At 45.7% G+C, this 142636-nt stretch overlaps 3 protein-coding genes and 1 non-coding gene across 8 annotated transcripts; 1 reads left to right on the plus strand and 3 right to left on the minus strand.

The window, feature by feature from the left end:
• Nucleotides 1-8749: 8749 nt before the first annotated feature.
• Nucleotides 8750-60577, plus strand: ST3GAL2 (ST3 beta-galactoside alpha-2,3-sialyltransferase 2). 3 transcript variants are annotated; one of them, XM_066349440.1, is made up of 7 exons: nucleotides 8750-9037; nucleotides 44378-45753; nucleotides 47657-47850; nucleotides 54059-54238; nucleotides 56249-56294; nucleotides 56560-56679; nucleotides 58199-60577. In XM_066349440.1, the coding sequence occupies exons 2-7, from the start codon at nucleotides 45415-45417 to the stop codon at nucleotides 58370-58372; spliced, it is 1053 nt and encodes a 350-aa protein (XP_066205537.1). In that variant the 5' UTR covers nucleotides 8750-9037; nucleotides 44378-45414; the 3' UTR covers nucleotides 58373-60577. The 3 variants fall into 3 exon arrangements, with proteins under 3 accessions (XP_066205537.1, XP_066205538.1, XP_066205539.1); XM_066349441.1 differs by lacking the exon at nucleotides 8750-9037 and adding an exon at nucleotides 16396-16415; XM_066349442.1 differs by lacking the exon at nucleotides 8750-9037 and adding an exon at nucleotides 16500-16518.
• Nucleotides 60578-69589: 9012 nt separating this feature from the next.
• DDX19A (DEAD-box helicase 19A) lies at nucleotides 69590-99190 on the minus strand. 2 transcript variants are annotated; one of them, XM_066349427.1, is made up of 12 exons: nucleotides 99033-99190; nucleotides 96345-96393; nucleotides 89173-89223; nucleotides 88589-88724; nucleotides 85950-86042; nucleotides 81694-81796; nucleotides 81237-81351; nucleotides 74206-74383; nucleotides 73659-73896; nucleotides 71704-71866; nucleotides 71049-71240; nucleotides 69590-70622 (listed from the first exon to the last, which is right to left on the minus strand). In XM_066349427.1, the coding sequence occupies exons 1-12, from the start codon at nucleotides 99087-99089 to the stop codon at nucleotides 70561-70563; spliced, it is 1437 nt and encodes a 478-aa protein (XP_066205524.1). In that variant the 5' UTR covers nucleotides 99090-99190; the 3' UTR covers nucleotides 69590-70560. The 2 variants fall into 2 exon arrangements, with proteins under 2 accessions (XP_066205524.1, XP_066205525.1); XM_066349428.1 differs by lacking the exons at nucleotides 85950-86042; nucleotides 88589-88724; nucleotides 89173-89223; nucleotides 96345-96393.
• TRNAA-AGC (transfer RNA alanine (anticodon AGC)) lies at nucleotides 73193-73268 on the minus strand. The gene has a single exon. It is a non-coding gene; the product is annotated as a tRNA-Ala (tRNA).
• Nucleotides 99191-103020: 3830 nt separating the features above from the next.
• Nucleotides 103021-137657, minus strand: LOC136381307 (ATP-dependent RNA helicase DDX19B). Of its 2 annotated transcripts, none has more exons than XM_066349867.1 (12): nucleotides 137462-137657; nucleotides 125554-125602; nucleotides 123283-123336; nucleotides 121104-121239; nucleotides 120280-120372; nucleotides 117311-117413; nucleotides 116672-116786; nucleotides 112506-112683; nucleotides 111883-112120; nucleotides 111230-111392; nucleotides 110575-110766; nucleotides 103021-110180 (listed from the first exon to the last, which is right to left on the minus strand). In XM_066349867.1, exons 1-12 carry the CDS (start codon nucleotides 137516-137518, stop codon nucleotides 110119-110121), a joined length of 1440 nt encoding a protein of 479 aa, XP_066205964.1. In that variant the 5' UTR covers nucleotides 137519-137657; the 3' UTR covers nucleotides 103021-110118. The 2 variants fall into 2 exon arrangements, with proteins under 2 accessions (XP_066205964.1, XP_066205965.1); XM_066349868.1 differs by lacking the exon at nucleotides 137462-137657 and adding an exon at nucleotides 125986-126015.
• Between the last annotated feature and the right edge of the window lie 4979 nt (nucleotides 137658-142636).

The following is a 142636-nucleotide window of genomic DNA, read 5'->3' on the forward strand; positions in this document are numbered from 1 at the left end:
CCAGTGGAACCTCGGCTGCGGGAGGGGAAGAGAGAGACAGAGAGGAAGGGGGGGGGGTGGAGAAGCAAATGGGTGCTTCTCCTGTGTGCCCTGGCCGGGAATCGAACCAGGGACTTCTGCACGCCAGGCCAACACTCTACCACTGAGCCAACCGGCCAGGGCCAAGCTTGGTATTTTTAATGTCTGCTAGAGTACTTTACTAGATCTCAAACTCTCAGAAACTAGGGTCCAATTCTTTGATTTCAGTATATTTCACAGGGCCTACCATTGTGCTTTGCACATAAGGAATTAGTAGTACATATATATGACCTTGTACAAACCACTTAACCTCCCTGAACTGCCTGCCAATTCCCCATTCAATGGGGATTTCTGCCAGAGGCCAAGAAGTAATTTTTCATTAACTTAATCAATATATTCTTGAAGGTCTATCTGGACCTAAAAAAGCCAGTCTCCTGATTTCCAATAGTTTATTATCCAGTGAAGTAATGATAACAAAAGACATCATCAATTGAAGTCTCCCCAATTCCATGCATTTAATCTTTTATTGGAATCAACATTTGGATCTGGGCATATAACTAAAAGAACTGAAAGCGGGACTTGAAGAGATGGTTGTACTCCCGTGTTCATAGCAGCATTTATTCACAATAGCCAAGAGTGTTCGTCAATGAATGAATGGATAAAATGTGGTCTACACAAACAATGGAATATTATCCAGCCTAAAAAAAGAAGGAAATCCGGACACATGCCACAGCATGGGTGAACACTGAGGACATTATAATAAATGAGATAAGCCAGACACAAAAGGACAAATACTGTCTTCATACTTATATGACATCACAGTCAAATTCAGAGAGACAGAAAGCAGAATGGTGGTTGTCAGGAAGTGGGGGAGAAGATAATGTAAGGAGTTATTGTTTAAGGAGTCCAGAACTTCAGTTTTGCACGATGAAGAAAGTTCTGTGGATGGACGGTGGTTAGGGTAGCACAATAATGTGAATGTACTTAATGTCAATAAACAGTACACTTAAAATTGGTTAAGATGGTAAATTATTATGTGTTTTTTTAAACAAATAGGATTTTATTTTATTTTATAATTTTTTTTATTTTATTTATTCATTTTTAGAGAGGAGAGAGAGAGAGACAGAGAGGGAGAAGGGGGGAGGAGCTGGAAGCATCAACTCCCATATGTGCCTTGACCAGGCAAGCCCAGGGTTTCAAACCGGCAACCTCAGCATTTCCAGGTCGATGCTTTATCCACTGCGCCACCACAGGTCAGGCTTGTTATGTGTTTTTGACAATTCTTTTTAAATGAAGCTCTGCATCTTCTCATGTAAGAACCTTTGTGTTTCCTTTTCTGTGATCTGCCTGTTTATATCCTTTTCACATTTTCTAGCAAAAACGTTTTGTATTAGCCTTTGCCTCTGATATAAACTGCAAAAATAACTTTCATTTTTGTTTTGTGTGTGACAGAGACAGAGAGAGGGACAGATAGGAACAGCCAGACAGGAAGGGAGAGATGAGAAGCATTAATTCTTCCTTCAGCACCTCAGTTGTTCATTAATTGCTTTCACATATGTGCCTTGATGTCAGGGGGAGGGGCTCCAGCAGAGCAAGTGACCCCTTGTCCAAGCCAGCGACCTTGGCCTTAAACCAGTGTCCTTCGGCCTCAAGCCAGTGACCATGGGGTCATGTCTATGATCCCACGCCCAAGCCAGCAACCCCGCACTCAAGCTGGTGATCCTGTGCTCAAGCTAGTGAGCCTGAGCTCAAGCTGGATGAACTGTGCTCAAGCCGGCGACCTTAGAGTTTGGAACCTGAGTCCTCTGCATCCTACACTCTATCCTCTGCACCACCCTCTGGTCAGGCTAAATGAGGTCTCTTTAAAAAACAAACAAACTAGTCCTGGATGGATAGCTCAGTTGCTTGGAGCATCAAACCAATATGCAACGGAGGCAGCTTTGATCCCTGGTCAGGGCACATACAGGAACAGATTGATGTTTCTGTCTGTCTCCCTTCCTCTCTCTCTAAAATAAATAAAATAAAATAAAAAACTACAACACCATTAGCACACTTAAAATTAATAATAATTACTTAGTATCCAATGGTCAGTGTTCAATTTTCCCCTATTATCATACATTTTTTTTCAGTTTGCTTGAATTAAGAGTTGGATAAAGTCCATACAATTGTTTGACATGCCTTTTTAAAATTGACAGATTCGCCTGACCTGTGGTGGCGCAGTGGATAAAGTGTCGACCTGGAAATGCTGAGGTCGCTGGTTCAAAACCCTGGGCTTGCCTGGTCAAGGCACATATGGGAGTTGATGCTTCCAGCTCCTCCCCACCTTCTCTCTCTCTCTCCCTATCTGTCTCTCTCTCCCTTTCTCTCTCCTCTCTAAAATGAATAAATAAAATTAAAATAAAATAAAAAAAGGACTTCATTTAAAATTGACAGATTCTCCTCTTTTTTTTTTTCCTTTTTTTAATTGCAATGTATGCATTGAAGAAGCTGGGTCATATGTCCTATACAATTTCTCATTGAATTTTGTTGAGTGCATCCCCATGGTTTCCAATAGCACCTTCCTCTGATACCTGTACATTCTGTACACTGGCGTTGCCAGATGTAGGCTTCTTTTTTTGACACTACTTTCACAGTATCATACTTCCATTAGGGTTAGTTACCTGTTTGTCTTCAGATGAATCCCGTTGTCATCACCTTTCATGATATTTGTAGACACTGGTGATTTTTGCCTAGATCCATGAATTTATTCAGAGTTGAACTATTTTTTTCAGCAGATGGTTCCCCAATTGTCGCTTCACTATTTACAGAATAATTAATCTTTTCCCCACTTATTTAAAATTTATCTTTATCATATGCCAAATTTGAGTTTATTTCTAGACCTGCAGGTCTATGTCATGCGTCTATCACACTACTTTAACTGTACCTTTAATATTCAATACCTGAGAGGCCTAATAACCTTCACTGTTGTTCGTTTTTCAAAAATTGCCAGGCTAGTCCTGGCTGGATGGCTCGCTTGGCTGGAGCATTGTCTTGCAATGCAGAGGTGGCTGGTACAGTCCTTGGCTGGGGCACATACAGAAACAGATCGATGCTTCTGTCTCCCCCTTACCCCCCTTCCTCTCTCTGGATTCAATAAAAATAAAAAATTAAAAAACTAGAAAAAATAAAAATTGCCAGGCTAGTCTTGCTTGTTATGTTTCCAAATGAATTTCTTTTTTTTTTTTTTTTTTGTATTTTTCTGAAGCTGGAAACGGGGAGGCAGTCAGACAGACTCCCGCATGCACCCAACCGGAATCCACCTGGCATGCCCACCAGGGGGCGATGCTCTGCCCATCCGGGACGTCGCCCTGTCGCTACCAGAGCCACTCTAGCGCCTGGGGCAGAGGCCAAGGAGCCATCCCCAGCGCCAGGGCCATCTTTTTGCTCCAATGGAGCCTCGGCTGCAGGAGGGGAAGGGAGAGACAGAGAGGAACGAGAGGGGGAGGGGTGGAGAAGCAGATGGGCGCCTCTCCTGTGTGCCCTGGCTGGGAATCGAACCCGGGACTTCCGCACGCCAGGCCGACGCTCTACCACTGAGCCAACTGGCCAGGGCCCAAATGAATTTCTAAAATCAATTCATCTACTCCTTTCTCTTATCTCAAATAAAAACCAACCAAACAAAAAAACCAAATCAGCCCTGGCTGATGGCTCAATGGATAGAGTGTGGGCCTGGTGTATGGTCAATCCAAGTTTAGTTCTGGTCAGGGCACACAGGAGAAGTGACCATCTGCTTCTCCCCCTGTCCCTTTCCCCCTTCTTTCCCTTTTCCCTTTCTGCAGCCAGTGGCTTGATTGGTTCAAGTGTGGCCCAAGGCACTGAGGATAGCTTGGTATGTACAAGCCAGGCACTAAAAATAGCTTGGTACATGAGCATCAGTCCAAGATTGGGTTGCCAAGTGGGTCCCAGTTGGGGTGTAGGCAGGAGTCTGCCTCACTATCTCCCCTCCTGTTTTGTAAAGGAACAAAACAAAACAAAAAGCCTGCTGGTATTTGTTCTGGGACCACATTAAATTTATAGATTAACTTTCTTTTTGATAGTCATCCTATCAAAGATCATAGTATTCTTTTTTTTTCTTTTTTTCTTTTTTATATGAGAGGAGGGGAGATAGTGAGACAGATTCCTTCATGTGCCCCAACCAGGACCCACCCAGTAACCCCTGTCTGGAGCCTATACTGTACTTGAATCAACTGAGCTCATTTTTAGTGCCTGAGGCTGATGCACTTGGACCAACCAAGCTATCCCCATCAACCAGAGCTGATGCTCAAATTAATTGAGCTACTGGCTGCGGGAAGGGAAGAGGGAGAGAACGGGGAGCAGGAAGGGGAGAGAAGCAAATGGTCACTTCTCTTGTGTACCCTGACTGGAATCGAACCTAGGATGACCACACGCCGGGCTGATATTCTATCCACTGAGCCAGCTGGCCAGGGTATATTTTTTTCCTATTTAATCTTTTTTTTTTTTTTAATTTTAAGACTTTATTTATTCATTTTAGAGAGGAGAGAAGGAGGAGAGAGAGAGACTGAGAGAGAGAAGAGGGGAGGAGCAGGAAGCATCAACCCTCATATGTGCCTTGACCAGGCAATCCCAGGGTTTTGAACTGGCGACCTCAGCATTTCAGGTCAACACTCTATCCACTGCGCCACCACAGGTCAGGCGCCTCCTATTTAATCTTTACAACAACTCTAAAAGATAGGATGTTATTATTATCATTATTCCCATCTTACAGATGAAAGAACTGTGTAACTTGCTCTGGGCTGCCAGATTCCTCTGACTTTAAGCTTTTGTCCCTAAACAGAGACCCAGGGAGGGGGAGAGCCAGCTTCTCTTTGTACCTTAATACTTAGTGCTGTCTGCCTCCAATGCTATCATCCACCCTGTCCCACTGCCTGTTCTACTGCCTCTCTTGCATTGGACAGTCTACCAGCAAAGCTAGGCTTTTAAATGAATGATACAAATTTAAGAGCTACACAAGGTGTGAGGTTCACATGGCAGCTGGGAAAAACCTTCTGGAGGAAAGAAAACTCAAGGTAGACTTTTTTTTTTTTTTTTTTTTTTTTTTTTTTTTTTATTTATTCATTCATTTTAGAGAGGAGAGGGAGAGACAGAGAGAGAGAGAGAGAGGAGAGACAGAGAGAGAGAAGGGGAGAGGAGCTGGAAGCATCAACTCCCATATGTACCTTGACCGGGCAAGCTCAGGGTTTTGAACCGGCAACCTCAGCATTTCCAGGTCGACGCTTTATCCACTGCACCACCACAGGTCTCAAGGTAGACTTTGGATAGTCAGACAGAATTTGAATGGGCGGACAGGATGGGGAAGCAGAACTAGCAAGGAGAAATGAGTGAACACATTTGACATCTAATTAGGAGGTAGTTAGGGTGATGATGCAGGTTCCTATTGGACCTGAGGGATACAGGGTGTCTTTCTATTCTGCTCATGAAAGAACATTTTTGATTGATTGATTGATTGATTGATTTTAAAGGAAGAGAAACATCAGTTTGTTGTTCCACTTATTTATACATTCATTGGTTGATTCTTTTTAATAATTTTTTAACATTTCATGTGCTTTTATTTATTTATTTATTTATTTTTAATTATTTTTATTTATTTATTCATTTTAGAGAAGAGAGACGGGGTGGGAGGAGCAGGAAGCATCAACTCCCATATGTGCCTTGACTGGGCATGCACGGGGTTTTGAACCAGTGACCTCAGCATTCCAGGTCAACGCTTGATCCACTGCACCACCACAGGTCAGGCCATTGCTTGATTCTTTTCTTTTCTTTTTTATGTGACAGAGAGAGAGATACAGAGAGAGAGGGACAGATAGGGACAGACAGGAAGGGAGAGAGATGAGAAGCATCAATTCTTTGTTGCAGCTCCTTAGTTGTTCATTGATTGCTTTCTCATATGTGCCTTGACTGGGAGGGGGGCTACAGCAGACTGAGGGACCCCTTGCTCAAGCCAGTGACCTTTGGGTTCAAGCAACTGACCTTTGGGCTCAAGACTGCGACTACAGAGTCATGTCTATGATCCTACGCTCAAGCCAGCAACCCCATGCTCAAGCTGGTGAGCCCACACTCAAACTGAATAAGCCAGTGCTCAAGCTGGCGACCTTTGGGTTTTGAACCTGGGTCCTCTGCATCCCAGTCCATCACTCTATTCACTGTACCACCGTTACTCTATTCACTGAATCAGGCCGTTGGCTGATTCTTAAATGTGCCCTGACCAGGGATCAAACTCACAACCTTGGCATATCAGGAAGACAACTGAGTTACCTAGCCAGGACATGAAAGGGCATTTAAATTCTCCCTGAGTAATCTGCTTAACAGATTTGGGAGATGGATGTAAACTCAAAAAGGGTCATTTATCTTCTACCTGTGAGGAATGTTGTCATTTCAGGGGACTCACCACGTGAAGAGGCAAAGCCCCTACAGGAAGGAGCCAGGCAGCTAGTTTCATGGGCATAACATAGGGTTACGTGTGGATCACTTAGCCTTCCCACAGCCTGTGATGGGGACATAAATCTAAAGGAAACAGAAAAGCATTCCAGAGTCAACCTCAGTTAGGGTCCAATGCCTCTGGTGGCCACTTGGCTACTTGCCCAAAGACCTTGGGATAACTCACCCATCCTTTGGGTGTTTGGTGGAAGGCTAGAGCCTGGGCCCCCCAAGACCCAGAGCAGATAGCCACTCTGTCAAAGATAAAGCCATACACTAGTGAAAGTGGTAAGAACTGATTTTAACCAGTAATAACTACTGCAATAAGGGAGAAGATCCAGTGGAAGCTGAACTCAATTTAGGCTTGTCTAGAGGTGACTGGGCATTTTAAAAGAACGATGGAGTATGGAGGGAAGTGATCAGGGACTCAGTAGAGACGGGATGTGAAATATTACAAAGGGTTGGTCAGTGTAAATGAGGATTAGGCCAACTGTGTCTGCTTGCTGGAAACGATTAAGATTAGGATTCTAACCTCCCACAGAGACTGGCAGACAGAGGCCCTATCCTTTCTGAGGATTACATTTCAAGGGAATGGCTTTCAGAGCCTTAGGAAAGACACTCCTGAGTTGTAGGAGATACATATACATCTCAAAGGGACAGAGGAAGGAGTCACAATTATATACTCTAAGTGGTAGTTAGGAACATATCATCCCTTATCGGCTAGAACAAACAGTAATTTTTTTTTTTGCAGCCTTGAATTGAGCTTTATCAGGAAGGCACTTTAAAAGAGGATAGGGTCATCCTAAGGAGGTGGCCTTGAGATGTTAGAAACTATGTTACTGTGTTTAAATCTTTTAATGTAGGGGGAGGAGAGTGGATGAAATAATTTGTGTTGAAAGTGTAATTTTTAGACCACAGTTGAAGTCTGTGGAAGAAGAGGTCTCAGGGGAGCCTGGCTAAAGTTTGGTCAAGCAGAAAGTCCTTCTCACCTTACAACTGAAGACTCTGGGATTATTGCTGAGGGTGATGATGGTCACTAAATTTCCCCTTCAGAGGTCTGTAGCTTCCGAACATCAGGGCTCCAGGTGGTAAGAAGGGGCTACCTGGGTAGGTGTGAAAGTCACTCTCAGATACTTGACAAGTCAGGAATCCACCTCCTCACCTCTTACTCCCCCCACCCCAACCTCATTTTAGATCAGAGCTCACCCAGAGGCAGCAGATTCTACGGAGCTGACCCTGTCAACTCTACCCAGCAAACAGCAACAGCAAGTTCTCAACGGGGTTCCCCAGCCCAGCAGCGTCAGCAGCACCTGGGAACTTGTTTGAAATGCAAATTCTCAGGCCCACTCTCGAGTTGATGAAACAGAACCTGGGGAAGGGGAGGTCAGCAACCTGTGTTCGAGCAAGCAAGCTCTCCAGGACAATCTGACACACCGAAGTCTGAGAACCACTGACGCACAGGCCTCCCCTCTGCTAAGAGGGGATGAAACGGGGAGCGTGAAACTGAGGTCCACCTGGAGCTTCATAAAGGATTTTAACTAGGTTTGGAAGTAGGGAAAAAGATAAGACACGGAAAAATATTTAAATTGTGTGCACTTTACCCTCCCTAACCAGTAGGGAACTAAGGGCATCTAACAGGAAAAGATATGAGAATGGGCTAAGACGGTGCTCCAGCGAGTGCGCGCTTCAGCAAACCCACAGACACTCGGTCCCCCTTTTCTCTGATGGGAAAACCCACGCCCGCTCAGCTCCCAGAGCTCTCTATCCTCGGGTCTGGGCGCAGCAGCCCAACCGCAGCTCCGGTTGGCAGAGCCCGGGCATCAAGCCAAGGTAGCCTCAGGTCATGGCTCTTCGCGAGCGCGAGTGGAAACGGTACCAGGAGAGCGGTTCGCGGGGCGGAGGCTTCTCCTCCACCCGGACTCGGCCGCAGCTGGCCACAGCCACGTTTGAGAGACATCCTGAGCTAGTTTGCCCGTTCCTGGCAATCCAGGTATTCAACCCAGGCCGGGGGCACCACACACCCCACATCGTACGCGGGGAGCCCACCCTTCTGGGAACGGAGATTTCCCATCCCCCTCATCCCCTAAGAGATAGACCCCCCACCAGAGCCCGGGCGAACTACAAAGCCCACAATCCCTAGGGCGCAGGCGCGCTGTCTTTTGGGAGTAGTAGTCCTAGATGCGGGGCACCCCTACTAACTCAGCGGCAGTTGGACTCCACATCCCAGCATGCCCATGCGCGTAGGGGAGGAGTAGGGAGGGGAAAGACCGGAGGATATGAATGGGGAGGGGGCAGCCGCCCCTCTTTCCCCCACCCTTCCCTTCAAGCTGGGCTGGGGTGGGGGGAGGGGCCGGGCTGAGGCGGCGGCGGCGGTTCGCTCCAGTTGGGCAGGGCTAGCAAGAGCTGGACTGGCTCGCTGCGGGCGAACCAGAGAGCAGCGGGGGTAACGGGTCCGGCTGTCGGCAGCGGCGGCGGCTTTCTGCAGGGGCGGAGGCGGTGGCAGGAGCGGCGAGCATGGCCCGCGCGGCGCCCGGCGCTGACTGAGGTGCGCGGGAGGGATGAGGTTGGGCGGGATGCGGGACGCCCCGGGCCCCTCCTGCTCCGAACCCTCTCTGCGCGGGCAGTAGGCTCGGCCCAGCGGCCCAGACCAGCCCAGTCCACCCCGGCAACTTCCCTCGGGTCGGGGCGCTGGGCTCCCCCATGCGGGCGCGGGTCCGCTTGCATTGGCCTCAATCCCCATCCCCGCCTTCTGCTTCTGCACATCAAACGTCTCCCAGCCCTCTAGGCGTGACTGTTCCGCTCCTTGGTGGCAGCCTCCAGCCCCAGCCCTGGGAAGCACTCCCTGCCTCAGTCCCGATTTCCAGTCCACTAGTCCGTACCCCGAACCCGGCGCGCTCCTGGTCTCTGCACTATCTGGAGACCCCTGCCCCGCTTTTCTTTGCACCATCAGCACCCCTCCTCTTCTCCCCACCCCACCCCCCACCCCCGGCAATGCTGCCTAGCCACTTCCAATAGGCAGCCCAGTTCTCTCTGGTAAGACCTAACCGCTTGACCTCCTTCCCACTTTGGAGAAACTGAGGCAGAGCACAAGCCAGGAACTTGACCAAGGCCATGCCCTAGTCCTGTGGGGGCTGGCCTGAGCCCAGTCCTCGGAATAGAAAGAGTCATCTCTTTCTCCCAGTCATTCCTCTCTAGCTGGACCAAACTTCCCAGCCCCCTGCTGCAGCACTGGGCTGAACTCACTTTAGTCTTCCTTTTAGCTTTCTACTACTTCTGTTCCCTAGCCCCCTGTTCTTGCCATATCCCACCTCTGGCCCTCTCTGCCTAGACTCTAGAGCAGGGGTCCCCAAACTACGGCCCGCGGGCCGCATGCGGCCCCTTGAGGCCATTTATCCAGCCCCCGCCGCAATTCCGGAAGGGGCACCTCTTTCATTGGTGGTCAGTGAGAGGAGCATAGTTGCCATTGAAATACTGGTCAGTTTGTTGATTTAAATTTACTTGTTCTTTATTTTAAATATATTTGTTCCCGTTTTGTTTTTTTACTTTAAAATAAGATATGTGCAGTGTGCATAGGAATTTGTTCATAGTTTTTTTTTTTTATAGTCCGGCCCTCCAACGGTCTGAGGGACAGTGAACTGGCCCCCTGTGTAAAAAGTTTGGGGACCCCTGCTCTAGAGAGAGTCAGCCACCCATTGCTAGTTTGCTCAAGTTGGCCTTTCCATTTCTATGCATTTGTTGCCAACCACATCCATTCTCCCATTTTACCTCTTGCTTTACAGCTGTGTAAGGCACTGTAGAACAGACTAAGGGCCCGTGAGAGTGACCCTGCCTGGGGTTCGGGGAAAGGGGAGAGAGGTGCTGGTGACAGAAAGGAATTGACAGCCTCTTTCAAGCAAAGCTGCAGAGGGGAGTTAGGAAAACAGTTATTCCTTGCAGTGGTAACTCACACTCCCATCTTGTCCTTGGGACAGTTGTCTAGAAGCTGGTTAGCCATCCCTGTCCCTTCCTCTTTATATGCCTGGTGGACTCCAAAGTCCCACGAGATGGAGGGAACCTCCTATGTTGGTGGAGATGGTGGCGTAAGAGGAGTCTGGGAGACCACTCCCCTAAACTTCACCTTGCTTCAGCTGCTAACTTTAGAGGGGATTGCTCTTCAGGAAGGAATGCCTGCCAGGGTGCCCTGAGCTCTTTGTTGATGAAGACACAGTGTCTATAGGTATACGCGGTGATCTCAAGTTTAGTTGTAGTGTTCAAGATTTGAGGGGCAGAGGGGACCAGGGCTCAGTGAGGTGCCACAGACTTGCCTTTTCTTGTCTTTTTCAACAGATTTGCCTCTGGCTTATCTCTTTCTAGCCTGGTGCTCAGTATCCCAGTAGGAAGTAGGGAGAGAGAGGGAGATCTATTAGCTCTGGGAGTGTGTTGGGGTCCTGAATGAGCAATTTTGATCTGAACCATATGGTTCCCTGATTCAGCACCCCTTCTCTCATCCCTCCCCCTTGGCTGAGAATAAGAAGTCTTAAACCTTGTAACTTGAGAATGGAGGAGGCAGGCGAGGCCAGGGGGCCAACTGTGTGTGAGTGAGTGTGTGTGTGTTTAAAGCTTGCCAGGGGCCTGTGGGAGTGACCCTGCCTGGGAATGCATTGCTGTGATGTGCTGTGGCATGCTCACAGCCCTCTATGAACTTTCTGAGCCCAAACGCCAGACAGAGCCAATTTCCAAGCCCCTTAGGAATCACGGGGTGCGGCCTCATGGGAGCATTTTCCCACATGCCAAGCCTCGGGACCTAAGCTATACCTCAGGGCTAGATTACTCTTAAGAAAGCTACATGTGATTGAGGAGTCCAAAAGAATAGCATTGGGGGCATGTTCTCTTTTCCCCAGTCATGACAAGAGAGGATCTGAGGGGTGGGGGCCTGGGAGAGGGGTGGGAAACTGATTCCTTTGCCTTATTCTATACCACGTCCTGCCTTGTGTATTCGTGTACTTGATTTTGGCTCCTGTTAAGACTGGAGGAAGTTCTTCAAATGTATTCTCATTTCTGAAATAACACAACCTAGCTTGGTCCTTGGCACATGATAAAATGTTCAGTAAATGTTGGAGGGTCTTATGGTTAAAGGTTTAGGACAGGATTCCTTATACTCGGCCAGATGTCAGAATCCCCTGGAAAGCTGTGTAAGGCACAGATTTCTGTTCCCACCCCAGAGTGTTCTGATTCAGTCAGTCTGGGTGTGGCCTAGAATTTGCATTTCTGCCCAGCTCCTTGGAGATATCACTTTGAGAACTCTTGGTTTGGGGCCATCAGTAGATGTTTGGGAGACTAATCTGGGCAAATGTAAAGTCTTAAGAGAGACTTCCTTCCACCTTGTGTCCCCATCCAGTCTTATTCTGGCAGCTGCACTGGTCGGGCTTTTTTCCTTTCATGCTCATGCTGCCCAGTGTTGGCTGGGTTATTGGTAGGGGTAGAGGTGACTCGTGGTACCTGAGCTTCCACATATCAGACACCGCCCCACAATTATTTGAAGCAGGACATTTAAGAATCAGGGCTTTGGAAAGGGGGTGGCTGAATGGACATGGGGAAGCAGACACTGAACCAGGCCCTCATCAACCCTGCCCCTGTCTCAGACTGAGCAGCTTGGGGTACTTGCTTGGGCGTAGTCCTGCTGAGGGTGCACACTGGGAAGGATGCCTACAAATCTCCGAAATTTAGAAAAGTGGAAGAAATTTCTTACCCTGTGCTTTTACTTTGTGAAGTGTTTTCTACCTGTTATTTTTCGGGTGGTTTATAAGGCAGATATTGACCCAGGCGAGTTACTAAGGAGCAGAGAGATGTATTGTGGGTCACATGGCAAGCCCTAGGACTTCTGATTCCAGCCTCTGACAGCATCTGCTAAACCAGGAGCTATAATAGCTGGAGTAATGGCTGCTGTTCACTGAGCACTTACTACTGGCCCAGCACCATCCTAGATGCTCTCACATATTAGCTCATCAAATCCTCATAGCAATGCTGTGAGGTTGGCATTACTGTTACTATTTTGTAGATGAAGAACAAACAGAGAACTTTGCAAACTTGCCCAAACTAAGCTAGTAAGTGGAGGACCTAGAATTCAAACTCCGGCCATCCTGATAGCACACCCATGCTCTTTGTCACTCACTGTCTCCCTTGCCCATGAAACTTGCCATTGTCCTTTGGGTTGCTGTCCCTGGAGCCTGATGAATTTTACTAAGCTTGAATTTATGCTGAGTGATGTGGAAGAGACAATGACCAAGTCAGGTACTCCAGTGTCTACAAGGGAAGGTAGAAGGGGCAGTCAGTGGCTTGTAGATTTGAAGGAGGTAGAAGTCATCTCCATAGAAGCTTCAGAAGAGGCCTCTAGGTTGGGCCCTGAAGGAGCAGGTAGGGTTCCAGTAGTGCCTGTGGGCTGGAAAGGATGTGAGCCAAGAGTGTTCATCACAGCACTTGTAGTGGGTTTTCCCTTCTGGTTGGATCATAGGAGATGTATTTCAAAATCAACGAGAAGATTTTGGTTACAAGAAACAACTTGGTAGATTTAGGCAGGAAAGCACCTCCTTGGAAGGCTTTGGCAACTCCCAGAATCAGAGAGATGACTCAAGACGCAGGTCCCCTTCAGAGTCTTTTATTTTTTTTAAAGATTTTATTTATTGATTTTTAGAGAGAGAAAAAGGAGGAGAGAAGCAGGAAGCATCAACTCATAGTTGCTTCTCGCATGTGCCTGGGCTTGGCAAGCCTGGGCTTTCGAACAGCATTCCAGATCGATGCTTTATCTACTGCGCCACCACAAGTCAGGCTCCCCTTCGGGGTCTTACGGTGGGTACAGCAGGAACCAGAGGACAGCCTCTTCATGGTACCAATGTCACCAGGATAAATATGCTCCACCTGTGCTCAGTAATTTTGTCACCACAGCTTGGGATTCACATCTAAGGGAGGAAATGCCTGGTCGGCCCAGCCTGGTTCACGTTCCCTCTCTTTGTCAGGGAAAGGCTAGTAGGCAGTCCCCCCCACTGAAAACTGAAGTTCCCAGAAGAAGAGGAAGTGGAAACTGTAGGAGATCAGTCCAAAAGGGTGGTATGGGAAAGGGAGTACTTAGTTCTTTTTTTTTTTTTTTAATTATTTATTTATTTATTCATTTTAGAGAGAAGAAAGAGTGAGAGAGAGAGAAAGGAGGGAGGAGCAGGAAGCATTAACTCCCATATGTGCCTTGACCAGGCAAATGCAGAGTTTTTGAACCAGTGACCTCAGCATTTCCAGGTCGACGTTTTATCCACTGCGCCACCACAGGTCAGGCCTGTACTTAGTTCTGAAAGAGTCTTTTTTTTAAAAAAAATTTTATTTATTGATTTTAGAGAGAGAGGAAGGGAGAGAGAGAAGGAAACATCGATTTGTTGTTCCTCCTATTTACGCATTCATTGGTTAATTCTGGTATGTGCCCTGACCCAGGATAGAACTCACAACCTTGGTGTATTGGGATGAGGCTCTAACCAACTGAGCTACCCAGTCAGGGTTCTGTTCTGACAAGTTTCAGAGCAGGTAGAGGGTAGACTAGGAGTAGGTTATGGCTGGGTCAGAAGGAGACAAAAAAAAAGGAGGGAGGGAGGAATCAGAAAACCAGATAGAGTCCAGGTGAGCTAATAAAAGCTGCAACTTGGCAGTAGAAATGGAAAAGAAGGGACTGATTCTAGAGAGATTACGCAAGTAGGTATCGTCTTCTGGAATGGACGCGAGATTGGCTGGGGTTTGACATTTCAGTGCCTGGGTGATGAGGTTGGTTCCTTTGGCTGAAGTGGGGCAGCCAGGGGGAGGAAGAGTTTGCAGGAGAGCATGATGTGTCTGTGCTTTGGAGGAGCTGTGTGCAGGATGCTGATAGCACGCCAGAATCCTGATGAGCTCATCTCTTTTGACTCCAAACTGCCTGAGGTTTGAGACCTCAGCCCTGAGGAGCTAGTGCCCTGGAAGCTCCAGGGCCCTGTACTTCCTGAAAGCAGCTGGGGCTTTCAGCACACCTGCATCTCTTCTCACACTTCAGCCTGGGGTGGGCTTTCCCTTCCCTACTTTAAGTTCTCATGTCCCAACTCCCCCCCGCCCCCATGTTCTGCATACCCAAGCCCTTGACAGCTAAATGGCCTGGCTTAGCTTTCTGGGGACCAAGGTATTCAGATTTTCTTCCATTTCTTCTCAGAATACTTGTTCATATTAAGTCCTTGCTAACTATCAGGGCAAACATCTCCAAGTGACATTTCCAAAAGAGAGGGTCTGAACTTTGCTTGCTATCTGAGGAAAACAGGCCTTTCCTCCAGTTATGCCATATTCATGGTTAGGGATGCTGGCGTGTGTCCCTAACCAGCCGTTTTAGAATACTTTTTTAGTGTACTTTTTGGTGCTTATTTATAACTCATTATTGTAACTACAACATATTGTCAGTTGAGCTTTCATGTTATCATTGCAGGTCTATCTAAAGGCTCCAAGGCATAGGCTAGCATTTGCGCCACCCCAACTTTCTAGTGGAGAACCGGGGAAGTTTCCTCCTACAGGAGTGGGAGGAAGGGCACAGGGTCCTCTGTGGGGTGGGAATAGGAGGAGCTATGATGAAGGGTACTTATTCCTGCAGATTTTCAGAGGGAAGGTTGTCTTCCTGGGGTGAAGAAGATTGTTATCTTCAATTCCAGCTGTGGACATTCAAATATATGTGATATTTTGCCATTTATGAATGCAGTGCATACTACCATGTACAATAAGGTGAACCAGGGATTGCCTAACCAGTGTAGGCGCTGTGGATAGAGTGTTGACCTAGAATGCTGAGGACCCAGGTTCAAAATCTGAGGTCACCGACTTGAACACAGCCTCATCCAACTTGAGCACAGACGCACCAGCTCAAGCTTGAGGTCACCGGCTTGAGCGTAGGATTATAGACATGATCCCATGGTCGCTAGCTTGAGCTCAAAGGTTGCTGGCTTGAAGCCTAAGATCTCTGGCTTGAGCAAGGGGTCACTGGCTCCCCCAGTCAAGGCATGTATGAGAAGCAATCAATGAACAACTAAGGCACTGCAACTGTGAGTTGATGCTTCTCATCTCTCTCCCTTCCTGCCTGCCTGCCTATCTATCTGTCTCTCTCTCTCGCTTAAAAAAAAAAAAAGTTGAACCAGGGACAAGGGAAATCTAGAAAAAATGCAACTTTTCCTTATTTTGATATCTGGCCTGACCTGTGGTGGCGCAATGGATAAAGCATCGACCTGGAACACTGAGGTCGCCATTTTGAAACCCCAGGCTTGCCTCATCGAGACACACACATATGGGAGGTGATGCTTCCTGCTCCAGCCCCCTTCTCTCTCCCTCCCCTCTCTCTAAAAGTGAATAAATAAAATCTGAAAAAAAAGAAAAAGAAAAACATCCTCAACCCCACCTTTCTTCTTCCTTCTTTGTAAATGAGGAAGCCCAGATATGGTAACTGTTTACTGACCTCACCCCACTGGCTGCTGGGGGGGCATTATGCTCTGTTTCTGTAGTCCTGTTTCTCTTCTCTTCTTGGATTATGATCTTTGCTCATTAGCATCCTTTTTCCTTTTCTGTCCTTTTTCTCTCCAGGATCAGGGCAGGACACATCCCAGAGGGACACAAAATCAGCCCCACCTCTGTATGGTTCAGGCGTGAGGCCCCTCCAGCTCTCAAAAGGGCCAAGTTGCAGGGCTCAAGAGAAGGCAGGAGACCCTGTGGTGTTAGGGTGCGATCCAGGAACCCTAAAGTGCAGTCCTTACCCTGCTCTACCCTTTCTCTATGGAGTCCTTCAGCTGAAAAGTCCAAGCACCATGGGGAAGGTGACCACCTCCCAGCCTGAGCGGATCTGCTGCCTTTTGAGGAAGAAAATCAGCAACAAATGCAAATAGCTAATTGGTCTAGAGGGAGCTGCTCTGGTGAGGAAAAATCAACAAGTTCCTTATTTATGTGGCCACAGGGAATTTGGGGGGCGGGTAGTGAAGAGGGGAAGCTGAGAGATGATTACAGGAAGAGGCACAGGTAAGGGAATTGGGGGTGGAGTGGGGATGCCCCTGCCGCTCCTGTCACCCCCAAGCTTTCCTCACCTCCCACTCCCTCCTTCTGTTCAGGGTTCCTGTGGGTTTGAAAGGGACATTAGTAGAAATTTGAATCTTCCCCCACCATAAGTAGAGTTCCCCACAATTCTCACTGCCATTTCAAGTTTAGTTACAAAGTACCAATCGTTTGATACTGATGGTGAACTGGAACCAGAGTTGGGAGGAAGTGAAAGTCTCTGCAGGCCTGAGTGGAATGCTTTGGCTGTGCACATAAAAGAGCAGCCAAAAGGGAATGAGGCAGCCGGAGCACCGGAAGAGAGGGGAGAGCCTTTAAGCTCCTCCTTGTTCCCAGCTGGTTTGGCTCCTTTGGGGAGGCAGGTGAGTGTGCGGATGCTGGGCCACAAGGGTGTTTCCAGGGCCCCGCCTTCTCTCTGTTCCATCCTGTCCCAGAGGGCTCAGTATTTCCCTGGACCAACACCTGTCAAGCTTCTGGCTGGTTCCCGGGGTCTCCAGCACAGTTCAGGAGGTACCATGAGAAGGGGAGACAGGAGAGTCTGAAGGCGTGAGGAGATGAATGAGGGCCCCATTCAGGCTCTTCCAGTGTTGGTACTTCCTTAGATAGGAAGGTGCTGTGAAATGGGGAGCAGGGTAAATAGTTTATATGGAGGAGGTTTAGCCTAAGGCCAAAGTGTCAACTATTTGTTTGGTAAAGGAATTTCCTCAGAGCCTGAAAAGCAATTAATTCAACCTTGACTCTAAAGCAGCAGTAGGCATACTTCTTGGATGAATGAGAGTTCTAATCTTTCAAGTGGCACTTCCTGTACTTAACACAGAAGATACCTCACCTCCCTTCAAATGTGGTTGATGAATTTTAGGGGGTATCTTCTTACACTTGGGCCACCTATCCTAGTGGTTCCTGCCTGTCTGGATCAGATCTGTGGGCCTACCCTGCCATTCATCCTGTGTAAAACAAGGAGAAAAGCCAGCAGGCCTCTGTTGGCAGTCAGTGAGGTCAAGGTGAGGCCTGGGTTGGCTGAGGGCCCAAGAGCCTGAGTGTAGGGCTGTTTGGCTCTTCCAAAGGGGAGACAGCTTGTTTGGTCAGATATCATCTCAATGGTTTTCATAGTCCAGGGCCCAGTCTGCTTGGATGCACACAGTATTCTCACTACCTTAACTACCCACAGGGCAGTTGGTGCTGTGTGACCCAGGGCAAGTCACTGCCCTTCTCTGGGCCTCAAGAGTCCTCATCTGTGAATACAGAATTTAGAGACCTGGTCAGGGATTTTCTCTCAAACCCTCTGGCAGACCAGGTAGAAGAATACCATACTCTGAGAGGGGAGGTAGTGCTGGGACACAGGATTGTATAGAGTGGTCCAGATGATCATGGGAATTAGTTTGACCTTTCTCCTAACCTGCTTGGAAGCACTGACAGCAGCCAGCCTGCCCTGCTATCTCTCTGGAAAACTCGGGCTCCTGCAGCCAAGGGAGCTGTCGCCTGGCCTCCATGGTTCCCATCCCCTCAACCCTTGCTCTGGCTCTGTCCTGGGTTCAGGCAGAAAGACCTATCTGGTCTCTCACCACATTCCTTCCTTCCTCCACTGGCCACTGGTTAGGCTCTGGGGTGACTCTTTATAGGGGTCCCATTTCTTTATGCTCCCAGTGACCCACCCCCTTGTGCCCTGGCTCTGCTCTAGCCAGGTGTTTTCCCAAAGCCGAGGCTGATCACAGAAGGGATGGGATCATCAGTACAGACATGTGGCAGGTTGGCTAAGAGTTGAGAACACAGCCAGAAGGGGATGCAAAGGCCTGAACTGAAAGGGAAGGGGACTGGGTACCTTGAGGAAACTAGTTTGGGCCCAGCATAACGTTTCTTGGATCACTGCCCAAGAAGGAGTGGCAAGATGGGGTGGTCTGGCCCAGAGATGGGCCCTGCATCCACCCTGGTGGGGGGAAGGCACAGGCTTTCCGCGCTGGACTGGGCTTGGCTGGTCACACAGGACTGTGCTTGCAGGAAGTGTGGGAGAGGTTGTTAATGAGTGTTTGTTCTCCACAGGCTGCAGGCTGCCAAGGGTCAGTCTGATAAGAGGGAAGAGATAGACTCCTTGACAGCTGCCTTTTCTTGGCTGGCCCCACAGACACTGGCAGTCTATTGTGGTGCTGTTCTTGCTCTATCTTCTCCCCTTCCTGAAAGACACAGGCCCTGGCCTCAGCTCAGCTGGGTTTCCCCTGCCTGCCCTCCAGCTCCTCTCCCATCTGTGGTCAGAGGAGGTCTGCCCTGGGGGAGGGTCAGTCCTGGCAAGACTCAGCCAATTCTGAGCCTGACCTTGGAGTGGGAAGCCACCTAGGCTGGGGCCAGGTCTCTGAGTAGAGCAGTGACTGTCTGGTCCATTTTGGTCTCAGGGTCACCCTGCTGCTCAGCCATCCAGACCTGGGGTCACAGGGCTATTGGAGAGTCACACTTTTGCCCCAGAACTTTGGGAGATCCTGCTGTTTTTGCTGGAAGGAGTGGGGATGGGGATCTGATGGGATTTGTGAGGGTCACTTTGGCCTCCCCATGGGGACTGAACTTGGGAGGGTCTCTTTAGCAGATCCAGGGCTACTGTGGGTAATGTATGACAGTCCTTTGGATAAGGTGATGGCGGTAAATGCGGAAAAATAGAGAAAGATAAGTGACTAATCTGCGGTAAGAATCAGGTGGACTTTGTAATAGGTTGCCTGAGGGAGGCAGAAGGAAGGAGGGAGTATAGATGACTCCCACGTTTCAGGTTTGGATGGATACTGTCTTTCTCAGAAACTGGGATAAAGAAAGAGGACCGGGTTTGGGTGGGCTTGGAGTATGCATGAGTTTGGTTTGTGATAGGTGGAGTTTGAGTTATTTATGGGTACCTCTAAGGTATGTCATCTGGGGGCAATATCCAGAAATGCGTGGGACAGATGGGTCTGGAGGGCAGGTGAGTGTCAGGCAGTATTTGAAAAGCCAGGCACAATTCTTAACAAGTTGAGAAATATGTTTGGAAAGAGTTCCCCCCAAGCCTGACCAGGTGGTGGTGCAGTGGATAAAGTGTTGGGCTGGGATGGTAGAGGACCCAGGTTTGAGTGTGGGTTTATCCAGCTTGACTGTGGGCTCACCAGCTTCAGCGTGGGGTCACTGGCTTGAGCGTGGATTCATAGACATGACCTCATCATTGCTGGATTGAGCCCAAAGGTTGCTGGCTTGAGCCCAAGGTCGCTGGCTTGAGCAAGGGGTCACTTGCTCTGCTGTAACCCCCTGGTCAAGGAACATATGAGAAAGCAATCAATGAACAACTAAGGAGCTGCAATGAAGGATTGATGCTTCTCATCTCTCTCCCTGTCTGTCTGTCCCTATCTGTCCCTCTCTTTGTCTCTCTCTGTCACACACACACACACACACACAGAAAAATTAGTTCCCCCCAAAATCCATTGCCACATAGAATGTAACTTAGTGTCCTGACTTTCCATTACATTTCATGTATAGGGTTATCTTCTCTTCCCTGACCACTTCAGCTGGTTCAGGACCTGGCCAGGTAGCAAACCTCCCCTGTGGTTCCCAAAGGAAAATAGAGTGTCATCCGATCTAAAGATGTTGTGTACTGAGGCAGCAGGCAGTGCAAGGTGAGCATTGGGCCCTTGGAGACCTTTCAGTAACTCCTGGCTGACTTATATGCCAGAAACATTTCTGTAGACAAGCTAATGAGAATTTGTTGCCATTTATTAATTTACCCTGTTGAAAACTAAATGCTAGCCTGACCAGGTGGTAGCACAGTGGATAGAGCATTGACCTGGGACGCTGAGGACCCAAGTTTGAAACCCTGAGGCTGTTGGCTTGAGCATGGGGTTGCCGGCTAAGCAGGGATGAGACATGATTCCATGGTTGCTGGCTTAAAGCCCAAAGTTGTTGGCTTGAGCCCAAGGTCGCTAGCTTGGCTAAAGCCCCCCAGTCAAGGCACATATGAGAAGCAATCAATGAACAACTAAAGTGACACAATAACTAAAGTGCCTCCTTATTGATACTTTTTTTTTTTTACAGGGACAGAGAGAGAGTCAGAGAGAGGGATAGACAGGAACAGACAGACAGGAACAGAGAGAGATGAGAAGCATCAATCATTAGTTTTTCGTTGCGACACCTTAGTTTTTCATGGATTGCTTTCTCATATGTGCCTTGACCGCGGGCCTTCAGCAGACCAAGTAACCCCTTGCTCGAGCCAGCGACCTTGGGTCCAAGCTGGTGAGCTTTTTGCTCAAACCAGATGAGCCCGCACTCAAGCTGGCAATCTCAGGGTCTCGAACCTGGGTCCTCCGCATCCCAGTCCGACGCTCTGTCCACTGCACCACCGCCTGGTCAGGCTTGTTGATACTTTTGATACTTCTCATCTCTCTTTCTCTTCGAAAAAAAAATACAGAAACCCCCTAAATACTAGAATGTAGAGTGGAACTGAGAATCACGGAATCATTCTATTTACAGATCAAAAAGAAGCAGCTGAGAAATTTGCCTGATATTCTCAAAGCAGTAGATAGAAGAACTGAGAGAAGAACCCAGGCCATCTGACTTACAAGCTGGGGGCTCTTTCCAGAATGAAGTGTGGCATTTCTTAGGGAGGAGCCCCTTGGGCACCCCAGCTGCCATCCACAAGAAGTCATTCATCCCCTGGAATTTAGGATGAAGAGCTGACATAGGCAGGTTATGGTACATGCGTACTTCCTTGTGGTGGCCCAGTGCTGTCTGCATGGTGGTTGGTGTTATGCAGGTGTCTGTCTGAGATGGGGGAGACATTCACTGTGGCTTAACCTGTCCCAGCCAACAGAGGAGGCATTGGCCCTGCTCCGGCTGGCTTCTGCCTTGTGCTGCTTCCATCTGCTTCCATCCCCTCCCGTCTCCCCTATCATCTTGGCTTCTTGGATGCCTACCCTCTGTGTTGTTTCCTGTTGGGGCCTGGGTGAAGATGTAGCTCCAGGGCTGCTGTGCTTTCTGGATTAGGTTGGAGTATTTTGTATTGGAGAGGCCCCTCTGTCTCCTCCTTTGGAAGAGAATGCCCAGAACACTAGTGCCAGTTTCGGTACAGATAGACAAATAGCATGATTTTGGGCTCAGATCCCATCACTTCCAATTTATAAGGGGCCTGATATTTGACCCAGCTTGGCAGAGCCAGGAATGGGGTATGATAGAAAGAGCTCTGGGCTTTAAACCTCCAATTTAACAAGAGAATACCTCAAGCTCAATCTGACACATACTTCTTGCCTTGAGTAGGTCACTCTCCTGGGCAGCTGGGCTGGAAAGGGAAGGCTGTCCCTGTGAGTGGCTTTGGGCCATTTGAAAATTTGAGTTACATATAAACAAGATGCTGGAGGTCCTGGAAGCTCGCAGGCATTTCTTACCAGCTTCTTGGTGCTCAGGGAGTGAGGTGGGGCTCTTCCTAGTTTGGATTGAATTCCTCTTTCATTCTGACCATCTCCTCTGGCATCTTTCTTGCTGCCCTTCAGATACCTGCTGACAGCCAGTTCTTCTCTCCTGAACTGTCTGCCAGCCTAGACTGACCAGTGTGTTCTGTCTGCCCCTCCTGCTTGGCTCCCAGAGGTCCCTGCTCTGCGTGTTTCTGTCTGAGGCTGTGTTCTAAGTGATTACCCAGCCTGGGCCAGACCTCCCTGTTCCTGTAGCCTGAGCCACAGTGTCTTCTCTTGTCCCTGCCTCTTTCCTCTCTGTGGGGCTGCAACTTGGTGGGACCTGTGGTACATAGTGTTTTGCAGCCTACAGCCATTGTTTATTTCATCTTGTCAGTTGCTGCAAGATAAGTAGGGCAGGCATTATTATGCTCATTTTATAGATGGAGGACCTGAGGGCCAGAGAGTTATGATTTTCCCAAAGACACAACTGTCAAATAGCAGAACCAGGCCCTGGCCGGTTGGCTCAGTGGTAGGACGTCGGCCTGGCGTGAAGAAGTCCCAGGTTCGATTCCTGGCCAGGGCACACAGGAGAAGCGCCCATTTGCTTCTCCACCTCTCCCCCTCTCCTTCCTCTGTCTCTCTTCCCCTCCCATAGCGAGGCTCCATTGGAACAAAGATGGCCCGAGCGCTGAGGATGGCTCCTTGGCCTCTGCCCCAGGCGCTAGAGTGGCTCTGGTTGCAACAGAGCGACGCCCCGGAGGGGCAGAGCATCGCCCCCTGGTGGTTAGAGCGTCTCCCCCTGGTGGGCGTGCCGGGTGGATCCCAGTCGGGCGCATGCGGGAGTCTGTCTGACTGTCTCTCCCTGATACCAGCTTCAGAAAAATACAAACAAAAAAAAAAAGAGAGAGAGAGAAAAATAGCAGAACCAGTCCTGAAATTGCAGTCCTCTGGGTTTAGTCCAGAGTTTGCTGTAAAACATGAACTCAGAGGCACATATTGGAGTGGGGATGCCCCAGTCTCACCAGGAAAGCCAGGGGCTTGAAATCAGACCCTGAACCGCCTCTTCACAGCCCCAGGTCACCCTGCACAAGCTGCAGTCCCAAACAGACATCATCATGTTGGCCATCCCTTTGTAACCCCAAGATACATAATAAAACCGGACTACAGAGACCCCTCCCTGGGGACTATTGTAATGGACTCTTCTCTGTACATTTCTCCCATCCCTGTTGCCCCAAAGTTGACAACAATAATGCATGTCATGTCGAACATCATCTTAGCAGGGAGCATATAATTTAGGCCAGCTCTAGGAGGATGAATCACTCCTTGAGGAAGGGACTGGCAAGGGTTCCCCTCCCACACACCCCACACTCTGTCCCGCTACCCTCTCCCTGGGGGCAGTGCAGTGGAAGGCTCCCTTTGTGCCTGCTCATAGCAGTTGATATTGCCACTTTCCAGGGGTGGTGAAGTGGATTACCTAGCAACCTTGGGGATATTTGTTGCTCCCAGAGTCAGTCATGGCATATTACCAGCTCCTCAGTGAAGAGGAAAATGGCTCAGCCGGAGCGAGGGGTAAATGAAAGCAGGTGTGTGTGTTCACCAGCCACCTGCTTTCTGCCTCCTGGAGATGAACATTAGGGACACAAGGAAAAGCGAGGTGCAGGGCAGGGGTTGGAGCTAGAAGTTTCCCAGCACCAGCCTGGGCACAGACTCAGGGCCTCTAACTGGAATTTTCAAGGTCTCTGTTGAAAAGATGACATCCAGAGGACAGCGACTGAGCAACAGGCTGACTCTGGGCTCCCCCGTCCTCTACTTCTCTTCTGTCTACCTCCACTCCTGGATGAGGTGGGGGGCATTGCTTCCTTTTAATTTCCTGGCCCAAGCCTGGAGACAGACACTTGGGGGTTCCATTAGCATAACTGCCACAGGCTGACCTTTCCAAAAGACATGACAGAATATAAAAGGAGAACAAAAGAAAGCTAAAGATAGAATGTAGGGAAAATAAAAACAGTCTGGCTCATGACACACAGGTTACCAGTGTGTTTCCAAAGTGTTCTGTCCACTAGTGATACTGACTCTTAGGGCTAGCATACACTCTGCTTGTAGAGTTTCTGGCCTCCTACCACTGACCTGTCTCCCTCTCTAAGGCATCCTCTTAAGACACATGCCACTATGAATCCTCTCCAAGAGAGCCAGCTGGTCTACCTTCTGCTCAAGTGCCTGTCCCACCCTCCTTTCTACCCAGGGCTCATTGGTTGTGGGGGGTATGGCCCCTCCCCTAGGCCACAGAGGGAACTGGCACCTACATGTACCTTATAGGAGTGCCATTTTATTCTGAGTAATCCTTGTACTAGCACCTGTCTCTTGCCATAGTACTCAGGCCCCAGCTGAGCCCACAAGATGCCATACCAGGGCTGGTGGTTCTTCGACATCTGATCTTGGCAGGAACAGTACAAGTCTCCCTACCCGATTCCTTCCTCCCACTGGCCCTAAGAATAGAAACCAAGTTGGTCTGGTTGGTGGAAGTTTTAGGATGGGTTGGGGGAAAGATTGTTCTGTGTTTTTTCAAAAAACAAAAAGAACACTTTGAAGTCACCTAGTCTTGATGAAGGAAGTAGATAAGAACCTGACAGAACTAAATTTCCAGCCTACAGCCCGCCTCTGCGTCCTGTCTGGTGTGTGAATGGTGTCCAGGGGCCAGACAGGTCTCCGTGCTTCACATTGCTGCCTGCTAGATACACGACGCCCCCATTTCATACCAAATGTTCAGATGAAGGCACAAAAGAATCAAAAGAACTACTGCCTCACAAGAAAATGTGGGGGATAGAAAAAGGGTGATTGTCATCAGTAACAGCCCACTGTCCCTACCCTGCTAAGGTTGGAGTCCTGTAGAGAAGTTTGCCGCTGTGCAAAGTAGGTTTCCATGCCTGCAGACCAGGCTGTCACTTTCATGGTATTGCCTGGTCCCAGAGGCTCTGCCATTCTACCTGAGTGGCTTGAGGACTGAAAAGTTATAGCCAGAGGTCTTCCCAGCCCGGTGGAAGAGGTGTGTATTATGGGGCTGATGACAGACAGCCTTGTTCTCACCTGCACCTTCAAGTGAGGCACTAGCCCTAGCTGAGTAAGCTGTGCTGCCCTCACCCCCCCCCAGGCTGGGAGAGGGGAGGACCCCAGACCTAGGCTCTTGTACTTTGAGGGAGGGACACTTCTGGACCCTCATGTCCCAGCAGCTGCATCAGCATTCTTAGGGCTGTGGCTGTCCTATGTGTCGGAGCTTGGGACCAAGCCCATCCTAGTATATGCCACTCAGGAAGAAGTGAGATCTGCCGTCTGGTTTGCTGAAGGCCTTGAATCCTGTTGAGTTGTGCATATGCCGTGACTGCACAGAACCGAATCCTGCAGCCTTCCTGCCAGTGGAGCCATCAGTCAGCCTGCTTCCTGGGCCCCTTTCTTGCAGGTTCACATTACTGGGGGTTGGGTTATGACCTCTCCCCTGGCATTCTCTCCCTACCCTCCCTTCCCACAGAGGATGTGAGGATAGGTGCTAGAATTTTAAGTTGAGTTCTTCAACTCTGGGCCTGGGCTAGACCTGGCTAGTGTTTTGAGCCATAGAGAAGCATATAGCTTATCCCTTCTGTAGGTTTGCATTGGCAGGACTTGTATGTGCCCTAGCCCAGCCCTTCTCCATTAGCCACTGCTGGGATCTAGCAGGCCTTAGCCTTCTTCAGGGTGGCCAAACTTCCAGTGCTTACAGGTTGAAGGAGGGGAGACCCTAGTCCAGAATCCCTTGCCATGGTCCAGGCTCGGGAAGGGGTAAAGAGAGGGCAATGGTGGAAAGCAGAAATACCAATCCTGTTCCTTTCTCCGAGGTGAGGGCAAGAGTGATCAGATTTAGGAATTCCTGGTGTTGCTCTCCAAGGGTTGGGAGAAAGAGGGCTGGTTGGGAGTTGGGGGTGGGGGCGATGTCCCTCTTGGCCAGGTACACATCACAGCTCCTTGGAGAGCATTTGCGTGCACGTGTGTGTTTGCAGGAGCCAGTGTTGAGGGTTAGGTTAACTCTTCTCTGAGAAGAGCAAGGAGAGCTTCCTTTGATAGGAGTCAGTTTGACAGGGACCATGGTCCTTTTCTCCAAGTGGGGCTGTAAGTTGAGGACTGACTCCCCTCTTCTTGAAGCCCTTGGCTCTGTCCTTCATAGTGCTTTGACCGGCTCTGCCCTCTGAAGGCCTCTGGGGTGGGCCATGGAAGCACATCATCAGCTCCCATCTCTAGAAGTCAGGACCCACAGTGGGGACCTGGGATGCCCATCTCTGAGGTTAGCTGCCTCCTGATACTCTTGTAAGGACAGCTCTCCTAGGGGAGCCCTGGGCAGCGGGCAGGCTGAAGGGGCTGGGAAGAGTCCTCAAAGCAGAGGAGCCCTGTTACTCCGCTTCCTGACAGAGCAGGGGTTTCAAGGCCCTGAAAGAAGGGCTGTGCGAAGGGGCAGTGATGCAGCTGCACAGGGAGGGAGGGAGCTGGGCTCTCCCATGCTGTCTGACCCTCCAGGGTGGTGATAAATATTTGTCGAATGAACATATTTTCTGTTCTCTTAAAATTCAAATCATAACTCAGACACCCAGACAAGTGTGGAGGAGAAGGAGGGTGGGGCAGCTTCTCTGCAGTTCCTCATTACATCTACTGTAGGACGGATCAAAGAGCTGAGCTACCTGGTGCTCTAACCTTATCTTTAAAGGAAATCAGCATACTGTAAGCACCCTAGGTCCCTAACCCTAGGAGACAGATTTGAACAATAAGGTCTAAACCCATAGCTCTTCAAACTCCCCTTTGGCTTGCCCTGGGCCATCATTTGTTCATCCTACTCCCTGCTTCCTTTAAAAGTCCCCAAAGAATAGCCCTGGCTGGTTGGCTCAGTGGTAGAGCGTCGGCCTGGAGTGCGGAAGTCCCTGGTTCGATTCCCGGCCAGGGCACACAGGAGAGGTGCCCATCTGCTTCTCCACCCCTCCCCCTCTCCTTCCTCTGTCTCTCTCTTCCCCTCCTGCAGCCGAGGCTCCATTGGAGCAAAAGATGGCCCGGGCGCTGGGAATGGCTCCTTGGCCTCTGCCCCAGGCGCTAGAGTGGCTCTGGTCTCGACAGAGCGATTCCCCTGGTGGGCAGAACATCACCCCCTGGTGGGCGTGCCGGTGGATCCCTGTCGGGTGCATGCGGGAGTCTGTCTGACTGTCTCTCCCCGTTTCCAGCTTCAGAAAAATACAAAAAAAAAAGTCCCCAAAGAAATTTAGGTTTTCCAGTCTCCTACCTCTCTTAATGTCTGAGGCTTTCAACCCTGTGGAGAAACCCCTTATTAACTATCTTTTCTGTGGCCTCTCAGGCCACAGCTGCCAAACTGTGGCCTGAGAGACACTATGGGAATGGCCTTGGCAAGCTGTTTAGAATCAGCTCAGGGCAGGCCTCTGTTCTGTGTAGTCTGGTGAAGAGACAGGTGTGGAAGAGGTGACAGGCTCCATGACCGACTAGGTCTTCCACAAGATGGACACAGCACTCCTGTCTGCACAGCTTGGGGGTGAGGGTCACCCGGGGCAGAACTGACACTGACACCTGAGGTCCGTGCTGTCCACCACACCTCCCCGAAACTGCTGCCTGAAGCTGCGGGGAGCGGGCACACAGTGCCTGTGGTTAGCCAGGAAAGAGCAGGACCCTGGTAGCGGTGCTGGCCTGGGGAAGGCTGGAGTGGGGCTGTGGGTGCTGCGGAACCCAGGGTGCTTATCCAAGGTCATGGGACTCCGGCCCAGAAGAGTTACCCAAGCTGGGGCTGGAGCTAACAGAACTGTGGTCCTTAACCTGCCCAAACCCGGAGTGTAGGCACTGAGCTAGGAGCTCTCATCCTTTCAGAAACCCTCTGAGATGGGTAATATTCCCATTTTACAGAGAAGAACACAAATCAGAGAGGTTAAATGGTTAATAGCTGGCAAGTGGCAGTGCCAGAATGTGAATTCAAGTATTTTAGGCACTTTCTTCTTTTGGGAGGCTTGACAGGAAAGGGGCTTTGAGCTGGGGTGAACAGATGTGAGATCTGACAAGTCTAACTAGCAAGGACTGCAGCCAGTAGCCTGCGGTGCTTAGGGGAGTATCCAGAGAGAGTACCATGTTAGCAGCCCTGGTATGTCTCTGCTGACAGAAAATTAAGAGTGAGACACTTTGACCATTTCCATGGTCCAGCCAACTTCTGTCACTTTTACACACACACACACCTTTCCTGTTGCCACCAATTTGTTAAATTGGGTTTATATCTGAGGCCTTCTGTTTCTTGGTGGTCCATGAGAAGTTAGAGAAAGCTTTCACTTCTAGAATGTCAGAGCTAGAAGAGTGGGGGCAAAATGCATACTTCATCTGCATACTTATATCATGATTTATAAAAATGGCTTCAAAGCATTTTTTATTTTTATTTTTATTAATTAAATGAGAGGTGGAGGCAGAGAGACAGACTCCTGCATGTGCCCCCAGACTGGGATCTACCCAGCAAGGCCCCTACCAGGCAACACTCTGCTGCTCTGTTGCTCGACAACCAAGCTATTTTAGCACCTGAGGGGAGGCCATGGAGCCATCCTCAGCACTCCGGGCCAACTTGCTGGAATTGAAATCATGTCTATGGAAGGGTAAGGGAGGGAGAGATCAAGAGAGAGAGAGAGAGAGAGAGAAGGGGAGAGGGAGCGGTGCTTATTTCCATGCAGATAAGCAGAATATTGCTTCTTTTGTGTGCCCTGACTGGGAATCGAACCTAGGATTTCCACATGCTGGGCTGACACTCTACCATTGAGCCAACTAGCCACGGCCCAAAACATTTTTTCCTTACCATTATTTCTTCTGATTCTTATAACCCTGGGGTTCTATGTAGAGATGATATTCAGTGGACTTTCTTTTGAGAGAGAGACAGACAGTAACATTGAGCTGTTCCTATATGTGCCCTAACTGGGGATTGAAGCAGCAACCTCTATGCTTCAGGACAACACTCCAGCCAACCATGCTATCCAGCTAGGTCTTGGACAAATATTTTTTTGATGCCTACTACATGTAGGCCAGTGCTAGGTCCTACAGTGATAAGGAATAACGAACTATAAATAATGTGATCTCTGAACACTTAGAATTTATATTTATTTATTTATTTTTACAGAGAGAGAGTCAGAGAGAGGGACAGACAGGCAGAAACAAAGAGAGATGAGAAGCATCAATCATTAGTTTTTTGTTGCGACACCTTAGTTGTTCATTGATTGCTTTCTTATATGTGCCTTGACCACGGACCTTCAGCAGATTGAGTAACCCCTTGCTCAAGCCAGTGACCTTGGGTCCCAGCTGGTGAGCTTTGCTCAAACCAGATGCGCCCGCATTCAAACTGGTGACCTTGGGGTCTCGAACATGGGTCTTCCGCATTGCAGTTCAATGTTCTATCCACTGTGCCACTGCCCGGTCAGGCTAGAATTTGTATTTTAGCCTGACCTGTGGTAGCGCAGTGGATAAAGCGTCCACCTGGAAATGCTGAGGTCGCTGGTTCGAAACCCTGGGCTTTCCTGGTCAAGGCACATATGGGAGTTGATGCTTCCAGCTCCTCCCCCCTTCTCTCTCTCTCTCTCCTCTCTAAAAAAATGAATAATAAAATAATCCTGAAAGATTTATTTAAAAAAAAAGAATTTGTATTTTAAGTGAAGGAGATAGATATGTCTTTTTAGGTTTTGTGTAGGATTATAATATATATATATGGGTCAGATTTGGCCCATGGACCAAACTAGTTTATAATCTGTAGAAGGTAGAGTATTGTGAGAGGTGAGGCTTAGGAGGGTGGCCTGATTTGGGAATCTCTGGATGCAAGTATTAAGGAGCCTGACCTTGGCCCCATGAATAGGGGCACCCCATCTTGCATGCTTTTGAATGCAAGAAGATGATGAGTTTAAGTCTGCAGTGCCCCATGGACATGTTAAAGAGACAGTGGAGAATGTACATCTAGAACCAATGTGGAAGGGCAGGCTCTTAGTTTGGAAGGTGATGGTGCATAGTAGAGATGCAAAGAAGAAAAAGGCCTGAGGACAGGACCTTTAGGAGGCCGTAGCAGCTTAAAGAAACTAGGAAAGTCCTGAACCCAGAAAGTAGATCACAGAGACTTGGAAGTCAAAGTGATGGTCAGCAGGAGCCAACAGGAGATAATTAGAGAGGAAGAAGATGGAGGTAGGGTTGCCTTTTACTAACTGTGAAAGAATCTTGGCCTAGGAAGAAAAATGGCTTGTTACCTGGTGACAGCATGGGGTAGAATTTGTCTCCTGATTCCCCTGCTCTTCTGATGTAATTGAAACTAAAGGCTGGGCCTGCTTGCAGGCAGGTTGGGGACTTGAGGAGAATCAGATCCGCCTTTCATCAGTGGTGTCCATATGGCCAATATGCATTTTTCCCTGGCCAGGTAAAAGACTGAAATAGCCAAGTGGCGTGGAAGAGTGGCTGAAGGCTGGGCTGGCCTTCTCCAGTGAAGGCCTGATCACACTACATCTGAAAGAGCCGATTTGCACTATCTGCCCACTTCTGCCCCCACCCCACTGTGGACTGGAATGAAGAGAGGTGAGGGAGCAGTTTTAATTGGGATTTTTGATCAGTTTACCCCAGGCTATCTCAGTCTGCTTCCTTCAGTGTGCTGGCTGGAGTTCTGTGAATCTCATTAGAGATGGTTTGATATGCCTTCCCAGGAGACAGTATTGGCAGGGATCCCTTGTTCCTCAGTACAAATAGTTTAATCCAACTCATCCAGTCAAGATGGCTCTGTAAATTTATACTCTAAACACATAGCAGTCATACATAAAAAGATAAAATTCTAAAAACATAGCCATGCACTCCTCCTCCCTCCCTACACACAAAATGATAAACATCTCTTTAATGAGCAACGGGACAGGAACACAAAGAAGAGAACAGGCTAGAAGTGCAGGCCCGCGGGTCTGAGCCTGGAGACAGGAAATCTGGGGTGACATGTTGTACGTGAAGCATGGAATTAGCTAGTTCACTGCGTGAACCTAGGGTTTGGGAAAATAGGTGGAAAAAGTTGCTTCCAACCCTTCCCTGGGGTTATGGCTTATTAAACAGCTGCTTACCTTGGGACACAGAACCTCATAGCATGGACCGAGGCTGAGCTGCTGCTATATGATTTTTTTTTTAAATAAGTTTGATTTTTATTTTTTTATTTTATTTTTTAAAATATTTTTTATTTATTCATTTTAGAGAGGAGAGAGAGATAGACAGACAGACAGAAAGGAGCAGGAAGCATCAACTCCCATATGTGCCTTGACCAGGTAAGCCCAGGGTTTTGAACTGGCAACCTCAGTGTTTCCAGGTCAACACTTTATCCACTGCGCCACCTCAGGTCAGGCTATATGATTTGATTTTAGACTGGGGGACCCAAAAGACCTAGGGAAGCAAAAAGTGAGAACCCCTAGATGGGGAGAGAAAAGAAAAATATAAGAAAAAAGATGAGCTTATTCACTGAAGTTCAGAAACACATGAGAAAAACTAATGTAGAAAAAGAGCAAAATAAAAAATTTACCCCAGAAGAAATGAAAATGACAAAGGAATCAGAAAAGTCTTTAATATAAATGAGATAAGGAAACATGAAATCTGATAAAGGGAAGTTATGAAAAGAAAAGGAAATGAGAATGTGTGATATAAAAGTCTTAAATAAAACATTCTAGCAGTGAAAAATAGTGTCATTCACATTTGAAACAATTGGTAGAACTCTAGCCTAAACATAGCAAATTCATGAATTAGAAGCTAATACTGAGGAATTCATCTAGAATGCAGCATAGACAAGGAGGACAGATTGACAGGCTTCAGCATGTGTCTAGTAGGATTTGCAGATACGAGTGAAGAAAATGGCAGAGCCCTGGCCAGATACCTCGGTTGGTTAGAGCATTGTTCCAAAGCGCAGAGGTTGCTGTTTCAATCCTGGTCAGGGCACATGCAGGAATAGCTTGATGTTCCTGTCTCTGTCTCTCTCTCAGCTTTGCTTTCTCGCTAACATAAATTAATTAAAAATTTTTTTTAAAGAAAATGGAAAAGAATATTTGAAGAGATAATGGCTGAAATTCCAGAGTTGAAGAAATAGCATGAACACCAAACAGAATAGCTACCTAGACATAACACAGTGAAATGCAGATAGGAATAAAGAGAAAATATTAAAAACTACCAGAGCAGAAAAAAGAATTCAACTAGCTGATAATTAGGCTGACAGACAACATCGCATCAACACTAGGTGCCAAAAGATACAGGAGTATCATAGGGAAGCTGGGCTTCTATATTCAGTTATCATTCAAGAATGAGGTAAAATAAAGATATTTCTGGACATACTAAGACAGCTTTATCACCCACAGTCCCTCGCTAAAAGAACTGCTGAAGCAAATCAGGGGGAAAGAACAGGTTCCTAGCACCAACACTGAGCACAAAACCTGACATGTTGGCGGATTTAATTAACTATAGACAGTATATCAGGATGCTTTCTGCTACAAGTAACAGAATAACCCACAGTGACTTAAACTCTAAAAAAGTATTTAATCAGTTTCTAATGAGATGTGTGGAGGTAGGAAGTTCCAGGGCTGGGACAGTGATCCAGTATTGACATGAAGGACCGTGAATCATTTTATCATTTTGCTCTGCCGTCACCAGGGTGTAAGATCTGCCTCCTCATGGTTGTGAGATGGCTGCTGCAGCTCCAGGCATCGTATCATCACCCTATGGCACCCCAAGCAGGGAGATACTAGAAGAAAGGAAGCTAATTTGCCTCTTTTTCCAGAAGAAGAATTTTTCTAAGAGAGTCCCAGCAGACATCTCCTTGTGTCTCGTTGGCCTGAGGTGGTCCATCCTTAGAGCAATTCCTGGTAAAAGGGAACAGGCTTACTGTGGTTGGCTTTGACCAGGCTTGCCTCATCTCCTTGGACAGAGTTCTTTGCTGTCTGAACAAAATCAGGAGTCTGTTGGCAGGAAAGAAGGGGGAGTGGCTGCTGGTAGGCAACCAACAGTATCTGCCACAGATGGCAAAACAAACAAAAATCCAGTGTCTAATTTGTTTTTTAATTTATAAAAAAAGAAAACTAAAGTTGTTGACCACATTATCAAGGAAGAATAAGGTAGAATGAAGTAGGGAATTTCATTGTTGAATCACACCAAGTTTCTGCCTTGTTCAAGAGAATAGCACTGCTGAAAACTATACTCTTCATTAAAAAAAAAAAAGTGTATATGCTAACAATTAAAAATAACCACTAAGAGGAATATACTTTCCAAGCCAGGAGGGGAAGAAAGTGGTAGGAGTGGGAGGGTGTTAAGATTGTCAAGAAAAAAAAAAGCTGAAGAAAATTAGTGAAGCAAAAACACAAAGTAAGGTGGTAACCTAAGTCCAAATACATGATAAAGTGTAATAGATTACATGCATGTGTTAGAAAAACTATCAGATTGGATAAAAAGCAAATAAGAAATGATCTGGAGCTTAGACCTAGTCAGCAGGACAAAGAGATGTAACAAGAACTGCTCTGGCCTTTATCTGGCCACTTAACAGGTGGTTCTGTTTAAATGACTTGCTATTTTTTTGCCCTATTTTTTCCTCCATCTCTCCTCAGTTCTTTCTGTCTGGCCTTATCTGTCTAGCTATTAAGATAATGTTGTTTTTCTAGACTTTGCTTCCTGACCTAGTGTAGATATGTACAACACATTCTGGTCTTTCTCCCCCAAAGACAAACCAACCACACTAGGACTCCTTGAGGAGCCAGGGGTGAAACAGAGTAAGGACCCCACATCTCAAGTCTCCTGAGCCAACCTCCAAATGCCTCAGCATTCCTCTCCTTACAGCCTATTTCTTAGGTCACGCCATTGATTCTCTTGCGTTAAAGACTTATTTCTCTAGGACTTCATTGATAGTTAGCCAGAGTGACAACCATAGGTTTGGAAAACTTTGTTAGCTCTTGCTTTCTGGTTTCCTGGCTGCTAACTCTGGGCAACATCAGAAGTACCAGAGCTGAGATCTCAGACCGGATGTCAGATCAAGGTGAGGTGTCCTGTAGGAAGGCAGGGGCTCAGAAGACAGAAGTTGCCCAAAGGGCTTTAATTGGGGAACAGGGAGGCCTGAGTCAGTAGGATAGCTATGAGGGTCTGTGCCAAAGGCTGGTGCAGTGTGATTACCTCAGTTAGCTAAGCATGTGGAGGTGAAGCAACTGGTTCTCAGCCACTTCAGGGTCATGCCTCACACGGTGTGAGAGGTAGGTAAGGGAGGGGCTGTCGGGTTTCCTCGGGGAAGGGACTGATACTGTCCCTTCCCTCAGGGCACCTTTGCCCTCCGCTGCTGCCTCACCCAGGAGGCAGAGAATTTCTAGGTTGGTAGGGATCTGGGGCACAGGGAATCCTTCCATGGTTATAACTGTTAGTGGAAAAGGCCACCCTGGAAGGCAGTAAATGCTTGTGGAAGGAGCACTGGCCTTGGAGCCATCAGACCTGGAGTGGCGTTAAAGCCACGTAAGTCCCTCACTGCCTGGCTGCCCACATTCAGCTAGTCTTGGGACTTCTGAGAATATCAAAAGTGAGGCTCTGCCAAAAAGGCTTAGAAAACCATAAAGCATCATGCAATGGGAGTAATAATCTGTGGTTTGATGCCTTTACACTGTGCCTCTGAGACACATCCTGAGGCTGTGTGTCAGTGGGTGGAAAGAGGGTGGCTTTATTAGCATCTTGGGCTGGGGTTTTTTTCTTTCTCCCCATCCCTTTCAGGCTTAAGCAGCCCCCTTCCCCCCATCCTCTGAGCCTTATTTTGACATTTCTTTTCTCTGCCTGCCAAGAAGATTGTGTTCCGCTGCGCTGGTCTGAGGCTGTGCTATCCTGTGCTTCATTAGGTTAATTTGATGGCTTGTCTCCTGAGAACTGACCGAAGAATGGCTCTAAAACAGCCCTAGCCTCTCCTTTTTGGGGCAGCCTTTGCTGCTTAATCCCATATGCCTGCTTTTTCTCTCCTTTTACCTGCAAGCTGGCTAGGGCCTCCTTTAGCTTCCATTGGTTCCTTGTATCTGCTCAACCGTGCATCCCATGATTGGCAGAAGGAAGGCTCAGAGAGAGAGAGAGAGAAATTACCCATTCTTCAAAGCTTTTGCTGCCCTGGCCTTCTGGATTCTGTTAGTCAGCTCCTCTGTTCTCAGTATTTCAAGTTTGCCCAGCTATTCTGGAGATGTTTATAGTTAAATGGTCTCATCAGATTTGCTTAATCTGTGACCACAGACCTCTTGGAAGATCATAGCATTGCTTTGCCACCCACTAAATATGTCTCATTACTCCCCTTTTCTCTTAGAGGACTGTTTCACATCACATCTTTAAATTTCCAACCCCAACAATAATAAGATACTTCTCTCTCTCTTTTTTGGCGGGGTGTGTGTGTGTGTGTGTGTGTGTGTGTGTGTGTGTGTGTGAGAGAGAGAGAGAGAGAGAGAGAGATACAGACAGACAGACAAGAAGGGAAAGAGATGAGACATCAGCTTGTAGTTGAGGCACTTTAGTTGTTCACTGATTGCTTCTCATATATACCTTGACCAGGGGGCTCCAGCTGAGCCAGTGACCCCTTGTTCAAGCCAGCAACCATGGGGTCATGTCTATAATCCCATGCTCAAGCTGGCAACCCCGTGCTCAAGCCAGATGAGCTCATGCGTAAGCCGGCAACCTTGGCATTTCAAACCTGGGACCTTAGTATCCCAGGTTGAGACTCTATCCACTGTCCCACCATCTGGTCAGGCAGGCCCTTCTCATTTTTTTATCACCAAACGCATATCACACACACACACACACACACACACACACACACACATCCGTACCTGTTCTCTGCTTTGCTTTGTTTCCTGTTTCACAGGTAGACCCTGTCTATGTAGGTACTGGCTCCCACTCCTTCTTGCTACTCAAGGACTTTGCTTCTCCATTATCCTTTCTTTTTTCCTGCAGCATTAACTTTTCCCTGTACTAAGTCATTCCTACGAGTATCCAGACATTCTGTGATGTCTCCCAACTTAACCCTCATTCCACTTTATCTCATTCCCTCTTCTTTGGTAACATCTTTATTGAAATATAATTCATGTATCATACAGTTCACCCATTTCAAGTGTCTATTCATGTGGTTATGCAACCATCACCATAAGCAGTTTTAGGACATTTCATTACAGCAGAAAGACAGACACTCCCTACCTGTTAGCAAACAGGCCCCATCTCTCCCAACCCCCAGCCCTAGGCAACCACTAACCTGCTTTATAGATTTGCCTCTTCTGGACATTTCATATATGTGGAATTATATCATATGTAGTCTTTTGTAACTGGCTTTTTTACTTAGCACAATGTTGTCAGGGTTCATTCATGTCACAGTGGGTATCAATACTTTACTCCTATTTTTGGCTGAATTAGATCCTGTTGTATGGATAGACCACAATTGTTTCCAAATTGGAAGTAATATGAATAATGCTGCTTATAACCATTTTTGTACAAATTTTTGTGTGGACACGTGTTTTCTTTTCTCTTGGGTATATACCTAGGAGTAGAATTGCTGAGTCATATGACTAACTATGTTTAACCTTTTTTTTTTGTATTTTTCTGAAGCTAGAAATGGGGAGAGACAGTCAGACAGACTCCCGCATGTGCCCGACCGGGATCCACCCGGCATGCCCACCAGGGGCGATGCTCTGCCCACCAGGGGGCGATGCTCTGCCCCTCCGGGGCGTCGCTCTGCCGCGACCAGAGCCACTCTAGCGCCTGGGGCAGAGGCCAAGGAGCCATCCCCAGCGCCCGGGCCATCTTTTGCTCCAATGGAGCCTCGGCTGCAGGAGGGGAAGAGAGAGACAGAGAGGAAGGAGAGGGGGAGGGGTGGAGAAGCAGATGGACGCTTCTTCTGTGTGCCCTGGCCGGGAATTGAACCCGGGACTTCTGCACGCCAGGCCAACGCTCTACCACTGAGCCAACCGGCCAGGGTTATATTTAATCTTTTAAGGAGCTGTCAGACTGTTTGCCAAAGTGGCTGCACCATTTATAATTCCACCAGCAATGTGTGAGCATTCCTCACTAACACCTGTTAATACCTTTTTGATTATAGCCATCCTAGTGGTTGGGAAGTGATACCTGGTTGCAGTCTTAAGTTGTATTTCTTTGGTAGCTAATGATGTTGAGCATCTTTTCATCTGCTTATTGGCCAATTCTGATCCAGTCAAGTTTTCATGACCCACTATACTCTGGGTCAGTCACTGTGAAGGTCACTGCTGACCTCCATCTGGCCACAGAATGGTCAATTCTCAGTCACATCTACTCACTTTTTCAGAAAAATTTGACACAGTGAATTCCCCTTTCTTCTCTTGGCTTCCAAGACACAGGATTTCCCCTGCTTCACTGGCCATTTCTTTCCTGTCTCTCTACTGGCCTCCTTTTCTAGACATTGGAGTGCCCCGGGGCTCTCTCCTGGGCTCTTTTCTCTTATCTGTGTCAGATCCTCCCTAGATAATTTCTTCTGGTCCTGTCATTTTAAAAATATACTGTACTCTGATGACTGGAACATATCCCTCCAGCTCTGGCCTCATCCATGAGCTTTAGATATGCTTGTCCAATTTTCTCTTGCCATTTCCACATGGATGTCTAAAGGGCATCTCAAATGTAATCTACTGCAAACAGAGCTCTTGCTTTTTCCTGTCTTTTCTGTATTAATGAGTGTCACCTCTACCACCAGTTTGCTCAGGTCACAAGCTCTGTGTCACCCTGATTCGGGTCTTTCTCCCACCACCGGCCCCATTCCAGCCCATCAGTTAAACCAGTGGTTTTCAACCTTTTTACTCTTGGGGACCAGGGACGACTAAGGCTCAGATCACCCTGAGCATAAGTGAATGCAGCTACAATCATTGGGTCTGTGATCTTTATACAACGTCAGGGAGGTTCATAGACTGGCATGAAATTTCTGGTGGATCGGTCCATGGACTGGCAGTTGAACTCTTCAGAATACATCCAGCCACTTCTCACCACCTGCACGGCCTGGCATATTCCTCGCTGGTCTCCTTGCTAGGCTCCCACAGCAGCCAGAGTGATCTTTTAGTAAAAAAAAAATGTTTTAACCTAAAAAAAAAATTATCATGAAATACACCACACATTCAACATCTTACATGTCACATATATATAAAAAATACAAAAATGACTCTGTACCACCACGCATTAGGGAGTGATGTATTACCAGGAAGCCTCCGTAGGCCCCTTCTTGTTCTTATCTACCTTCCTCCCCGCCAGAGGAGTTTCCTGAATTTGGCTTTGTGTCATTGGTTTTATCTATTACTTTATCATCTATGTATAGAGGCCTACACAATTTCTTACTTGTCTTTGGATACTTTTGAGCTTTTCATGAACTCATACTTTAGGCATTTATCTATGACTTATTCTTTTTTTGTGCAACATAATAGTTTTTTTGGTCATATTCATTCTTGTTGATGTCTAAAACTGAAGTTCATTCATTTTTACTATATGACATGAATTTACCACAATGTATCTATTCTATTCTGATGGACATTTGGCTTGTTTACAGTTTTCAGCTATTATCCAATGCTGTCATGAGCATTCGTTTACATCTTTTTGTGCTTATGTTCATAAGTATCTGATAGTAGAAATACCAGATTTTACTATATACCCACCAGGATGCCTAAAATTAGAAAGAAAATATCGAGGCATGTGTAACAAATGGAATTCTCATACAGTACTAATGGAAATGTAAAATGCTACAATCACTTTAGAAAACCATATGGCTGCCTGATTTCTGGTGGCACAGTGGATAAAGCATCGACCTGGAAATGCTGAGGTCGCGGGTTCGAAACCCTGGGCTTGCTTGGTCAAGGCACATATGGGAGTTGATGCTTCCAGCTCCTCCCCCCTTCTCTCTCTCTGTTTCTCCTCTCTCTCTCCCTCTCCTCTCTAAAAATGAATAAATTAAAAAAAAAAGAAAAAAAAAGAAAACCATATGGTAATTTCGAGTAAGGTTTTAAACATACACCTACCCTTATGATCTGTTAACTCCACTCCCAGGTAGTTTACCCAAGAGTCATGAGGGGTGTGTCCACAAAAGGACTTACACAAGAAGTTCATGACAGTTTTACTCCTAACAACCAAAAACTGGGAACAACTCAAATGTCCAGACATGGAGAAGGACAAACTACTGATACTCACACATTCCTGGATGAATCTCTAACACATGTGCTGGGCAAAAGAAGCCAGACACAAGAGCACATAATATGTGTTTATATGAGGTTCAAGAGCAAGTAAATCTAATCTGTGCTGGCAGAACTTTAAAAAGTGGTGGAGCAGTGGATGTTGACTGGAAAGGAGCGCAGGGGACTTTCTGGGGTGATGGGCATGCTCTCTAGTTTACACAGATGTACACAGAGGTGGAAATGCATCAAGCTTTACATGGAAAGATTTCTACATATTGTTACATATAAATTAAACCTTATTGAAAAACATAGATTGTCCCAAGTTGGGGTGTGATTTGGGAGGAAAATGAAACAGTAAATTCAACCTGTTGTCAGGGTTCACCCTGAGCTTTAAACCTGCTTAGTATGACAAGCAGACTGAATTCACAGGCTTTCATAGAATTGTAATTCAGTGATTCTAACTATTCAGCCTTTGGGTCAAACACCATTCGTTCCCACCCAGACTTCAGAGGAATTACAATGTGAGAATGTTTATACACATAGGAAGTCTTGAAATAAATTAGCCCAGGATGACTGGGAGAATTTTCTAATCACCACACAAAATGTTACCACATTTTCTGTGAGAAAGATGATTTCTAATTCCTCTTAAAACAAAACAAAACAAGAAATACTCCTGGGATATACTCATGTTTATCTTTATTAATGCCAAGTTATCTTCCTAAGCATTGTATTAATTTATTTTCTCACCAGTGGTGAGTACATGAGTGTTCTTAATACTCCATATCCTTTGCAAACTCCTGATGCTGTTGGTTTGAAAACATTCGCTCCAAGGCTCCATTCTAAAATATACATCAGGCCATGACCCTTCTCTCCTCAAAAAAACTTCCCATCAGATTCATAATAAATCTTAATTCCTTCAAAGCCTTCTGGGGCCTGTGGCTGGGCCTCTTCCTCTCGGACACCCCCTGCCCTCTTTTCTGTTTTTATCAGGTCAGGCTTGTTCCTCCCAAAGCCCTTTACACTTCTTGTTTAGCTCACGGCTCTGTAATTTTTCTGTCGTAGCACTTTATTATCACCTTTGATAAACCAATCGAGTGTTTAAACTAAAAATATCTTTAAAAAATTTTTATTTTATTAATTTTAGAGAGAGAGGAAGGAAAAGAGAGAGAGAGAGAGAGAGAGAGAGAGAGAGACATTGATCTGTTTCTGTGTGTACCCTGGACGGGGATTGAACTAGCAGTCTCTGTGCATCGGGAAGATATTCTAACCAACTGAGCTATCTGGTCAGGGCATAAAATAAAAATATCTTTGGGCCTGACCTATGGTGGCACAGTGGCTAAAGCTTCGATCTGGAACGCTGAGGTTGCCAGTTAGAAACCACTGGCTTGCCCAGTCAGGGCACCTATGAGAAGCAACTACTACGAGTTGATGCTTCCTGCTCCCCCCCTACCCTCCCTCCCCCTAAAAAAAAAAATCTTTGCATCATAGAACAAAAATATGTAAAAAAAGTATGTTGACTGTTAACAGGTATTTTCATATGACATGTTTCTTGATAAAGTTAAGACATTAGAAAAAGGTATACTTAATACAAAATGCAATAAACTAATGAGATCTAAGAAGTGGCCTTTGATTTTAAATATTTAAATTTTTTTCAAATTATAAGAGAAAGTTTATTTAGAAGGTTACAGGTAGAAGAAGGGTCCTTGGAGGTTATGAGAGAGAGGGAAAGAGATACTGTACATGCCTCGAGGGACTAAAGTGGGCGGAGAGGCAGGGCATGCTCAGGAAAAGAGAGCATGAGGGGGCAGGGAGAAGATGTGGGCATGCTTCATGAAGAGTGTCGATTACATAGCTAATGTGTCCTATCAACTGTGTCAATAAAAATAATAAAAAATTGGGAAAAGAAATGCTGAAAGTTCAGTGAGGAGAGACTGGGTGTGTCCTACACCACACCATCTCACTGGCCCCTTAGGTATCTATTGAATGACTAAATGAGCCTCACCAGCCAGGTGGCCCCAGAAGGCTGGCCTGCTTCCCTTTGTGGGCAGCAAGGTGGGACTGATGCCAAAGTGTGTGCACCCTGCCCCTGACTTTTTAATATTGGGGTATATGCGTGGCTTAACGTGAATGGTCAAAGCAGCTGTGAAGGGGAGAAGTCAGACTTAGGCAGTGGGCACCTGGAAGGACGGGAGTTCCCAGGAGAAAACACGACATGCGAAAGCACTTAGTAAGGGTCAGCAGTGGATGACTTCTGGGGTTTTTGAACTTTTTTTTCCCCCAATTTATTTATTTATTTATTTATTTATTTATTATTTTATTTTTTATTTTTGTATTTTCTGAAGCTGGAAATGGGGAGGCAGTCAGACAGACTCCCGCCTGTGCCCGACCAGGATCCACCCGGCATGCCCATGGGGGGGGGGGAGGGTGCTCTGCCCTTCCGGGACATTGCTCTGTTGTGACCAGAGCCACTCTAGCGCCTGAGGCAGAGGCCATGGAGCCATCCCCAGCACCTGGGCCATCTTTGCTCCAATGGAGCCCTGGCTGCAGGAGGGGAAGAGAGAGACAGAGAGGAAGGAGAGGGGGAGGGGTGGAGAAGCAGATGGGCGCCTCTCCTGTGTGCCCTGGCCGAGAATCGAACCTGGGACTTCCACACGCCAGGCCGACGCTCCACCACTGAGCCAACTGGCCAGGGCCTATTTATTTATTTATTTTTACAGAGACAGAGTCAGAAAGAGGGATTGACAGGGACAGACAGACAGGAACGGAGAGATGAGAAGCATCAATCATTAGTTTTTCGTTGCGCATTGCTACACCTTAGTTGTTCACTGATTGCTTTCTCATATGTGCCTTGACCGCGGGCCTTCAGCAGACCGAGTAACCCCTTGCTGGAGCCAGCGACCTTGGGTCCAAGCTGGTGAGCTTTTGCTCAAACCAGATGAGCCCGTGCTCAAGCTGGTGACCTTGGGGTCTCGAACCGGGGTCCTTCTGCATCCCAGTCTGACGCTCCATCCACTGCGCCACCGCCTGGTTAGGCACTTCTGGGGTTTTTAATGCATGTCTAGGGACCTCTGATCTTTTTTTAGTTCCAATTAGTGACAACCCTGCGCTTCTGTTTATACTCAGTGCAGGCTGGGCAGCTCAAGCTCTCAGGAACAGCACAACCATGAGGTTCTCACGCTAGGGCTTTTGCCGGCTACTCTATTTCTGAGCTCTTTCGAAACACATTGTTGAAACTAGGATTTTTCCTCTACCCACCAAGGCAGTCAGTTACCTCAGGTGCCTCTTCATTGAGTTACGATCCCAAGGAGTTTTGACATCCCTGATAAAGGATGTTTCCTTTGGAGCCTCCTGTGTCAACTCCTGCCCAGCTCTTGCCTTCAGTGGCTACAGTGGACTGCCCACCAGAAACCAGGTCTCCCCAATGAGGCCCCTTGCTCAGCCTGAACGTCACTACCTCCCAAGGCCACTTGCCTCACAGCCAGCCCTCAAGTCATGGGACACTGGGGGCAGGACCATGCAAAACCAAGTTCTCTTCCTTCGATATTGGGCATGGAAATGGGCAAAGGGGGAACTAGAAGAGACAGTGACCCGTTTTCCTATCTGTAGACCATCATCAAACGTCATGCCTGGAGTCAGGCCTTCCAAATGGCAGTAGAGAGTGGGAAGGAGCACACTTGAGCCAGTGCTGCTGGGGCCCCTGTGGATGAGAGCCAGGAGCCCTAGGTGAAACTTCACTATTGACCCTGGGAAGCCAGCTTCTGTGTCTCCCTGTCTGTCATCCCTGATCAAGGTACATGTGGGAGTTGATGCTTCCTGCTCCTCCTCCCTTCTCTCTCTCTCTCTCCCTCTCCTGTCTCTCTTAAACTGAATAATTTTTTTTTTTTAAATCTGAGCCCCTGGGGTAGTTGAGAGAGCTCATGGGCCTCTTTCTGTTCCCTAGTCCATCACAGCTCTGAACCAGATAGACCTGAGATCAAATATCACTTCCATTCTTGAAATCATTACCTTATGCAAGTTCCTTCACTTGTGAGCACTGTTTTCCCCCCACTCCCACCGCTACACCCCTGAATAATGCCATCCTTATTGGAATGTGCTGGTTCCATCCCTGATGGCTTTGTGATTTGGCTTGACCCCAGAAATTTGAACTGCTACAAAGCAGCAGCTGAGGTTCTTTTTTTTTTTTAAATTTTTTGAAATTTTATTTATTTTTTACAGAGACAGAGAGTGAGTCAGAGAGAGGGATATAGACAGGGACAGACAGACAGGAACGGAGAGAGATGAGAAGCATCAATCATTAGTTTTTCATTGCACGTTGCAACACCTTAGTTGTTCATTGATTGCTTTCTCATATATGCCTTGACCGTGGGGCTACAGCAGAGCGAGTAACCCCTTGCTCAAGCCAGCGACCTTGGACTCAAGCCAGTGATCTTGAACTTCAAGTGAGCGAACTTTGGGCTCAGGACAGCGAGTATGGGGTCACTCAAGCTGGTGAGCCTGCGCTCAAGCTGGTGACCTCGGGGTTTTGAACCTGGGTCCTCCGCGTCCTAGGTCGATGCTCTATCTACTGTGCATCAGCCAGGCAATTTCTTTTCTAAAAAATGTTTATTTTATTAATATTAGAGAGAGTGGAATGGAGAGAGAGACAAGAACATCGATCTGTTTCTACATGTACCCTGACCGGAGATCAAACTGGCAACCTTTGCCCTTTGGAACAATGCTCTAACCAACTGAGCTATCTGGCCAGGGCCTAAGAACTTTTAAAAAATATTCTATTAAGAGTTTATTATAACTTTGTTCCACAGGCCACAAGGATCTAAAAGGACTATGTACATACAGCCTTAGAGGAAATAGGCAGGGAGCTGAGGAGGGCCAGGATGAGTCTAGGGCCTTGGCGAGCACATTCCTGGGGTCTGTATGGAGCCCCGGGAAACTGGACTAGGAGTTTTCTAAACCTGATTCTTGCAGTGAGTTGCCATGTGACTCTAGGGAAATCACTTTCTGTCCTTGTTTACCTTCTGGTTAATAAGTGAGGATAGTGGGCTAACCTTATCCTCGGAGGCCCCAGGTTAGGAGAGCAATGCTATCCGTGGATAGAGGAGAGAGCCCTTTCTTTTGATGGTTAAGTGAGCATCACCTCTACTGCCAGCTTTGTCCCCTCTGAGACTTGGGAGCAAAGCTGGGGGAGAATGTGTGTGCATGTGTGCAATTTTATCCACACATTATTTTTTCTCTCTGCAATTTCAGGGTCATGCTGAGGCAGCCTGGCGCTGACAAGTGACGGGAACCTGCCAGGGGATTACTGCTAGCAGGAGCTAACAGCAAGACGGCAGGACGGCTGGCCTCTGGGGAGTGGGGATGGGCAGAGCAACCTCTGAGTCTGGGCCAGCAGCACCAGGAAGGAGGCCTGGGCCCTGGTTGGGAGCTTGGCACATGCTCTGCTGACCCAGACTGCGTTCAAAGTAGCACCCCGCTGAGCAGCAGCTGTGCCCAGGCCCAGAGGACTCCATTGTAGCAGGAGCTCTACAACCCTTACGGAACAGCAGTTGGGGCTCTGACCACCTGGAGAAGGGACCTGTACCTCAGATGGGAAGCAGAGGGCAGAACCTAATGCAAGGAAGATCTTGGTCTCTGCAGCAGAGTTCTGTGACACCCAGAGAGCTTCCTGATTTCTTCTCTCAGGGTTGGGGCCTGGTTCCTCTCCCCTGGCAGAGGGATTGGGCTGGGAGAACCGTCTGAGGGGTGGATACCTCTTGCATGAGATCAAGGCTGCTTGAAGTTCACTTGTTCTCTGTTGTGATTGGGGTTCAAGGGCTTCCCTGCTGCAGAGCACGAGAGGCTGCCTCAGCATCTGCTCATGAACCACAAGGACCCCGATTACTCCAGACTGGACTGTTTCAAGTCACCAAAGAGGGGGCCCCCCAGAGCTGGCAGCCAGCAACTCCAATGGACCAGAAGGCTGGAATGGATTGACCTCCCCCTTGCCAGGGCAGCGGGAGAAGCAGAGCATCTGTGGCCTAGCTAGTGACGGAGAGACCCAATGAAGCCATAAGCAGGGGCCCAAGTGGCTCAGGGACAGGGGAGCCACTTCTGCCCACGTGCTTTTTCCTTACCTTGAGAGAGGGCGTGGCTTGGACTCCTGCCACTGTCCACGCTACAGCACACGCCCTTATGCTCTAGAGGCTACGCTGTGACTGGCCCAGCACTGGGCTGGGAAAGGAGTGGCCACAGTGACACCCAGCTGCTCGCTGGGCTGGTGGTCCGACCTCCCAGGGCTTCGCACCATGAAGTGCTCCCTGCGGGTGTGGTTCCTCTCCGTGGCCTTCCTGCTGGTGTTCATTATGTCACTGCTCTTCACCTACTCCCACCACAGCATGGCCACCCTGCCCTACCTGGACTCGAGGGCTCTGGGGGGCACCCACCGGGTGAAGCTGGTGCCCGGCTATGCTAACCTGCAGCACCTCAGCAAAGAGGAGCTCAGTGGCAAGAGCTGTGCCTGCCGCCGCTGCATGGGCGATGCTGGTGCCTCCGACTGGTTTGACAGCCACTTTGACAGCAACATTTCCCCTGTCTGGACCCGAGAGAACATGGATCTACCCCCTGATGTCCAGAGGTGGTGGATGGTGAGAGAACCCTGGCCCCTTCTGCCTACCTTTGCTGCTCCTCTCCAGGGACCTGTACCCCCGCCCCACTTGAGAGTTACTCTTCAAGCTCCCTCTTGGATTTGGGCTGTCTGTCTTCTGGCCCCAGAGCCTTGACAAAGCAAGAAGCCCATTTAACCATCTACTAGGATCACAGATTCTGAAGGGCAGAGTGAGCTTTGGCTTGGAAGGAGAGGGAACTAATATTCTCTAGTGTCTGTAGGGACTGAGCATAGACCAGAAATACCTGCACGGCCAGGCAGTGACAGAGATGAGAGAAGCGGTTTGAATAAGAAGATGGTGAGAAGTGAGGACCGTGACAATAGGGAGGAGGCTTGCCCTTTACAAGGAGCAAGCTCTCAGCTCCAGGGATTGTTGCCACGCAGGGACGCAGCTCATCACGGCTGGATCTTCTACCCTTTGAAAAAAAACTGGAAGTTATGATTTTGTTTTGTTTTGTTTTGTTATAGTCCAGATTTTTTTTCTTCAGGGAAGCTATGAGGATGAGCTTGAGTAAGCAGGCTTATCAGAACAATTTACAGATCCTGCTTTCTGTACTTTATGGGGAAAATCATGGTTCAGAGAGTGTACAGGGCTTGCCCGAAGTCCCAGGTCCCAGTGGTGGCCACCTAGGGCCAGAACAGGACACTGGACAGGGGTAGACCACCCACAGGGATGGAACTCGGGGCTCTTTAAGCACCAAGCATGTTCCTTAGCCAAGATGCAGTAGAAGCTGCTTCTCCCCTGTCCCCCCACCCCCCATAGTTACCCTCTTTAGCCATGAATTTAGGAATCCTCATCTCAGAGCTAAGCTCCCTCTCCACTTTGAGCCCTTGTTCTTGTTCTCTGGGGTCCTCCCTGTGCACAAAAGAGACCGAGACGCAGGCGCACCCCATCCCCTCCATGTATTCTGTCCCCTGAGCAACACTTGCTCAGCCACAAACCCAAGGTATTATGGCTCAGAGCACAGGGCATTTTAAAGTCCTAGTTTGAACCTTACCAACTGCTGGCACATGAGGCCAGCCCAGACAAATGTTTTAAAAATACTTGCATTAGTTATCAGCATTTATGGATAAGGAGATTTCACCTGAAATCCATATTTTCAGCTTCTCTTGAAAAATTAGAAAATTTGGTCCTTCTGGGCTCATAATCCTACTCGCAATAATTGACTGAGTTGCTGCTTACTGATGGATGGGGCCTCCTGTTTGCGACAAGCCCCACTTGCTCCTTCGTTCCTGTGTGACCCTGTATACATTTGAGTGCTACCTAGGCTTCATTTTGTGGTTTTTTACTGTCACTGGTGGTGGGACAAGCAGGGGACCAGCTTCATTCTGGCTGTTGTGACAGTGAAAGCATTTCTGTGCCTCTCTGCCTTCCCCAGAGGGCTCAGGGAGTGGCTCCACTTGTTCTGTGAATTTGCCCCAGGCAGCTCCTGTCACCCCCAGCCTACAGGCCGAGTTTCTGGGCACCCACTATAGACTGATTAGGAGTGAACCCCTGCAGCTCAGCCTGACTTTCCACATTACCTGCACCTCAAAGTGACCTCTTTCTGTGACTCAGAGCTGCCCTGAGGGACAGCTGAGCAGGGGCCTCTTGTGCATGAGGAGCCCACCCAAGAAGTTTCTCTGCTTCCTGGCACAGGCCTATAGGTCCATGGAGGATGTGCCTTGACCCCTGAGCCTCCTCTAGTACATCTGAGTGGCTTAAAGGGAGACTTCACTATTGTCTATTGTTGAGGGGAGGGTTCCCTGCTCAGAGAATTCCTGCTCCCTGACAGAGCCTGGTTAGGAGTGCTGTGTGGCTTGGACAGTGGAGGGAGAGGGGAGGGGAGTCAGGCAAGTGTCCCTCCCTGCTCACACCTACTCCTGTCCCCTTCCCTGTGCAGATGCTGCAGCCCCAGTTCAAGTCACACAACACCAATGAGGTGCTGGAGAAGCTGTTCCAGATAGTACCAGGCGAGAACCCCTACCGTTTCCGGGACCCCCAGCAGTGCCGACGCTGTGCTGTGGTGGGGAACTCCGGCAACCTGCGGGGCTCTGGCTATGGGCCTGATGTGGACGGGCACAACTTCATCATGAGGTGAGCTGCGGGGAGCCCGGGGGTAGGCCCAGGACAGGCCTCCTGGATGGGGGACTGGACTCCTTGGTCTTGTCTGACAGCGTGGGAGTTTTCAGTTGCTGGGGTTGCTGTAGGTCTCTTAACTCCCAGAACCTTCTGTGATAGGTTCTCGCCTTTGTTGGGGTGGATGGGTAGGCTGAATTCCTGTTCTAGACTTTGCTTGAGGCCAGTACTCAGTTTCCAACTCTGAATTACTCTGAAAGGAGCTGAAACTCGGCTCCTGGTTGACTGCTAGTGAACACTCCCACCAGAGGCCCTTCTATCTGACCAAATCCTCAGTAGTTGTTTCAGGGGTGAAAGCCCCAAACCAAATCAGCATCTTGCTTAATAGTCACAGGTGATTCCTCCTGGAAGACTCATAGAAGACAGATATCCTGGGCAGAATAAGAAACTATCTGGTGCTTGCTCTGGGCTGCTGTCCTTTATGTCACAAGGCTTAGATTATGTGGGGACTTACTCATTCAATAAAATATCAGTGCCCAGCCTTGAAGACAGGAGGATTGGGCATTCATTCCACACAGAGACACAAAGCAACAAGGCATGAGCTGCTCCTTCTTTTTTTTTTTTTTTTTTTTCATTTTTCTGAAGCTGGAAACAGGGAGAGACAGTCAGACAGACTCCCGCATGCGCCCGACCGGGATCCACCCGGCACGCCCACCAGGGGTGACGCTCTGCCCACCAGGGGGCGATGCTCTGCCCATCCTGGGCGTCGCCATGTTGCGACCAGAGCCACTCCAGCGCCTGAGGCAGAGGCCACAGAGCCATCCCCAGCGCCCGGGCCATCTTTGCTCCAATGGAGCCTTGGCTGCGGGAGGGGAAGAGAGAGACAGAGAGGAAAGCGCGGCGGAAGGGTGGAGAAGCAAATGGGCGCTTCTCCTGTGTGCCCTGGCCGGGAATCGAACCCGGGTCCTCCGCACGCTAGGCCGACGCTCTACCGCTGAGCCAACCGGCCAGGGCAGCTGCTCCTTCTTTAAACCTGTTTTCTGACTTCTCCATTAGACTTGGGGACTGGAAATGCTGCCTCACTCCTTGGAGGAAGAACTTGAAGAATAAGATACTGAAAATCCCCAGTTGTCACAAAGCATCTCTTAGGATGTGCATCAAGACCAGGTTTCCCAGGAGGAGGAAGGAAGTGCTTTATCTTAGAAACTGTTGCTGTCTCCATAACAACACCAAAGCAGCAATATGTCTCTGAGGCTTTCCACATTCCTTGCAAAACCTTTCATACGTTGAGAATGGTGTGTACAGGAATGCTAGGCCCGTGCAGGAGCCCAGCGCCACCTGAGATTCTCCTCACTGTCCAATGGCTGGCACCCAGAACAGAAGGGAGGCAAGCTGGGACCTGAAAGAGAGGCCTCTCTTTACCCAGAGACAGTGACTGAATTGGGGGATGAAGTGTCCTTCACTCCAGTGCAGCCCTGGAACACGGAAAGTCCGGGGAAATGCTCTAGACTACCTGAAACCCCTGCCTCCCTTGCCTGGCCATCTGCACCTCAGTGATGGTTGGAAGCTCCAGGGTAGAGGCACTCAGATGAGCAAAAAAGGCTTGACTTCTATGACACCTGGGTGTCACCTGGTCAGGCCAGACTACTGAAAGGAATTCACAGATGTTCCCTTATAGGGACCAGTCTAAGAGATGTAGGATGTTGCAGTGGGCCCCAGAATCGATTTATGGAAGAGGTGTCCCAAATGGTAATTGGCTGGCTGCTGACCTATAAGGAGCCATTTAGCAGTGGAGGGGGCTGTTTGCTTGCAAGCATATCTTGGTTTGGAACCAGAGGGGAGGCCTCCCTAGAAGCAGGACCAATGTAAGACTCCACTGGGAGGGCCAAGCTGATATACAGTGCAATGATGGCTCTGCTCACCTCCAGCTGTCTTTGAGCCTTGCTGACAACTTCAAATGGAGTTGAGCTGGTCCTGCCTTAAATGGCCAGCAGATAGGTCCAGACCTAGAGCAGTGCCTGGAATATTGTAGTCGGGCCGTAAACGCATGCATGACTGAATGAGACTAAGCAACCAGACACCAAACTCTAAGCATGAATGCATGTTTACCCTGCCTGTGCCCCTGCTTCCAGGTGCTTCTTTGGCAGCTGGAGACAGCCAGGGACAGACAGAATTCTTGAATGCTTTGCCCTTGGGAGACAGGAATACAGCTCATCCTCTCTGTCCTGCTCTGGCCCCTTTCCAGGGCTTGGCTTCTCCAGAATGAATCAGAGCTTGAAGCAAAATCCTGTCTCCAAATGCATGCCATGTTCCCTTGCCTTGGAGACTCTGAAATATCTTTTGGCCCTCTCACTCTGTTCATTCCCAAACTTTTGAAAATTGGTGCCTGCTCAGCAAGTGGAAGGAACCTGAGGTGGTGGAGTCTCTGCAGCAGGGCCCACCGAAGGGCAGGAGGCATAGTGATAGGAGCTGACAGGTCTAAGAAGAGACTTTTTTTTAGTTTATTCATTTTAGAGAGGAGAGGGAGAGACAGAGAGAGAGAAGTGGGGGGAGGAGCTGGAAGCATCAACTCCCATATGTGCCTTGATCAGGCAAGCCCAGGGTTTTGAACCGACGACGTCGGCATTTCCAGGTTGACGCTTTATCCACTGCGCCACCACAGGTCAGGCATTTTTTTTTTTAAATAAGAGGAAGTTTATTTAGAAAATCACAGAGGTAGAATAGGCTCAGGAAACAAGTTACAGAGGCAAAAGGAGAGCTTCAGAGAAAGAGAGAACTGCCTGGGGTGGGAAGGGGAAAGGCACGGGTGTGCCCCCAGGAGGGAGAGTGCAGGAAGTGACTTTGAAAGCTCTGGCTGACCTGACCTGGGGAGATGCAGTGAACCAAGTGTGGACCTGGATGCTGGGGTCGGTCACCAGTTGGAAACTTGGCTTGCTTGGTCAAGGCGCATACGGGAAGCAACTACTACACGTTGATGCTTCCTGTTCCTTCCCCTTCTCTCTCGCTCTCTATCTATCTATCTTTCTTTCTTTTTTTTTAAGTGAGAGGAGGGGAGATAGAGAGACAGACTCCCGCATCCTCCCTGACCAGTATCCACCTGGCAACCCCCATCTGGGGCCCATGCTTGAATCAGTCAAGCGATCCTCAGCGCCTAGGGCCCATACTCAACCAATTGAGCCATTGGCTGAGGGAGGAGAAACAGGGGAGAGGAAGGGGAAGAGAAGCAGATGGTTGCTTCTCATGTGTGCCTGACCAGGGATAGAACCTGGGACTTCACATGCTGGGCCAGTGCTCTATCCACTGAGCCAGTTGGCCAGGGCTACTCTCTCTCTCTGTATCTTTTCTTCTAAAAAATCAATAAAATCTAGCCCTGGCCGGTTGGCTCAGCGGTAGAGCGTCGGCCTAGCGTGCGGAGGACCCGGGTTCGATTCCCGGCCAGGGCACACAGGAGAAGCGCCCATTTGCTTCTCCACCCCTCCGCAGCGCTTTCCTCTCTGTCTCTCTCTTCCCCTTCCGCAGCCGAGGCTCCATTGGAGCAAAGATGGCCCGGGCGCTGGGGATGGCTCTGTGGCCTCTGCCTCAGGCGCTAGAGTGGCTCTGGTCGCAACATGGCGACGCCCAGGATGGGCAGAGCATCGCCCCCTGGTGGGCAGAGCGTCGCCCCCTGGTGGGCGTGCCGGGTGGATCCCGGTCGGGCGCATGCGGGAGTCTGTCTGACTGTCTCTCCCTGTTTCCAGCTTCAGAAAAATGAAAAAAAAAAAAAAAAAATCAATAAAATCTAAAAAAAAAATTCTACAACACAACAAAAAATATTTTAAAAAATAACAAGAGCTCTAAAAAAGGCAGATGGGAGACTATCTTCAGAAGCCAACCTGGGAATAAAAAAGAAAACGAAGTCAACCTGGGGCAGCTATAACCCTTTGATCTGCAGAACCAGTTTGTTCTTTCCATTTCTGGTGACAGAAAACTTGTTTCTTAGATTCTCACAAGAGTCAACCTTGACCCCAGCTCCTGCCCAGCTCAGGGCCCAGCCAACTTAGTGATACCAACCAAAACTTCCACTGCCTGCTACCCTCTTCTGTACTCCAGTGGCTGAGAAACATCATCCTTTTTTTTTTGTTGTTGTTTTTTACAGAGACAGAAAGAGAGAGAGGGATAGACAGGGACGGAGAGATGAGAAGCATCAATCATTAGTTTTTCGTTGCGCATTGCGACACCTTAGTTGTTCATTGATTGCTTTCTCATATGTGCCTTGACCACGGGCCTTCAGCAGACCGAGTAACCCCTTGCTCGAGCCAGTGACCTTGGGTCCAACCTGGTGAGCTTTGCTCAAACCAGATGAGCCCACGCTCAAGCCGGCAACCTTGGGGTCTTGAACCTGGGTCCTCGGCATCCCAGTCCAACTCTCTATCCACTGCGCCACCACATGGTCAGGTGAAACCCCATCCTTATTAAGCCTTCTTCTCCAACCTGCTTTGTTCCTCACAGAAGTGAGGTATTAATAGGAGGAAAATGTATACAATAAGCAATGAATTATCTCTCCTTGATCCCATTTCCTGAGAGTAAAAATTCTTTAATAATTTTAATACTCTCCACATTTTTTTCTAATCATGTACAAAAGTTTTTTGTTTCTTTTCATTTTTCTGAAGCTGGAAACGGAGGCAGTCAGACAGACTCCCGCATGCGCCCGACCGGGATCCACCTGGCACGCCCACCAGGGGGCGATGCTCTGCCCCTCCAGGGCGCCGCCCCATTGCATCCAGAGCCACCCCAGCGCCCGAGGCAGAGGCCACAGAGCCATCCCCAGCGCCCGGGCCATCTTTGCTCCAATGGAGCCTTGGCTGCAGGAGGGGAAGAGAGAGACAGAGGAAGGAGAGGGGGAGAGGTGGAGAAGCAGATGGGTGCTTCTCCTATGTGCCCTGGCCAGGAATCAAACCCAGGACACCTGCACGCCAGGCCAATGCTCTACCGCTGAGCCAACCGGCCAGGGCCTATTTTTTTTTTTTTTGTATTTTTCTGAAGTTGGAAACGGGGAGGCAGTCAGACAGACTCCCGCATGCGCCCGATCAGGACCCACCTGGCAGGCCCACCAGGGGGCGATGCTCTGCCCATCGAGGGCGTTGCTCTGTTACAACCAGAGCCATTCTAGCGCCTGAGGCAGAGGCCACAGAGCCATCCTCAGCACCCGGGCCAGCTTTGCTCCAATGGAGCCTTGGTTGCGGGAGGGGAAGAGAGAGACAGAGAGGAAGGAGAGGGGGAGGGGTGGAGAAGCAGATGGGCGCTTCTTCTGTGTGCCCTGGCTGGGAATCGAACCCGGGACTCCTGCACACCAGGCCGATGCTCTACCACTGAGTCAACCGGCCAGGGCTACAAAAGTATTTTTTACTTTTTCTTTCTTTAAGTGAAAAATGATATCACATGATCTAATTTTCTTATCCTTTTCTGTGTTGTAATTCCCCCTTACTGCACAAAGTAGGTGTTCAAGAAATGTATTATAAGGAAAGATGTGGGATACATCACACCACTTGATTTTTTTTACTGACTAGCTCTTGGATTCATTTCTGAACAGTACATGTAAATCTACTTCATTCATTCTGCTGGCCACACGGTATCCCTCTATTTGAATGGGCCAAAATGTAATAACCAGTTCTTCATTGTTTGATTGATTCTGCTTTTCACTGTTGTAACATTGCAGTGAGGGTCTTTATACATGTCTTTGCACACTTATGCACCCCCTTTTTTATTGATTTTAGTGAGAGAGAGACAGACAGGAATATCAATCTGTTCCTGTATGTGCCCTGACTAGGGATCGAACTGGCAACCTCTGTGCTTTGAGATGATGCTCTTAACCACCCGAGCTATCCAGCCAGGGCTATACACCCATTTTAATAGGCTGGATTTCTGGAAATGGAATTGTTGGATCAAAGTGTATACCCGTTTATATTTTTTTAATTAATTATTTGTAAATTTTTAAAAATTGATTTTAGAGTGAGAGAAGAAGGGGAGAGAGACATAGAGAGACAGGAACATTGATCTCTTTCTGTATGTGCCCTAACTAGGGATTAAACCAGCAACCTCTGTTTATTGGGTCGACACTCTAACCAACTGAGCTATCTGACTAGAGCCCCATTTATATATTTGATGGCTAGCACCAAATTGTCCTCTAAAAACCTTGTACCAGTTTCTATGGCAGTATCTTCTCATAGTCAACCTCTTGTCCCTGCAGAATGAATCAGGCGCCAACTGTGGGATTTGAGAAGGATGTTGGTAGCCGAACCACCCACCATTTCATGTACCCTGAGAGTGCCAAGAACCTGCCTGCCAATGTCAGCTTTGTGTTGGTGCCCTTCAAGGCTCTGGACCTGCTGTGGATCGCCAGCGCCCTGTCCACGGGGCAGATCCGATTGTGAGTTGCCCTGCTGACTGGGAGTGTGATATCGGTGATGAGACTGCCTTGGGGGAGTCTTCTTAGGGACTGAATCTTAGAATTCCTTAACTGAATATTTTGGTGAAGAGGGGCTAGTGAGGAGAGAGGGGGCCCAAGTGGACATTAGCTGAGGCCCGAGCATGCTCTTTGTCAGTTCCTGCATGGTGACAACCAGCATATTGGTGGTGGAAAGGTGAGGAATGAATAATCTAGTTTTGGTCTCCTTCCCAGGAAGGTGGGTCCTGACTCTGGGAGCTCTACCATCAGAGAGCCTTCTTTGAAGGCAGTTGCCCAAGCACAGTCAGGAATCTCAGGAAATTCAATTAACCACATATTTTTTAAACAGCTTTATTAAAGAAACATAATTAACATACCATACAATTCATACATTTAAAGTACAATTCGATGGCTTTTAGTCTATTCAGAGTATAACCATCCCTACAGTTAATTTTAGAACACTTTTATGTTTTAAAAATGAAAACCTTTAGCCTGACCAGGCGGTGGTGCAGTGGATAGAACATCGGACTGGGATGTGGAGGACCCAGGTTCGAGACCCTGAGGTTGCTAGCTTGAACCTGGGCTCATTTGGTTTGAGCAAAGCTCACCAGCTGGGACCCAAGGTCGCTGGCTCGAGCAAGGGGTTACTCAGTCTGCTGAAGGCCCACGGTCAAGGCACATATGAGAAAGCAATCGATGAACAACTAAATGCTGCAACGAAAAACTGATGATTGATGCTTCTCATCTCTCTGCATTCTGGTCTGTCTGTCCCTATCTATTCCTCTCTCTGACTCTTGCTCTGTCTCTGAAAAAAAAAATTAAAAAAAAATTAAAACCTTTCATCTTAAAAAATCTAAAGATACTCCTATACACCTTAGCTGTCATCCCCATTCCCTACACCCCCATCCCCAAGGCAAACACTAATCAACTCTGTCTCACCATGGTTTTTGTGTGTGTGCAGCAAAACGTATGTAAGTTAAAATTTACAATTTTAACCATACAGTTTAGTCGCATTAAGTACATTCATGTTGTGCAAACATCACCACTACCCATCTCCAGAACATTTTTATCATCTCAAATGGAAACTCTGTAGCCTTTAAGTAATAATTCCCCATTTCTTCTTTCCTTTCAAACCATGATAACCACTGTTCTTTCTGTCTCTATGATTTGAATATTCTAGGTACTTCATATAAGTGGAATTATATAGTATTTTGTCCTTTTATATCTGATTTATTTCACTTAGCATAATGTTTTCAAGGTACATCTATATTGTAACTTTTGTCAGGATTTCATTCATTTTGTTTTTCTTTTTTTTAGTCTCCCCTACCCTTCTCCATCTCTTCCCCCCTCCCAGATTTTATTCATTTTAAAGCCTGAATAGTATTCCCTTGAATGGATATTTCACATTTTGTTTATCCATTCATCCCATGATAGACAATTGGGTTGTTTCCACCTTTTGCCTGTTGTCATCATGTAATTTTATATGCTGAAGTTTAAGTTCAGTGTCCTGACTTTATATTTGGTAGATGTGAAAGCTAAAATAAATCCGATAGAGTTTTAATCCCATAGATTCTTAGAAAAGGGAGTGTGGGTTATGGATGCCATGGTTGGCTAATAGGGAAGGAGGATTTATGCCAAAAACGGGGAGAGTAATGAGAGGGTCAGTGTGGGCAAGGTAAGAGCACATACATGGAGGGTTTGAGATTATCAGCTAACTCAAGTGGAGAGTTCACAACAGAGAGTTGTAGGAAGAAAAGTTGGGGCTGGATTATGGAAGGCCCAATGCATGTCTAAAACATGCTTATTTTATTCTGAGGGGCATGGGGAGCTATTGAAGGTTTCTGAATGAGGTACTCCAGTGATGTGGTGTAGGAGAGCAGTCTGGAAGCAGGGGGGCCTGTTGTGAGGCTGTCATCACTCAGGCTCAAGCAGGAGGAAGGGCATCCCTGTGTCCCACAGGCCCATCTAAATGTTATTTTTATTTGTTTGCAGCACTTATGCACCAGTGAAGTCCTTCCTTCGAGTAGACAAAGAAAAGGTAAGCTCCCTCCTCCTCCCCTTCTTTATCCCCACCTCAGTGTTAACATTGCAGACCTGACTCCTGCTGTGCCGGGTCCTGGGGCTCAGGTGTCCCGTAGTACCCTTCCAGAACTTTCAGCATCCCCAATTGCTGGTACGCCTGACTTCCACAGAGGCTGCAATGAACCAGGTCCATGAGCAAGCATGGAGGAACTGGCAGAAGCTGCTTAGAGTCTCTGGACCCGAAAAGCCCCTCATGTGCCTGTCACAATTTCTCCTCCCAGGTCCAGATCTACAACCCAGCCTTCTTCAAGTACATCCACGACAGGTGGACAGAGCATCACGGGCGGTACCCTTCTACAGGGATGTTGGTGCTCTTCTTTGCCCTGCATGTGTGTGATGAGGTAGGTAGCCCAGTTTGGGGAACAGAGGGAAAGCAGCCCTTCTCAGGGCTTAGCAGTGCCTCAAGAGGAAAGTGTTTTTGTAGACAGAAACCAAATGCCTTTGATTTCCTCACCATTTCTAGATGGTAAATTATAGATGCATTTTGCCTGACCGGTAGTGGCACAGTGAATAGAGCGTCAACCTGGGGTGCTGAGGTCCCTGGCTCAAAACCCCAAGGTTGCTGGCTTGAGCATGGGTTCACCAGCTTGAACACAGGGTCACTGGCTTAAGCGTGAGTGTGGGATCATAGACATGACCCCATGGTTGTTGGCTTGACCCTAAAGATCACTGGCTTGAGCAAGGGGTCACTGGCTCAGCTGGAGCCCCCCTTCAGTCAAGGCATGTGTGAGAAGCAATCAATGAACAACTAAAGTGCCGCAACTGCAAGTTGATGCTTCTCATCTCTTTAACTTTCCTCTCTCTCAAAAAAAAGTATAGATGCATTCTCAAACTTACTACTGTAATGATTTTTTCAAATCTGAAATCACTTCATTTAAAAGTTAAATTTATCGGCCCGGCTTGTGGAAGTCCTGGGTTTGATTCTTGGCCAGGGCACACAGAAGAAGCGCCCATCTGCTTCTCTACCCTTCCCCCTCTCCTTTCTCTCTCTCTCTTCCCCTCCCGCAGCCAAGGCTCCATTGGAGCAAAGTTGGCCTCAGGCGCTGAGGATGGCTCTGTTGCCTCTGCCTCAGGTGCTAGAATGGCTCCAGTTGCAACAGAGCAATGGCCCAGATGGGCAGAGCATCAGCCGCTGGTGGGCATGCCAGGTGGATCCCCATTGGGCACATGCGGGAGTCTGTCTCTGCCTCCCCACTTCTCTCTTCAGAACAATACAAAAAAACTTTTTATTTACAAAGGAAATAGAATACAACTACTATAATTGATATCACTTGCCATAAAGAAAATGTAACCAAAAACATAAACAGAATTGAGATAGTGTTAATTTGCAGGTGGATGGTTGTCTCCCATAGCTGTGGGCCCCAGGCCTGCTCTCTTGTTTGTTAAAAATGGAAGTTAGTCATTCAAGGAGCAGATTCTTGCTAGTGGACAGGTCTACTGTGCCATATACGCTAGTGCTCACACCCAGCACACCTACTTTTGCCAGTAAATTTCAGTTATGGTATGGGGTACTTGACCAGCTTTCAAATAAAAGTACTCCATCCAAAACAAAACAAAACAAACCCAAAAAAATGAAGTTAGCAAAGGTTGGACTAGCCTTAAACTGGGAGGTTGTGCTTTACGCAATCAGACCCATGGAAGGAGAGCTGAAAGGGAACAGCAGCCTCCCCTCCGTCAGTGTCGTTGGCCCAGGCCTGGAGGTGCCCCTTTCCTGTGCTTCCTGTGTGCTCTGGGGATCAGCTGCTGGCTTCCTGGGTTGCTGTGGCTCCTTTCTCTTCCCCTACTACGACCCGAGGCTCTCCCGCGTCCTGTCCAACACTGTACCCTACCTGGGGTGACCTGCGCCGCCCTCCCCTGCAGGTGAACGTGTACGGGTTCGGGGCCGACAGCCGGGGCAACTGGCACCACTACTGGGAGAATAACCGGTATGCAGGCGAGTTCCGGAAGACCGGAGTGCACGACGCCGACTTCGAGGCCCACATCATCGACATGCTGGCCAAGGCCAGCAAGATCGAGGTCTACCGAGGCAACTGAGGAAGGTCTGGCCGCGACTCCTTCGGCCCGCCTCCTGGCGCGGTGCATGTTACGGTTCGGACTCCAGGCCAGCCCCAGGGTAGCGGCCTGAGCCTGGACGCGGCGCCGGGCGTGGGGCGTCTCCAGGCAATCCGGACGCCGGGCCGCGGTCTGGGCCAATCGTGCTGCAGCCCAGCGATTGCCTACTGTTACCTGCCAATCACAAGACTGGATGTCTGGCACCAATCAACGCTGCAGTTGGGCGGAGTTTGTTTATTTTAGCCAATCACGTGACTCAACTCGAGTCAACTGGTGGCGTTGGGCCCCGTCTCCTTCAATCAATGGCTTTCGGAGGCGAAAGCTGGGTCCTTTGATTCCCACTCCCTATGCTTTTGGGTAGGATTTTGTTTTACGCTTTTTGAGGATAGAGGTGGCTTCTGGCCTTGAAGGAGTACTTTCGTCAGGCTCGGTCGGATCTGTCGCAGTCGCTTGCAGGCCTGACTCTGGCGTTCGGAGCTGTCGCGGCTTGAGGGCCCAGGGTCCCCGTGGGTCGAGGGCGTCCAGGTGATTTTCAGGGAGCGTGCTTTCTCTCCAGAGTTAAAGCCAGAGCCCTTTAAACCCACTCCGGGCCTCTGAAAGAATTTTAAACCCCACATTTCTTTTATCGGGTAAGCCGCGATGGGTGTCAACCCACCAAAGAAATGCAGTGAGAATCTATAGGGCTTGCGGGTCCCTCATCCCCCCTCCTCCCCCTCCCCGCCTTTGGCCACCCTATGGAATGGCCTTTCTGACCAGGGCATTTAGTGTCTCACCAGAAAACGAATTGTGTTTACCCCTTGCTTGGAGGCAGAATTCACCTAGGGTCTAACTCGGGAACATAGGTGTAAGAAACTGGGCAGGGGACAAGGAAGCCCCCTCACATCAAATGTAAGGTGCTTCTCACTCACTTGTATCCTTGGCCCCTACCGTTCGCTACAACTTGAGTGTCTCTTCTTAAGCCCTAGGCCTCCTCACCAGCCTACTTGCTCTGGAAAAAAAAATTCAGAACTTGCTTTGGGATTGATTGGGCGCTGCTGCGTTTCACAGTCAGTCTCTCTCTCTCTCTCTCTCTCTCTCTCTCTCTCCCTCTCTCCCTCTCTCCTCCTCTCTCCCTCACCCTCCTCTCTCTCTCTTATACATGCACAGGAATTCACAGTGTACACATACACACACACGCGCGCGCGCTGGCTCAAGGAAGAGGAGCAACCCGTGGGAAAGAAGGCTGGAGATGGGGAGTCCAGCTGCCTGGTGCATGCACCTTCTTTCTTCATCCATCACCCCAAAGAGGAGTAGGAAACCTCTTGCTTGGGGGTAGAATTTGCTTTGGGCTCATACTTTAGTTAAACTGAAATCACCAGGTATGGCTGACCAACAAAGATTCTTTTAAAATTCTAAGCTGGCTGTGGAAATAGCCGGGAGCCTAGCTGGGGAGAAGTAGACTTGCCCCTCTGCATGCCTCCTCCCCTGCCGATGGGTCTCCTCCCCTATGCTCACCTCCTGCCTTGTCGCTCTAACTCACTTTCCATTTCCAGCTCTGGAATGGGCTGGGAAGCTAACAACCAGGGATTACAACTAGAAGCTACTTGCATGACTGAACCCAGCTGAAGTCCCTAGAGGAAGCTGCTGATGATATTCTCATGCTTCTAGGTTAGGGAAGTTTGGGAGGGGCAAAGAGCTTCTGTGAAGCTTCCAAACCACTAAAAGGACCCCCCCTCCTAATAATGACAACACAATACCATCCTTTTTCTTAGTGAGTTGGTACCACTAAGCAGTCTCCTGGCCATTGGTGTAGTTCCTACAGCTGGCTGGGGAACCGGAACTAGGGGGGGTCTTGGAAGAGGGTTGGGATGGGACAGTGGGCACCCCCAAAAGTTAATATATTGAGAATTTAGCTTGAGTCTGTACCTTCGTAATTTCAAAAGTAGATGGAATAAAGAAGGAGGGTGAATGGGGTTGGGGGGCGCTCTGGTGAACTGCCTCCCAGAGCTTTCCTCCACCATTCTAGAGAGCCAAGGCACCAGTCATTCTTGGGGGTCTCATCTCAATGCTTCCTGAAGAGGCTGTTTGAGTGTTCAGAAGATGAAAAAACAATGCAATTATGCCAAACAGTATTGAGCAGAATAACTTATTTTTTGTTGTTCCTTTTTGTTTTGTTTAAAACATTAATAAATCCCCATTCTGGAATAAGTGGGTCCCAGCATCAGCCCAGATTTCCTTTTCTGCGATAGTTATTTAAACAAACATTTTTTATTTTCTTCCCTCTTTCTGAATTAAAAAGAACAAAATACTATATAGTAATTTGTCTGTTTTGAAATCTGTCAGTACAGCCTGACCAGGTGATGGCACAGTGGCTGGAATGTCGGACTGGGATGCAGAGGACCCAGGTTCGAGACCCCGAGGTCGCGCGGGCTCATTTGGCTTGAGCAAAAAGCTCACCAGGTTGGACCCGAGGTCGCTGGCTTGAGCAAGGGGTTACGCAGTCTGCTGAAGGCCCACGGTCAAGGCACATGTGAGAAGGCAATCAATGAACAGCTAAGGTGTCGCAATGAAAAAAACTGGTGATTGATGCTTCTCATCTCTCTCCGTTCCTGTCTGTCTTTCCCTATCCATCCCTCTCTCTGACTCTCTCTCTCTGTCCCTGTAAACAAAACAAAACAAACAACAACAACAAAAAAGATCTGTCAGTGCAAAGCTTTGACCAACTAATGGCTAAGAATGTTGGGGAAGGGGGGTTCTGGCTTGCTGGTTCAGTGGATAAAGCATGCCAAGGTCACCGGTTCAATCCCAGTCAGGGCGCATATGAGAAGCAATCCATGAATACACAACTAAATGGAGCAGCTAAGTGGAACAGTGAGTTGATAATCTCTCCCTTTCCCTCTGTTACCAAATTAATGGGGGGAAAATTGTTTTTGGAAAAATATCTTTTAAAAGAGAATGTTTAGGGAATGTATCAAAGGGGGGAGGGACCAACTTCCTGACACCCTTTCCTTATACATGAGGCTTCCTAATTTGACCACCCACTATGCCCTTCAGAAGGGTGCTTCTTCACCACTGTCCAGGGTGTTCAAGTAGATCAGCAGGGCAGAGACTGTTCACTGCCAGGTGTCAGCACAGCATGCAGATCCAGTAAGCACCAGATGAAGCTTTCCTCCCTCCATTTCCAGGTTTTGTGGAACTCCCCATGATTCCATTGGTATGGGTTGGCAAGAAATTGGCAGAATGGTAGAAGCAGGTGCTACCAGCATCTGAGTCACCTGTCCATGCCATTTCCTTGGGCCCACTTGAGCCTAATTCTATTGGGTTATGGAATGCCACTGAACCAATTTTATAGTTTGGCAGGTCAGTTAACATGGATCTTATGATGGACTACTTAGGATCCATAGTCACTTGGTGTCCCACAATTAAGTTTCTGCAGTGCCCAAGAGTTCCTTTCCAAATGGAGAATAATTTTGGGTGGAGGAAGGCATTGGTCAAGGACTCTGGGCTATAATTCTGTTTGGAGTTGTCAGAAACCCTTCAGTAGCATTTGGTTGGCTGAGTCATAAGGCCTGGTGGCAGGACAGGACTACTGAGAATTATTTCTTCTCTGGGCCCTATACTCAAAGCTGGCTGCCTTATGTATTATAATTGTTTGCAGCAGCACTTCCAGATATTATAACTGTTTCCCTGGCCTGTTAGCTCAGTTGGTTAGAGCATTGTCCCAATATGCCAAGGTTGCTGGTTCAATCCACAGTCAGGGCACACACAAGAATCAGCGAGTGCAGGCCCTGGCCAGTTGGCTCAGTGGTAGAGAGTTGGCCCGGTGTGTGGAAGTCCTAGGTTCAATTCCCGGCCAGGGCACACAGGAGAAGCACCCATCTGCTTCTCCACCCTTACCCCTCTCCTTTCTCTCTCTCTCTCTCTCTCTTCCCCTCCCACAGCAAAGGCTCCATTGGAGTAAAAGTTGGCCCAGGCACTGAGGATGGCTCCATGGCCTCCACCTCGGGCGCTAGAATGGCTCCGGTTACAACAGAGCAACGCCCCAGAGGGGCATAGCATCGCCCCCATAGAGGGGTGGGCATCCTGGGTGGATCCTGGTCGGGCGCATGCAGGAGTCTGTCTGCCTCCTGCTTCTCACTTCAGAAAAATACAAAAAAAAACAAACAAAGAAACAAAAAAAACCCCGAGTGCTCAAAAAAGCTGACCAAATGTAACTGCTGCCTCCAGAATCAATAGTTCCATCAAATCATGTCATTTCTTTCCCTCCATGTTGGCTGAGGACTGTGTTGCTTTGATCCTCAAGTTGGCATTACCAATGATTACATTTGCAATAAACTGTCATTCTCCATGACTCAGATGGTGAGTAAATGGGGCTAGGAAGAAAATACCTACGCCTGCAGCATTCAAGTTTGATGGTAGCACCAGTCTGCAAATACTGTGGGGATGTGGTATTGACTTTTTAAAAAAATGTTTAATTTTAGAGAGAGGAAGGGAGAAAGATAGGAACATCGATATGTTACTGTATGTGCCCTGACCAGGGATTGAACTGGTGACCTCTGAGCTGCTTCTGGTCGATGCTGTAACTAACTGAACTATTGGGGCCGGGCATTGACTTTTGACTTACTATCTTGTAGGTAGTTTCCGGGACTTCTTTGGCCCATCCCATTATAATCACCCTCATTCCGTGGATCAGGTTGCCAATATGGGGATTTTAAGTGGGGTCTGTGGTTTCATTAGACCTGAAATTAAAGACCACAGCTCCAGCTACCACTCGCCATAAGCTGACTATAACTGGGGACCACACTGACATTTGGGTCTGAGAGTCAGGATCTGATAACTCCTTAAGGTCTTCGTATTTCCCTTTCCCCACTGCTTTGTCACTCTGGGAAATAGGTCCCTCTGGAAAGGCGTGGAGGAAGATTCACATCTGAGCTATGTCAGAGGGTCACTCTCTAAGGACCCTGGAATCTCTCTGAAAGAGGCTTCAAGTTGTGTGACCTGAATTAGGTCTGGGAACTTGGGTAAAGAGCTGTGAGTCCCCATCGTTGTGACTCAGGCTTCTTAACACTACTAGAATTTTTCCCTGCCACATATGTCAGGTCCCTTAGTGGCTGCCCAGCATCTATTACTTTTCTAAGGACACTAGCAGTCAATTAACTACCGTCCCAAGTCCAGACTCTAATTACCATACTATGGTTTATTGCAGTAAATGTGCCCACCTATCTCACATAGTAAGGCATGTGTTTCTAGCCTTTATTGTGCTGATTCCATTATTCTTGGACTTACAGATGATAGCCACTGCAGAGGTCTTCAAACATTACTGGTGTCCCAATCACTAATATTTTTAAAATTAATTTTTGAAATTTATGTTGTTGTTTTTTAATTTATTTTTTTTATTTTTTGTATTTTTCTGAAGCCGGAAACGGGGAGGCAGTCAGACAGACTCCCACATGCACCCGACCGGGATCCACCCGGCATGCCCACCAGGGGGCGATGCTCTGCCCATCTGGGGCGTCGCTCTGCTGCAACCAGAGCCATTCCAGTGCCTGAGGCAGAGGCCACAGAGCCATCCTCAGCGCCCGGGTCAACTTTGCTCCAATGGAGCCTTGGCCGCAGGAGGGGAAGAGAGAGACAGAGAGGAAGGAGAGGGGGAAGGGTGGAGAAGCAGATGGGCGCTTCTCCTGTGTGCCCTGGCCTGGAATCAAACCCGGGACTCCTGCACGCCAGGCCGATGCTCTACCACTGAGCCAACTGGCCAGGGCCGAAATCCATGTTTTACTATGGGTTATAATACATATAAAGAAAAGAGCATAAAAATAAATGTACAAAAATATATAGCTTAATGCCCTGGCTGGGAAGCTCAGTTGGTTAGAGCATCATCCTGAAATACCAAGGTTGCAAGTTTGATCCTGTCAGGGCACGTAGGAATCAAATGAGTGCATAGATAAGTGGATCAACAAACCAAGGTTTCTCTCTCTCTCCCCCTTCTTCTTTCTTTAAAAACCAATTTAAAAAATTATAAAAAAACATGTCGCTTAATGAATTTTTTTTAAAAGCCCCAATAGAAATTTACTTGGCAAAGATAGGATAATATACATAATTGATATAAATAGATAGGATTATATATATGTAGTTTCTGTAGTAAAGTTAACAATTTCCCCTGCCATTTGGATACCAGAATGGACTGAAGGAGACAAGAAAAGAGGTGGTTACACATGCTATATGGGAGAACTAAAAAGCTAGAATTTTATTTATTCATTTTTCCAGCTTTATGAAATATAAATGCCAAATATAATTGACATTTAATGTTGTGCAAATATATAAGGTGTACTACATAGTGATCTTATATTTGTACATTACAAAATAACCTACAATAAGGTTATCACTCCCATCACCTCATAAAAATTTTTGTGTGATGAAAACTTTTAAAATCTACTCTTAGCAACTTTCAAATATGATACAATGTTAATTATAGTTATCATGCTGTAGATTACATCCCCAGAACTCATTTATTTTATGACTGGAAGTTTGTTCCTTTTGATCACCTTCATCCACCCCACCCAATCTCCCTGCCTCTGCCACCATCAATCTGCTTTCTAGGAGTTTGTTTTTTTAGATTCCACATATAAGTGAGATCAGACATATTTGTCTTTCTCTGATTTATTTCACTTAGCATAATGCCCTTAAGGTCAATCCATGTTATCACAAATGGCAGGATTTCCTTTTTTTTTTTTTTTTTTTTTGTATTTTTCTGAAGCAGGAAACGGGGAGAGACAGTCAAGACAGACTCCCGCATGCGCACGACCAGGATCCACCCGGCACGCCCACCAGGGGCCACGCTCTGCCCACCAGGAGGCGATGCTCTGCCCTTCCGGGGCGTCGCTCTGCCGAGACCAGAGCCACTCTAGTGCCTGGGGCAGCGGCCAAGGAGCTATCCCCAGCGCCCGGGCCATCTTTGCTCCAATGGAGCCTTGGCTGCGGGAGGGTAAGAGAGAGACAGAGAGGAAGGAGGGGGGTGGGGTGGAGAAGCAAATGGGCGCTTCTCCTATGTGCCCTGGCCGGGAATCGAACTCGGGTCCCCCGCACGCCAGGCCGATGCTCTACCGCTGAGCCAACCGGCCAGGGCCAGGATTTCCTTTTTTTATAGCTGAATATTTCATTGTGTGGGCCTTACCTGTGGTGGCGCAGTGGATGAAGCGTCGACCTGGGAATGCTGAGGTCGCCGGTTCGAAACCCCAGGCTTGCCTGGTCAAGGCACATATGGGAGTTGATGCTTCCAGTTCCTCCCCACCTTCTCTTTCTGTCTGTCTCTCCCTCTGTGTCTCTCTCCCTTTCCCTCCTCTCTAAAATGAATAAAAAATAAAAAAAAACTAAAAAAAAATATTTCATTGTGTGTATGTACACACATATATACATATACACACATATTTTCTTCATTCATTGCTAGACACTTAGGTTGTTTCCATGTTTTTGTTTTGTTTTGTTTATTTGGTATTTTTCTGAAGCTGGAAACGGGGAGGCAGTCAGACAGACTCCTGCATGCGCCCGACCGGGATCCACCCGGCATGCCCACCAGGGGGCGATGCTCTGCCCATCTTGGGGCGTCGCTCTGCCGCAATCAGAGCCATTCTAGCGCCTGAGGCAGAGGCCACAGAGCCATCCTCAGTGCCCGGGCAAAATTTGCTCCAGTGGAGCCTTGGCTGTGGGAGGGGATGCGAGAGACAGAGAGGAAGGAGAGGGGGACAGGTGGAGAAGCAGATAGGCGCTTCTCCTGTGTGCCCTGGCTGGGGATCGAACCCAGGACTCCTGCACACCAGGCCGACGCTCTACCACTGAGCAAACCGGCCAGGGCTGTTTCCATGTTTTATCTGTTGTAAATAATGCTGGGTGAACATAAGTGTACAGATTCCTCTTTGATGGTGATTTAATTTCCTTGGACATGTACTAAAAGTGGAATTGTTGAATCATATGGTACGTAATTCTAAATTCACATGCAAAAGTATGAAACTGGACCCCATCTTACAAAAATTAACTCCAAATGGATTAAAGATGTAAAAATAAGACCTGATGCCACAATACTCCTAGAAGAAAAATCTGGCAATGATTTTATGGATGTGCACAAGCAACAAAACCAAAAATAAACGAGTGGGACTATCAAATTAACAAGTTTCTACATAGCAAAAGAAACAATAAAATGAAAAGGCAATCTATGGAATGAGAGAAAAACATTTGCAAATCATACATCTGTTAAGGGTTAATATCCAAAATATATAAGGAATTCCTACAACTCAATAGCATAAAAACTTTTCAATTTAAATATGGGCAGAGGATCTGAAAAGCCCTTTTTCTAAAAAAAAAAAATTCAAATAGTCAACAGGTACACAAATAGGTGCTCAACACCACTAGTCATCGTGGAAATAAGAATCACACAGTATCACCTCACACCTATTAGGACATGCAGCTACCTCCCTGCAGCAAGCCCAGCTTGCTTCCAGCCCCCTGCACTCCACAGGCCCTAACAGCCTGTAGCTACTCCGTTTCTGGACTGGAGCCCAACAAGCTTTCAGCTTCAGCCATGCTCACCACTTTGCATTTTTGCCCCATTGCTAGTCCGCAGAATATTTATCTTGTTTTTGGCTCAGATGGTGCTTTGTTTTCCGTATCACAGTTGTTCTGGGGTCAGGTGGGAATCATTTAACTGGAATACTGGCACTCCATTGCCCTTCCCCCACATACATCCCCTGCCCAGCTTCTCTCTTTAGGAGCATCCACCAATTTCACGTGGTCCCCTGCCTTTCTGGAAGCTGCTCCCCTTTGAACCACAGCTTTCTTTTCAGAACCTCTGCTTCCAACTCCAGCTGTGGCTCGCATCTGCCCATCACACATGCACCTGCACAGTCCCTCTCTACTGGACCCGGCTTAACCTACACACTCCCGTCTTTCACTTTCACTCATGTCTCCCCCATTCACTCAGTCCCATGGCTCCAGCCCACAACCTACAGCCTTGTCACCGTTCACCTTCACTTACAGCCAATGAGCAGAGCAAAACGTTTTAAGGCCTCTAAGAATTTAGAAAATTTACTGCCCTAGAACTGCCACCGTGGGAAACAGTAAATAATTTATAATACTAGCATAAGGAAAGCTTTTAGAGCCATGACATAAAATCCAAATTTCTTGAAATGTAACACTGAAATTAAACTTTTGTGTAGTAGTAAGAAAATATGAATCTCTAAAGACAAACTAGGAAAATACCTACCACTCAAGACACAGTTTAATTTCCCTAAAATAGAAAGGTGAGGCCCTGGCCGGCTGGCTCAGCGGTAGAGCGTCGGCCTAGCGTGCGGAGGACCCGGGTTCAATTCCCGGCCAGGGCACACAGGAGAAGCGCCCATTTGCTTCTCCACCCCTCCGCCGCGCTTTCCTCTCTGTCTCTCTCTTCCCCTCCCGCAGCCGAGGCTCCATTGGAGCAAAGATGGCCCGGGCGCTGGGGATGGCTCTGTGGCCTCTGCCTCAGGCGCTAGAGTGGCTCTGGTCGCAACATGGTGACGCCCAGGATGGGCAGAGCATCGCCCCCTGGTGGGCAGAGCGTTGCCCCTGGTGGGCGTGCCGGGTGGATCCGTCAGACTGTCTCTCCCTGTTTCCAGCTTCAGAAAAATGAAAAAAAAAAAAAAAAGAAAGGTGGCTTAAAATTGACAATTCAACAGCAAAATGGTGAGACAAGAATGGGTAGTACCCCAACAGAAAATATAAATACCCAATAAACTGAAAATTTGCCAAGCCTCACTAAATACAGAAGCAATGATGTAATATATTTTTGCTGTTCAGACTAGTAAAGTTTTAAAAATTAGTAACGTACAAGGTTAGTAAGCAAATAAGAAAATAGATACCACTTTTATACCATTGCAATAACATAAATTGGTAAAAACCTTTCAGCAAACTAAGTTAGCAATGTAATAAGTTTAAATGTCCCCAGTTTTTTTGGGGTTTTTTTTTTTTTTTGCATTTTTCTGAAGCTGGAAACGGAGAGACAGTCAGACAGACTCCCGCATGCGCCCAACCAGGATCCACCCAGCACGCCCACCATGGGGCGACGCTCTGCCCACCATGGGGCGATGCTCTGCCCATCCTGGGCGTCGCCATGTTGCGACCAGAGCCACTCTAGCGCCTGGGGCAGAGGCCACAGAGCCATCCCCAGCGCCCGGGCCATCTTTGCTCCAATGGAGCCTTGGCTGCGGGAGGGGAAGAGAGAGACAGAGGAAGGTGTAGCGGAGGGGTGGAGAAGCAAATGGGCGTTTCTCCTATGTGCCCTGGCCGGGAATCGAACCCGGGTCTTCCGCACGCTAGGCCGACGCTCTACCGCTAAGCCAACCGGCCAGGGCTAAATGTCCCCAGTTTTTGACATAACAACTCTAATTGCAGGAATACATCATAGAGTGAGTCTCAGCAGGGCACAGAGATGAGAGGATATTCATGTGGCATCGTGGCAACACAACACAGTGGAAACCTCCATATGATCATCACTAGAGGACCCATGAAATAAATGGTTGGTTGGCCACATGCTGGAATGATGCCATTGTCAAAAGTGAGATAGTGCTATGTGTGCGGAACATGTCACATGTCCAAACTACGCTGGTTAAGTGAATGGCAGGTAGCATAAGAGTGTGCATAAAATTCATATTTAAAAATTTTTTTTTAGTGAGACAGAGAGAGACAGGCAGGCAGGCAGGGACAGAGATGAGAAGTATCAACATGTAGTTGCGTTACTTTTAATTGTTCATTGATTGCTTCTCATACATGCCTTGACTGCAGGTGCGGGGGCTCCAGCTGAGCCAGTGACCCCTTGCTCAAGCCAGTGACCATGGCCTTCAAGCCAGCAATCTTTGGGCTCAAGCCAGTGACCATGATAGACATGATCCCACACTCAAGCCGGCGACTTTGGAGTTTCAAACCTGGGTCCTCAGCATCCCAAGTTGACAGTCTATCCACTGCACTACCACTAGTCAGGCTAGAATGTTTACATTTCTCAAAAGCAAAGTACGTTCATATATACAAAGAGAAGGCAGTATGTTGAATGTTCACCAAGCTACTGGCAATGGTGACCCCAGAGAAGTGGGGATGGAGAGGACTTGCACTTATATCTAGGTACACACCCAAATATATTTTTTAATGAGTACATATTAGTCTAATAACCAGAAAAATACAAATAAGTACAAATCAAGCTTAGTAAAATGTTTCATAATTATTTTATAATTTCTGAACATAATGAATGATGGGCATAACTCTAATTTATCTGTCCATACCCATACAAAGTATGAATTAAAGTAATCAATAAGTCCACTATTACAGATGAACAGCATAGCCAAGTTTTTACTTGGTCATTAACTTCCTTTCCAAACTGTGCTGCTCACCTCCAGGCATAATGTGACACACCAGGGATAAGAACCAATTCATTAGGCTGGGCATGTGTCAGAACATTGCCTGGTGTCTCTTGGATGCCATGACTGACTACCAAGTGCCTAAGCAGACAGCAACTGAGAGTGGAGAAGTCAGGCCTGGATCCTCAAAGGTGTCATGTACCCTTGCCAGACAAATCCCACTGAAGATTCACTGACTTCTCTGTTTCTCCCCCAATCTGAGGTTTACAAAAGTAGCCAAGATGCTCGCCCAGGGAGAAACAGAGATATCCTCTGGTACAGAGAACAGAAGTTAAAGGGATTATTTGGAACATCTCTAGATTTTAAGGAGCAGGAAGATGGCCCTAAGGGCAGGAGACATTGGGGACTGGTCTCCGACAGGGACAGGGTGGGGGACAGCTCACAAGCCTCTCTGCTGCCATTCCCCTCACTCCATCCATGCGATGGGCCTCACCCACACTCCACCTGTACCATTTCTTCAGGGGCTGGAGGCTGGTCCCAACACCCCTAGCCAGAAAACAGGAAGTTTCAAGATCCTGGGACCAGCAATTACCAATAGTGACCAGGTTATTATAAAAATGGGGGGAAAGGACTTAATTTTCCAAAATGCAAAATTTTCCTTCTACCTTTCCCTAATCATTTGCATAATTTTTGTCAAGTCCTAATGTTATTTAAAGTGAGGTAGGTAGTTCTCTCTATTCGTGCCTTCGTCTTTTGGTGACTATCCAGGCCGGTGCTGTGAAAGCACCAGTTCTGTGCAGGGAACGGTGGAGCCACTCAGTTAGCTATTTTCTCAATCTCGTCCAAATCATCCGTGTCCAGTCTCTCTATTTTCTTATCTGAGGGAGAAAAAGATTCAAGGAGAGATCAACATGAGGTTACCATGGAGACACACACCCAGGGAAGGGGCAGCAGGGCAGGGAGAGGAAACACACAGGTCTCCGCCCTGGCTGGGAAGGAGCCCTCCCTTTGGCCACATCCATCCTTCCTTTAACCCCAAAGGCTTCTGGTGCCTGAGAAAGGGACACTGACAGCACCAGCACGGCCAGAGGCCCCAAGGCCTGGCCAAGGGGGAACTGTCATTCGAGTCCCTGACACTGAACCCTCCAGGTGTGCTCTTTGAGAACTTCCATATTGTAGGGAAGGAGGGGAAGGTGGACAGACACAAAGCCTCTCTAGGGCCTTGGAAAACCTATCCTTCTCTCAGCCCCCGGGTCTGCCCCCGTAAGGAAAGGGCCCGGCAGAGGACACCCCCAGGGACTCACTAAAATGCTCCTGGATTCTGTTGAGGATGTTCATGCTGTGCTTGCTGTCGACCATGTTCACTGCCAGGCCCCTCTTGCCAAAGCGGCCAGTGCGCCAGATCCGGTGCAGGTAGGTCTCATTGTCCGGGTTCCCATCCTTGTCCATGGGAAGGTCAAAGTTGATGACAACAGACACCTGTTCTACATCGATACCTGCAGGAAGGAGAGGTGGAGGACAGTAAGGACGGGAGACAGAAATCACTGTTGCTCGCCCACAGGCCACATACACCAGCTTTGGGTGGGAGGAGTCTGGGTGGGCCCGCTCTGGAATTCAGGGACAAGAGGCACCTAACAGAACCCAGAGGAGTTCTATAGGTGCTAACGAATTTATGAAGTCAGTGTTCGAAACCCTGGGCTTGCCCAGTCAAGGCTCATATGGGAGTTCAGCAATGTCCAAGGAGAGTAGGTGCCATTCTAAACCAGTCAGTTCCTGTATGTTTCCTTCCACCAAGTCAGGACTCCAGACTTCTGTGAAAGTACTTATCTGCCGAGAGAATCTAGTCTCTCCTAGAAAAGAATGTCACCCCACCCCCACCCGGTCTCTCCTGAACCTCTGAGTTTGTCATATATGAGGATTTCTCTCGCTACCCCGAGTCTGGACAAGTTGTCTGCTCACCACGGGCACACACGTTGGTGGTCACCAGAACCTTCTCTTTGCCCTCTCGGAAGCGATCAATCACCGCAGCTCTCTGCTCCACCATCATCTCACCACTCAGCAGAGCCACCTGGTGGCCTTCTTTTGAGAGCTCTGCTGCCAGCCAACTGGCCGTTTTGCGGGTCTGAAACAAGAAAACATTTAAGAAATGAAGGTCCCTGAGAGAAAATTTTTGATCTGGAAGACTCTACCTGAAACTTAGCAGCTAAGGGTTAAATTTTCTAAAATTGTTAACATGATGGTGTACCAGGAAGTTATTATGTCACCTGGGTAGTAATCTTAGAAAAATATTTAACCTAAAAATAATCAGAAAGGGGCCTGACCAGTGCTTGCACAGTGGATAGAGCATCGACCTGGAACACTGAGGTCCTAGGTTCGAAACCCCAAGGTTGCTGGCTAAAGTGCAGGTTCACCAGATTGAGTGCAGGGTCGTAGGCTTGAGTGTAGGATCATCAATGTGATCCCAAGGTCACTGGCTTGAAACCAAAGGTTACTGGTTTGAGCAAGAGGTCACTAGTTCAGCTTGAGCCCCTGGGTCAAGACTTTTATGAGAAGCAATCAATGAACAACTAAAATGGCGCAACTAGAGCTGATGCTTCTCATCTCCCTCCCTTCCTATCTGTCTCTCAAAAATAAACACAAGATGGGGAAAATCTAAGAACTTGTACTTACTAGTCTAGATTCTTTAAGATGTCCATGTCATGAAAGATGAGAAAACTATTCTAGATTAAAGGAGTTTCAAGAGACATGAGCCACCTTGAGAGCAGGCTCATCTGGTTTGAGCAAAGCTCACCAGCTTGGACCCAAGGTCGCTGGCTCAAGCAAGGGGTTACTGGGTCTGCTGAAGGCCAGTGGTCAAGGCACATATGAAAAAGCAATCAATGAACAACTAAGGTGTTGCAACAAAAAACTGATGATTGATGCTTCTTATCTCTCTCCGTTCCTGTCTGTTTGTCCCTGTCCATCCCTCTCTCTGACTCTGTCTCTGTGTAAAAAAAAAAAAAAAAAAAGTCCTCATTTGTTAATAACAGTGCTAATGGTTGTTATTACTGCTGTTGAGTTTACATTGTTGAAATGTTATTGGGGTATATTTTATTAAATATTTTAACAGACCATTTGGTTCAGGATTTTTTTTTTTTTTTGCATTTTTCTGAAGCTGGAAACAGGGAGAGACAGTCAGACAGACTCCCGCATGCGCCCGACCGGGATCCACCCGGCACGCCCACCATGGGGCGACGCTCTGCCCACCAGGGGGCAATGCTCTGCCCATCCTGGGCGTCACCATGTTGCAACCAGAGCCACTCTAGCGCCTGAGGCAGAGGCCACAGAGCCATCCCCAGCGCCCGGGCCATCTTTGCTCCAACGGAGCCTTGGCTGCGGGAGGGGAAGAGAGAGACAGAGAGGAAGGCGCGGCGGAGGGGTGGAGAAGCAAATGGGCGCTTCTCCTGTGTGCCCTGGCCGGGAATTGAACCCGGGTCCTCCGCATGCTAGGCCGACGCTCTACCACTGAGCCAACCGGCCAGGGCCTTTTTTTCTTATTTTCCTCCTTAAAACCCTAGGTGCATCTTATGGTCAGGTGCGTCTTATGGAGTCAAAAATAGGGTATTTTATATTAACTTTGTAACCAAACATCTTGTTTAATTTCTTACAAATATCAGTTAATTATCCTGGGTTTTTCTAATGCATATATCACATACGAATAATATAAAAAACAAAGTGCTCAATGCTAATGCTTTGTATACCTCAGGACACTAAAGAGATACTGTCTCTTACATCTTCACAAACCGTTTCCTACCTGGCCACACAGAGGAAACCTGGTCCTCCCAGCACTAAGGTGGAGCTGGCTGAGAGGGAGGGGGCTGGACAACACCTTCCCATGGAGCTCCCGCCCCGGCAGGCCTGCTGCTGCTACTCACATGGCAGAAGATCATGGCTTGAGCAATGGTGATGGCCCCGTAGAGGTTACACAAGGCCTGGAACTTCTCGTCTCTGTTATTGCACAGGACGTAATACTGCTTGATGGTGTCCAATGTCTCCTCCTCACGCTTCAGTTTGATAATGTTTGGGTCTGGGACCACTTTCTGGGCAAATTTCCATACAGAGTCTTCAAAGGTGGCAGAGAAAAGCAGCATCTGGCAGTTCCTGGGCAGCATCCTGCAAGGGAAGGCCCAGGTATTTGGCATGACTGAGTTCTTCCCTGGAACAAAGAAGAGAAGCACAGCCTCCCCAGGCTTGGATGGTCTGCATCCCCAGGAAGGTGGCAAAGGCAGAGGAGCACTGTGGGGAAGATGCCGGAGCGCACATGGGCAGTGGCCCATCAACACATGCTTCTGAAGGATCTGAGGCAAAGAACCCAGCCGGAAAAAGAAGAAGAGTCGACTCGAACAGGAGGAGACACAGAGAAGAAGATTTTTACTTGTAGCTCAGGAGGCTGAGAAGTTCCTGACGGATCCAGAGTCCTACCTTTGGATGCGGATGCTCTGATCTTGGTAGCCCTGAGTAGCTATCATCACGTCAGCCTCATCTAGAACAAACACCTTGATCTTCTTGGGGTCAATGAACTTGAGCTTGGCACACCAGTCTAAGACAGTCCCAGGGGTGCCAATGACAATGTGCTCACTGATCTTCTGACCTCTGTCCACTGTGGAGACAAGATGTGTTCTGTGGGTATTTCCATGGCAAAACCAGCTTTGGAAATCAAAGCCTTGCCCATGAACTAGTAGAACAAGTTAAATCCAGATATCAAAACATGCAGGAGTGTTTTCCAAGTCTTTGGTTCTTCTGTTGTAAAGTGCACATAATGACAGCTACTTCACTGCATGTGCTCAGGGTTAAATCCTCACAGTGAAGCCTCAGTAAGTGTAACCCTTTCCTACCCTCTCCTATAATTCAACATCATCCAACTCTTGCTCTTTAGCATTACTCTTATTCTTTTCACACCATTCATTCGCTCATGGTTCACTGATTTCCTCCCAAATTGGTAATTTTTCATCCCAGGATCCCAGCCCAGTGATTTATTATTATTATTATTTTGCTTTGTTAAAAAGTCTAATTTTGTAGACAATTTCCCTAAGTACAAATTCTTTGATTTAAAAAACACATGAGCCCTGGCCGGTTTGCTCAGTGGTAGAGCGTCGGCCTGGCGTGCAGAAGTCCTGGGTTCGATTCCCGGCCAGGGCACACAGAAGAAGTGCCCATCTGCTTTTCCACCCCTCCCCCTCTCCTTCCTCTCTGTCTCTCTCTTCCCCTCCCGCAGCCAAGGCTCCATTGGAGCAAAAGTTGGCCCGGGTGCTGAGGATGGCTCCATGGCCTCTGCCTCAGGCACTAGAATGGCTCTGATTGCAGCAGAGCGACGCCCCAGATGGGGAGAGAATCGCCCCCTGGTGGGCATGCCGGGTGGATCCCGGTCAGGCACATGCGGGAGTCTGTCTGACTGCCTCCCCATTTCCAACTTCAGAAAAATACAAAAAACCCAAAAAAACAGAAAAAACCCCCATTAATCTGACCTGTGGTGGCACAGCAGATAAAGCAGACATAGAACGCTGAGGTCGCTGGTTCAAAACTCTGGGCTTGCCTGGTCAAGGCACATGTGGGAATTGATGCTTCCTGCTCCCCCCCTTCTCTCTCTCTCTCTCTCCTCTCCAAAATAAATAAAATCTTTAAAAGAAATTTTTAAATAAATAAAAAACACATTATTCTCAAACTATAGCTGATGTGAATTGAAACTAATAGAGCCATCTACCAAAATGACTAATGCATGTAGCTTTTGACCAATATTTCCACTATTAGGAATTAATCCTGTATATTCATTAATATGCCTAAAATTACATATTATAGCAAGGAGATACATTCATCAAAAATTAACTAGTTAGCCTGACCTGTGGTGGCACAGCGGATAAAGTGTCGACCTGGAACAGTTAGGTTGTCGGTTCAAAACCCTGGACTCTCCTGGTCAAGGCACATATGGGAGTCGATGCTTCCTGCTCCTCCCCCCTTCTTTCTCTCTCCCTCTCTCTCTCTCTCTTTCTCTCTCTCCTCTCTAAAATAAATAAAGTCTTTAAAAAAAAAACTGTAAAAAAAAATTTAATTAGCCTGACCTGTGACAGCACAGTGGATCAAGTGCCAACCTGGAATGCTGAGGACGCCGTTCAAATCCCTGGGCTTGCCTGGTCAAGGCACATATAGGAAGCAACTATTACAAACAGATGCTTCCAGCTTCTCCCCCTTCTTTCTCACTCTCCTCTCTCCAAAATTCCATTTTAAAAAATCAACTAATTAAGGAAACTATGACATACCCAATGGATAACACCAATAAAAGTATAAAACCATTTAGAAACTGATATAGAACAATCTCCAAAGTACTTTATTAAATATAAAAAAAATAGTTTCAGTTTGTATACAAAAAGGGGCAAAAATAATACATGTAATATATGTGCATGTGTGAGCGTACACATACATTACGTATTTACACACCCACACACTATACACACACATTATCACAGTGGTAGTCAACCTGGTCCCTACTGCCCACTAGTGGCCGTTCCAGTTTTCATGGTGGGTGGTAGCGGAGCAACCAAAGTATAAATAAAAAGATAGATTTAAGTATAGTAAGTTGTTTTTATAAAGATTTATCCTGCCAAACTTAGTGAAAATCCAACATAAAGTACTTGGTAAGTAATTATTATTATATGCTTTAACTTGCTGTAACTCTGCTTTATAAATTTTATAAAGTAAAGTTACTTCCCTACTTTTTAAATCACCATTACTGTGGAACCAGTGGGAGGTTAGAAAATTTTACTACTAACAGAGATACAAAAGTGGGCGGTAGGTACAAAACGCTGACTACTCCTGCATTATCAATTATCACTTAAATATAGCTTCAGAATATCTCTGGTAGAAGACATGAGAAATTGGTTATTTATTGATTTTAGAAAGGAAGGGAGAGAGAGAGAGAAAGAGGAACATTAATCTGTTCCTGTATGTGCCCTGACCAGGGATCAAACCAGCAACTTCTGGGCTTCAGGACGATGCTCTAACCAACCGAGCTATTTGACCATGGCATGAGAAACTAGTTAGTACTGGGGGCCTTTAGGAAGAAGAGTGGCTGGCTGGAAGAAATAAAAGTATCATATATCCTTTTCAATTTCAAACATACAAATGTCTTATTTATTTTAAAAACAAATAAAATACGCTCTGGCCCGATAGCTTGGTTGGTACCGTCTGCAGGAACAGACTGATGTTTCTGTTTGTCCATTCCTTTCTCTCTAAAATCAATAAACAGCCTGACCTGTGGTGGCGCAGTGGATAAAGCGTCGACCTGGAAATGCTGAGGTCGCCAGTTCGAAACCCTGGGCTTGCCTGGTCAAGGCACATATGGGAGTTGATGCTTCCAGCTCCTCCCCCCTTCTCTCTCTCTCTCTCTCTTTCTGTCTCTCCCTATCCTCTCTAAAATGAATAAATAAATAAATAAATAAAAAATAAAATCAATAAACAAAATAAAAAAACAAGAACAAGAATATAAAAACAAAATTTTAGAATTTGAGGGGAAAGGGCCTTTTAGTAGAAATTCATTAACTATCCCTTAGAAAAGTTTTAAATTAACTCTTAAACTCAGTAACTCTTTTTTTTTTTTTTTTTAGATTTTTGTTTATTCATTTTAGAGAGGAGAGAGAGAGGGGGACTGGAGGAGGAACAGGAAGCATCACCTTCCATATGTGCCTTGACCAGGAGAGCCCAGGGTTTTGAATTGAGAACCTCAGCATTCCAGGTCGACACTTTACCCACTTGAGCCACCACAGGTCAGGCTAAACCCATTTAACTCTTAAACCCACTGCCCATCAATCAAAATCAAAACGTTCAAAAATGATACATTCTATGAACACACAATAGATGTACAGAGGTGTGTTATAGAATTGGGTACCTGAAACCTATAAAATTGTGTTAACCAGTGTCACCCCAATAAAAAAGAAAAAGGATGTATTAGCCCTGGCCAGGTAGCTTAGTTGTTTAGAGCGACTTCCTGACTCACCAACAGTGCGGGTTCTATCCTCGTAAGGGCAACAAATGAAAGCATAAATAAGTGGAACAACTACTAATCATTGTTTCTCTTTCTCTCTTCCTCTCTCTAAAGTCATTCAATAACAAAATTTTAATGATACATTAAATATAGTTAATACACTATATTAATCTTTCACATGCAGTGAAGTCCCATGTTATTACAAAACAATCTAGAGAAAATATGTGCTGTCATAGGATTCTGGTATATTTCACTCAGGTGTACCCATCAGTTTGAGCAATCAAGTAAACACAAAAATGCCCACCCTAATTAATAATTTCTGGATAACTGCTTTGGTGCAAGCCAAAGCATGATGATCTTCTCCAGGAAAAGCTGCTTTGTGATTATGTGGTCAGCTGGCTGAACTAGACAGACAAACTATAGGAAATCAAGTTGGGATTTGAGAAACACTTTCTTGAAAATGAAAAAAGAATGCCTGTCTCTTTAATGAACACAATCAACTGTGCTGCCATCATATTAAGCTTTTAAAAGGAAATCAGAATTAGAATATTGAAAAACTTTCATGTGCCAGTGTAAATTTGAGAATTTCTCAATGTACATATAGACTCCTCTGATGAGTCTGGTAGGGATATTAATGCATGCAATTAAACAATGTTGTAGCCCTGGCTGGTTGGCTCGGTGATAAAGCGTCGGCCTGGCATGTGGATGTCCCAGGTTCAATTCCCAGTCAGGGCACACAGGAGAAGCGACCATTTGCTTCTCCACCCCTCCACCTCTCATCTCTTTCTTTCTTTCTTCTCCTCTCCTGCAGCCATGGCTCAATTGGAGTGAGTTGGCCCGGGTGCTGAGGATGGCTCCATGGCCTACCCCTCAGGTGCTAAGAAGAGCTCAGTTGCTGAGCAACCCCAAGCAACACCCCAGATAGGCAGAGCACCACCCCCTAGTAGGCTTGCCAGGTGGATCGGGTCCGCGTGGATCCCGGTCTGGGTGCATGCAGGAGTCTGTCTCTGCCTTCCCTTCTTTCACTGGGGAAAAAAAAGGAAACCAAAAATTTTGTGAGCTGCTGCCCTACGCAATTATAAACTGGTGGGTTAAAGGGATGTCTCTCTCCAACTTTTCTAGATAACCTTTTCTAGGTTTCCTAAAGTGATTGAAACAATGTACTGTGTACTCCCCACTGGGAGTATATGAGCATTCCAGTTCTGCATCTTTACCAATACTGGTTGTCAGATTTCTTCATTTTTGCCCATCTGAGAAGTGTATTGTGGTTTTAATTTACATTTTTCTGATGACTAATAAAACTTGTCTTTCCTGTTTACTGGCCATCTGAATTCCTTCTTTTGTGACATGTCAGTTCAACCAGACCTCTTGTCTATTCCATTAGACTGCTTCCTTTTTTTTCTTTTTCTTTTTTAGAAAGAGAGAGAGAGGGGAAAGGAGAGAGAGATGTATCAACTCACTACTCCACTTAGCTGTGCATCCCACTGATTGCTTTAAAAAAATTTTATTTTATTAATTTTTAGAGAGAGGAAGGGAGAGGAGGAGAGAGAAACCAGAACATCAGCCAGTTTCTATATGTGCCCTGACTGGGGATCGAACTGGCAACCTCTATGTTTCTGGATGAGGCTCTAACCATCCAAGTTATCTGGCCAGGGCCTATTCACTGCTTCTTATGCTGTATGTGCCTTGACCATGGATCAAACAGGCGACCCCAGACTCAGGCCTGTGACCTTGGCACTCAGGGTGGATGCTCTATCCCCTGTGCCACCACCAGTCAGGCACTTCTTTTCTCTCAATGATGGGTAGTTTGTTATATTCTGATAACTTTCTAATGACCCACTTTCTACCTGCCTCACCTCCCCATTATAAACCATATTCTCTACATTACATTCTGTGGAAGACATATAAGAAAGAACTGCTGGAAGATATTTCTTTTTTCCTTTCTTTTGAGAGAGAGGCAGGGAGAGACAGGAACATTGTGCTGCTCCTGTAGTGCCCTGCCCAGGAAATTGAACCAGCAACCTCTGCTCTGGGATGACACTCCAATCAACTAAGCTATCTGGCCAGGGCTTAATTTTTATTGATTTTTAGAGACAGAGAAGAAGGAAGACAGAGGGGAGGGGCAAGGAAAGCAGTTGTTCTTCCACTCAGTCGTGCATTTTTTGGTTGTTTTTCGTGTGTGCCCAGACCAAGAATCAAACCTCCAGCCTTGTTGTTTTGGGACTACGCTCTTAACTGACTGAGCTAATCGGCCAGTGTCGAGTATTTTTGATTTTAAGAAGACCAAGTGAGCTGTACATGCTCTTAGTTTACTCTAACTAAAGCTCTGCTCACTTTTTTTTTCTTTCTTTCTTTCTTTTTTTTATTTCTCTGAAGTTGGAAACGGGGAGGCAGTCAGACAGACTCCCGCATGTGCCCGGCCGGGATCCACCTTGCACGCCCACCAGGAGGCGATGCTCTGCCCATCTTGAGGCATCACTCTGCCGTAATCAGAGCCATTCCAGCGCCTGAGGCAAAGGCCACAGAGCCATCCTCAGTGCCCGGGAAATCGCTGCTCCAATGGAGCCTTGGCTGCGGGAGGGGAAGAGAGAGACAGAGAGGAAGGAGAGGGGGAGGGGTGGAGAAGCAGATGGGTGCTTCTCCTGTGTGCCCTGGCTGGGAATCGAACCCGAGGCTCCTGCACGCCAGGCCGATGCTCTATCACTGAGTCAACCAGCCAGGGCCAAGCTCTGCTCACTTTTTTTTTTTTTTTTTTGAAGCTGGAAACGGGGAGAGACAGTCAGACAGACTCCTGCATGCGCCCGACCGGGATCCACCCGGCACGCCCACCAGGGGCGACGCTCTGCCCATCAGGGGGCAATGCTCTGCCCCGCCGGGGCGTCGCTCTGTCGCGACCAGAGCCACTCTAGCGCCTGGGGCAGAGGCCAAGGAGCCATCCCCAGCGCCCGGGCCATCTTTGCTCCAATGGAGCCTTGGCTGCTGGAGGGGAAGAGAGAGACAGAGAGGAAGGAGGGGGCGGGTGGAGAAGCAAATGGGCGCCTCTCCTATGTGCCCTGGCCGGGAATCAAACCCGGGACTTCTGCACGCCAGGCCGACGCTCCACCGCTGAGCCAACCGGCCAGGGCCTCTAATCACTTTTAAAGAAAGGTATCTGACCTCTACCTATAATCCTCAGTGCTGCCACCCCTCTCTAGTAAGCAGCTTCCAGAACTCTGGATGCCAAATTCAAAACCCTGTCTTCTCAGTGAAGATCTCCAGGACCCAGCGCTTTTCTAATAAAGCAAAATCTTACTTTAAGAGTGAAGAGAGCTATTAACAAATTACAAAGTTATTAAATAGATTTGCTAAAAGTAATGCAGTTTGGGCTCTCAGGTCAGAATGAACCAGAGAGTTGAACAATCATCATCACATCTTCAACATTCAAACACCTAACCACCCTACCCTGCTCACTGCTTAGGTCTCACCCCTTTATACTCACATTTATTGCCTCGAACAGCATAAGCAAGCTTTAGTTCCGGGTGAAATTTGCCCATCTGCTCAATCACTTTTCCTGTTTGAAGCGCCAACTCATATGTTGGGGAGAGGCACAGGCACTGACAGGGAGAGATCATAAAGGATGAGTTGAGGAGACCTTTTAGTAACAGACAACAGGCTCTAAAGCAACAAGTATGCTGATGTAATTACCACTAGAACTGTGCGGGAACCACATCCTCTTTAACCAAGCCAACTTTTCAGCAGGCTGGGCAGATGCCTTCAAGCTATTATTTAAGGCTGCTTCTGAATGAATTCTACGTAGGTCCTGCTCTGCCTGAGCCACAGTTTGAGGCACAGGAAACATTCAGAACCCTCCAGGGGCACCCTCATCAATCCCCCAACAGATGGTGCTGCCCTTCCAAGGGCAGGCAAGTCAGGATGCCAGGATTCCCTAGCCTCACCTGGGGGTATCTCTCTGCTGGTTCCACTCGGCTGAGCATGGCCAGGACGAAGGCAGCTGTTTTACCAGTACCAGACTGAGACTGGGCAATCAGGTTCTGTGGGCTAGACCAAGGAAGAAGGGTGTGAAAATAATATTGGTTAACAATAAAAAAGGTGTCAAAATGTTTATTCTGGGTAGTAGGAATATAAATTTCCCCCCTTTAGTCTAGGTTTTCTGCATTGAGCACAATAATAAATTTTTTCTATATTGTTAAAAAAAAAAAAATACCCTGCTTATATATATAATGGAAAATACTGATTGTTTTAGATAGATTCATACCAAGAAATCCTCATTCTAGACGCTATCATAGCTAGTGCCCTAGTTTTGTATCCTAAAGGCCCCATGGAAATTAAGACTGCAAAATAAGATTTGTGCTGAGACAAATCCCCAAGGACACTTTCTGCTGAGCCATAATGAGCCTCTAGGACTCAGCTCCTGTGTGTTCCCTTTTTCCATCTTCATGAAAAATGTTAAGATACCAACTCAGATGCTTTAGGGCAATGTTCACATTTCACTTCATGTAATGTGAAATGTCATGAAAATAGGTGGCATTTCTGTCATTAAAAAAGAGAAATAGGCCCTGGCCGGTTGGCTCAGCGGTAGAGTGTCGGCCTGGCGTGCAGGGGACCCGGGTTCGATTCCCGGCCAGGGCACATAGGAGAAGCGCCCATTTGCTTCTCCACCCCCACCCCCTCCTTCCTCTCTGTCTCTCTCTTCCCCTCCTGCAGGCGAGGCTCCCTTGGAGCAAAGATGGCCCAGGCGCTGGGGATGGCTCCTTGGCCTCTGCCCCAGGCGCTAGAGTGGCTCTGGTCGAGGTAGAGCGACACCCTGGAGGGGCAGAGCATCGCCCCCTGGTGGGCAGAGCGTCACCCCTGGTGGGCGTGCCGGGTGGATCCCGGTTGGGCACATGCGGGAGTCTGTCTGACTGTCTCTCCCCGTTTCCAGCTTCAGAAAAATACCAAAAAAAAAAAAAAAGAGAGAGAGAAATAACAGCCTGACCAGGTGGTGGTGCAGTGGACAGAGCATTGGGACTGGGATGCAGAGGACCCAGGTTCAAAACCCCTAGGTCGCCGGCTTGAGCGTGGGATCATAGACATGAACCCATGGTTGCTAGCTGAAAAGTCGCTGGCTTGAGCCCAGGGTCGCTGGCTTGATCAAAGGGTCACTCGGTCTGGTATAGTCCCCCGGTCAAAGAACATATGAGGGAACAATCAATGAACAACTAAGGAGCCGCATGAAGAGTTGATGCTTCTCATCTCTCCCTTCCTGCCTGTCTGTCTGTCCCTGTCTGTCTCTCTGTCTCTGTCACACACACAGAAGGAAAATAATGAGACTGGAACAAAAATAGTTGCTACATAATACCATTTATCTAAGGTTTAAAAATATGTAAACTACTCTTTTCTTTATCTTTTTAAGGTGAGAGGAGGGGAGATAGTGAGGCAGACTCCCACATGCGCCTCAACCAGGATCCACCTGGCAATTCCATTTGGGGCCAATGCTCAAGTACTGAGCTATTTTTAGTGCCTGAGGCTGATGCGCTCCAACACAGCTATCATCAGTGCCGGGGTCATGCTCAAACCAACTGAGTCACTGGCCACGGGAAGAGAAGAGGGAGAGAATGGGAAGAGGAAGGGGAAGAAACAGACGGTTGCCATCTCCTCTGTGCCAGACTGGGAATTGAACCTGGACGTCCATAGGCCAGGCCGACGCTCTATCTACTGAGTCGCCTGCCAGGGCCTATAAACTACTCTTTAGATTCCTTTTTTTTTTTTAACAGAGACAGAGAGAGAATCAGAGAGAGGGACATATAGGAACAGAGAGGCAGGAACAAAGAGAGATGAGAAGCATCAATCATCAGTTTTTCATTGTGACACCTTAGTTGTTCATTGATTGCTTTCTCATATGTCTCTTGACTGTGGGCCTTCAGCAGACCTAGTAACCCCTTGCTCAAGCCAGTGACTTTGGGTCTAGTTTGAGCTTTTGCTCAAACAAGATGAGCCCGTGCTCAAACGGGCGACCTGAGAGTCTCGAACCTGGGTCCTCCATATCCCAATCCAACGCTCTATCCACTGCGCCACTACCCGGTCAGGCTAGATTCTTTTCTTTTTTTTTTTTTGTATTTTCTGAAGTTAGAAACGGGGAGGTGCCTGACCAGGCGGTGGCGCAGTGGATAGAACGTCGGACTGGGATGCCGAGGACCCAGGTTCGAGACCCCGAGGTCACCAGCTTGAGCGCGGGCTCATCTGTCTTGAGCAAAGAGTTCACCAGCTTAGACCCAAGGTCGCTGGCTCCAGCAGGGGGTTGCTCGGTCTGCTGAAGCCCCGCGGTCAAGGCACATGTGAGAAAGCAATCAATGAACAACTAAGAAGTTGCAACACGCAACGAGAAACTGATGATTGATGCTTCTCATCTCTCTCTGCTCCTGTCTGTCTGTCCCTGTCTATCTCTGCCTCTGTAAAAAAAAAAAAAAAAAAAAAAAGAAACGGGGAGGCAGTAAGACAGACACCCACATGCGCCCAACCGGGATCCACTCGGCACGCCCACCAGGGGGCGATGCTCTGCCCATCTGTGGCGTTGCTCTGTTGCAACCAGGGCCATTCTAGCGCCTGAGGCAGAGGCCACAGAGCCATCCTCAGCGCCCGGGCCAACTCTGCTCCAGTGGAGCCTTGGCTGCGGGAGGGGAAGAGAGAGACAGAGAGAAGGAGAGGGGGAGGGCTGGAGAAGCAGATGGGCGCTTCTCCTGTGCCCTGGCCGGGAATCGAACCTGGGACTCCTGCACGCCAGGCCAATGCTCTACCACTGAGCCAACTGGCCAGGGCCTCAGGCTAGATTCTTAAGGACACATAAATACAGGGGTAGTCAACTTTTTTATACCCATCGCCCACTTTTATATCTCTGTTAGTAGTAAAATTTTCTAGCTGCCCACCGGTTCCACAGTAATGGTGATTTATAAAGTAGGGAAGTAACTTTACTTTATAAAATTTATAAAGCAGAGTTACAGCAAGTTAAAGCATATAATAATAATTACTTACCAAGTACTTTATGTCGGATTTTCGCTGTTTGGCAGAATAAAGCTTTATAAAACAACTTACTATAGTTAAATCTATCTTTTTATTTATACTTTGGTTGCTCTGCTACAGCCCACGATGAAAGCTGGAACGCCCACTAGTGGGTGCTAGGGACCAGGTTGACTACCACTGCATAAATATGTAGTAAAAGTATAAAGAAAAGTGAGAGAATGATGACCCACTTCAGGATGATGCTTACTTTGATGACAGACACTATGAATGGAGAAACGGCTTCAACTGTCAACTAGTTAATGATACTTTATTTATTGCAGGATAAGGTTATAGGTGTTCTTGGTACTGCACTTAACACCTTTGGGCAGTTCTCAAAATTTTAAAAATAATTTGTAAAAACACAATTTTTATTTTTTCTTATTTATTTTCATTGATTTGAGAGAGAAAGAAAGAGAAACATCGATTTGTTGTTCCACTTACTTATGCACTCTTGGTTGATTCTTGTATGTGCCCTGACCAGAGATCAATCCCACAATCTTCGCGTACTGGGACAATGCTCTAACCAACTGAGCTACCTGGCTAGGGCCAAAGCCAATTTTTAAAATTGCATAGAATTACAGTGCTAACTTTCTCTATTACTTGTTATTGTTAAGTGGGAAAGGCAGAAACTGTACTGAATTTCATCTCACTCTCTCTGCACTTGCCCTAACTGTTCCCCTGAAGAAACATGTTGCCCCAGCCTGACCAGGTGGTGGTGCAGTGGATTGAGTGTCAGATTCGCATGTGGAGGACCCAGGTTTGAAACCCTGAGGTCGCCAGTTTCAGTACGGGCTCATCCGGCTTGAGCGTGGGCTCACCAGCTTGAGTACAGGGTTGCTGGCTTGAGCATGGGATCCTAGACATGACCCCATGGTCACTGGCTTAAGTAAGGAGTCACTTGCTCTGCCGTAGCCCCCCGTCTCGTCACGGCACATATGAGAAAACAGTCAATGAACAACTAAGGAGCTGCAATGAAGAACTGATGCTTCTCATCTCTCTTCTTTCCTTCCTATCTGTTCCTTTCTGTCCCTTTCTCTGTCTATCTCTGTCACAAAATAAAACCATGTTGCCCCAAACATCCCATTTTATTCTCAAGTCAACAGCAGCTGCTGGTACAGGTGACATTAAACCAAATTCTGAAGTGGTGCATACTCACGGCTCAGCAAGCATCATAGGCAATGCGTTCTCTTGTATCTTGGACGGCCGGTTGAAGCCCATGGCATAGACTCCCTGGAGAAGCTGTGGTTTCCTGGGAGGCCAGTGAGAGAGAAGATGGATTTCTAGATGTTGAGATTGTTTTAAAGCCCTAGAATTTTATCTTTTCCTCCATCTAACAAAGAATGATGCTTCCCATCTTGTCAGACATATATTCCTACGCCTTAAAAAAAGCTAAAACAAAATGACACTATCTTTTCCCACTAAGTCTTAGTCTGCAACTATTACACAATTCATAAAACACAGACTAGTTTCCTTTCTCTGAGAAATTCATGCTTTCAGCACACCCATAAATATGATTGGTCCTGAATGACCAGTGTTCCCTGGATACTGCAAGAGTGCTATTTATTAATTTATGGTATAAAACAAATTATAAAGGACATACTTAAAAGTAACACTGCTTACTATGCTCCTAAGATATTGAAGTCCCTTTGGAGAATGGGATTTCAGTTTTAATTTTTCAGTGTAGATATTAAATTGAACCATTTTATGTTCAATGGTTCTTCAAAGACAGCTTGGAAAAATCAAGTGTAAATACTGGGAAAAATCAAGAGGTAAGAAATTGATTCAGGTAGTTTCTAGTAGGTGATCTATGTAGTGCATAGGAAATGGGGGTTCAGTTACCGTACTGAACTTTATAAATGCTCAGCTTTACTTCTTTCTGTCAAAATCAGGAATAAAAAAAACATCAATTTCTTACATAAGGAGCCACACAACAAATACCAATTAAAGTTGCTCTTACATTGCATTTACAGTCAGCTCTCTGCTATCTTTAAATTAACAGAGTGTTTAACAAAAATCCTACTAGATTAGTTCCAAAGAAAAGTTAAACCAAGTCAAGACTTCTGTTCTCTAAGCTGTCCTTGGAGTTTAACAGCCTCTCCAAAAGGCAAATTCTTCTGGGTTATGTTGGTTCTGAGACACAAAGAACTTCGAAAACATAACCTTTGGTGTCTGCCATTGGACGAAACGGCTGTAATGCAAGCAGATTCTGATTTGGCTGTCAAGGAAATAAATTCACTACCGAATGAGGATTTTCAAGTGACCCAGGAGCTTTCAAGTGGCTTATTTTTCTCTTTTATTGTGCGGATTAATTCAAATCTTTTAAGTACAAAGCAGACCAGGTATATTAGGTGACCTATGTTTCATTCTTTGTTTCCTTTGGCTACCAACAGCTAAACTAGAGAGAACTTGCCTTTTCAAAGACAATTCATCACCGGTTGAACTGAGAGCTCCAGTCCTTTCAATGAAAAGAACTTCAAAAAAAAACAACCACTGCTACTTGGAAAAGCAAACTGTCAGTTCAGGAAACAATAAAGCACATCCTGCTGCTCCAATACAGTTTATGAACAGAAGCAGAGATGACAGATTTGCAGAATGAAGCCCTTGGGAGGAAATAACATAGGTAAATATAATTTCCTGAAATCATTTTTTTAAAAGGCAACTCTTGTAAAAAAAACTTGCTATTAGGTATTACTTCATTAAGAACTTGATTTGGTTCTATTTGGCTCTAGTATTTTAAGTGTCTCTTACTCTAAAGCAGTGGTACCAGTTGGCAGAAATGTGGCCCCTGTGTGCTCACAGAGGGCATACTATATATTTTGCTGAATAAATGCAAAGAATCCATTTATCCCACCACTTTCTTATTCACCAGCTACTTTCTATGATTCGGGTCCTGGCAGGCAGCAAGAGCGGTGGTTCTCTTGTGTCACTCACTCGTAACGCCAGAACGGTGGCATGTACATAAACCAATAACCCAGAAACACCTCTTTACTAACATACTATAGAACCAGACAACTTGGTATGACCTTCCATAATTATCTTTTTAAAATAATGGCATGACCTGTGGTGGCGCAGTGGATAAAGCGTCAACCTGGAAACACTGAGGTTGCCGGTTCAAAACCCTGGCTTGCCTGGTCAAGGCACATATGGGAGTTGGTGCTTCCTGCTCCTCCCTTCTCTCTCTCTCTCTCTCTCTCCCCCTCTAAAATGAATGAATAAATAAATAAAAATTAAAAAAAAATAAATAAAATGACATGTTAGAAGTCATTCTTAGCACAATACCAGAAATGTGCTCCTCTAAGACTGAATTCTGAGTTCTGGATTTTTTTAAGTTCCAGAATGTTTAAGGCTGCTTTCTATTGCAGGTCCTGAAAGATTTTATAAAAGTGGATAAACTGTTCTTAAGACCGTAAACCCTACAGTCTAACAAAAGGGCTTACCTAATAAGAACTGTTCCTGATATCCAGAAATCACCTGTCAGCCAATATTTTATTGAAAGTTCTAATGGCATAAAAGAAAAAAGACTTCAGCTATGAAGAATAAATTTGTGGCATTTAAAAATCCCTATCAAGAGGAGGAGGATTTGGAAGCCAAGAGACAAGGGTGGGAGGGAGGTTATCACTGTAACCTTTCTCATATTTTTTGACTTTTGAATCATGTGAATTGTTAACTAGTCAAAGAAATAAATACATTAGGATTTAAAAAAAATAAAAGTAAAATTCCCACAAGAATCTCCAAGATGCTAAGTTTCATAAAGGAGGGACCGGCAAGAAACAGCTAAAAGGAACAAACACTCACAGCCGAAGCTCTTCGAAGGACTTCACTGAGTAGAGGGGGGACTTTGGATCTCGCTGCAGGACTTCCACTTGGTTTATGTTATCGACCAGGTTGCTTCTGATCAGCTTGTTAAGTAAGGACTGGGCAGCTCTGTCCTCTGTCAGGAAGAAACCAGTAGAATTTCTTCATACTCATCTGGCAAACTCCACCATCATGACAATCCCCCCCTTCCCCTTCGTGGAACATTCCCCAAAAAGGCTGTCTATATTCATCTCCACTTCCTCTCTTCCCCTTCTACAGAATCCACTTGACCTTGGCCCCTATCAAGCTTATCAATGATGTCTACACGGCCAAATCAATCCAATAGACAACATTTAATTCCCTTAATCAACCTGTTACCTATATTTGACCCCCTACTTTGGAAACATTTCCTTCTTCTGACTTCTGGGACACCACTCTCTTTGGTCCTTTTATCTATGTCTTCTTAACCTCCTTTGTGGATTCCTTCATTTCTTCCTCTTACAACTCAGAGTGCTTCTGCATCCAGAAAGGCAAGTTCTGGGTCATATTCTGTCTCTTGCTATAGGGTTTCAAAGAGTAGTTACCTTTCTCTTCTTCATCTGTTTTCTCTGCACTGACATTGGTTTTGACAACACCTACACAAGAAAACAGTTGTCACAATCAGAAAGGCAAACATCAAATCCACCCAGAAGGTGAGACAACATAAATACTAAAACTTTAGGTGATCAAAATGTAGTTGGCATTTCTTTGTGTTTAATAATTTTTTTATTTCTAGGAAGTACATAAGTACATAAGAAAATTTCAAATTTCTAGAAATCTTGGCTGACTTCGAAGTGATCAGAAGGCCACCTTTGACATACTTATCCTAATATAAAATATAGCTTTATATTAGCAAACATAATTAAATAAGAGAAAAAAAATAAAGGTATTAGAAACTTAAAAAACAGGCCCTGGCTGACTGGCTCAGTGGATAGAGCATCAGCCCTGCACATGGATGTCCTGGGTTCAACTCCCAGTCAGGGCACATGTGAGAAGCAACCATCTGCTTTCCCCCCTCACTTTCCTTCTTCTCTCCCTTTTCTCCTCCTGCAGCCAGTGGCTCAACTGGTTGGAACATCGGCCCTGGGCACCAAGGATAGTTCAGTTCCAACCGCGTCAGCCTCAGGGGCTAAAAATAATTCAGTTGATTCGAGCATCAACCCAGATGAGGTTTGGCAGGCGGATTCCAGTCAGGGCACATGTGGGGGAGTCTGTCTATCTCCCTGCTCTCATTTAAAAAACAAAACAAAACTTAAAAACAATCATTTTTTATAGAATGTATGACTGTAAACTTGCAGGACTAAGTATCAATTAAGTAAACAGAAATCAGTAGCTGATAAATACAAACAGAAATATAGCCTGACCAGGCAGTGTGCAGTGGTTAGAGTGTCAAACTGGGATGTGAAGGACCCAGGTTTGAAACCCCCAATGTAGCTGGCTTGAGCGTGGGCTCATCCAGCTTGAGCGTGGGATCATAGACATGACCCCATGGTTGCTGTCTTGAGCCCAAAGGTCGCTGTCTTGAGCCAAGGGTCACTTGCTCTGCTAGAACCCCCCTGGGTCAAGGCACATATGAGAAAGCAACCAATAAACAACTAAGGTGCCGCAACAAAAAACTGATGATGCTTCTCATCTCTCTTCCTTCCTGTCTGTCTGTCCCTCTCTCTGTCTCTGTCAAAAATAAATATAACTGAAAAAGTCCTTTTTATAAACCAACTAAAAAGATAAAATATTGCACCTAGAAATAAAGTTATCAAAAATATGCAAGACTTACATGAAGAAAACTTTAAGACACTCATAAAATAATGCAACAAGGTACAGGTAAAAAGCCTATAAATAAATTAAAAATGGGACCCCAAGATATTCATTTAACCCAAAAGAAGGTAGGAAAAGAGTCAGAGAAATAAAATATGAGGGGGACAAATAGAAAGCAAGTAGTAAAATTGCTAACCTAAACCCAATCACATCATTCACTTTTGATGTTATATTTATATTAAATATAATAATTATATTAAATGTAAATAGATAAAATACTCCAATGAAAAGACAGAGATTATTGGGATAGATTTTTTAAAAGTAAGCCTGACCAGGCGGTGGCGCAGTGGATAGAGCGTTTGACTGGGATGCAGAGGACCCAGGTTCGAGACCTTGAGCTCACCAGCTTGAGCACGGGCTCATCTGGTTTGAGCAAAAAGCCCACCAGCTTGAACCCAAATTCGCTGGCTCCAGCAAGAGGTTACTCGGTCTTCTGAAGGCCCGCGGTCAAGGCACATATGAGAAATCAATCAATGAACAACTAAGGTGTTGCAACGTGCAATGAAAAACTAATGACTGATGCTTCTCATCTCTCTCCGTTCCTGTCTGTCTGTCCCTGTCTATCCCTCTCTCTGACTCACTCTTTGTCTCTGTAAAAAAATAAATAAATAAATAAATAAAAGTAAGATACACACTGGCCAGACACTTCAGTTGGTTAGAGCAGATGTTGCCAGTTTGATCCCTGGTCAGGGCACATACAGGAACAAACTGATGTTCCTGTCTCTCTCTCTCTCTCCCCCCCCCCCTTGATAAAATCAGTTAAAAAGAAAGCAAAATCCACTTTCAGTAGTGTACAAGAGGCACATTTTAAATATAAAGACATGCCTGACCTGTGATGATGCAGTGTAAGGCACTGACCTGGAATGCTCAGGGTCCCTGTTAGAGATCCTGAGCTTGTCCAGTCAAGGCACATATGAGAAGCAATGCAAGTTAATGTTTCCCGCTCCTCCCTCATACCTGCCTTTCTCTCTCTCTTCTCTCTCTAAAATCAATAAATAAAATCTTAAAATATATATATTATATAAAGACACAGATAAGCTTAACATTAAGAGATGCAAAGGGATTTATTATGCAACTAGTAAGCATAAGAAGACTGGAGTGGCTCCCATAATGCAGAATTCAAGACAAAAAGCATCACCAGAGTCTGACCAGGAGGTGGCGCAGTGGATAGAGCATCGGACTGGGATGCGGAAGGACCCAGGTTCGAGACCCCGAGGTCGCCAGCTTGAGTGCAGACTCATCTGGTTTGAGCAAAGCTCACCAGCTTGGACCCAAGGTCGCTGGCTCAAGCAAGGGGTTACTTGGTCTGATGAAGGCCCGCGGTCAAGGCACGTATGAGAAAGCAATCAATGAACAACTAAGGTGTTGCAACGCGCAATGAAAAACTAATGATTGATGCTTCTCATCTCTCTCCGTTCCTGTCTGTCTGTCCCTGTCTATCCCTCTCTCTGACTCACTCACTGTCTCTGTAAAAAATAAATAAATAAAAATTAAAAAAAAAAAAAGCATCACCATAAATAAAGGGGGGATATAAAAGGCTCTATTACTCAGGAAGATATAAATATGTAAATACCTGAAAACACAAAAGGTCAAAAAAGACAATTAAAGGGAGAAACAGACTATTCCACAACTGTAGTTGATTAACAAACCTTTTTTTTTTTAATTATTTTTATTTATTTATTCATTTTAGAGATGAGAGAGAGAGAGAGAGAGAGAAGAGAGAGAGAGAGAGAAAGGGGGGAGGAGCGGGAAGCATCAACTCCCATATGTGCCTTGACCAGGCAAACCCAGGGTTTTGAACCAGCGACCTCAGCGTTCCAAGTCGATGCTTGATCCACTGCGCCACCACCACTCAGGCAACACACCTTTTTAAAAAATGAAAAGTGGCCCTGGCCGATTGGCTCAGTGGTGGAGCTTCGGCATGGCATGCAGGAGTCCCGGGTTCAATTCCCTGCCAGGGCACACAGGAGAAGCGCCCGTCTGCTTCTCCACCCCTCTCCCTCTCCTTCCTCTCTGTCTCTCTCTTCCCCTCCCGCAGCCAAGGCTCCACTGGAGCAAAGTTTGCCTGGGCGCTGAGGATGGCTCTATGGCCTCTGCCTCAGGCGCTAGAATGGCTGATTGCGGCAGAGCATCGCCCCCTGGTGGGCATGCTGGGTGGATCCCGGTAGGGCGCATGCGGGAGTCTGTCTGACTGCATCCCTGTTTCCAGCTTCGGAAAAATACACACACACAAAAAAAAAAAAAGAAAAAGAAAAGTACTAGACCAAATAACAAACAAAAACAATCAAGATACAGAAGATCTGAACAACACTATTCTATTAATACACTGGCTAAACTGAAATTCATAAGCTACTATACTACCTAAATACTACGGAATACATATGCTGCAAAATCAAAAGACAAATAAATTTGGCAAAGGTATTATCAACTTCTATCACAGTTAAAGGGTTAATCTCTTTTTTTTTTTTAAGTGAGAGGTGAGGAGGCAGGAAAATACAAAGACAAACTCTTGCATGCAACCAACTGGGATCCACCTGGCAAGCCCCCTACAGGGCGATGCTCTGCCCATCTGGAGCCACTGCTCTGTTGCTTGGCAACTGAGCTATATCAGCACCTGAGGTGAGGCCATGGAGCCATCCTCAGCACCCAGGACCAATTTGCTCAAATCATTCAAGCCATGGCTACGGGGGGGACGGGGGGGGGGGGACGGGAGGAGGAAGGGTGGAGAAGCAGATGGTCACCTCTCCTGTGTGCCCCAACCAAGAATCAAACCCAGGACTTCCACACACTGGGCCAACACTCGACTGCTGAACCAACCAGCAAGGGACAGATTTAATCTTAAAATACCTAAAAAGACCAAAAGCCCAATAGAAAAATGAGTAAATAATACAATCAATGAATTCAGGAAAAGGAAATACAAATTTTTTTTAAAGTTATAAAAATATTCAACCTTACTGATGAAACACAAATTAAAATATATTATGTTGATCCATCATTGTTTACGTATCAGATCAGCAGAATTGCACGTTTTTAACTAAAATTTCTGTGGCGAGGCTGTAGGGAAACAGACTCATGTTTTACTGACAGAAATATAAATTGGTATAATAATTACAGAGAGTACCTTGAAAATATTGATAAAAACTTTAAATACATATACCTTTGACCTAGCAAATACATTTTAGGGGAATTTATCCTATAAACATATTTGCACATATGTAAAAAGAATTAAGTTGAAAGTTATTCTATAAACATTGTTTATAACAGCAAAGGAATTAGAACAACCCAAGTATCTATCAATAGATGACTGGTTAAATGAGTAACAGTGTATCAATACAGTATAACACTATGCAATTATTAAACAGAATGAGGAAACTCCATGTACTGATAGGAGAAGCTTGCAAAGGTATGTTGTTGAATGAAAGTAAATACAGTCTAACCAGGCAGTGGCGCAGTGGATTGAGAGTCAGACTGGGATGCAGAGGACCCAGGTTCGAGACCCTGAGGTCGCCAGCTTGAGTGTGGGCTCATCTGGTTTGAGCAAAGCTCACCAGCTTGAGCCCAAGGTCCCTGACTTGAGCAAGGGGTCCCTCAGTCTGCTGTAGCCCCCACCCCCCAGTCAAGGCACATATGAACAACTAAGGAACCGTAATGAAGAACTGATGTTTCTCATCTCTCTCCCTTCCTGTCTGTCTGTCCCTATCTGTTCCTCTCTGACTCTGCCTCTGCCACATAAAAAAAAAAAAAAAGTAAATTTACAGTGTATACTATGCCATCTTGTGGTGAGAGACAGAGAGAATGAATCTGTATTTGTTTTTACTTGTTTTGCATAAAGAAACTATGGCAGAATACGTATTAATAATCCAACAGAGTGGTTAATTATGTGATAAGGTAGTATTATGGGTTGAATTTGTGAATTGAGGGCCCCAAAAATTCCTATGTCCTAAAAATGTACCTTAGAATGTGACTATTCTGATTTAGGGTCATTACAGAGGTAAGTTACATTAAGTTCATTATGGTGGGCCCTAATCCAATACAATCCATGACTTTATAAAAAGGAAAAATTTGAACATAGATATGCACACACGGAGAACACCATGTGAAGATGAAGACAGATCGAGGAGATGCCTCTACAGCCTAGGAACACCAAGGACTGCCAGATCCTTCCTCACAGCCCTCAGAAGGAACCAACCCTTCCAACACCTTGATTTTGGACTTCTGGCCTCCAGAACTGAGACAATAAACTTCCATTGTTTAGACCAGTTTGTGACACTCTGCTATGGCTGCCCTAGCAAACTACTATATATGGAGACAGGGAACTGGGTAAACAGTGGGCCAGGATGGGAAGAAGGACTTTCACCTGTTTATACTTTATGAGTTTTGATCCTAGATTAACCTTAAAAAATTAAATAAAAAATATTTTTTTTATTTATTTTTGTGACAGAGAAAGAGAGAGTCTGAGAGAGGGACAGATAGGGACAGACAGACAGGAGGGAGAGAGATGAGAAGCATCAATTCTTTGGTGTGGCACCTTAATTGTTTATTGAATGCTTTCTCATATGTGCCCTGACCGGGGGAGGCGGGGGCTACAGCATGAGCGAGTGACCCCTTGCTCAAGCCAGCGACCTTGGGTCCAAGCTGGTGAGCCTTGCTCAAACCAGATGAGACTGCGTTCAAGCTGGCAACCTCAGGATCTCGAACCTGGGTCCTCTGCATCCCAGTCCGAAGCTCTATCCACTGCGCCACCGCCTGGTCAGGCTAAATCAAAAAAATTTAAAGAAACATTATCAACTGAACAGTGACAGTAAAGTTCAATAGTGACTCTTGCTTTTATCTATAAAATCTGGGAAAATAATATATCCCCTTTGTAAAGCCAGGAGCCAAGGCCACCATCACAGCAGCCACCTGACCCATGCAGGTTCGCACTGGATTCGAACAGTCGGTAAAGAAACAATGGAGCCGACCTGTGGTGGCGCAGTGGATAAAGCGTAGACCTGGAAATACTGAGGTCACCGGTTCGAAACCCTAAGCTTGCCTGGTCAAGGCACATATGGGAGTTGATGCTTCCAGCTCCTCCCCCCCTTCTCTCTCTCTGTCTCTCCTCTCTCTGTCTCTCTGTTTCTCCCTCTCCTCTCTAAAATGAAAAAAAAAAAAAACCAGAAAAAAAAAAAAAAGAAACAATGGAGCCAAAAACTGGTGGGCCATGGTCTTTAATCCTAGCTTGCACCCGGCGGGTAAGTAAAAACACACACTGGGCTCCAAAACCCACTCACATTCAGTGCTCACGAAGCTACTGACTTATCCGAGTTTCCTAGAATCAAAGGTTACTAGCTCACCAGACTTATTCACCTCTGTTCCCCATCTCCTTCCTTCTCCCTGCACAAACTGGCTTCTCAATCAACACTCCGCCATCTTGGCTGCTTCTCCTGGCCACATGGCCTCTTTCTGCTCTCTCCTCTAATGATAATCTCAGGAACCAAAAAAAGGCAAACTCCCGTTCTGCCCCCACTTTATATTGTAGCTTCACAACCTCTAATCCAATATACAAAATAGGGAAGTCTCTAATTCAAAGTCACTTCACTGAGGCATGATTGGATTGTACCACCCCACATCAAAAAGGGTGGGAAAGGCTTAATCCCAAAACCAAGCCCCAGGCTACAAGGAGTCTCAACACACATTAATATCACCTGGGCGGAGGCCTCACATAGGCAGCACCATCTTTAACAAAGTGAGCATAATACATTTTATCTGCCCAACACCCTTCAGTGTGAAACCAACTTTGCCGGCTGACAGTTGCCAAACATGCTAAATGAAAGCTTTTTTTTCCCACATTACAGCTATGAGTACAAAGAAGAAGCAAACTTATAGCTTGTATGTATCCAGTTTACGGTTACTAGTGACTCACCATTGGTATCTGGTTTGACTTTCTCTTCCTTGATCTGCAAATCACTGATCTAAATGGAAATAAAAGAAAACACTTGAGAACAGAGCCACAGGATAACCTAATATCAAGAATTAGTTATTATGCTAATGTATACAAATCTACATGGTAAAATAAAGAGGAGGACGGTTTTTACCGACAACAATGGTCCCTCATCTAGCGTGGGGGTTACGTTCCAGAACCCTCTGCGATAGGTCACGGAGTAGCAACCTTATATTTCTTTGATTATTTATATACACAGAACACAGTGCTCTGGTTGGTCGCCTCCCCTCTATCAGCATCACCCCTTAGTGGGCTTGCCAGGTGGATCCCAGTCAGGGCGCATTCAGGAGTCTCTCTGCCTCCCTTCCTCTCACTGAATAAAAATTTTAAAAAAATTCAGAAGAGTGAAAAGTGAACTTACTATACTCCATACCAAATCTGCCCTTCTGCCCACTCCCACAGGCCTAGTATTAGCACTTTATTAATACCACCTATGGGATCCAAGTTGAAAACAGTATTTTTTATTATTTATTTATTTTTTGAGAGAGAGAGAGAGAGAGAGTAAGAGAGACAGGAAGGGAGAGAGATGAGGAGCGTCAACTGGTAGTTGTATCACTTTAGTTGTTCATTCATTACTTCTCATATATGCCTTGATTGGGAGGCTCCAACCAAGCCAGCGACCTTGGGCTTCAAGCCACTGACTTTTGGGCTCAAACCAGCAACCATGTGAGCATATCTATTTTCCCACACTCAAGCTGGCCACCCTGAGATCAAGGTGGTGAGCCTGAGCTCAAGCCAGATGGGCCTGCACTCAAGCTGGCAACCTTGGGTTTTCAAAATTGGGTTCTCAATGTCCCAGATCAATGCTCTATCCACTGCACCACCACTAGTCAGGTGAAAACAGTAATCTTTGCCTTTATCTCCCTTTTCTCCTTTTTTTATAAATTCTTCCAGTTATACCTCAATAATCCCTTGAACCTATCCCCTCTTCACTTTCACCACCCAACATACATATTCAACCACTGAGCTATTAATTTCCTCACTAATCTTCTTTCCTTTAAACATCACTCCTTCTAATATATTCTATTCTCTGCAGTCCAATAAACCTTGCCAGCTTTCGATATGTCAGTATCCTTAAAAATACCCAAACTAACCAAATAAAACCTCTCCTCTTTAAGTTCTTAGTTAAGGTCCAAAGTATACTTCCTATAATATTTTTTATACTCTCCTACTACAACCCAATAACCTTAAGCTGCAGCAAAAATGAGTTCTGATTCTTGTTCTCTAGGTCCAGAACTTGTGTGCATGCTATTTTCCTAAAATGCCTTTTACCTCCATCTCTATCTTAAAATGACTCAATCTCTATAACCCTACTCAAATGCAAACTATATGAAAAGGAATTTCCTTGACTTTCTTTTTAATTTATTGACTTTCTTACAGAGTGAGAAAAACATTGATTTGCTGTTCCACTTATTTCTGCATTCATTAGTTGATTCCTGTATGTGCCCTAATTGAGGATTGAATTCACAACCTTGGTGTATCCCAACGATGCTCTAAACAACTGTGCTAACTGGACAGGGCCACCCTGATTTTCTTACTTATAAATGCACTCTCCCGGCTCAGAGTTTTGTTATCACATTATTCTTACCATTTTCACAGCACTTCCCAAGTTCCAGCCTTCCCAACTGTACTGTGAAGCGTCTTCCTATTTTCCAGCGAATTTAACCTATTTCAAGTACCTGCTGACAAATTGACAATCCTCCCAAAGCAATAAAAAGTAACTGGAGAAGAAATGTAATTTAGGCATTAAAAAGTTTTGTGGCCTGACCTGTGGTGGCACGGTGGATAAAGCATTGACTTGGAATGCTGAGGTTGCCGGTCCAAAACCCTGGGCTTGCATACAACAAGCAATCAATGAACAACTAAAGTGAAGCAACCATGATATGATAGTTCTTGTTCTCTCCCCTCCTCTCTCTGTAAAATCAATAAATAATTTTTTTTTTAAATCTTTAAAAAAAAAAAAAGTTTGTACTCGGAGTTCAGCCCAGAATAACAAAACAATGCCCCTCCCCGAAACACCAGAAAACCCAACTAAATTCTTAAAATCAAGTCCATTATCACCAAACCTAAATTTAGATATAAGAACTGAAAGTAAATTTACACTGTAATTACATCCCAGCTGAACTGATTTTCAGTAATCAGAAAAACCAGCGTATGAAACTAAATGTCACTTTAAACGTCAATGAAACAATTTATACATTTGTAGACTGAAATATATAAAAACCTGAATATCTTATTCTGCAGAGCTACAAACTACCAGACATGTTAAGCATGTATTTAAAAAAACGTTAAAATAAGAGTAACACAGAATCGTTCTACTCTTGATAACTAAGAACCAGCATCTAAGTTTGCCTTTCCTTTATATCCCCACTGAGAAGATGCAATACAGGAAAGACATCATACGTAGCAGGGACAGATTTGCCACAAGATAAAAGTCTTTGACTGGCCCAGATGAAGAGGAAAGGCTCGATACTGATTTCTCTAGGCGCAAATCAGTCCTGATTCCCAGATGGGCCACCGGCCTGCCCCACCCGTGGGACTTTCAGGATTCGAAACAGGGTCCGTTTGGGTCCTCCTACTTCCTTGTCCCCTGAAGCTGAAGCCACTCACCGACTTGACAGCCGCTTCCTGCTCGTCCACTGCGAGGGCCCATGAATCGGTGGCCATGGTGCGGAGGGAAGGAGGCCGACTCGCAAAAACAATCCCCGCACTGCACGCCAACAATGATCCCAAGCCTGCCGCAGGCGCCAGAAAAATACGCACGCAGAACGGAAGAAGTGGTGCTGAAAAGTGACGTCAGTTCCTTTCGGACGCGAAACGTCACCATTCAGCACCCCTGCCGGCCAATCCCCAGGCCTCCCGTTCTCCCGTCAGTCACAAACTCCAGACTTCAGGGGAGGTCTTGGTGTCTTAAAATCTTTGAGGTTGTGGGGTGGAACTCAGCCTTCTCTTTGTTTTACTTTACACTGAAGTAACCCAAGTTTTCTTTTCAAACCTGCTACGTCTCATTAAATGTATAAACTTCTGAACTCTAAAGCCTTATACAAAGGAAAGTCTCATAGGACTACATGATGTTAGTTTCTACAGTTAACAACGCGCTAACAGGTAAGACAACGAAAACAAAAACGAAACCGAAACCCTTAATCCACCCATCCTCCACGTCTCATAATCCCACCACTCCAAAAGATATAATACAACGTCATTATTTTCTTTTGGGTCATTCCCGTATTTCTCCATACCCGTCACAGCACAGTTAGTTTACGTAGTCCTAAACAAAGTACACATACAATTTAGAACTTGACCTTTTTATATACGGCTAAGAATTTTTAAACACATAATTATCAATGTAAGGGCATAATAATTCACCAAATTCCTATCACATAAATTGCCTAACTCCTTTCTGATGTTTTATCATTAATTGGTAACACTTCATTGGGTATTTCCACACCATCTAAAAGCATTATGTTTGTTGGCTGTAGGTTTGTCTCTCTGCACGAGAATATGAACTCTAAACAAGAGCAAAATTTCTTATGTCAGCTGATTAGTGAATCTAGACAAGTTCGTGACACATATTTGACTCTCAAATGTTCTTTAGTGTATGGATGAACAGATGTTAAGAGATTGTAGTTCAATATGTAGTACTCTAGGACAGCGGTCTCCAACCTTTTTTGGGACACGGACCGGTTTAATGTCAGAAAATATTTTCAGGGACCGGCCTTTAGAGTGGGATAGATAAATGTATCACGTGACTGAGACAAGCATCAAGAGTGAGTCTCAGACGGATGTAACAGAGGGAATCTGGTCATTTTTAAAAAATAAAACATCGTTCAGACTTAAATGGAAATAAGATGGAAATAATGTAAGTTATTTATTCTTTCTCTGCGGGCCAGTACCAAATGACCCATGGACCGGTATCGGTACCGATCCGCAGCCAGGGGGTTGGGGACCACTGCTCTAGGACACATTTCTAATCATCACAACATCATGTCAATGTGGGAATGACTTGAATAGTTTACAAAAAAGGATTAACTGTCAGTAAGCACGTGGAAAGGAGCTCAAAATCGTTACTTATTAAGGAAATGCCAAAGTCACAATGAGATACCACTGCACACCCGTTTAAATGGTTAAAATTAAAGATTGAGCCACCATGTGTTGTTAAGGAAGTAGAATGTTAAAGAAAAAAGTAAAAATGACACTTGTTAGCCTGGCCTGTGATGGTACAGTGGATAGAGCACTGATCTGGAATGCTGAGGTCACCAGCTCAAAACCCTAGTCTTGCCCGGTCAAGGCACATACTGCAGGCTATCAATGAACAGCTAGAGTGAAGCAACTACTTTTCATTCCACTCCCCTCTCTGTATAAAGTCAATAAATAAAATATAGTCTTTTTAAATAAATGCAGACTTTATTCAGCACCATTGTGATACTGAGCATGGGCAAGTGGGAATTTAAGGGGAGGGGTGTCCAATGGATAAAAAATTTCTAAGAGAAGACATTAGGGGTAGAGGAGTTCTGGTTAAACCAACTTAACACTGAGGAGAATTCAGGGTTGATCAGACATCACCTGGGGGATGGAAGAAGAACATGATCAGATACTGAGAATAAGCAGATATCAAGGGTGGGATGTTCTTGCTAAAACTGGTTTGTAGCCTGACCAGGCGGTGGCACAGTGGATAGAGTGTCAGACTGGGATGCAGAGGACCCAGGTTTGAGACCCTGTAGTCACCATCTTGAGCGCGGGCTCATCTGGTTTGAGCAAAAGCCCATCAGCTTGAACCCAAGGTCGCTGGCTCCAGCAAGGAGTTACGCAGTCTGATGAAGGCCCGCGGTCAAGGCACATATGAGAAAGCAATCAATGAACAGCTAAGGTGTTGCAACGCGCAATGAAAAACTAATGATTGATGCTTCTCATCTCTCTCCGTTCATGTCTGTCTGTCCCTGACTATCCCTCTCTCTGACTCACTCTCTGTAAAAAAAAACCAGAAAAACAAAACTGGTTTGTACAAGGAAGTGCACAGATGGGCCTAAGAGAAGGATCAGGAGCCTGACTAAAGTTTGGTCAAGCAAACAAACTTTGTCAGGAGCAACTATACTTCTTATAGAAATCTAGAATGTAAAATGGCAAAATGGTTTTGTATAACTGGCAGTTTCTCAAGAAGTTAAACATATGCAATTCTATTCCTATTTATTATCCAAGAGAAATGAAACATGTCCACAAAAAGACTTGTATAGAAATGTTCATAACAGGTACTCATAATTGCCCCAAAATGTAAACAACCCAAATGTCCATCAACAGGAGAATGGATAAATTATAGTATTTATTCAATGGAATACTACAAGCAATAAAAAGGAACAAACTACTGATACACATGTAGAAATAGATTAACCTAAAAGAATTATGTTGAAGGAAAGATGCCAGATGTAACATCCACCGGGTACAAGAACAAACGTCGGGGACTTTCAGGAGTATAGATGTTTCTTTATTGGCCAGTTTAACCTACGCAGGGGCGAATTCCCTGATGTCCAGAGACACCGTACTCACAAGGAGCTGCAGATGGGAATCGCACCTAGCGCTTACAGCTAAGTCTTTTTATAAGCTCAGCAAGCAAGCAGTTCATAGAAGCAAATGTAGCGGTTAGCTATTGGCTAATTCATAATTATGTAGCATAACAACCCAAATATGGAATGGAATTTTTCAAAATTCTGCAAGTCTAAACACGTATACTGTTGTGTGGTCAGTGAGTCAGTATCTTGAACAACCTTGGTCATGGCATTCCTAACAGTCAGGGACAGGACCTGCCTGTACACTTAAGTTCCCTGTTCTGTTAGTGCCTTGCCTATATCCTGTTATTTTAAACATTCTGATCTTTTCTTGGTCTTTACACCAGACACAAGATATATTGGGGTTGGAGGAGGTAGAAGAGGGTAAAGGGGTGATAACTGGTGATGGAAGGAGACTTGACTCAGGGTGAATATGCAATACAATGTACAGATGATGTATTATAGAATTGTACACCTGAAACCTATATAATTTTATTAACCAATGTTACCCCAATAAATAACAAATAACTTCATAGAAAAGATATATTATATGATCCATTTATATAAGATTTAAGAATATGAAAAAAGTGAAATCTGTAATGATAATAGAACAGTGGTTGCCTTTGGAAGGGGTAGGTTGGGCAGGAGACAAGGGAACTTCCTGGGGTGATAGAAATGGTCACTTCCTGGGTTACATAGATGTATGAATTTGCTAAAACTTGTAGAATTGTACACTTCATTTTATTGTGCTTAATTTTATTGTCCTTCACAGGTGTTTTTTTTTTTCAAACTGAAGGTAGGACCCTCCATCAGCAAAAAGATTGCCACTCGTTTTTATTGTGATATTGCTTTATTAGAGGTCTAGAACTGAACCCGCAATATCTGTGAGGTATGCCTGTATTTAAAATGTCATTTTATTGAATATAAATTATACCTCTCAATAACATTGATTTAAAACGCAAAAGAAATTAACTACTGATACATGCAACAACACAAAAAAGTGATTTCACATCTCAGACATTATGTTGAGTGAAAGATCCAGACACAAAAAGAGTACATGTATACAGTTCCATTTATATAAATTCAAAACAGGAAGATCTAATTTATAATGATACAAATCAGAACAGTGGTTGCCTGGGGATGGGCTGTGGTGAGTAGGATTGATTGCAAGGGCACCAAGGAACTTTTGGGGGTGATGAAAATGTTCCGTATCCTGATTGGAGTAGTGGTTACACATGTGTATACAATTGTTAATATCCAGAATTATACACCTAACATCTGTTTATTACACTCTATGTATGTGTCAATTAAAAAATGAAACATAACACAATTGTAATGAAAAAATCAAAGGTTAAAAAATGCTGGTAGTAATAAATTTATTTGTACTGTAGAAAAGGGGGTGGGGGCTAAGAATGTTTTCTCAGCTCTTAACCACTCATTAAAACAGAAGGCATGTACTCTATGCTACAGAAATGAGAATCCCAAATACCATGTCATCTTCCCAAAGAACTAATCCAATTCTCAGTATCTTCGCTATTAGTAAACTACTGCTAGGAGATAGCACCAGAGTCTAATTCCATGTCGAGCAGCGATCCCAGGGGAGACTGCTAATTGGTCTTCTGAGGGAAAATGCTCCTTCTGTCTTAATATTGTTGTACTCACTTTTTAATTTAAAAAAACTTTTTGGATTTCATTTATTCATTTTTAGAGAAAGGGGAGAGAAAGAGAGAGAGAAGGGGGAGAAGCAGGAAGCATCAACTCCCATATGTGCCTTGACCAGGCAAACTCAGGGTTTCGAACTGGCGACCTCAGCGTTCCAGGTTGACGCTTCATCCACTGCAACACCACAAGTCAGGCCCATAATCACTTTTTTAAAAAGACACAAAACTAGATTTTGAGGCACTTCCCCCTCTTACTCTTCTATTTCAAATGTCTACACAGCAAAACTCATCAGAATCAAAAGCAGCAACACTAGAAAACTCAATTGGAAGTTCTTTGTGGCAGAGGTCTAAAGAGCAAAGGTTGAAGTCTGGGTTCCCAACGCCTTCTCTCCATTGCTATTTCATTACAAAGTGTAGCTACTCTAACTGAGATGGTGATTCCTACAATACATTGCTTCCACTGAAACACAATTCCTAGAGCTATAAATATGGTCACCAGGGAACTTGAAGTAGGATTTTGGCGGCATTGGATTTGTAGGATGTTTACTGAAATTTATTTTTATTATTTCATGGCCTGTACTTGTCAGAATGCTGATTGACATGTTTAATCCAGCTGATTGCTCAGGAAGGTCTAGGATAAGGATCCAACTGAACTACGAAACCGGTCAGCCTGTTTGGAGCAGCTCTGCCAGGGTTACCAATTCCTCCCCTCTGCTAGCGTTTATATCCCAAAGAGGGCATCCAGCCTGAAGCCAGTGAGGTTGGTAATGGGGTTGAAAGTTTGAGGTGAGGCTTGAAACGGTCCGTGAACAGAGCAGGGGAGTTAACCAGAAAGAACTAATGATCTATGAGGCCGGAGGCATTGCAGATTTTTATGAAGCTGTCCTCTCCATTGATGTTAAATATGAAATCATATAAATAGAACAATATTTAATTTGTTCCTCTAGGATAGCCCTCCTTGTTTTAGAAATTAACAAAGCAATACTGAAACACTGGAACCTGTTTTGTTGTTAATTTGTTGTTAAACCTGGGCTCAAATGACATTGGTTTATCAGGATGATTTTCATGTAAATTTAGAAGCTGTTGGTGTCCAAGAGGAACACAGACCAGATAACAATACACCTAGCACACATTGCCACACAACCTAAGGGGCTAACTCATGTTCTGTCAAGTCTAAGTGTGGAGACATTTGCTTTCAGGGATTTAGGGGTAGAACCCAAGACTATGGCTTTTCTCCAACTGGAGAATTCCAAGGACAGGAAACATGGCTGAGGATATAATGGAACAGTTGCAAAGACTCACAAAATGTGTACTAGTATTTCTAGGAGAGTTCCATCTAAACAACCCCCACCCCATTTCCTCTGGGAGAAGGAAATGGCTGTAATCCTGGGCAGTAAGGCTACACAAAAGAAAGGTCTGCCACCCAACCACCTCTGCCTATTAGATACTAATAAAGCAGAAGAGGTGTGTCATCTGAGCAGCTGACATACCAAACAACCACCACTGTCAAGCCTCATTTAATATTCTTTCCTCCACCTACTTCTATACCTCATTTTACTTTTATTTTCATTATTTTTATTTTATTTATTTATTTATTTTGTATTTTTCTGAAGCTGGAAACGGGGAGAGACAGTCAGACAGACTCCCACATGCGCCCGACCGGGATCCACCTGGCACGCCCACCAGGGGGGGCGACCATCTGCCCACCAGGGGGCGATGCTCTGCCCATCCTGGGCGTCGCCATGTTACGACCAGAGCCACTCTAGCGCCTGGGGCAGAGGCCACAGAGCCATCCTCAGCGCCCGGGCCATCTTTGCTCCAATGGAGCCTCGCCGTGGGAGGGGAAGAGAGAGACAGGGAGGAAGGAGAGGGGGAGGGGTGGAGAAGCAGATGGGCGATTCTCCTGTGTGTCCTGGCCGGGAATCGAACCCGGGACTTCTGCACGCCAGGCCAACGCTCTATCACTGAGCCAACTGGCCAGGGCCACCTCATTTTACTTTTAGAACTACTATGTAATTAGTACTGTGGAGAACCCCCTTTCTCTGCTGAATACTAATACCAAAACCGTTTCTAAGCCAAGGCAGAAGCATCCAAGAGCAGGGGCTGAAGAAAGAGAGGGTATAAAGTAGGAGTGAGACAAACATCCTCCAAGCATACCCCCAGCAGGCCTCTCACTTCCCACTAGGTGTTTGAAGTTAGCCTGGGAAAGCCCTGTCCCAGATTCAGCATTAGAACACTGGAGTCTTCTAGCATCAGCCCCTCATGTCCCCTCACCTCCACTGTATCATTTTTGGAAGATGCTGCAATCAGAAAAGCAAATTCAGGTAAAGCTGCAGGGGGTTCTTAAGAACTGATATCTATGTCCCAGACCAGGAGAAACCTGAAGAGTCCCTGAGATCTACAACAGCTTGGGTGGTATTGGTGAAGGCGAGGGACCAGTCTTGTCTTGCAAAAGTGACAGGCTGTGACTCAATCCTGATGTCATCTGTTCTTTCCAAACCTTCTCTTTAGGTTTCTCCCCAGAATTATTTTGTATAGTGCATTTAATTATTGAGTCACAAATCCTCTTTGGACTAACAAGAGTAAATCGATATAAAAGTCTGCCATTCTTCCTCTGTAATCTCTCTCCAGTCCAGTTCTGCATTTTTAGTACAACCAATGAAACCCTGGCACTCACTGTGTGATGGGACTAATGGAATAATCTTTTGTTTTCTCAGATGCCAACCTTTTCCAACTCCAGCATATTCTATATAATTTTACTAGATCAGTGGTCGGCAAACCGCAGTTTGCGAGCCACACGCAGCTTTGGTCCCTTGAGTGTGGCTCTTCCACAAAATACCACGTGCGGGTGTGCAGGTACACACGGGGGTGTTGGTCGGCCCTAATTTAAGTTAGTAACAATGTACCTACCTATATAGTTTAAGTTTAAAATTTTTGGCTATCAAAAGAAATTTCAATTGTACTGTTGATATTTGGCTCTGTTGACTAATGAGTTTGCCAACCACTGTGCTAAATAAGTCCCCCACACACACAAAAAATGATGATTCCATTACTTCCTGTGTTTTGAGAATCTATGATAATTTACTACTAACTCCAAATACTGCTCAATCAATTCTCCATTTTCCACCTTAGACTTTTCTCTGCCCACATGGCTATGCTGCTTACCTTACTACTTACTACCTTTTCTGTATACTGTGTTTATCCTGGTGAAATCCCACCTTTCCTTCATAAGTAAATTCTACTCCTGCATGAATCTTTTTTCTTTTCTTTTCTTTTCTTTTTTTTTTTTTACAGAGGCAGAGATAGGGACAGACAGACAGGAACGGAGAGAGATAAGAAGTATCAATCATCAGTTTCTCGTTGCGCGTTGCGACGCCTTAGTTGATCATTGATTGCTTTCTCACATGTGCCTTGACCGCGGGCCTTCAGCAGACCGAGTAACCCCCTGCTGGAGCCAGCGACCTTGGGTCTAAGCTAGTGAGCTCTTTGCTCAAGCCAGATGAGCCTGCGCTCAAGCTGGCGAGCTCGGGGTCTCGAACCTGGGTCCTTCCACATCCCAGTCCAACGCTCTATCCACTGCGCCAGCACCTGGTCAGGCATGAATCTTTTCTTACCTCAGAAATCCTTACCTTCTGAATACCAATGGTACTTTGAATGAAATGGCCTTCAAGTTAAATAGTAAGTGACGAGAACAACAAAGGGAAAAGAGCTCTTTCCAAGTCCTATTTTTATTTCTTTCCTAAGACTAGAAAAATAGAATGTAAGGACTTTGTATTTGCTGGCATCTACCTCTTTCTTATTAGTCAGCCAGCATCCTCTGGTTTATCATCAGGAAAAAAAGGAATGTGAGCAGCCCTCTGGCAACTACTTAGTTGGGCCCTTGGCCTATGGAGCCATCCCAACTACTCATGTTGGAGCAATGTCAGCTCTGAAATGGAACAGTAATATAAGGTGATGACTAGCTTATGGAATATATGAGTCTTCACTTGTGCATGATTACTAATATCAGTAACCAAACATGCTGTTTTCTTTTTATAGTCATTAATACTAGTAAAATGAATGTCACAATTAAGTTCAGTTAATATTAGTAAATAAAACATAAACATTGATTAGTTCTTATGCAGACAGCCAACAAATGACACTCAAAATAACCAGTAAAATCCATTGTTTGTGGATAATGAACATCCAGAATCTTCCACTGGACCAAAATCTCCTTTTCCCAAGTGAATTTCTCTGGTTATCCATATATAGGAACTTACTATATATATCCATATATAGGAACTTACTAAAAATAGTAAAAGAAACTCTGGGGACTGAAGTTCACCAAGGGCTCAATATATTTTTACATCACTGATATCTCAAAACTGGACAAGGTCACAGAGGTAGCTGTGGTCCAGTGAGCCCTGGGAGCCACGCACTGGTGGCGGTGAATATGATCTGTGAAGGAATATGGACTGCAGTGGCACTGGGGTGACATTCCAGAGCCATCCAAAACAGAGACTCTTAACTTTTTAAAACACACATTGCTTTGAGTCTCCCTCCCCAAGAAAATGTTTTTAAACTAAAAAAACTGCAGATACTTCAGACTCCACAAAACCCATCCCGTGAGTTCTGGGGTCTAAGCCCAGATTGAGAACTATGATCTAGATTTCCACTAGATAACTATTTACTCATACTATTGAAGAGTCTAAAGCACATTGCTTCCATTTTCCTGCCCAGCTTTAGGGCTTCTCAGTAGATGGGTTATACGTGTTGTAAGGTGGGGGAATGCACAGCCTAAAGCCTGTTTGGACTCCGTAGTTCTTTAATTATTGCCTTTGTTTTTAGTTATTTCAGGGTTGGTCCATAGAACTTTGTGGGGGGAGTTAAATTTCTTCTAAGACTCCTAAGGTGGTCCAGAGTTGGCCAGAAGCGTAGAGAAGGCTCCATAGAGTCAAGTGCCCAATGGAGGAATGTGGCAGGATTGGCAAAGTGTCAGTCTCTTTGCAGTACCTATGTCAGATTAACATGACCACCTGGAAGCTGGTAGTGGAGGTCTTCTTCCGCAGGAGATAGATCTAGCCCTAAAACACAGAAACACCTACAAGGAAAGTCTGAAATTGGAGTAGTTCTCATCATAGAAAACCCCTCTTCCAAGCCTGATCCTAGGTATAGAAGTGATACAAAAGTGATACAGAAGTGGCAGTTCTGTATCAAAGTCAAAGCAGAAGAGGACTCCTTTGGCTGGTGTTTCATGTTGCTCTTGCAACTGTTTCATCTCATCTTTGTCACTTAGTGGGTACCAACAACCTTGGCCAGGTATGAGGAAATACCCATTACTATTATTTGCTCTGACTATTCTGCACAAAGATGCTAAGTAAGGATGGAGTAAAGGTCTTGGCAATTACTCTTGCCTTGCACAGATGAACGGCTATAGTTCACCAAATCTTTTAGTTGCACCTGTTTGTATTCCAAGCATTGAACACATATGTTCAGTATCCCTTTACAATCATGATGCCAAATGTTTGAACTCATTCTCCAGCTCTTACAAAACTTGCCTTCTGGGATCTGAAGACAAAGCCAGAATTTGTGACTACTGCAGATCACTTCTGGAGCTGCCTTGAGGCTGGCCATTCAGGACTTGAAACCACAATTTTCACTGAGGATCCAAACCTCAGATCACATTTTATTTACCTGGAGCCACTAAAAGGTCAAGGTGATGTTAGGGATGTAAAACAGATGCTGCAGGTGCCTGCAAGACCAGGTTTTAGAGCAAGCTAGAGCCACTACTAATCCTCCATGATGACTTCTTCATAGGAGTTGCTCAAGCAAAAGCAAGGGACACACCAGTAGTCATATGTGCACTGCACACAGATCGCATGTTCTGAGAAGAATGGGTCATGGTCTCGCAACACAGAATTGCATACACTAAAGGTCATAGATTGGCATTTTGGTCCATGCTTAGCATTTTGTTTCATGCTTAGCAAATCCCTTCCTACTATGGGCATCAGGACAGAGTGGGCTGACAACACTCAGATGAGCTGTCCCACCCCAAATCCAAAGCAGCAGCTTAGAGGTCTCCTCTGCCTAAACCCATACTCCTACTTGGGGCCTCTCTCTCTGTGTTCCCACTTCACCTCTATTCTATCACTTTCAGCAGAGCTGGAGGTTGGCCTGAACATTCCTACCCAAAGGACAGGCAGGGGCTGCGAGACAGATCCTTAGCAAGGGATTAGTTACAGCATCTAAAGTAGTGTAACAATGGCCAGAAACAAGACGGAATTTCCAAAAGGTAAATTTCTGTGTATTCACGCCTAATCTTTAAAAGTCGTGTAAACAATTTTTCTACCTTCCTCCATCATTTGCACAATTTTTGTCAAGTCCAAACGTAATTTAAAATGAGGTAGGTAGTTTCTCTCTATTTGTGCCTTCGTCTTTGTGGTGACTGTTGAGGCCTGTACTAGTCTCCCATTTACGGGAGTGCCAAGGGTGGGCACCAATGACGGGTGGAGCTTCTCAGTTAGCTATTTTCTCAATCTCGTCCAAATCATCCGTGTCCAGTCTCTCTATTTTCTTATCTGAGGGAGAAAAGATTCAAGGGGAGATCAACATGGGGTTACCATGGAGACACACACCCAGGGAAGGGGCAGCAGGGCAGGGAGAGGAAACACACAGGTCTCCGCCCTGGCTGGGAAGGAGCCCTCCCTTTAGCCACATCCATCCTTCCTTTAACCCCAAAGGCTTCTGGTGCCTGAGAAAGGGACACTGACAGCAACAGGGGGAACTGTCATTCGAGTCCCTAACACTGAACTCTCCAGGTGTGCTCTTTGAGAATTTCCATATTGTAGGAAGGAGAGGAATGTGGACAGACACAAAGCCTCTCTAGGGCCTTGGAACAACCTATCTTTCTCTCAGCCCCCGGGTCTGCCCCCGTAAGGAAAGGGCCCGGCAAGGACACCCCCAGGGACTCACTAAAATGCTCCTGGATTCTGTTGAGGATGTTCATGCTGTGCTTGCTGTCGACCATGTTCACTGCAAGGCCCCTCTTGCCAAAGCGGCCAGTGCGCCCGATCCGGTGCAGGTAGGTCTCGTTGTCCGGGTTCCCATCCTTGTCCACAGGAAGGTCAAAGTTGACGACAACAGACACCTGTTCTACATCGATACCTGCACAAAGGAGAGGTGGAGGACAGTAAGGACGGGAGACAGAAATCACTGTTGCTCGCCCACAGGCCACATATACCAGCTTTGGGTGGGAGGAGTCTGGGTGGGCCCGCTCTGGAATTCAGGGACAAGAGGCACCTAACAGAACCCAGAGGAGTTCTATAGGTGCTAACGAATTTATGAAGTCAGTGTTCGAAACCCTGGGCTTGCCCAGTCAAGGCTCATATGGGAGTTCAGCAATGCCCAAGGAGAGTAGGCGCCATTCTAAACCAGTCAGTTCCTGTACGTTTCCTTCCACCAAGTCAGGTCTCCAGACTTCTGTGAGAGTTCTTATTTGCCAAGAGAATCTAGTCTCTCCTAGAAAAGAATGTCACCCCACCCCCACCCGGTCTCTCCTGAACCTCTGAGTTTGTCATATATGAGGATTTCTCTCGCTACCCTGAGTCTGGACAAGTTGTCTGCTCACCACGGGCACACACGTTGGTGGTCACCAGAACCTTCTCTTTGCCCTCTCGGAAGCGGTCAATCACCGCAGCCCTCTGCTCCACCATCATCTCACCACTCAGCAGAGCCACCTGGTGGCCTTCTTTTGAGAGCTCTGCTGCCAGCCAACTGGCTGTTTTGCGGGTCTGGAGTGAAAAGAATTGTTTTAAATGAAGATACCTGTAAAAAAAGAAATGAAAACACCTGCAGAAAAGTGGCTTGTTGTCATTTATTTACATTAAAATCCTGTAGGCTTAAACTTTTTCAAATAGAATTTTAGCCACATGATTTTTTTGGTATGAATTACTTAAATAATCTTACTGTTTATGTAGAAAGAATGTGGTTACAACCAAAGATTTTCATTTCTAAAGTATATATATTCTTAATGTTTTAACATTATTTAATTGGATGTTATTTGGAGTTTTTCCCATTATCTCTAAGAAGTGGGATCATAGAAGGTTCAGATTTTCAGTCTTCCCCTTATAACTCATTATATTATGTGGAGTGTATGCCCTGAGGCAGGTAGAAGTGATTCTAGTCCTCCCAGCACTAAGGTGGAGCTGGCTGAGAGGGAGGGGGCTGGACAACACCTTCCCGTGGAGCTCCTTCCCCGGCAGGCCTGCTGCTGCTACTCACATGGCAGAAGATCATGGCTTGAGCAATGGTGATGGCCCCGTAGAGGTTACACAAGGCCTGGAACTTCTCATCTCTGTTATTGCACAGGACGTAATACTGCTTGATGGTGTCCAATGTCTCCTCCTCACGCTTCAGTTTGATAATGTTTGGGTCTGGGACCACTTTCTGGGCAAATTTCCATACAGAGTCTTCAAAGGTGGCAGAGAAAAGCAGCATCTGGCAGTTCCTGGGCAGCATCCTGCAAGGGAAAGCCCAGGTATTTGGCATGACTGAGTTTTCCCTGGAACAAAGAAGAGAAGCACAGCCTCCCCAGGATTGGATGGTCTGCATCCCCAGGAAGGTGGCACAGGCGGAGGAGCACTGTGGGGAAGACGCAGAAGCACACACGGGCAGGGACGGGGTGGTGTTGGGTTTCCCTAAGTTTGTTGTTTGTTCCTCAATCCAGGCTGGGAGTCTGGTCAGTGCTGACGTGGCCCATCAACACATGCGTCTGAAGGATCTGAGGCAAAGAACCCAGCCGGAAAAAGAAGAAGAGTCAACTCGAACAGGAGGAGACACAGAGAAGAAGATTTTTACTTGTAGCTCAGGAGGCTGAGAAGTTCCTCCCAGATCCAGAGTCCTACCTTTGGATGCGGATGCTCTGATCTTGGTGGCCCTGAGTAGCTATCATCACGTCAGCCTCATCTAGAACAAACACCTTGATCTTCTTGGGGTCAATGAACTTGAGCTTGGCACACCAGTCTAAGACAGTCCCAGGGGTTCCAATGACAATCTGCTCACTTATCTTCTGACCTCTTTCCACTGTGGAAACAAGATGTTTTTCATGGGTATGTCCATGGAAAAGCTAGCTCTGTTCTCTGAGGAAATTCTAAAGCTATAATGTATTTTTTTTTTTTTTTTTTCATTTTTCTGAAGCTGGAAACAGGGAGAGACAGTCAGACAGACTCCCGCATGCGCCCGACCGGGATCCACCCGGCACGCCCACCATGGGGCGGCGCTCTGCCCACCAGGGGGCGATGCTCTGCCCATCCTGGGCGTCGCCATATTGCGACCAGAGCCACTCTAGCGCCTGGGGCAGAGGCCGAGGAGCCATCCCCAGCGCCCGGGCCATCTTTGCTCCAATGGAGCCTTGGCTGCAGGAGGGGAAGAGAGAGACAGAGAGGAAAGCGCGGCGGAGGGGTGGAGAAGCAAATGGGCGCTTCTCCTGTGTGCCCTGGCCGGGAATCAAACCCGGGTCCTCCGCACGCTAGGCCGACGCTCTACCGCTGAGCCAACCGGCCAGGGCGCTATAATGTATTTTAATGCAATTATTTTGATGTTTGCATTAATATTTTAAGGAAAGGTTAAGTTATCACTACAGTATTTAATGAACACACACACACACACACACACAGAAAGACAGAAATGCTGAATAGATATAGTGAAGAAATAAACAATGAGAAGATAAAAAATCCTTTCAGTGGTATTCTTTTTTATTTTATATTGTCTTTCAAGGATCTGGTATCATTATTTTTTCTCTGTCAGCATCATTCCAACTAGACCAGGATTGCATCTCTTAACAAGTAGACTTTTTGAAAGTTCTTCTTACTCTAGGTGCACAATGCCCCTCAGCTCTCCTAGCATCTATGTCAGAGAAGTCAGCCACCTTTACGTGCCCCATGCCCAGGTCAATAAATGGGGTACATTTAAAAGGATTTGTCTTTTCAAACACAATCTACCACACTCTCTCTCTCTTTTTGTCTTTTTAATTATTTTTTTATTTATTCATTTTAGAGAAGAGAGACAGAGACAAAGAGAGAGAGAGAGAGAAGGGGGAAGGATCAGGAAGCATCAACTCCCATATGTGCCTTGACCAGGCAAGCCCAGGGTTTTGAACCGGCGACCTCAGCATTCCAGGTCAATGCTTTATCCACTGTGCCACCACAGGTCAGGCTCTCTCTCTTTTTTTTTTTAATGTTTATTTTATTGATTTTAGAGAGCGAGGAAGGGAGAAAGAGAGATCCAGAGACAAGAACATTGATCTGTTCCTGTATGTGCCCTGACAAGGGATCGAGCTGGCAACCTCTGTGTTTCAGGATGATGCTCTAACCAACCACGCTATCGAGCCAGGACACAATTTACCTCCCTTAAAGTGCTTCTTAGAGTAGGCCTGGCAGATCATGACACATTTGGGCCCTGCACAGCCTGAAATGGAGAATTTGCTTCTTTATTTTCAATTAGATGGTACTTATGAGTTAAATTTTAATACTTTAATTGTAGTCTTCACCAGACATATACAAGCTTCCTGTAGTCACAGTCAAAATTATGCCCAAATGTGAATGTTGAATCAATTCAAAACTAACAAATGCTGCTTATTTTAGTTAACAATTACTGCCCCTAATAAAACATTATTTATAATCCTCTGCCATTATAACTCAAATCCAAACTGCAATATTTTAACAGTCTTACAACAATATTTTACTAAGTTTTATTATCTTAGTTTTCAAAACTGATTTTACCTTAGGACACTGTATACAGAGTAGATTTCAGCGAGTCATAAAATCACAGGTTTGTGTTAAATCTCCATAGGACTCAACCAAACTTCTAAGAAAATTTACGTTACTTAAATATTATCAGTTTGTTGTAAAAAAAGTAAAAAATATGAAGAAAGAAAAAAGAATAAAAATAAGCTCCCAGAGTTATTTGCATGAACATTCTTGAACAGTTTTGCACTTCTAACAACATTAAAAAGAAATTAGGCAATTAAATCCAGAATTAGGAACATTTTAATATAAGCAAAAAGGTGTGTTTATTTATTTATTTATTTTTGTATTTTTCTGAAGCTAGAAACGGGGAGAGACAGTCAGACAGACTCCCACATGCGCCCGACCGGGATCCACCCGGTATGCCCACCAGGGGGCGACGCTCTGTCCCTCCAGGGCGTCGCTCTGTTGCGACCAGAGCCACTCTAGCACCTGGGGCAGAGGCCAAGGAGCCATCCCCAGCGCCCGGGCCATCTTTGCTCCAATGGAGCCTTGGCTGCGGGAGGGGAAGAGAGAGACAGAGAGGAAGGAGGGGGGGGGGTGGAGAAGCAGATGGGCGCTTCTCCTGTGTGCCCCGCCGGGTATCAAACCCCGGACTTCTGCACGCCAGGCCGACGCTCTACCACTGAGCCAACTGGCCAGGGCCCAAAAAGGTGTGTTTAAAAAGTCAAGTGGATGGATACATGGAACAGACTGACAGCTGTCAGATGCAAAGTGATTTTGGGAACTAAATGAAAGAAAGTAAAGGTATTTAAAAAAGAACCATCTGTGTGAATATATGCTGATGATGTTTTATTGAGTTGTATGGTTGGGACCTATATGATTTTGTAAACCAATGTCACCCCAATAAATTCATTAAAAAAGAAAAAGAAAAAAAGTCAAATGGCCTGACCAGGCGGTGGTGCAGTGGATAGAGCGTCGGACTGGGATGCGGAGGACCCAGATTCAAGACCCCAAGATCGCCAGCTTGAGTGTGGGCTCATCTGGTTTGAGCAAAAGCTCACCAGCTTGGACCCAAGTTCACTGGCTTGAGCAAGGGGTTACTCGGTCTGCTGAAGGCTCGCGGTCAAGGCACATATGAGAAAGCAAGGTGTTGCGGCCCTGGCCGGTTGAGGCACATATGAGAAAGCAAGGTGTCGCGGCCCTGGCCGGTTGAGGCACATATGAGAAAGCAAGGTGTCGCGGCCTTGGCCGGTTGGCTCAGCGGTAGAGCGTCGACGTGGCGTGTGGGGGACCCGGGTTTGATTCCCGGCCAGGGCACATAGGAGAAGCGCCCATTTGCTTCTCCAACCCTTCCCTCCTTCCTCTCTGTCTCTCTCTTCCCCTCCCACAGCCAAGGCTCCATTGGAGCAAAGATGGCCCGGGCACTGGGGATGGCTCCTTGGCCTCTGCCCCAGGCGCTAGAGTGGCTCTGGTCGCAGCAGAGCGATGCCCTGGAGGGGCAGAGCATTGCCCCCTGGTGGGCAGAGCATTGCCCCTGGTGGGTGGGCCGGGTGGATCCCGGTCAGGCGCATGCGGGAGTCTGTCTGACTGTCTCTCCCCGTTTCCAGCTTCAGAAAAATACAAAAAAAAAAAAAAAAAGAATAAAAAAGGAAAGCAGGGTGTTGCAATGTGCAACAAAAAACTGATGATTGATGCTTCTCATCTCTCCGTTCCTGTCTGTCTGTCCCTGTCTATCCTTCTCTCTGACTCTCTCTCTGTCTCTGTAAAAAAACAAACAAAAATGTCAAATGTATACTGGCCATATAACTCAGTTGTTTACAGCATCATATCAAAGCACAGAGGCTGCTGGTTCGATCCCTGCTCAGGGCACATACAGTAACAGATTGATGTTCCTGTCTCTCTCTCTTCCTTCCCCTCTCTCTAAAATCAATAAAATAAACATTAAAAAAAAGTCAAATGTTAATGGTGGGGAGAATGTGAGGGGACTGTTCTAGAGTGAAAGAAACTTAAACACAATAACCAAATGCAGTGCATGTACACTGACTTGATCTTGGTTCAAAACAAAAGAACCATAAAGAAACACTTTTAGGCCTGTGGTGGCGCAGTGGATAGAGCGTTAACGTGGAATGCTGAGGTGGCAGGTCCGAAACTCCTGGCCTGATCAAGGCACATGTGGGAGTTGATGCTTCCTGCCCCTCCCTCACTCATCTCTCTCTCTCTCTCTCTCTCCCCCTCCCACGCCCCTCTCTAAAATAAATAAATTTTAAAAAATCTTAAAAAAAAGTTATTAACTTAATGAATTAGGATCACATATTCATACTCACATTTATTTCCTCGAACAGCATAAGCTAGCTTCAGTTCAGGGTAAAATTTGCCCATCTGCTCAATCACTTTCCCTGTTTGAAGGGCAAGCTCATACGTTGGGGAGAGGCACAGACACTGGTAGGAAGAGTGCAGGGTGAGAATTCAAGACAACAGTTCTACAATGAGGAACTACCATTTTTTATTATTTATTTAATAATAATTTAATAATTATTCTTCCAGCTAAGACTGAAGGAAAGAATATATAAAGTGTACACTATATGATTCTTTAAACTTCAAAGTCCTAAGTTAGAATTCTTAGGGGTCAGAACTCTGGCTGGGTAAAGACACTTGAAAAGACTTGCTGGCCCGTGGAGTTCCAAAACCTACAAGTGAACAAGGATCTGAAATTCAAATAGGAGATTAGCTTCCTTTTCACTTCCTTAGAAAGTTCTCAACTTTATCAGCAGTATCCCAGAACTGGCAAACCACGGAAGGGAACAGGGTTTCTGTTGTTACTACATCAGTTATGTTGTTTGTGCCCAACTTAAGGGGCTCTAGTTTATGTAAAAAGTAATACAAGATGTGGCTTTTAACCCATCAAATGGCATTTCCCTTCTAGCTACACATTAGCAGAAAAACCAACTTCACCCATCTCTTACCTGGGGATACCGGTTTGCAGGTTCTACATGGCTGAGCATGGCCAACACAAAGGCAGCTGTTTTACCAGTACCAGACTGAGACTGGGCAATTAAGTTCTGTGGGCTGGACAAGAAAGCACACTGTTTAGGGGCTTAAATCACAAGTATCCTTTCAGTTAATAAAAAATGAATAAAGCTTGGCCCTGGCCGGTTGGCTCAGCGGTAGAGCGTCGGCCTGGCGTGCGGGGGACCCGGGTTCAATTCCCGGGCAGGGCACATAGGAGAGGCGCCCATTTGCTTCTCCACCCCCACCCCCTCCTTCCTCTCTGTCTCTCTCTTCCCCTCCCACAGCCAAGGCTCCATTGGAGTGGAGATGGCCCGGGTGCTGGGGATGGCTCCTTGGCCTCTGCCCCAGGTGCTGGAGTGGCTCTGGTTGTGGCAGAGCGACACCCTGGAGGGGCAGAGCATCGCCCCCTGGTGGGCAGAGCGTCGCCCCTGGTGGGCGTGCCGGGTGGATCCCGGTCGGGCGCATGCGGGAGTCTGTCTGTCTCTCCCTGTTTCTGGCTTCAGAAAAATACAGAAAACAAAAAACAGAAAACAAAAAAAACAAAAACACCATCTGCCTGACTGGTGGGGGAGCGTCGACCTGGGATGCTGAGGTGCCAGGTTTCAAACCCTGAGGTTGCAGGCTTAAGCACGGGCTCACTAGCATGAGTGCAGGCTCATTGGCTTGAGCATGGGATCATTAACATGATCCGATGGTTGCTGGCTTGAAACCCAAGGTCGCTGGCTTGAGCCCAAGGTCTCTGGCTTGAGCAAGTGGTCACTGGCTTAGCTAGAGCCCCCCGGTCAAAGCACATATGAGAAAGCAATCAATGAACAACTAAGGTGCCACAATGAAGAATTGATGCTTCTCATCTCCCTTACTGTCTCTCTCTCTCTCTTTAAAAATAAAAAGACACCATTTTGAAACAATGTCACTATTATGACACAAAACAAAGAAAACTTTGAGAAAATAAAAACCTAAAATATGCACGTGGTGGTGCAGTGGATAGAGCATCGGACTGGGACACAGAGGACCCAGGTTCGAAACCCCAAGGTCACTGGCTTAAGCACGGGCTCATCTGGTTTGAGCAAAGCTCACCAGCTTGAATCCAAGGTCGTTGGCTTGAGCAAAGGGTCACTCGGTCTGCTGTAGCACACACGCCCCCCCCCCTCAAGGCACATATGAGAAAGCAATCAATAAATAAGGTGCTACAATGAAGAATTGATGCTTCTCATCTCTCTCCCTTCCTGTCTGCTATCTGTCCCTATCTGTCCCTCTCTCTGTCTCTGTCACTAAAAATAAAACAAAAAGACCTAAAATATCTATTTTTAGACAAATATGAGAAGGAGTTTTAGGATTTAGGGGTTTATCCAGAATTTTACATAATCATATATAATGTAAGGATCAATTTTTATAAAAAGTTCCTCATGCTCCAGAGCAGTGATTTTCAGCCGGTATGCCACAAAAACTTTTAAAACATGCAATACAGTATTTGACTATTTAGTCAGGGGCACTGACCTCTTTCCCTTAGATTGTCAAAAAAAAGAAAAGACCAAAGTCAACACAATAGCTATCTGGTGTAAATGAATCAAAATTATTTACAGAGAGAAATTATACCTATTTCTTTTGTCAGATTAGCAAAAAATATTTTTTGTGTGTGTGCTGCAGAATTTTAGTCATTAGTTTATGTGTGCCACGATGTGGAAAAGGTTGAAAATTGCTGCTTTAGAGGCTTGTTATAGATGGTCAGCTATCACCTGGAAGCTTACTAGAAATGGTGAACCTCTCTGTTCCTACCTCTAATCTACTGGAATCAGAATTTGCATTTTAATAAATTCCTATGAGATACATAAGCTATGAAAATGTGAGAAGCATTGTACCAGAAAACAACCTTAGTAATTGTACCATTCTGGTCTTCTAGAACACAGTTTGGTTTTTGCTGACTACATTTAACACAAATTTTATATATCCATATAATAAAATCATGGTGTATATGAATGATATAAATGTATATTTACCATCACAGAAAGTGATCATGTAAATAAATTTTTTAATTTTTAATTTTATTTTATTTATTCATTTTAGAGAGGAGAGAGAAAGGGTGAGAGAGAGACAGAGAGAGATAAGGAGGGAGGAGCTGGAAGCATCAACTCCCATATGTGCCTTGACCAGGCAAGCCCAGGGTTTCAAACCGGCGACCTCAGCATTTCCAGGTCAACGCTTTATCCACTGCGCCACCAAAGGTCAGGCAAAATTTTTAAAAGCATATAAAAATTTGCCCTGGCCAGTTGGCTCAGTGGTAGAGTGTCGGCCTGGCGTGCAGGAGTCCCAGGTTCAATTCCCGGCCAGGGCACACAGGAGAGGCGTCCATCTGCTTCTCCACCCCTTCCCCTCTCCTTCCTCTCTGTCTCTCTCTTCCCCTCCCGCAGCCAAGGCTCCACTGGAGCAAAGTTGGCCCAGGTGCTAAGGATGGCTCTATGGCCTCTGCCTCAGGCACTAGAATGGCTCTGGTTGCGACAGAGCAACGCCCCAGATGGGCAAAGCATTGCCCCCTGGTGGGCATGCCGGGTGGATCCTGGTCGGGCGCATGCGGGAGTCTGTCTGACTGCCTCCCTGTTTCCAACTTCAGAAAAATACAAAAAAAAAAAAAAAAAAAAAAAAAAAAAAAAAAAAAAGCATATAAAAATTTTATAACCATTCAAGATATATATATATATATAAGTTTATATAGCAAAAAGTCTAGAAGTCTCTATTCAAATATTAATAGTATGTGGAGGAGAAATTACAAATTATTATTTTTCTTATTTTTTCATTGTTTTCTAACTTTTCTAAAATGAGCATGTAGTACTAGTATTGTATTTTAAAATAATAAAAGTATTTTTAAATAAAAGTTTTTAAAAAGTAGAAAATTGAAAATGGGATAGGGTTATGTCAGGACACATACGGCTCAGCAAGCATCAAAGGCAATGCGTTCTCTTGTATCTTGGACGGACGATTGAAGCCCATGGCATAGACTCCCAGGAGAAGCTGTGGTTTCCTAGAAAAACAGTTAACAGTGCAAGTCAGTCTCCACTTCATCTTAAGCAAAAGGCAAGAAGCTATGCAAGTCAGTCTCTTTGGTTGAGGAAAGAAGTTATATATCTGCAGGATTTTTTTCTCTCTCTTTTTTTTTTTTTTGTATTTTTCTGAAGCTGGAAACGGGGAGAGACAGTCAGACAGACTCCCGCATGCGCCTGACCGGGATCCACCCGGCACCGACCCTCCGGGGGCATCGCTCTGCCGCAACCAGAGCCACTCTAGCGCCTGGGGCAGAGGCCAAGGAGCCATCCCCAGCGCCCGGGCCTTCTTTGCTCCAATGGAGCCTTGGCTGCAGGAGGGGAAGAGAGAGACAGAGAGGAAGGGGGGGGGTGGTGGAGAAGCAAATGGGCGCTTCTCCTACGTGCCCTGGCCAGGAATTGAACCCGGGTCCCCGGCACGCCAGGCCGACGCTCTACCGCTGAGCCAACCAGCCAGGGTCTTTTTTCTTTTTTTAAGTGCTGTTACCCACAGCGTATAATTAACAATACTTGAACTATGCTTAACTGAGCCCAATGTGTAAATGCAGATAACATTTTTATAGATTACTGGGAGACTTAATAGCTCAAAGCAGCTGAATTTTTAAAATGAAACTTGTGTTAGCTAAATGTTCCAGTGTGGTGAAAAATATATATAACAGGCCTAAGATCTCTATCTAAACATAAAGGGGAGAGGAAGAAAGTAAATACTCACAGACGAAGCTCCTCAAAAGACTTCACTGAGTAGAGGGGGGAGTTTGGATCTCTCTGCAGGACTTCCACTTGGTTTGTGTTATCGACCAAGTTGTTTCTGATCAGCTTGTTGAGTAAGGACTGGGCAGCTCTGTCCTCTGTCAGGAAAAAGACAGCAAAGAATTTTACAAGTCCACAAAAAAAAAATAGAATTAAAAGTCCACGAAATCTACCATGAGCTCATATGAATTTAGTTGCTATTGGTATTTTAAGCAATATTATTATACTGGGACTTCTAATTCAAGGTATGTCATAGTTTTGATTTATAAATGAGTTTGTTTTATTAAAGATACTCATCATCCATTTGGGCTGCATATTCTTCAGAACTCTATTCCTAACAACTGTCCTTTCCTGAGGTTGTTTATTCCTCTAGACCCAAATATTTGCTCCCCAATTTGCACTTAATATAAACTTAAAATAATTAAAAAATATATCACAACAATTAAAAAACCAGAATTTTTAAAATATGACTTGTTTTTTTGTGTGTGTGTGACAGAGACAGAGAGAGGGACAAATAAGGACAGATAGGAAAGGAGATGAGAAGCATCAAGTTTTCGTTATAGCCTAACCAGGTGGTGGCACAGTGGATAGAGCGTTGGACTGGGATGCGAAGGACCCAGGTTCGAGACACCGAGGTCGCCAGCTTGAGCAAGGGCTCATCTGATTTGAGCAAAGCTCACCAGCTTGGACCCAAGGTCACTGGCTCCAGGAAGGGGTTACTCAGTCTGCTGAAGGCCCATATGAGAAAGCAATCAATGAACAACTAAGGTGTCGCAACAAAAAACTGATGATTGATGCTTCTCATCTCTCTCCATTCCTGTCTGTGTGTCCTTATCTATCCCTCTCTCTGACTCTCTGTCTCTGTAAAAAAAAAAAAAAAAAAAAAAAATGTTTTCGTGGTGGCAACTTAGTTGTTCATTGATTGCTTTCTCACATGTGCCTTGACTGGGGGTGGGGTGGGCTACAGCAGAGTGAGTGACCCCTTGCTCAAGCCAGGGACCTTGGGCTACAATCCAGCGACCTTAGGGCTCAAGCCAGTGACCATGGGGTCATGTCTATGATTCCACACTCAAGCCAGTGACACCATGCTCAAGCTAGTGAGCCTGCACTCAAGCCAGCAACCTTGGGGTTTCAAACCTGGTTCCTCTGTGTCCCAGTCCAAAGCTCTATCCACTGCACTACCGCCTGGTCAGGCTGTTTCTTCCTCTTTATTTTTATTTTTTTAAATTTTTATCTATACATTTTTAGTGAGGGAGAGTGGGGAGGAGCAAGAAGCATCAATTCCCATATGTATCTTGACCAGGCAAGCCTAGGGTTTCAAACCGGCAACCTGAGCATTCCAGGTTGATGCTTTATCCACTGCACCACCACAAGTCAGGCGAAAAAAAAGAAATTAAAGTCTGTATCTTACTGCCTGACCTGTGGTGGCGCAGTGGATAAAGCATCGACCTGGAACCCTGAGGTCGCCGGTTCGAAACCCCGGGCTTGCCTGGTCAAGGCACATATGGGAGTTGATGCTTCCTGCTCCTCCTCTGTTCTCCCTATCTCTTTCCTCTCTCTTTCTCTAATAATAGAAATGAATAAATAAAATTTAAAAAAAAGTCTGTATCTTACTATCATATAAGTTGTTTGCATATTGATATCCATTTTATTTTATTATTATTCATTTTTAGAGAGAGAGAGGAGAGTGAAAGAAGTGGGGAGGAGCAGGAAGCATCAACTCCCATATGTGCCTTGACCAGGCAAGCCCAGAGTATTGAACTGGCGACCTTAGTGTTCCAGGTCAACACTTTATCCTCTGCACCACCACACGTCCGGCTTAATATCCATTTTAAATGTGTCAAAGTACCTGTATCATTGTTTACTTTTATTAGACATTGGGGATGCAACTTAAAATTTCTTTTATAATGCCCTGTAAAATAAATAATCATTCAGGGAATATATTCTGCTGCTGAAGTTCATCAGTTCAAATTAAAATTTCTCTAAAATGTAAACAATTAGAATTCCTTCTTCAATGAATACGCTAAACTTTTATTCACTGTGACTTCAATTAAATTAAAGCCAAATTGGGTTTAAAAATGAAGCCTCTTAATTCATTCTCTTAGGTTGTAGAACCTTAGTGTATAGCTCTCAGGCATTACCTTTTTCTTCTTCATCTGTCTTCTCTGCATTAGCATTGGTCTTGACAACAGCACCTTTATCAGACACAAAGTGGGCTGTCATTCAAAATTACATCCCCTACCCAACAGCTGAAACAATTCAAAATCTACGAGACACTAGAAATACTACCTACAAAAATTAGGGGATCAGGGAATGTGCAGATACTCCAGTACTTCCAGCCTTTGGTATAATGCATTTTCACCAATGAAATAAAAGTTGGTTTTGTATCTCATTTGCATAATTGAACTTTTTTTTTACTTGTCATTTGCTTTTCTGATGTCCTTGTTTAATAAAAAAAAAAAAAAAATCAATGCTTCACCTGACCTGTGGTGATGCAGTGCATAATTGTCAACCTGGAAGAGAGGTCGCCTGTTTGAAACCCTGCACTTGTCTGGTCAAGGCACATAGGGGAGTTGATGCTTCCTGCTCCTCCCCCCTTTCTCTCTCTCTCTCTCTCTCTCTCTCTCTCACTCTCTCATCTCTAAACTGAATAAATTAAAAAAAAATTTTTTTTCTTTTTTTTAATTGACTTTTATTGTATTTACAGATTCTAGTGTTGCCACGAATGCATCTCCCCTCCCCCATATTCCCCTCAACATCTCCCTTGCTCCCCTTCCCACAGCGCCCTCCCCCCTTCCCTTTAGCTTTATCCCATCCTATCATCCCCTTTCCTTCTGTTCTTTTCCTCTGGTCCCTTTGATCCCTCCTCTGTCTCAATTCCGTTCCTCAGTTCACACTGTTCGTTGGACTCCTCAAATGAGTGAGGTCATATGATATTTTCTTTATCTTTTTTTTTTTTTCCTGCCTGGCTTATTTCACTTAACATAATAGTTTCCATGTCCATCCATGTTGTTGCAAAAGGTAAGAATCTTAAAAAAAAAAAAAAAAAATCAAATGTTTCCTTTTTTATCGCTTCATATTCATTTTGAAATATCCCCTAATTTTTGTGAGCAGTATATAAAGGCCTGAGGAGCAAAAAAAAAAAAAAACCAACAACAATGAGGAAACCAAGCCACAGATAAAAACATTTTATTGTTCCTAAATAAACAAAGGTATGAAACACTATGGCTTTTATTTTAATCCTTTCCTATTCTGAGTCCTTTCATTTTACCTCAAAACTAATGTTAATTTCTCTCATAACATCAATATTTATGAAATGTTATAGAAAGATGATTACAGAAGTCAATGATCAGAAATCATCTTGGTGCTCAGCAGAGGAGTACCTATGCAAATCAAATTTCATCAAAATATGATTACAGTATGCCATTAAGAGTCTTTGTAAATTGTTGATTAATAGAAATGTATATTCAAACAATATTGTGGTTATGTAAAAATATACAGAAAACAGATTGTAAGTGAATTCAGTGAGGTATATGTCACAATTTCCCCCTATAAAGCACATCAAAAATTTAATGGAAATTTAGATTTTTGGCATTTGATTTCAGAATAATTACAGTAGGTCAACTCGCAGATTGCTCATACTTTGTCAAGTTCATCTCAAATTGAGGAATATTTTTAGAAACAACAAATAATCTTTGGAAGTTTAATCTCATGGTTAGTAATAAATTTAATAATGTATAAGTCAATTAGGCACCTTCATGCTTATATTAAACACAACATAAAATAGTCCAGTTTGGGCCCTGGATGGATGGCTCAGTGGTAGAGCGTTGGCCCAGCATGTGGAAGTCCCAGGTTCAATTCCCAGCCAGGGTACATAGGAGAAGCACCTATCTACTTTTCTACCCTTCCCCCTCTCCTTTCTCTCTCTCTTTTCCCCTTGCTGCAGCCAAGGCTCCACTGGAGCAAAGTTGGCCCGGGCGCTGAGGATGGCTCCATGTCCTTGGCCTCAGGCGCTAGAATGGCTCCAGCTGCAGTGGAGCAATGCCCCAGATGGGCAGAGCATCACCCCCTAGTGGGCTTGTCAGGTGGATCCCGGTCAGGCAAATGCGGGAGTCTGTCTCTCTGCCTCCCTGCTTCTCACTTCAGGAAAATACAAAAAAAAAAAAAAAATCCAGTTTGATTTCCAAATCAAGTGACTACCAGTATCTGCCAACTCCCTGTCTGGTTAATACATACATACACACACACACACACACACACACACACACACACATGTATATATATTTATTTATATATATATTTATATGTATACATACATACATATATATATGATATTTTTCTAGACAGTTATATTAAAAGAGAAACACCAAAGCAAATCACATTTGTTTTCAAACTAGCTTTCAGTTACTCACCATTGGCTTCTGGTTTGATTTTCTCTTCCTTAAGGTGCAAGTTGCTCAACTAAATGGAGAATATTGGAGGAGGAGAAACAAAGTGTCATGAAAACTACTTAAAGAATTTGGAGTCAAAAGAGCCTCCCCAGTGAAGCTGGGGAGACATGAGCCACTCTCAAGACATATTCATTAGATTGTTCTGCTGGATTCCTTTTGTATTCCCTAATTACAACCCCTAGAGAGAATTATAATTTATGAGTTGGCTTAATTTTCTGATTACAAAGACTTCTCAACAGAATATCATTTGAGTTGTCATGCTCTCATAATCCAAACAAGAGGAAATTTAAAGAGATATTAGAAAATGCATCTGTAAGTAGGAATCAACTATTTATTTCACAGGATATGTTTGAGCCACAGAACCACAGCATACCGATATGCAGCCTCACTCACATTCAGGTTTCCTTGTGCTGGATGTCTGATATTTCAAACTGGGAACGCCTTGGAGCATTGTGGCACACTGTTTAATCAAAATACCTAGCAGGCTGAAGTGGGAATAGATAGGAAGGGACAGAGCAAAGAAAGAATTATCAGGACTTTGACTAAACCATGTAAATTAGGGATATACTGGCAGGCCTTATCTCTCCTAGTAGAATGAAAATACTCATTTAGTTGTAAATAATACTCAATAAAGCTAAAAAAAATACCTTAAAGACAGGAGATATTTTTATTTTAAATTGATCTTTGGATGCAGCACAAAGCAAACACTATAATCATAAAATATTAAGTAGTGCCAAAGATCATCTAGGGTAGGGTAAAAGTATGAAAATCACAATAAATGGGCATTTCTTAATGCACTACCCACACAGGTTCTCTTTATGTCTTGAGGTTCTTTATATTTTTTTAGTGAGAGAGAGACAGACAGGGACAGATAGATAGGAAAGGAGAGAGATGAGAAGCATCAGCTCATAGCTGCGGCACTTTATTTGTTCATTGATTGCTTCTCATATGTGCCTTGACCAGGGAGCTCCAGCTGAACCAGTGACCCCTTGCTCAAGCCAGCAACCTTAGGCTCAAGCCAGCAACTTTAGGGTTTAAGCCAGCAATCATGGGGTCATGTCTGGCAACCTCCAAATTCAAATCTGGGTCCTCAATGTCCCAGGCCAACACTCTATCCACTGCGCTACCTTCTGATTGGGCGAGGTTATTTCTGTCTTTCCTCTTAAGTAAAAGAAAGGGGAAAGAAGTGGGAGGAATAAAAAAAGTTGTTTTGTTTTGTTTTTTACAGTGACAAGAGAGAGTCAGAGAGAGGGATAGATAGGGACAGACAGACAGGAATGAAGAGAGATGAGAAGCATCAATCACTAATTTTTTGTTGCAACACCTTAGTTGTTATTCATTGCTTTCTCATATGAGCCTTGACCGTGGGGCTGCAGCAGACCGAGTAACCCCTTGCTTGAACCAGCTACCTTGGGTCCAAGCTGGTGAGCTTTGCTCAAACCAGATGAGCCCGCGCTCAAGTTGGCGACCTCAGGGTCTCAAACCTGGGTCCTCTGCATCCCAGTCTGATGCTTTATCCACTTCGCCACCACCCGGTCAGGCAAAATTTGTTTGTTTTAATGGGTGGTTAGTTGGAATGGAGTAACTTCTACTGATGGAAACGGAAAGGGGGTTTCTGGTGTCTCTGCTTTGGTGTTGGGAGGAAGGAGGGACACACTAGAAATACTGCAAGAAAGGAAATTGGCAAAAAAAAAAAAAAAAAAAAAGAGATAGAGAGAGAGAAAGAGAAGGAAATCATCATTAAGCAGTAAAGAAACTTCATTAATTCTGAAGAATAGAGAATACACTAACAGATAATGACTATGAAGCAACCAGAACAGTGCATGATACATAAGTAGGTTAGGTGTTCAATATATTTTAGTCTTCACTAAAGCATTTTTACTCCACATCCTGCTAATGAGCCTAGTTTAAGTCGAGTAGTATTCAGGACTATTAAAAAGAGACAGCCCTGGCCGGTTGGCTCAGCGGTAGAGCGTCGGCCTAGCGTGCGGAGGACCCGGGTTCGATTCCCGGCCAGGGCACACAGGAGAAGCGCCCATTTGCTTCTCCACCCCTCCGCCACGCTTTCCTCTCTGTCTCTCTCTTCCCCTCCCGCAGCCAAGGCTCCATTGGAGCAAAGATGGCCCGAGCGCTGGGGATGGCTCTGTGGCCTCTGCCCCAGGCGCTAGAGTGGCTCTGGTCGCAACATGGCGACGCCCAGGATGGGCAGAGCATCGCCCCTGGTGGGCGTGCCGGGTGGATCCCGGTCGGGCGCATGCGGGAGTCTGTCTGACTGTCTCTCCCTGTTTCCAGCTTCAGAAAAATGAAAAAAAAAAAAAAAAAAAAAAAAGAGACAGACTGCCTGACCTGTGGTGGCGCAGTGGATAAAGCGTCAACCTGGAAACACTGAGGTCGCTGGTTCAAAACCCTGGCTTGCCTGGTCAAGGCACATATGGGAGTTGATGCTTCCTGCTCCTCCCCCTTCTCTCTCTCTCTCTCTCTCTCTCTCTCTCTCTCTGTATCTCCCCCCCTCCTCTCTAAAATGAATAAAAAAAATTAAAAAAAAAGAGACAGACTGACTAACTTATTGGCAATATTTACAAGAGTAAGGTTAATAGTTCTTCCTCCTAGGGTGATAAATGCTACTTAAAATAATAGAGCTGATGAGGTCACCAGTTCAAAACCCTGGGCTTGCCTGGTCAAGGCACATATGAGAGTTGATGCTTCCAGCTCCTCCCCACCTTCTCTCTCTGTCTCTCTCTCCTCTCTCCCTCCCTCTCTGTCTCTCTCTCTCCCTTTCTCTCTCCTCTCTAAAATGAGTAAATAAAATTTAAAAAAATAATAGAGCTGAGATCTAAATAAGTTATTGAAGTATAAAAGACTTAGAAATATCTGTTGCTGTAAAGAATTTTAATATTCAGTGGTAAGAAGACAAACCATTCTTTTGTTGACAGATTGTTCAAATTGAAGTTAAGAGTAAAAAAATAGTGCCTCACCAGGTGGTTACACAGTGGATAGAGCATTGGACTGGGATGCAGAGGACCCAGGTTCGAAACCCCGAGGTTGCTGGCTTGAGCGCGGGCTCACCAGCTTGAGCACGGGGTCACTGGCTTGAGTGTGGGATCACAGACATGACCCCATGGTTGCTGGCTTGAGCCCAAGGTTGCTGGCTTGAGCAAGGGGTTACTCGCTCTGCTGTAGCCGCCCCACTTCAAGGCACATATGAGAAAGCAATCAATGAACAACTAAGGAGCTGCAATGAAGAATTGATGCTTCTCACCTCTCTCCCTTCCTGTCTGTCTGTCCCTATCTATCCCTCTCTCTGATTCTCTCACCGTCTTTGTGACACACACACACACACACACTAAATAAAATAGTTAAAACAACTAAAATACAATGTGTCGGAAAAGTTGGTAGCAGCAATGTAAATGAAATAAATAAATGTTGCTTTAATACAATGTATCAATTCTGGAGAGGTTCCAGCAGAATCTAAAAACATACTCAGTTCTCATTTGGCTATAAGGTTCTCAGAGCTAAGAAGGCAAAAGCAGCAGGACATAATTGTATTATCCACTTCAGTGTGAGTAACTGAACACTGAAACTATTTATTTATTTTGTGACACAGAGAGAGAAACTTATGGTACAAGCAGGTTAGTTCAGATAACTTCATTTGCTCTATTTATTTGGACCAAAAGTAAACAAACAATTTCTTTTGGAGTCTTAAAACCACTTTAAAATTCAGAAAATTAAACAAAAGGCAAAAAAGCAAAACACCCACTTTATAATATCTATATTTTTTAAATGCCTCTAATATTTTAACATATATTGTTTTTAATTTTTAAATTTTTATTCATTGATTTGAAAGAGAGAGCATGACAGAAACAGGAAAATTGATCTATTCCTGTATTGTCCTGACTGGTGATCAAACTGGCAACCTCGGTGCTTTGGGACAATGCTCCAACCAACTGAGCTATCTGGCCATGGCATATTTTAGTGTTTTGTTTTTTTTTTGGTTTTTTTTTTGTATTTCTCCAAAGCCAGAAATGGGGAGGCAGTCAAACAGACTCCCACATGCGCCGGACTGGGATCTACCCGGCACGCTGACTGGGGGGCAATAATCTGCCCATCCGGGGCGTCACTTTGTTGCGACCAGAGCCACTCTAGCGCCTGAGGCCACAGAGCCATCCTCAGCGCCCAGGCCAACTTTGCTCCAATGGAGCCCTGGCTGCGGGAAGGGAAGAGAGAGACAGAGTGGAAGGAGAGGGGAAGGGGTGGAGAAGCAGATGGGTGCTTCTCCTGTGTGCCCTGGCCGGGAATCAAACCCGGGACTCCTGCACGCCAGGCCGACACTACCACTGAGCCAACCAGCCAGGCATATTTTAGTTTTTAAGATACATTAAGACAGTTGAAAACTGCCTGACTGGTGGTAGCACAGAGGATAGAGCACTGACCTGAGACACTGAAGGTCCAGGCCTGAAAACCCAAGGTTACCAGCTTGAGTGCGTCATCCAGCTTGAGTACAGGCTCACCAGCTTGAGCATGGGGTCACAGACATGACCCCGTAGTCACTGGCTTGAAACCCAAGGTTGCTTGTGTGAGCAAGAGGTCACTGGTTTGGCTTGAGCCTCCCCTGCCCCTCAAATCAAGGCACATATGAGAAGTAATCAGCCTGACCAGGTGGTGGCGCAGTGGATAGAGTGTCAAACTGCGATGTGGAGGACCCAGGTTCAAGACCCTGAGGTCGCCAGCTTGAGCGTGAGCTCATCTGGTTTGAACAAGGCTCACCAACTTGAGCCCAAGGTCAATGGCTCGAGCAAGGGGTTACTCGGTCTGCTGTAGCCCCCCCCCCCCCCCCCCCCCGTCAAGGCACATTTGAGAAATCAATCAATGAACAATTAAGGAACCACAACGAAGAATTGATGCTTTTCACCTCTCTCCCTTCCTGTCTGTCCCTATCTGTCCCTCTCTCTGACTCTCCCTGTCTCTGCCACACAAAAAAAAAAAAAAAAAAAAGAGAGAGAGAGAGAGAGAGAAGTAATCAATGAACAACTGAAGTGATATAACTATAAGTTGATGCTTCTCATCTCTCTCTCTTCCTGTCTGTCTGTCTCTGGCTAAAAAAAAAAAAAAAGTTTATTTTATTGATTTTAGAAAGAGGATAGAGAGAAAGCAAGGCAAGGATGGAGCAGGAACTATCAACTCATAGTTGTTGCTTCTCATTTGTGCCTTGACCAGGCAAGCCCAGAGTTTCAAACCAGTGACCTCAGCATTCCAGATCAATGCTTTATCCACTACGGCACGCCATCACAGGTTAAGCACACATAGCATATTATTCAAAAGCTACCTGAGAAAGGGTTCTTGAGAAATAAGGAAGATTTAATACTGAATAAGGAGGGCCTTAGGCAAAATGGTGATGTAGGAGTCTTCCTCATCAGTTTTCTCATCCGTTTGCCCTCCACTAAATTGGAAAGCAATGTCCAATGGGACAAAGGGGAACAGAAGAGCCACTAGGGAATAAGTAAATGAATAGAAACAGTATCTAATATTTTCTTATTTAAAATAAAAAAATGAAGCTTAATGAATATTTAAAATACAGTAACCTAGCACTATACACATCACAGTCACCTATGTCATGCACTGCCTGTGGGGATACTCAGTGAGAGTTCCATCAAGGCAGAGGGTAACACAGGTGTTTTTACTCATTTGTTCAGTTTTAGAATATTGTGATCCATTATAATTTACCTGGCATGGTTAAGTAGATTTACAAATCTTATTTACAACTCTTGGTCAACTAACTAATCCATACAATATGGACAAATAATTTTAAGATTCCTCCAAAGAACCTGTGAATTATAGATAACAACAATAATAATAGCTATCACTTATATGAAGGCATGTCTATAACTCAGTGAGGTTAACACTGTGATTATCCCCATTTTACAGATGTAGAAACTAAGGCACAGGAAATTTAAGTAGTTTGCCCAAGGTCATATAACTGAGAGACCTAGACTACAAATCCAAGTCTATCTAGCTACAAAAGTCTGAGGTCTTACTATCTACAGGTAGATAATACTGATCTCAAAGAAAATAATAATGCAAAGCTGATAAAATAGTGCAGCTGCTCTGGAAAATAGTCTGGCAGTCCCTCAAAAGCTAAACACACACAGTCACTCTATGATAGAGCAATGCCGCTTCTAGATACATACCCCAAAGAACAAAAAATAGGTGTTCACACAAAAACTTGTATGTGAAATGATCATAGCAACATTATTCATAATAGCCAAAAAGTAGAAAGAATCCACCCTAGCCAGTTGGCTCAGTGGTAGAGCACTGGCCCAGCGTGTGGACGTCCTGAGTTCCATTCTCAGCCAGGGCACACAGGAGAAGCAACCATCTGCTTCTTCACCCCTCCCCCTCTTCCTTCTCTCTCTCTCTCTCTCTCTCTCTCTCTTCCTCTCTCTTTTCTCTCTCTCTCTCTCATCCTCCCACAACCAGGCTTGGTTGAGCACATTGGCTCTGGGCACTGAGGATGGCTCCATGCCCTTGCCTCAGGTGCTAAAATAGCTCGGTTGCTGACCAACGGAGCAACGCCCATCAGAGCATAGCAGAGTAGGGGGCTTGCCTAGTTCGGGTGCATGTGGAAGTCTGACTCTCCGCATCCCTGCTTCTCATTTAACAAAAATTAAAAAAAAAAAAAAGGTAGAAAGAACCCAAAAATCCATCAGTGAACATGATGAGTAGATAAATAACATGTTGTATATCTATATACTGGAATATTTGGCAATAGAAAGAAATGAATACTGATACGTCCTGCAACATGGATGAACCTTGACCTTATGCTAAGTGAAAGAAGCCAGACAATGTATGATTATGTTTATATGACAAATCCAGATTAGGCAAATCTAAACACAGTAGATTTGTGGTTGTCTGGGGCTGAGGTTGGAAGGAAATGGGGAGTGACAGCTGAGGCACACAGAGTCTCTTCTTGGGTGATAAAAAAAGTTCTAAAATTGTGGTGATGGCTGCACATCTCAATATACTAAAAACAAGAGAACTATATGTTTTAAATGGGTAAAATATATGGTATGTAAATACCTCAATAAAACTGTTATTTACAAAATGATAATAGGGTAGAATCCCACCATAATTCTCTAAGAATAGGGAGCCAAGATTCAATTTTGTAAAATTTAGTGTTTTGATGTTGTTAGGCAGGGGTCGGGAACCTATGGCTCGCGAGCCAGATGTGGCTCTTTCCCCCCCCCTTTTTCAGATGTGGCTCTTTTGACGGCTGCATCTGGCTCGCACACAAATCTTTAATTTAAAAAATGTTAAAAATATAAAACATTCTCATGTATTAGAATCCATTCATTTCCTACCGCTCATGTTCATGGTTGCGGGTGGCTGGAGCCAATCACAGTTGTCCTCCGGGACAACATCAAATTTTAACTGGATAATGTGTAACATACACAAGTTGTTGTATGGCTCTCATGGAATTACATTTCAAAATATGTGGCGTTCATGGCTCTGTCAGCCAAAAAGGTTCCCGACCCCTGTTGTCAGGTAAATAAAATGGCTAGTATAGATCTGCTGAAAATGATAGGAGCTAATCATGTTATATCTGACTGTTCATTATCACAGGGTGCATTATGAGTTTCTTCTGTTCTATCTTAAAGATAATTTTAACAATGCAAACACAAGAAAATAAGAAAATGACAAAGCTACTGGCTCCTAACAAACTCTTTTAGGCATATTAATAGGCTAAGAGAATGACACTCTAATCCAGTGGTTCTCAAAGTGTACGCCAGGGCACACTGGTGCACCCTAGAGGATTTCCAGGTGTGCCCTATAGTATTCCAGAGAAATATGTGCCTGTTGGGGACCAAAAAACCAACAGGGTTTTTGGAGTTTAGATTTTTGGGGGACAGAGGTGTGGGGAATTGGCTGTAAGCTGACAGTCTGCCCAACTCCCACCTCACTTGCATGAGTAGGTTGTAAAGGCTGTTAAGCTGTGGCGCTGGATTGTTTACACTACCCCTCATGTTCCCCAGAAAGACTGGAGGCAAGTTTCTTCTATCCTTTGTTTGGTGTAAAGTTAAGATGATACGTACGGTGGGGGTTTTCTGCATTCAACACAATTAAGAGTAAAAAGAGAGGAATTCTTCGCCTGACTAGGAGGTGGCACAGTGGATAGAGCATTGGACTGGGATGCCGAGGAACCAGGTTCAAGACCCCGAGGTCATCAGCTTGAGCATGGGCTCATCTGGTTTGAGCAAAAGCTCACCAGCTTGGACCCAAGGTTGCTGGCTCAAGCAAGGGTTATTCAGTCTGCTGAGGGCCCGCGGGCAAGGCACATATGAGAAAGCAATCAATGAACAACTAAGGTGTTGCAATGCACAACGAAAAACTAATGATTGATGCTTCTTATCTCTCTGTTCCTGTCTGTCTGTCCCTGTCTATCCCTCTCTCTGACTCTCTGTCTCTGTAAAAAAAAAAAAGAGAGAGAGAGGAATTCTTCAATGTATTGATGAGGAAATGAGAGTTTGCCTTTCAAATATATGCCCAAACATTGAAGACATCCGTAGGACACATCAGGCTCATGTTTCTCATAAACACAAGAATGAAAAAACTTAACACATTTGCACCGGGACCTGCCAAATTTACTAAATCTTACTAAAGATGTAGCTATATATATAAAAAGATAACTTTTTTGTCGCTTATTTTTTAACCCTTTTTTTACGAATTCTAAAAAGCATAACTCAAAAAATGTAATATAAAAATATTATTTAATGTCAGAATAAATTAAATTTTGTCGTATTTATTTTAATTACCATAAAAGCATGCTTGGACTTTATATTTTTTTCTTTAATATGTGACTTAATTATTATAGCATTTTTCTCAGAAATCTGTATATAGGATGCCTACAATTATTTGTAGGATTTGAAATGCACCCCAACTTCAAAAAGTTTGAAACCACTGCTCTAATCTGACCTAACAAGAAGTTAGTAAAAAGTTTCAAAACTATTTAAAATATATATTCATATATACAATGGCTAATAATAGTTTTTTCCTAAGTGAAGTGTGCCTTGAGATATTAGTTAAGTATAAAACCAGCAAAGGAAGTCCAGTAAAACATTTTATTATTTTTTTAAATTTATTAACAATTTTTTAAATTTATTTTAGAGGGGGTGGGAGGGAGAGAGAGAAACATCAATCTGTTACAGTTTGTGCTCTGACCAGTGATCAAACCCACAACCTTTACATATCAGGACAATGCTTGAGCCAACTGAGCCATCAGACCAAGGTTTTTTTTTTTAACTTGTCTGTTGATTTTTTAAAGAAGAGAAAGGGAGAGACAGAACATACATAATATATTTAGCAAAATAGTACCGTATATAATTTCTAAATTGATATGTATATATTGAGAGTACATGTTCAGAAGTTCCTGACAGAGGCATGTAATGGAAAAACATGCTATATGGCTTATTTATCAATTAACATGCCTGCTGGCCTAGGCATAAGAAATGCTGATGAATAAGGTAAGGGCCACAGCAGAGGAAGGGGATGCCACGATAACAAGGGGAGAATTAAGTGGAACCAGGTATACTGAGTGCTGAGACCTCCTCTTTTCCCTCCCACTCATATCCCTAAACATTGACAGTGAGTCACACCTCTACCCTCCAGGCAGGAAATCAGAGGATACTGCTCTGCAAAATCTGGCCATTCAGAAGTGACTACTAAGGACACAAAGAGATACAGGTAGGTCAGAATTGGCAAGCCCCACTCATGTGTTTAGAGCTCCCAGTTTTTAGTCATCTACTCTTAAATATGAGTAGACATTTACAAATTACAGACATCTGAGAAGTCTTCATCATGAAAATATAGATAATGAAATAAATAAATAAAGGCACTTAAGGAAAAAAAACCCCTAATATTTATATCCTCAAAACAGCCCTGGTTAGTTGGTTTAGTAGATAGAGTGTTTGCCTGGCATGTGGAAGTCCTAGGTTCGATCCCCAGTCAGGGCACACATGAAAAGTGACCATCTTGGCCCTGGTCGGTTGGCTCAGCGGTAGAGCGTCGGCCTGGTGTGCGGGGGACCCGGGTTCAATTCCCGGCCAAGGCACATAGGAGCCGTGCTCATTTGCTTCTCCATCCCCTCCCCTCCTTCCTCTCTGTCTCTCTCTTCCCCTCCCGCAGCCAAGGCTCCATTGGAGCAAAGATGGCCCGGGCACTGGGGATGGCTCCTTGGCCTCTGCCCCAGGCGCTGGAGTGGCTCTGGTCGCAGCAGAGCGACGCCCCGGAAGGGCAGAGCATCGCCCCTGGTGGGCGTGCCAGGTGGATCCCGGTCGGGCGCATGCGGGAGTCTGTCTGACTGTCTCTCCCCATTTCCAGCTTCAGAAAAATACAAAAAAAAACCCACAAACAAAAGTGACCATCTGACTTCTCTTCCCTTCCCTCTCTCTTCCTCTCTTGCAGCTAGTGCTCAATTGGTTTGAGCATCAGCCCCGGGTGCTGAGGATAGTTCAGTTGATAGCATCAGACGAAGATGGGGTTTGCTGGCTGGATCCCCGTCGGGGTGCATTCGTGAGTCTGTATCACTATCTCCCCTCCTCTCACTTAAAAAAAAAGAAGTAGCAAAACAGGCATGTTATTTAGGGAACAAGGATGTCAATATGGTAAATCAGTTTCAAGAGAAACAGTTCTCTGGGGAGGAAAAAAATTGATGGTGGTAGAAACCAGTGTTTAAAATTATCACTCACGCCTGACCAGGCGGTAGTGCAGTGGATACAGCATAGGACTAGGATGTGGAGGACCCAGGTTCGAGACCCCGAGGTCGCCAGCTTGAGCAAGGGCTCATCTGGTTTGAGCAAAGCTCACCAGCTTGGACCCAAGGTCGCTGGCTCGAGCAAGGGGTTACTCAATCTGCCGAAGGCCCACGGTCAAGGCACATATGAGAAAGCAATCAGTGAACAACTAAGGTGTCGCAACGAAAAACTGATGATTGATGCTTCTCATCTCTCTCTGTTCCTGTCTGTCTGACCCTATCTATCCCTCTCTCTGACTCTGTCTCTGTAAAAACAAAAAAAAAATTATCATTCACCCTGGCCTGGTAGATCAGTTGATGATCCCATATGCTAATGTTGCAGGTTCAATCCCTGGTCAGGGCACATACAAGACTCAACAGATGAATAAATGACTTTGTGGAACAACAAATAGATGTTCTATATTTCTTTCTCTCCCTCTCTCTCTAAAATCAATCAATAAACATTTTTGGCTCTTTGAACTATGTGCATATTATTTATCAGTTGTAAAAAATAAGGCAAATCCTTGTTCTCGAATTCACAAAAATAGCTACTAACAGAAGTAGGTTCAAAGCAGTATCAGAACTTAAAAGAGTGTCTAGGTGTGAGAAATTAATTCTATATAGTAATCTTTAACACACACGTCTTGCTCACTAGATGTTGGGCCCAGAACAAAGTTAAGCAGATCAGGGGAGGATTTTGACTGCCAGGCCTCATGAGTAGCACATTCATCATCCAAGTTGAGGAAGCACACAGATATGAATAACTCGTGGTCTTTAAGCGCAAGAAGCTCAGAATCTGTGAGGTGGAAAATGACACCTATAAAAATGATTACAATTCAGATGAGGAGTGCCAGCTGCGATCAATCAGGATTCCAGGAAGACAGGCTGGGCTCTTTATAGACCGGAGCATTCACCTGCGCTTACATAACAGGAGAGGCGGGTGGATAAACAAAGCCAGCTCAGCGTCCAGGCTCCATCCCCACCCGCATCCCATCCGGCCCTGACCAACCAGGAGGTGTCCATTCTCAGGGATCTGATCCCTGGCCAAAACTGACTCTGACCCTTTTACGGCTGAAGCCCACTCACCGACTCGGCAGCCGCTTCCTGCTCATCCACCGCTAGGGCCCACGAGTCAGTGGCCATGGTCTGGGGCGCGGGTGGGACGCTGGTGCTGGCGGAATCGTCGCCTGGCGCGGCGCGATCGGGGGCTCCCGGGGGTCGCGAGGAGCCCGGCTCCGGCCCGCCGAGGGGTAAGTCATTCGCTCCGGCGCTGGGGACCGGAAACGGCGCGCCGCAGTGACGTCAGAGTCGGCGTCTGCCCTGGCCCCCTTAGGGTTGTGTTGCCTTTAGATCCCCACCCTCACCCCGCTTAGCTCAGTTTTCTTATCTAACATCCAGAACCGTTATCTTAAAGTGCCTAAGCTCCTGTCAACTGGCTCTCCAACCAAGAGCAAGACCACATTTCAGGGAATGTGGCATAGAAGAAGTTCAGACAGATTGAATACATCGAAACATGAAACCATTACATAAAGCCATCAAAATGCATATTGAAACAGGCAAATCTTTTTTTTTTTTTTTAATTTCACTTTTCAGGTTGGTAATTTCAAATGTCCAGTTGTTGGCCAGGGTGTTGGGAATTAGCCCTCTCAAACACCATTTGATTAAAAATTTGTCCCACAAACTAGAGGAATTTCACCTTGAAAAAAACACACAAGGAAGGTGCTAGGGAAATGTGTTCCAAAAAGAGGATCAGAGACAGGAAAGAACAAGGATGTTTATGGAGCTGAACAGATAGTTTCTATGGGGATTGAAGAACCAGGGAAGAAGAGGTTGGTAGGAAAAGTGCAGAACAGTGTAATGAGCAAATGAGTTCACTCCAGGGAAACCCTCTTATCTGGCATGACTTTTGAAGTTAACTGTGCCTAGGTTAGACTTCCAGCTCTCCCATGTAAGGGTTGTGTGACTGGGAGAACTTTCAAAAAGGCAAAAATATCTTGTGCTTTTAAAAGAGGTAAAATAAGGATTAAGTGTGACAGATGCTTTCTGCTAGCTAGAGTCATACAAGCTTCTCTCCCCTTGTTACTTCACTAGAAAGAAGCTGAGCATTTTCCTGAAACCCGAGGAAATGAATTTCCACTTCTCTCACTTAGCCGATATACCACTGCAATAAATTAATTTCAAGCAGTAGTGGGCTCTATGTGGAATTTTACCTGAAAAGAATGAGTAAAAATGTTTGGAAAAGGATAATTCTGCACCATTTAGGGGGTTAATTGGAAGAGCTTTTTTTGTTTGTTTTTGTTTTTTATCCTACAGATGAAACTATACAAAAAGAAAAGGGCAAACACATATGTGGGGAAACCATGACCTACATCTCAACATGTCAGAAGCAACCCTGGGAATATTTTGCAAGAGAAATTATATTGATCACAGGGCTGAAGGAGGTTAATGAATTTTTTATCAAGTTCAGTGAGGGTAAAAATTAAGGCATCTAGGGTGCTGACTGTATATAATAGGATATATTGTACTTGTGCCAACAAAACAGAACAAACTCGAATATATGCTAGTACTGTACTTATACAATTTTCAAGACACACAAAACTGATAACAGTGACTGCTTCTAATGAAGGACTCTAGAAATCTAGGGTGGGACAGACTTCCATGTTGTTATGTACACTTGATCCTCTAAAATTTATTTTCTATGTGCATGTTTTCCTGTCGGGAGCTGATCAACAACTGCTGGCTGACAAGGTCACAGCAGGAGAAGACCCACAACTGCTGGCTGACAAGGTCACAGCAGGAGAAGACCCACAACTGCTGGCTGACAAGGTCACAACAGAAGAAGACCCACAACTGCTGGCTGACAAGGTCACAGCAGAAGAAGATCAAAAACTGCTGATTGACAAAGTCACAGCAGAGAAGACCAATGGCTGCGGGTTGACGAAGTCACCCAAAGGAGAGATACAACGATACTTCCCCCTTTGACTTTTTGAATTAATCTGGCCTTATATCCCCCCTTTTCTGGGTGTGTGCTATTATTTATGGCACAGGGATAATAGTACCGTGCTTTCCCTGTAGATTCGTAGTGATTTCTTTGGAAATGAGACAGAGGGTGTGAGTTCCACGGAAAAGCCTGTAAGCCCCTTGAACTGGGCTCATAGACATAAGAGGCTGGCTATGATATCCCTCATAAAGGGTTAAGTTTGTAGGAGAATTCCTTCTTAATCATGTTAGAAAGAATAGATTGTGACTTGTGAATGGGTAGGAGGCAGTGGCTGTGCACAGAGCACCTTTCGGCCTTCACTTAATTCAACATTTTTCCTCCCTAGCCTTTTCATGTAATAGAGTAGAGAAACATTCCTTTTTTCTTGCTTATTTGATCTTCAGATAGTGGTACACTCTGAGAAGAATAGAGTTAGAACTTAACTAGTGTTTAAATATAATAAATAAGTAATATTTGACTAGACAATGGTATCTTAGGTAAGTTATAGTAGAATGGCCCATTGTGTGGCCTAGAATGAGAGCACAGTCAGCAAGAAAAGAATGTTTTACTAAGAGAATTGTTTTTTGACTAAAGGCAGTTACTGGGCTTTCTCAATGAGATGTTCTCATGAGGTTTATATACTTTCCAAGATTCTTTGATAATGAGATGAATGTAGGGGAATCCATAGAAGTAATAACAGTTAATGTCTTCTGAAATTATGTTGCTACTAGGCTATCTTGCAAGTGCACTCTGTATATCTTTGGGTGAAAGCTACTCTTAATGTTATGTCAATTTCTTTATAGGCAAGCCTTTTAGAATCTTGTGAGAAAAAGTAGGACACTGCTTAAACTCAAAGCCATTTACCTGAGCAAGCAGTGGTCCATTGTTAGTCCTTAATGATTTTGTCTGCTAATCTCTCTCTGCCCCTTGACTCAAAACAGCAGTAAAGTTAGTTAACTATTAGTACTAATACTTTAAAAGCTTTTACCGATGTTGTTATCACTATTCAAGTTATTTTGTACTTTGAATGATTTGCTACCTGGTTTGTAATTTATAGATATAAATTAACTGTTATCCGGAAACATGTAAACATAGTGAAACAGAAGCAATGATTAACACCATGTAATTGTAACTCAGTATGTGTGTATAAAAAGGGAGCTATACTAGCTTTTAGCAGAGATGCCTGGCAGTAAATGCTAACCAGAGAATAAAGAGAAAGAAAAGAATTTGGCTCTTCTCACTCGATTTTCGCCGACGCCGTCTCCTCCTGTGGGACCCCTGGATTCCCCCCCAGGGCTGGACTCCGGCATTTTCCTTTTTAAATTGTAAGTATTTCAGTTAAACAAGAAAGAGAATAATATAACAAACATCTTAAGAAATAAAACAATACTCAATTGAAGGCCCCTGCAGAGCCATCTCAAGAGATAGCAGCTCTCCTAAATTTGGTGCTCATCCTTCCCATAAATGTTTTTAGCATATGTTGCTATTTTCTATTAAAAAAAAACCCTAGGCCCTGGCCGGTTGGCTCAGTGGTAGAGCGTCGGCCTGGCGTGCAGAAGTCCCGGGTTCGATTCCCGGCCAGGGCACACAGGAGAAGCCCATCTGCTTCTCCACCCCTCCCCCTCTCCTTCCTCTCTGTCTCTCTCTTACCCTCCCGCAGTGAGGCTCCATTGGAGCAGAGATGGCCTGGGCGCTGGGGATGGCTCCTTGGCCTCTGCCCCAGGCGCTGAAGTGGCTCTGGTCACGACAGAGTGATGCCCCGGAGGGGCAGAGCATCACCCCCTGGTGGGCAGAGCGTCGCCCCCTGGTGGGTGTGCCGGGTGGATCCCCGTCGGGGGCATGCGGGAGTCTGTCTGACTGTCTGTCTCTCCCGGTTTCCAGCTTCAGAAAAATACAAAAAAAAAAAAAAAATCTAAAAAAAACCTAGCCTGATCAGGTGGTGGTGCAGTGGATAGAGCGTCGGACTGGGACGCAGAGGACCTAGGTTCAAAACCCCGAGGTTGCCGGCTTGAGTGTAGGCTCACCAGCTTGAGCCCAAAAGTCGCTGGATTGAAGCCCAAGATCACTGACTTGAGCCCAAGGTTGTTGACTTGAGCAAGGGGTCCCTGGATCTGCTGTAGCCCCCTGGTCAAGGCACATATGAGAAAGCAATCATTGAACAACTAAGGTGTCACAACAAAGAATTGATGCTTCTCATCTCTCTCCCTTCCTGTCTGTCTGTCCCTAGCTGTCCCTCTCTCTGACTCTGTCTCTGTCAAAAAAACAAACAAACTTTAAAAACTAAAAAATAAGCATCAGGATTCTAGCTTCTCCTACATCCACCCCCCAATACCTGCACAATGTGAGACTCCTCTAAGGAGGAATCTGGTTTCCAAAGTGGAGAGTGGAAAGAGGACTCAGGGGAATAAAGAGCATCTGGATTCAACCCTGGCCAGGTAGCTTAGTTGGTTAGAGCGGCCTCCAGATATGCCAAGATTGTGGGTTCAGTTCACTGTCAGGGCACATACAAGAGTCAACCAATGAACGCATAAATTAGTGGAATAACACACTGATGGCTCTTTCTCTAAAATAAATTTTTTTATTTTTATTTATTTTTTTTTTTTCAGAGACAGAGAGAGAGAGGGATAGACAGGGACGGAGAGATGAGAAGCATCAATTATTAGTTTTTCGTTGCGCGTTGCAACACCTTAGTTGTTCATTGATTGCTTTCTCATATGTGCCTTGACCACGGGCCTTCAGCAGACAGAGTAACCCCTTGCTCGAGCCAGCAACCTTGGGTCCAAGCTGGTGAGCTTTGCTCAAACCAGATGAGCCCGCACTCAAGCTGGCGATCTCGGGGTCTTGAATCTGGGTCTTCCGCATCCCAGTCCGACGCTCTATCCACTGCGCCACCGCCTGGTCAGGCTAAAATAAATTTTTGAAAAAGCATCTGGCTTTGAATTCAGCTTCCTGCATTTACTCCCACGTGACCTTGGACAGCCTATTCTCTGAAATCATGGTAAGTACCCATCTCACAGTTTGAAGATTCAACCAGATCACATGGTTATGGCCAACTTAACCTGGCCTATGGTGAAGGCTCTCCCCAGTGGTGAGGCAAGGAAGACACCTAAATGTAGTAAAAAAGGGTTGTGCTTCTACCCCTTGAGATACTCACTGAGGTTACAGGCAAGGAAGCAGAACACCCCCCCAGACGTGACCTTGGCCTCCTCCAGCAGACACGGCTATCGCTGGGCAACATGGCTGTTACCACCACCAACGGCCTCCTGCATCTCATTGGCTGA

The sequence above is a fragment of the Saccopteryx leptura genome, chromosome 9 (genome assembly GCF_036850995.1).
Source record: "Saccopteryx leptura isolate mSacLep1 chromosome 9, mSacLep1_pri_phased_curated, whole genome shotgun sequence".
Taxonomy (NCBI): Eukaryota; Metazoa; Chordata; class Mammalia; order Chiroptera; family Emballonuridae; genus Saccopteryx; species Saccopteryx leptura.

What these genes read in the sequence shown, in the direction of transcription:
- ST3GAL2 (XM_066349440.1), top strand. Translation starts at nt 45,415, where the DNA reads ATGAAGTGCTCCCTGCGGGTGTGGTTCCTCTCCGTGGCCTTCCTGCTG. An exon ending in TCCACGGGGCAGATCCGATT is followed by an intron (nt 54,239 to 56,248) that starts GTGAGTTGCCCT and finishes ATTTGTTTGCAG; the next exon opens with CACTTATGCACCAGTGAAGT. An exon ending in CCCTGCATGTGTGTGATGAG is followed by an intron (nt 56,680 to 58,198) that starts GTAGGTAGCCCA and finishes CCTCCCCTGCAG; the next exon opens with GTGAACGTGTACGGGTTCGG.
- LOC136381307 (XM_066349867.1), bottom strand. Translation starts at nt 137,518, where the DNA reads ATGGCCACTGACTCGTGGGCCCTAGCGGTGGATGAGCAGGAAGCGGCT. An exon ending in AAGCCATGATCTTCTGCCAT is followed by an intron (nt 111,393 to 111,882) that starts GTGAGTAGCAGC and finishes TTTTCACTCCAG; the next exon opens with ACCCGCAAAACAGCCAGTTG. An exon ending in CAGAATCCAGGAGCATTTTA is followed by an intron (nt 110,181 to 110,574) that starts GTGAGTCCCTGG and finishes TTTCTCCCTCAG; the next exon opens with ATAAGAAAATAGAGAGACTG.
- DDX19A (XM_066349427.1), bottom strand. Translation starts at nt 99,089, where the DNA reads ATGGCCACCGATTCATGGGCCCTCGCAGTGGACGAGCAGGAAGCGGCT. An exon ending in AGGAAGCGGCTGTCAAGTCG is followed by an intron (nt 96,394 to 99,032) that starts GTGAGTGGCTTC and finishes ATTTCCATTTAG; the next exon opens with ATCAGTGATTTGCAGATCAA. An exon ending in CAGAATCCAGGAGCATTTTA is followed by an intron (nt 70,623 to 71,048) that starts GTGAGTCCCTGG and finishes TTTCTCCCTCAG; the next exon opens with ATAAGAAAATAGAGAGACTG.